We start from the raw sequence: 106,747 nt of genomic DNA, 5'->3' as shown, positions 1-106,747 counted from the left end.
AAGGTATTTCTATCATGGCAGTCAAAGGATTAAGAACATAATCTATTGTGCTGACATTTTTCATGTTTGTTCACTACCCAAATATGAATTATTATGAAAGTGTGCTAAAAATCCAATTTGGCTGGTTCTGAGTTATGGAAAATGAGGAAATAGATTCCACATCATTTGAAAAATGTTTAGGGTGCCCTTTTATACTCCAATTCAAGAAGCATTTAGTATGACATATACCTGCCTTTGGCATGTCTGAAGAAATCTGATTTTGAAATCACCAAGCTATGCATCTTAAAACTACCTACCTCAATCACAACTGTGCCTCATTGCATATTTATTAAAGGCCACATTTTCCCTTGAGATGACTCTCAATGAAGTCATGCACATGTCTGTGTGTAGAATTTGGTGATAAAGCATAAATAAAATAGCAGAGTTGAAGAAGGAATGAAAATTATAAAAGCTATTGGAAAATAACTCCCCTCCAAATGCAAGGTGCATGGGAATACAAGAGGATTAACTCCATGAATACTTTACTTGGTCCAATTTCACCTCAGGTTCTCACAGATTGATGCAGAGTAAAACTTTTGATTAAACTTCAGTTTAACTCTTACAAACCTGAAGGAACTTACATATACAGCACATATATCAAGTGTCATATATACTCCACAGAACTCAAGTTTTCTTTGTTCTCAGATATGAACTATCCAAGTAACCTGCATAAGGATTTAACTCTACTGACTTGTTATTTTTTCTTTCATCTTCCCCCACATAGTTAAGAACTCAGGTTATACAACAAATCAAGCTTACAGTAAGGGGCATTTAATAAAATGTTGCAGCTGAAATGAAAAAACATGCATTGATTTTACATATAATAACTCAAAAATTAAATACTGAATTATTTCATCAAACGGCTAGAATCAAAGCCAGAGCTGAATTAGTTTAGTTAATTTTATGAACAACACTTATGCAACAGCTTTCGTGGATTTAAGTGAAGCATCCTCCCCTCCCACAGGTGTCTCAGTGACCTTGCGAGTCACAACCACTGAGTCTAGTTCCAAAATTACACATATCATAAAATGTATGTTCACATTCATTGCATATTCTTTCCTCTTAATCATTTGTCTTGGACAAATTTCTTAATAAGTAATTGAGAAATACAGTTGACAACCTTGTATACTTTTTTCTTTAAAGCTCCTTCTGATGTTTTTTCTTCATTCTGCAGAAACTTGATTAAAGACAGCATGCATATTTTGGCAGATGGGTGATTGTCTCTTAAATCCTTCTACAAAATAGACATTAGTGGAGTCTTACAGACACGTGCAATTTTTCCCCTTAAAATATGCACAGCTCAGCCTTTGTGGTTCTTATCCGTAGCCTGCTGCCCACTTGCAGAGCTGCAGATTTCTGGACAGCTGCACCAGGACTTACAATGATTTTATTTGAATTTGAACTTGTTTCACTTGAGCCATGCCATGCACGTTTTAAATGGCATCTTCATTTGTATCTACTGATGTTCACATTTGTGTATCACCACCATTTCATTTCAGGCATGGGAACCACAGTAACTAGTCCCTCTCATGCTCTCAGCAGATGCTCTTCTTCTCCACAGCAACAACTCAGTGCCTGGAAGAAAGGATTTGTTAGGTCCATTACCCTTCCCTGATGGGCTCCAGGAGCCCCAGGAAGCACAGGACTAGAGTTTCAAAACAGATACTGTATTGACTGCAGCTCCCTTGATCTGTTAAAATTACGTTCAGCCCTTCAGCTGTAAAGTTCAGTAGCCGCTGAACTAGGACAAGTGATGGCACTTTTTTAAGTGAAAGAAAATTGCGTATAGAGGGGACAAAGTGTTTGTTTTATCTTTGGAAGCCAGTTGCTATAGCTGGAACATAGTAGACAGATAACAAAAATTATTTTCTTTTCCTCTGTCTACAGCTTGTTTCACTTTGTCATTTATATCCATCTGTCTGCCTGTCTGTGTATGTATGTATCCATCTATCTAAATGCATGTGTATATACATCAGTATATGTACATACGTCTGTATATGACTATTTATGGCATATATTGCATTACAAATTAATTTTACTAGTCTAAAAAAATTAAGTTTTTCTGAGGAATGTTTGTTCTTTCTCCAATCTCCTTTCCTTGTTTGCTAGATACAAGTAATTCTGGGCTTCATGAATGTACATTTTTAATAATTTATTATGAAGCCTACATTTCACACTAGGAAAAACAAATGAATTAACTGTTTAATCTTGCTAAACACAGTGGGACACATTTACAATTACAGCAGACTGACAAAACTCCTTTTGACTGAATGAAATGGTGATAATTTACACGGCTGAGTAGCTTGCCCTGCCCCTCCTCACCTACAAGAGCAATACATGTCTTTTGAGGGTAGAAGTTACCCTCAAATTACTAATTACCCTCAAAATTACTAATTTTGGAGACTAACAGGACTGCTTAGCCCATAGAACTAGGTCTGTCAATTACCATCTATGTATGCACATGAGTGTATATAAACAATATAAGTTTTCACAATAAGAGAAAATGTTGTCTTTTGTGAACTGCAGGAAGAAGAGTACTTTGGCCCATATACGATTCACAGACTCTAAAAGTTCTCCTGACCTTAGGCCTGGAATAGTCATGTCTTTCACAAAATACAGATAGTATGTACCTTAACATGTGTCTGTCTGGTAACACCATCTTGCTTACAGGTTGCAATGCTCCTATGGGACCCAAGGTACAAATTTCCCCCAAAGAAAAAAATTATTCTCTAACTCTCAATCTCTGAACAACAAGCTACTGCCTAGACAGATGCTAGCAACACTAACACAACTACTCTGTATTAAGTGAGGTAGCATGTGACTTTTTTGTGTGTGTGAATTGCAGTTACGCGGGTATGTTCCAAAGATGATGTAATTTGATCAAAGCTTATGCCAGACCCGTTCAGGTCAGTTGGAAGAAATCACAGAACCATAGAATGGTTTGGGTTAGAAGACACCTTAAAGATCATCTATTTCCAAACCCACTACCATAGGCAGGGACACCTCCCACTAGATCAGGTTACCCAAGACCCCATCCAGCCTGGCCCTGAACACCTCCAGGGATGGGGCATCCACAGCTTCTCTGGGTATCCTGCTCCAGGGCCTCATCACCCTCTGAGTGAAGAATTTCTGCAGAATATCTAATCGAAACCTACCCTCCTTTAGTTTAAAGCCATTACCCCTTGTCCTATCACTCCACTCCCTGACGAAGAGTCCCTCCCCAGCTTTTCTGTAGGCCCCCTTTAGGTAGCGGAAGGCTGCTGTAGGGTTCCCCTGAAGCCTTCTCTTCTCCAGGCTGAACAAACACAACTCTCTCAGCCTGTCTTTGTAGGAGAGGTGCTCCAGCCCTCTGATCAGCTCCTCTGGACGTGTTATAATAGGTCCATGAACACTGGAAATTAATAGGAAATTAACATTGTAGTCCGTGATTCATCTGACTCCCAATGTTTTCACAGATGAATGCTAATCAATATGCCTCAGCATAAATCCGAATAATGTAGATATTTTAATTCACTTAATTTTCTGTATTCTGAGGCAGTTAGGGAGGACTTACATGCCTCAGAAGCTCTTTGATTCTAGCCCCATGTGTAGAAATGTAATCTGAATTTTGTCATAGGACAGATATTTCTCAACTCTAATACTCAAAAAGAAAAGCTCATGGAATTATGATGTAATAAATTCATTGAAAACTCTTTTTATATGTACTTGCATTATTTTTTCTTTCTTTCCAGTCTCTGTTGTCCTGTAAAATGGAAATGAAGAATAAACTCTCACAAAATTATTTTGTTAGTCTTAGATCAATGATGAAATGCAAATGCAGAAAATTGTCTGTTACATCGTCACATCATTTTTAAACATGTCAACATTAAAATATGACCATCATTTGGATTACTTGCCAGGATGTTTTTGCCCTTTTTTCCTTACCTGATTTCATTGGGATCTTTTTGTATTGGTTTCTGGACAGTGAAATCCTTGAAGGGAAAGGTTTTCTCTTTGTTTAGTAGAAGCGAAGAGAATGGATTCTGCTGTCATATCGTGTGTGTGCACCTAATTTTACAGTGTTATGTAAGTGTTAACATTTAAATAAAGCACTGTAAAGTATTTCCTCATAACAGAGCATACCATGATAACTGATGGTATGTCGCCTCTAATTAACAGTGAGTGTTGTTTGTTTCCCTGTTCTCAAATTGTGCCTAACTTTTTATATTGCTTTTGGAGAAGCGAGGTTTTCATTGCTTCAGCTGCTGAAGTGTTATCTTTCCTTCCTGATGGTAATGCTTTATTTCTGAACAGTAACAAAGAAGTCATTGCATAACTTCATGAACATCCTAAATCAGATGATTTGTTTAGAATTGCAGATTATGATCAATGAGGCTAATAATGTACTTGAACCATATTTCTGTCATCATAATTACATACAGAATAGAGCCATCACAAACACATTACAATCCATTTTGAAGTGTGATGCTGAGTAATGAAGATGCATGATGCCAAAATTTTTATCTTTAATTATATATAGCAGTGTAACACAGAAGAATGAAAGCTCATATGAGAAGACACTGACATTCCTGTTAGTGATTTTCACTCACTCTTCTCAAATTGGTACGTCTCTTGCTCCACATCAACTACACAAAACTGCAGACTACATCTGTTGAGACAACATATTTCGTATGTGTTTTTAGACACTTCCAGCCCTTGGGTAAATTGAGATGTGCTAAAACATAAAGATGTCTAATGAATTCTGATAAACTGTAGTTCTCCAAAAGAAAAGTTATACTTTCATGTTTGTTCAAATTATTGTTGATACTGCAGGCATCCAGTAAGAGCAGGGCCTGCATGTTCTACAGTAATATAATTCATTTACTCTTAACAATTGATTGAAGGTTGTGTTTTTGTGTTTAGTTGACCACTGACTTGTCTGTAATTATTCAGTGTATGAATTGGTTAAATGCTGAGAATGCACGACCTCTAATGCAATTTAACACCTGCACTGCTTTTATGTTTAATTATTAATAAAAGCAGCTAATTATTTTGTATGACCTTGTGCCATGAATATATCCTTTGACTGTTTTTCAGATCAAAAGGCATCTTCAGAAACAGAGATCAAAAGAATTTATTAGCAGCTAGTAGAATCAGTTCCCTTCATGATATACAAACTCCTTATTTGAAATCAAAGCTTGGTTTTACTGTTGCTTCACTTGAGATTACATGCAGTGCTAATCACCCAGTGTTTGGGTATTAAAATGGAAATTGTATCTTATTTTTTATTTATTGGATGTAACTAGCTTGCACACATGCACACACATTGTTCCTTGATTGCAAAGCTGATTTATTAGATTATGCAATCACTGGAAGTGTTGAGAACATAAAGTTAATGCAAGTTTAAAAAAAGCTACATGTTATGTTTGGGAAGTGTTCTTCAATAGACCAAAATTATGTATCTCAAAGTGAGTCTGCAGCCGATTGTGCCCTTATTTGCTGCTTTCTGATGAATAGCAAAGAGATATTCTGTTTAAATGGGGGTTGGGTGGGGGGTAGAGAGAGGGAAAGGGGAACTATTCAGCTTTTTCCACCTTAAAATATTGGGATGCTTCATTTAATTTAAAATGCAAAACTAAAAACTGTAAAGTGTACATGGCTGGTATTCTGAAAGTTGCATACAATGAGTTTAGAAGTTTGAGACACATTGCTTTTAACTACTATTAGTTCCAAATCCCCAAAAAAGAGCTGTGAATCTAAAATTAAATTTATGCAGATCTTGAATGTTTAAGTATAAAATAATCAAGCCTAAAACATCTTAACTGGCACTATTTATTGGTAGAAGGTTTCAGACTTGGTAGATGTCTCTCAGCAAGCCTACCCTTGTGGGTACCACTGGTACTTTAAAAAACAAACAAACAAACAAAACAGTCAGAGCCACTTTCTAGTTTTAAACAGTAATAACACTGCTTCTGCCTAATTCTGCCTTTTACATTCAGCTCTCTGTATATAAAACCCAGAATTGCAGGTAAAAGCACTAAAGTCATTGTTGGACTTGATGATCTTGGAGATCTTTTCCAACCTAAATGATCCTATGATTCTATGTTTCTATGTCTCTCAGTTTTTTCTTTCAGTCACAACTGAAAAGATTACATGAAAACATGGACATTTTGTTCTACATAACGAGTGTCCACTTTGAGAAGTACCTGCATCACTTTTATGCACAGCAGATGCACAAAGATATACAGGAAAGGATAAAAAAAGTATGGCTGCTGGTACATTATTGTAAAGTAAAGTAATAATATAAAAAGGCTGGAGAATATTTTGTTATTTTTTCCCCTGGGCTTCACTGAGAAATAAGTAGCACTGTCAGAAAGAAAATACTCTCTAAATTATTCAGTCTAATTTATTTTTATTATTTAGAGTATAAAATGAAAGTTGCAATGTGTTAAGTTTTCTGTAGTGGGAGCGGTGAATTTATTTTTCAAGGAAAAAAAAAGATCAGAAATATGACACTATGTATCTTGATAAAAGCATTAGGATTTTTTAATAAATTAGCTTAAGGTGTTAAAAACAAAGCTTTTCAAATTATCCAAGAAAAAAAAGGGGGATGAGAATTTAAAAAATATATATTGCTTGTCATATCTGAATACTTCTGTGTTTATAAAGATCAATCCTATACTGAAGAGTTTTATATATTTTGATAAACCTAACTCCAATGCAACCAGCTTCCTTACTGATTTCTTACCTTGCCTCCTGCTCTCCCTCCCCTCCTTCATCAACTGCTGAGAAACCATTTCTGGCCAAGAAGGCCTTAACACAAACTTTTCAGCATAGCTTGTGTAAAGAATTTAATTGTACATACAATAATAACTTCTTCAGTTGATTGGCAATCTTTGATCACAGCCAAAAGGGAGCATATATCTCCAATGTACTGTTAAAGAAATACTGTTTCAAAGTTTTTAAGATCTCATGGATATCCAAACACAAGAAATGTTTAAAGAGAATCTAATTAATCAACAAGTTCATGAGACCTTCATGCTTAGTAAAACTAATATCAGCTTGACACCAAGCACACATCAGCATAAAAACATGGAGGACCACTTTAGGAGACACAGGTGATGATGATGAGCTTTAAGTGAAAACACCACCTCAACAGCCAACATGAAAATTAAAATTAACAGCCTGATTGACCAGCAGCTCCAGCCTGTGCTCTAAGCCATTCATTGCCTCTACACTTCTCAGGGCCTTGCTTGTCTGCTTCCCTCACACAGGGGGACTCCCTCCCTCTCTGAAGACAGGGAGGTGGTTGTTAAGTTGGCCATCTTCTACAAGGCTTCCACGTTTCCCCAGCCCTTTGTTTTCCCCTCAGCCTAGGCGAGGGCCTGGCAGGGCCCAGGCAGACTTGGAGCCAGGAGCTCGCCTGCCCCAGCGCAGCCCCTCAGCCCTGGGGCTGGGCTGCCACCTGCGAGGGGGCAGTGTGGATCTCAGTGAGCCGCCTGTGAGGGCTCGCCATGGAGCCCTGGAGCGTCCCCCAAAGCAGAGGTCCTGCTGCAGGTGGGTTGGGACTTCCTGAAAGCCTCGATCTCCATAGGGCCAGGGAAATGCTAAGGGTGGCTGGGTGAAGGTGCTGGGCACTGGCCTGAGGAGATGCCCCCACCCAGACGCCATTTTGTTGGTGTGAGTGGGCAGCCTCCCCCTGCCGCTGCTGTTGCTGTGTGTGGAGACATTGTGTTTGTAAATATTGTGTTTTGGGTGGAGATCTGGTAATTAATTATCTGGGGCACTAGTGAACCCAGCGAGAGAAGCAGGCATCTTCATTTCAGTGTGTGAGCAGTTGATCACTGGCTGCCTGCATGGGCCTGGTGAACCTGGAGCCATTTTGTCCCAGGCAAGCTGTGTGAGGGGCTGCTTCAGGCTGCCATGGCTCGGCTTGGTGGGGCGGGGTTCTTCAGGGTGAGCTCCTGAAGAAAGACTCACTTTTATTAGTCCATTTGGAAAGAAATGGCAGCTTTCATGTAAAACGTAGGAGGGTTTTGTTTGGTTGGTTTAGGTTTGTTTTTAATTAGGATAAGCTGTGAATGACTTCTAACTGCAGGTTATCTATTATTCACGTTTTCAGTTTTCTAATGTGCTACAAATCTGAAGATTTTTTCCTATGTGTTTGATCTAAATCACAAGAAAGAATGTTGTATTGTTGCTTTGTTGGATAGATGATGGGCAGCAATTAATATTTTTAATGTGCTGCTTGTTAAAATAAGGTTGTATCATCTTATTAGTCTCCCACACTTTTATACACTTTTATGACCAATGGAAGAATGTTTTTTTTTTTTTTGGTTGTATTTTTCTCCTGTTCATTTTCTTAATTTGAATAAAGTAGTAATTGATCAGAATTGAAGTGTAAAAAATAATTTATTTTTTGTAGACTTGGTTGTGAATGCTTGGCAAGTCACTTTCACTGTGACTATCTTTTACAACTTCCAGTGCTTCACAAACTGATATTCAAGAACTATGCATGTAATTGTGGTTATAGTTACGTTAGTATCTGTAGTAAATATAAAGCTTTGTTCTTCATCAGATACTGTATGCTTTTTAGAGTACTAGATTCCTAGTAGCCTGCTATTCTTCTTGTCTCAAAAAACATTTGCTTTCTCTTGAACAAACTCATCTTTCATTCTGCCAGTATAAAATTTGTGTGAGGAAACCAAGTTTTCTGCTAAGTTACCTGCAAGTTACTTGTTCACTGAAAGCTACTGATATCACAGATATAAAAAACTTGTGAGAATGGAACTATTCAGATAGAGGTTGGAAATGTGAAATCGAAAAGTATGGTAATGTTTTATTCAGTATATTTTTAGTGTGGGAAGAGGAAAGAAGCCAAATAATCCCTGTATAATCTTCCAAACCATTTATGATTGCCTTTTTAAAATTCTTCTCTGAAATTCTACGTTCAGGAACTAATGTAGTAGATGAAGGTTGGAGGTACAGCAACTTTTTTGTTGCAACTTGGCAGTATATAAAGACTAAAGATAGTCTTTATGTATTTTTATGTAAAGATACGTATATTCATAGTCCAAAATGTCAACTCTAAATTTATCCTTTAGGTGACTAAATACTATTAGCACATGTGAATTTTTGTAAATGACTAAAGATCTGACTTTCACAGTGTATTTTGTAAAGCAATAATGAAAAGTATATTCTCAATTTCCAAAGCAATTGGAGTTACACCCGATTGATTACAGTTTGTTTCTGTGGGGGAAAAACATCTGTGCCAATATAAGAGCAGAAAGATGTCCACCACAGAGTTATACTTTAATTTCTGAGCAGAGGCCTTGGTAGAATAAATACCCTTTTACATCCATACACACATGTCTTCAGTGCTGAGAATAGTAAAGAAGAACATGGTAGTGGTAATTGTAATGTATGTCAGATTCACTAGATAGCATTGTAAGAGGCACAGCCAAAAAAAAAAAGTTAGTGGAGAAAAAGTGCAAAAGGAAGAACTCTCAGCTTGAAGGGAGAACATATACATAATTTAAAATGATCAGAAATCTCAGGCTTACATTAGGGTTTTCTACTTGGCCTATTCTGATGGGAATAGAACAAAAATAGAATCTTTTTATCTTTTTAAGGCTCCTATAGTGCATAAACTGTCCTTGCTGCCAGCGCTTTTTAATGTTTCTTTAATAAGATTGACAGGGTTGAACTTCTGAATGACTTAAGATTCTTCAATGAAGAATCACATTTGTGTCACTGCAGTGGTATGTTAGGGGAAAAGTTTTTTTTTTTTTTTTAAAAAACTTATTTGATTCTGTTCAGAAACCAAAATGCCAGAACAGTTCAAACCTTGAAAGAGTTAATCTAAGCATGTAATAGTTATGGATATATATATATACACACACTTTGTGTTTATATACATACTTGTGTACATATACCCACTTGTGTTTGAGAAGGCAGTTTTGTTTGGTATCTAAAAATGGGAGTTTACTCATTTTCAAATGGGAGGAAATAATGTATAATTTCCTCACATGATCTTGCCAAAGACTAATGCACAGCAGCTTTATGAAGGGCCAATCTAGTTGTTTTATGCTTATTTAATTCTGGACTTCTAGATATTCGATGCTTCTCATGTGTTTTACCTGGCACCTGTATGCCAAGTTTTTTTGTGCATGAGCAATGTTGAAATGTTTACAAGTTTCTCAACATTTTTCCATGATTTCTGGGTTTTCTTATAGAAAACTTAATTTCTTCTGAGGTATTCAGAAGGCCTAGAATTACAAACTTGTTTTAAAAGGTGTTTATTTTAAACCTGCACAATTTCACTTGTTAGACACTTAAATATTTTTTGCAGGTCTGAGCTTTAGCTGCCTGTGGTGCACTCATCTCACAGTGCATAATACGTGTATGTGCATCTTATCCCATCATTTGAGCTCCCTTTGTAGTCCAAGGAGGGAAACAAGCCTTTCTGGGCCATGAATAATGTCATCACAAGGCAGATGTACAAATCACTTGACTTAGTGTTATTAGAAATCCCTGTTTCTGCCCACTGATCTTTAAAGGAAGTCTAGACAGCTAACTCAGCCGTAGCCTTCTGCACTGTAGATTTCTGTAGCTAAGAGGAGATAAATCCTGCCTCTTAAGTTTTACCAAAATCCTGAGGGGTTATGCTTGCTTATGTTCTTAATGCTAGGCAATGTTTACAGGTGGTGAATGTTAAAAAGCTCTAACATATTTTTAAAGTTGTTGTTCTTAATTGTTTTTGGAGAATTTGTATGACTTGATTTTAAAAGCTAAAAAGATTTAAGAGTTAAATGGTTTGAAGAAATAAATCTCATGGTGCATTTTAATCAAGTTTTCTTGTGCTTTTGACAAAGCGTCTTTTAAATATTTATTATTTTCAGTATCACTTTAGCATCTTGAGTCCATAAACAACAACAAAAGAACATGCTGGAGGTATTGTTTCAGATTATGGTAGTAAAATTGAATGTTTCCCTCAGTAACTATATCCACATTACATATGTTTGTATATTATGTTGTTTAAAAATGACACCATCAAGCAGCCATGTTTTAATATGCATTTTATACATTTTTACAATAAAAGCTGCTTAATTGGAACACAAGGCATACTTTAGTTCATCTTGATTATGCAGCTGTCCTATTATCATTATTTATTATATGCATAAAAGACGGTATTATGTTTGGCATACTAATTAAATCAAGTTTATTTTATTGTTGCTTAATGTTATAGCCGTATGTGTCTGCAGCTCAACTCAGTTCCGCTAGAGCACTCACATCATTTTGTGACCTGTTTTGTGTGCCATTATAATAGGTCAGTATCTCAGTTGCTGTCATGTAACGCACAATGAGGTTACACAGATACTGGCAATATTTTCACCTTTATCTTCAGCGTGAAATTGATAGGCCAGCTGAAGTGAAAATCATGCCAACAAAACAGTTTTTCCTATTACATTTGTGCTATTAGTGACAGACCATACACTTAATTTAGACAACAAACTATTTTTTTCTAATATTTATTACTATAATTTAGGACTGTTTGAAGATTTTTAGCTGTGTAGCAGTGGTGACAGCAATTTGGTGCTGCCCTGGCAAGTCCTTTAATGTGTATCATCTATTTCAAATGTGAAGAGAACTAAGCCCTTGATAGCTTGGACGTTAGTTATCGTCTATTTTGTGTCTTACTGTATTAATTTTTAAAGCTTTCAGTGATGATAATGTTCTGAATAAGAAATAAATGTCCTGTAAACAATAAGGTTTTGACAATGGAATTTGAAGAAGTTTCTTCCATTATTAGCCATGAATTATGTGGGCAAACTTAGGGATCAGGCCTAAGGTGTGCAGTCCTGTGACATGAGTATTCCTCGAATACTTAATTATTTCAAACAAGTTTAGGTTTTGGTTTTATTTTGAGGTGCCTTATCATTTTAAATCACAATATAACTGTGTTTTTAGAAATGCACTCATTTAACCCTCTTCTCCCCCACCCCCCCAATCCTGTAATTTCCATGTCTCCAAGGTCAGTCAAAAAATTATAGGTAGGGTTCAGAAAGACTAGTTGTTTAAAATTCACGTCCCTTACCCATAAATACCTCGTGAAAGACTTGTTAAAAGCTCTTGAGCTGAGGATTTGCTTGTGTGAACCTATTAGCTAATCCCTCCGTGTCTGGGTTCTGCAGGCACTTTCTGTGGTCAGTGCCCAGTAGAGGAACACAGAACTGGGTGAGGGAGACGTCTGTCTCGTTCCAGGGTCACTACTTTGGTGGTGTTAAATGATCTTTCTGGGTTAATCAAGGTTCAGGCTGGATGTCAGGAAAAGGTTCTCCACCGAGAGGGTTGTCGGGTGCTGGAACAGGTTCCCCAGGGCAGTGTTCAAACAATAGAAAATTATTGTTATCCCTATCAGCCTGTGGTTGATGCTATTGCAATTTCTGCATGAGGAAAAAATAAATAAATAAAACGCCAGATAGCATCCAGGAGAATATTTTTTACTCTAGAGACTTAATTTGGTGTTGTGTGCTGCAAAGAAAGCAACAGCTACGCATTCAGGAGATGAAGTTGAGCTGCACTGTTTAGTTGTGTGTAGTTAACAGTGGAAAAAAAACAGTAAGAAACAGGTAAGAGGTGGAAAGGCATCTGCTAACAGTTGAGAGTGCTGGGGTGGAAGGGGTGCTTCTGTGCCAGTTGTGAGCTTCAGAAATTCTTTGTTTCATGTCTTGTGTATGAGCTCAGCTTTCAGTCTTTGAGAACTTGGTAGAGGAAGGCAAGTGGGGACCACTAACCAGCGAGGTGCACAACAGCCTCTTCCGGTGGTGCTGTTCAGCAGCCAGCTGATACGAGCAGGGGTGCTTGAATTGCTAACAAACTTTTACTGAGCTTCAGAGCTCCTGTCTCCATTTCCAATTCATGCAATGTGTATTTCTTTCAAATACTGATATTCATGGTCAGACTTGATATTATTTTAATTAGGCTGCTTTAATTTCACGTGCAAAGGAATTCTGAAGTATATGATAGTATATTCTCTAACTGCTTAAATGATTTTAATGAATGATTTAAGTTTAGATGCAAGTTTCATGGCTTTAATAGGTGTTTTGAGTTTTTTTATTAACTAATGAATGATTTTAACTTTTTACCAATAATGGGAAATCTTTGACCTTTAAAGTAGTGCTGAATACATGAAGCTTCTAAATGGGAAGAAAGCAAACTTTAGTGATCACCTAAAAGTTGTTTTTGTTTTTCTTTTTTTCTTTTTTAATTAAGAATTCTTTCCTCTTCATGTGTAGCAGAAAGTGTCAAAACTGAGGTGAGACTTGCCATAAAGGTATCTTACTGTAGCTGATGGTATAATATGAAATGCTGTATCAAATGCAGCTGCACACAAGCAGGACTCATGAATTGGTGTAGTAAGATGGTGTTTAAGACTCAGATTTAGCCCATTTCATTCAGTTTTTCTGTTTATATCTAAGGTCCTCAAAGGATCTTACACTACCTCTTAGTTCCCCTTAGATATCTAACATGGAGATCTACAGGACAGTTGATGACTTCTTTTGTAATTATTTCAGCAGCTGAAGGATTTCCCAGCAGCCTTTCTCAGCTAGGACCTCATCGGGGTTGAGTTATAGGGCTGGAGATAGGGTTCCTCATTTGTGTCATGAATCTGGGGACCCAGTCCTGTTTGACAGCTGTTTTAGCTGATCCCATCCCCTGATTGCACTTCCAGGATCAGTTTGTGGATTGAGGCTTTGCACAGACAACTTGTTATCAGTTGATATCTGTTGTTAGGGTACTGCTTCCTACTTCTAGCAGGGCGTTCTTGCTGGGTGTTACTGGTTCCCTCCTCAACCACTGAGTGAACACGCAAATGGAGCTTTGTTAGTAAGTAAGTGTTCTCACTGAGTAACTGTGGTACCAGTTGTGTTTTGCTGGATAGTTCCTGAACCTACCAATTCCTATCGGGTATATTTTGGCAGCTAGACTGCTGACTTCTTTCTAATTATTGTTGTGGTGTCGTTCCTAACCAAGGAAAATTTCTGGTTTGGTTCTGAACTTTTTTTTTTTTGGTGCCTAACCACTGGTGTCACTTTTATGCTGATATGAGCGAAAATATTATTGATAAAACTCTGTAGCTGCTGATATGCTTTTAGTGGAATGCATTCGCATTTGGTGGTCTTTGGTGCAGCACTTCCCGAGAGCAACAGATTGCTGTGCGCTTTTTGCTAATGCACAATTGGCAAGGACCCCTGTATCTAACAGCATCAACCACTGAGTTATTTTCTAGGATATTTTTGCAGTGGTTTCTGAAGAGAGTGGCTTTCTGTTTAGGGAGTTGTGGAAAACTTGAATCAATTCTTACAGCTCCTGCTTTTTGTCCCAGAACCTTCTCTTTCCGCGATCATAAAAGAGGAAAAGAGGAGAGAGATGGTGATGGGAGAGTAATAGGAAGGAGGTGAACAAGCTGCATGTTCTCTATAAAGTCTGTAGAAAATCCATTGGTTCCAGAAATATGTACAGGTATATCAACATTTGTCATAAATTACCTGATTTAAAACAATATTTTGAGTTTCCAACAGAATTCTTTCTCCAAAAATTGCTTCTAATGTGTTGTATTCCTAAGGAAGACCAACTTTGTAATCAGTACTGCTTTTTTTTTTTTGAACAGCATCTTTACAAGGATTTTTTTCCACAAAAGAAGCAATTCTTTTTTTCCGTTAAGAAAAATTTTCTCATTAAGCTCATTCAGTATGAGGTACTCCTACTGTAGAAGTGAGTATGTTTAAGATGTTAAAGAGGAAAAGGCCTCTCTCTAAATCCAAATTTCATTGCTTAACTCTGTGTCCAAAATGTTAAGGTGGAATGCCGCTCCGTATTTTGATGACTGTGTTTTAAAGCAAAACAAGCATGGTTTATGTGTTTCATTAGTCATATATTTCCTTTAGTAAATAACATTTCGACATGGTGAGAGGGAAAGAGCCTTTAGCTTATCTGTGTCTGGGTTGTATTATTAACATGTGCACTAAGTTTTATGCTCTGGTTAAAATATAGTAGTGCCCTGTAAAAGGAAAAAAAGTGACTCACTAGTTTGCTAAGTAGGGAAAAATCTTACTAAAGCAGCATTTCATACTTTATTTTTTGTTGAGCTGCAGAAATTCAGTCTCAACTATTCCCACTCCAGTTGCTTATAATGCTTGTCTAGTTATTGGGGAGGTGTGGGGGGGTACTTTTTTCTTGACTGCGAATGACTGGATATTTCAATTACAAAAGCTGAAAACTTGGAGTAGTCGGAGAGAACTTCCTGAATTCTTGGGTTTTACTTCAAGTAATATAGACATGTTCTGTCAATAGTGGATAGAGGCTATGTGGATTTATTTACTTACTTTACCAATGCAGTTAGGGGCTGAGGCATGTGAAGCGCATGGTGATGAAGTATCAGTGGTCAAACAGCAGACTTTGGCTCTTTGTCTGTTGCATGAGTAGAAATAAATTGCATGAAAAGAAGGTGTTGATGTTGATTCTCTAATGATAAAAGGTACATAAACAGTCACAAAGAGCTGAAATTAAATATCGTCTCCTGACCCGTACCAGAATGTTTATACTTCTGCAACTTTCCAGAATGTAATTTATGGGAAAATGCTTGTACTGGCAAGACATGTTATAGAGTGGAAAGTGAGTCTGTATATTTTTTTTAAAGGAGATGAATCAGAAAGCTTTTGCAAAGAAGTCTCTGGAGATATCAAAATGATAAACCAGGAATGAAAGTCATTTGTAAGAAGAGTTTCTGGCTGCCTGAGTTTTTGGCTCTGCTCTGCAAGGGAACTTAGCAAGAATGGAGCTTGACATACAGTTTGAGTGATACCTAGGTGAAACTTCTATTTAAGAAGATGAGATAATCTGGGGAGCACATTTCAGGTTTAGAGCCAAAGATGCTGTATCCCCAATTGTTACTGTTTTTTTCTGTGTGGTTCTACGTATTTCATTGTATTCACAGCTAGATGGTAGCTCAGTTGTTTGTGTGATTCTGCATCTGCAAAACATTTCCTTTGATGTATAAGGCAAAAGGGTGTCTTAATCAATTAGTTGTTCCACAGAGATGTTGATTCTTTGCGGCTGAGGGAATTAACTTGCAATTTTTCAATGGAGTCCCTAGCTATGAACGGAAGAGTGGAGTGAAATAGATTTTACAAGGAAGAAATTATATATGAAGCATCATTTATTTAATGTTCAACTGCTTTAGGCAGTGGGTACAGATAGTATTGTGCAGTTTCTAAGAGCTTACTCTTTCATTAATCTTTATCAGTACCCCGGTGGCTTAGACTAATTGTTTTTGCACTGTCAGAGCAGGAATGTCGTGTTTTCAAGTGGAGAAAAATAATTTAGAGAATGGCTGTGGTAGATCCCCAGGAATCCTTGTGGTCTTATCCTCTGCTCACTCTTCAAAATGTGACCGGTGTATTCGAATGGACAGAGTGCAAGGAATGCATAGGAATTGTTTGTGCATTTTATAGGTTAGGTAAAAGAAATATTTGAAAGGCAACTCTTCTCGAAGTGCATGTGCTGGATAAATAAATGCATGGTGTTATATGCCTTACTGTCCAAAGTTGAGGAGAACCAAAGGAAGAAATCAGCTTAGTGATATCAGATGATCTGGTGAAAGGGTGACATAAAATCCCTTATTGAAATCTGTACTATTACTATTTCACAGTTATTCTACACAATTTACTGTGGTACTTATTTTGCACAATTATTAGATAACAAGAGAAAAAAAATAGTATTATGGATAATTTTTGTGTTAGTGCCAGGATGAAAGTATAAGAAGGCTTTTTTTCTTCTGTAAGTAATGTGTGTTTTTTTTAAGTAAACATGCCATGAAATACTGAATGAAAATGGTGCAGAATTAGGAAAAAAAAATGTTGCTAATTAGATAGCCTGGATGTTACTTGATGTTTTTAATTTCATTTTTTCTCTTTTTGTTCCTAAGTCCTGTGCTGTTGCCCATAACATAATCATCTAGATAAGCCTTTTCTTTCTCTGACCGCTGTAATTCTGTTTGCCTCATCCTTGCTGTTTGTAACAGAGCTGATAAAAATGTCCTTGCTTGTCTTACTAGCCACTTATGTCACTTTGAAGTTCTATTCTTTGTCTTCTGTTCTCTATTAGCCATATTTTGTTTTCACCTCAGTCTCCTCTTTACTTTTCATTTGTTTGCTCCTATAATCCATAAAATTAGAAAACTTCAGGATGTTTTTTTTGTCAACGCAGTCATTTTACACTTACAAAATTACACTTGCCTGTGTTCATGTAGTTATAAGTTCTTGATTCAAAGTTTACTTGACTGCTGCAAAGAACCTTACTTATAAGTGAAGTTGTGTGAGTTATAAGTGAAGATGTGTATTCTTACTTTGAAGGGAAGAGATTAAATTTATGGATGTTGATGGCAAGAATAGGAAAGAAAAGATACCGTTAGTTCAGCTTTCGTCTGCATTTTTAACAGTACTTCTCAGCAAAGACCCTTCTGCAGGCCTGAGATATAATGTAGACTTAGGACCAGAAGTACAGCAGTACCATGTGTCCAAAACTGGAAACTACCAACATCCGCAGTTGTTTATTTTTTTGAGAATTGGGTCTTTTTGGTACATTATCAAAAAATAGTATATGTTGGGTTTAAGCTAGTATAGCCCCATTCTTCACTCATGCTTTTAGGTTTTTAGTAGGTTTTTTTTTTTTTTTTTTAGGATTCTTAATGTTTTCAGTTTTGTTTTAGTGGAGACCGTTTACATTTAATGTTTTGCCAGAATAAGCCTATTTGAAGTGTTTGCTAATTTACATAATTATTCTCAAACACTGAGTTTTATTGTTATAGCTGGAGCGCAGCTCATGTATGTTTTGTTCTCACATTGTGGACACTTGTTTATGGTTCTTTTTTTATTGATTTTAGGAATGCACTAGAAATAAAATAATTGGTCTCACTGTTGAAGAGTTTTCAAAGCCAAGAAAATAGTGTGCATAATTTGCTTTGATAAAGTCACGGTGATGTTATTTTTTTTTCCTAATGTAGTAGAAGTCAAAGGCAGAAAAGAAAATCAAGTCTGGTATTTGAAAATATCAAAACTGGCTCTGGCTTTTGCAATTATCCACTCAAAACCACCAGGGAAGAGCTGCAAAGAATACACTGAGCACCTTGCCAAAATTGTATCTGAACAAGATTTTGGCTGGAAATCGAAAGTTGAAGTACTAGAAGCTGAAGTTTTTCGATTACGTCAGGAACTTCTTTTGAACAAGATCTGTCGGAGAGTCTGCTTGGAAAGTGGTAAGTTTCTGAAATCATTTCTGACTATTTCTATGCTGCAGTAGCAAAAGACAAAACAGCTTTCATGTTGGCTGCACCATTTCTTGTACCTAGATACTGGAGCCTTTAGTGTACAGCTTCCTGTTTTTCCAAAAACCTGAAGTAGTAGGACAATTACACCAGTTGCAATGGGATTTAGCTTGAGAATATAATACTTAGAACATATATTACAACCTTCAAAATCAATGTGTATCATATGGAATAATTCCAGATGTACAAATATTACTGTATGCATGTTGTACAAAATTTTCCTCTATAATCTGGGAAGTACTAGTGTCTTATATGTACGTAGTATGACTTTACCACTTTAAACATGATTGAAATTAGAATTTAGGCCTAATACATTGAAAGCATAGCTCTAATACATGTGAGAGAAAGTTAGGAATGGCTAAAGGGCTATATGTATGCTGTCTCTGTTAATGTGGGTAGACCGTGGATGCTATGAATATTTATTATGATGTGATAAAATTGTGAGTCTGATATTGTAGGATTCAGGAAACTTTTAATTAAAGACTATAAAAAACACACTGATTTGGAGTAAGGAAGGGCATCTTGCTACATTTGCATTTACATTCTTATCTGTTCAGAAGATGAGAAGAGCAAGGTTTTTTTGTTTTGTTTTAAACAACTGTGTTAATAAAGGTAGATAAAAGAAGGAGTCATTAAATCAGAAGCTTGGAACTGGTCGCATGTTTCCCTCTACCTGCAGGTAAATTTTGAGAGATTTTCTTAAGCTCTGTGATCATTCCTGACAGTTTGTTCCAGTACCTCATTAGCTTAGTGTGATTTTGATTACCTTACTGTCTAAATTGAGCTTTCTTACTACAATTCAACCTCTTTACCACTTTTGCCATTTTCTTTCTCTGTATAGCACACTTGAATGTAATTGAAGATTTGCTAGATCCTCACTTCTGCTTCCTTTTCCTTTTTTTTCCTAGTTCCTAGACAATTCCACTTTCTTCCTTCTTTCACTCACAGCTAATTCTTCTGTATCTCTGATCATACTCAACAATGTTTTGGCCTCTTTCCAGATGGCCCTAATCTTTCTTGAAATGTAGTGCAGTCTTCAAGGGTGGGATATCATGGTCAGCTGAGGTTTTATTACCATCTATAAGTAGAGTGAAAGTATTGCTTTGTGTTTTTGTGTCTCTTCCTTTGTGGTTACACTTAACCAACATGAATGAGCCACAGTGGTGGGACATAAAAAGTTCTTTTCTGTGGAAGTTTTATCAAGTTATCGGATCGGCCAGGACCCCATCCAACCTGGCCTTGAACACTTCCAAGGATGGGGAATCCACAACCTCTCTGAGCAACCTGTTCCTGTGCCTCACCGTCCTCTGAGTGAAGAATTTCCTCCTAACATCTAATCTAAATTTTCCCTCTTTTCGCTTAAAAGTGTTTCCCTTTGTCCTGTCACTATCTGCGCTTGTAAAAAGTCACTCTCCATCTTTTTTATAAGACCCCTTTAAGTACTGAAAGGCCGCAACGAGGTCTCCCTGTAGCCTTCTCTTCTCCAGGCTGAACAGCCCCAGCTCTCTCAGCCTTTCTTTGTACAAGAGGTTCTCCACCCCTCTGATCATCTTCCTCTTCTGGACCCACTCTAACAGCCCCACATCCGTCTTATGCTGGGGTCCCCAGACCTGGATGCAGCACTCCATGTGGGGCCTCATGAGGGCAGAGCAGAGGCGGACGATCCCTTGCCCTGGTGGCCTCTCCTCTGTTGATGCAGCCCAGGAGGCAGTTGGCATTCTGGGCTGAAAGTGCACACTGCTGGTTCCTGTCAAGCTTTTTGTCCACCAGAACCCCCCCAAGTCCTTCTCTGCAGGGCTACTCTTAATGAGTTCTTCTCCCATCCTGTCCTCCTGCCTGGGATTGCCCCGACCCAGGTGCAGCACCTTACACTTGGACTTGTTGAACCTCATTCGGTTCATGTGGGCCCAATTATCAAGCTTGTTTAGGTCCCTTTGGATGTCATCCTGTCCTTCTGTTGTATCAACTCCACCACGCAGCTTGGTGTCACCAGCAAATTTGCTGAGGGTGCACTCAATCCCACTCTCTATGTCATTGATGAAGATATTAAACAGTACCGGTCCCAGGACAGACCCCTGAGGGACACCAGTCGTCACTGGCCTCCACCTGGACGTTGAGGCCTTGACCACCACTTTCTGGGTGTGGCCTTCAGGCCAATTCCTTACCTACTGAATGGTCCACCCTTCAAATGCATATCTTTCCAACTTGGAGATCAGGACGTCGTGTGGGACTGTGTCAGAGGCCTTACTGAAATCTAGGTAGGTGACTTATGTGTAAGATATCATGTTTAGTACCTTGTTTCAGTCTGATAAGGAACCATTGATTTGTGGTTTTTCATTGTAATTCAATCATGAGTACTTTTAGAGTATGATTTTCTAAATGGTTTGGTACCCATGTTGAAGAAGGTTCCTCTGTATTATGCTTCCTGCATTTGCATATGAGAGCATCATGTGAAACTGCCATGATAACAATGTTTACTGTTTTTCCTGTAGTCAGAAAGCCTGTTATGCTCTCATAAAGAAATTTTTAGATTGACTTGACATGTTTTTTCATACTAAAAAAATCCACACCAACTGTTACTATTCTCGCTTTGTTCTGGGTGTTTATGTATCAGTTGCTTGATGACTTATTCCAGGAACAGGTGTTACAGTGACTGCTTTTTGGTTCTCCTTTTTGAAACAGATTCTACATAAACCTTTTATATTTTTAGATATGTATATATATTTCACCTGTGTTTCACAAATTCCAAAACATAACATCTTTTCATTGTGAATTTGCTTTGTTTTCTTTCAGTATTATAAACTGATGGTGAATGATAAATGTCCAAATTGCCCATTTATTCTCTCAAAGATTCTTCCTTTATCTGAGGATGATGTCCTACCCCATTTTCACATAATGTTTTACTATTTGGTGTTATAATCAGCTAATTTTAGTTGCCCTTTTCAGTGAAAGCTACTACAAAAAAGAGAAACAAAAAACACTGTTTTCTCTTATCAGTAGCTATTGATAACATCTATTGTTCTGTTCATAATAATGTGATATGATTTCACCTAACACTTGGTATCCCTTCATAGTTGCATCTCACTTAGTGCTTTGCTTTTTCACACTTTGATCCCTAGGCACTTCTATAATTCTGTCTCTTTTTTACTTGGGAACCTTGACATAACTTCCATTTTGTAAATCTTCAGTCTTTGTACTTTCATATTGTTTGAAGAGGGTTTTAAGTATTTTTTTCCCAATTTTTTTGGTTGTTTTTCCTTTTCTGTTCCCAAGATCAAGAACGCCATTGTTTCACAGCCACTGTTGTACAAGTTAATAAATCTTACCCATTACCTTGGCATTATTAACTTGTACCCTGCACTTCATGGGAGTGGAGTGGAGATGGTCACTGGCTGCTTTTTCCACCTCTGTATCAATTTTTATTTTCTAGCACACTTTAGCCATTTGGGAAGGAGTCTGTATTGTATATTCGTTTTCTGAAATATGTCTGGATAATTGAAATCTGATAATGCTATTAGATCCTGGGCTCTGATGATTAGGTCAGTCACTCATGAAAGGAAGATCATTTATTTGATCTTCCTGATTGGACTGTCTGTACCATGTCTTTCATGGGCAATTATATCCTTCTTTCCTTTAATTAGCTACAAAATCTCTAGGTGTATGTCTCCTTCAATCTTCTGCATTTCAGAAGATTCAGGCAATCTTGGTACACCAGAAAGGGTTTTTCCTAATAAAAACATAATAAACATAATACATAATAAAAAAAAGACAGCAACTGTATTTTGCAATCAAGAACTTAACTCTCTGGTTTGCTAATATGAGCTTTGATAATTTTTCCATCTTCAATACTTTCTAGGTTATCTAGTGAAATGGTTTAAAAAAATAATTCAGAACTGTTTCACTGACTTGTGTACGTAGAGTGAGCTGTTCTTGCTCTACTCCTTGCGAGATCAGTGACACAAAATGAGCTTGGAAATCAGGCAGTGGAGGATGTCTCCAGGCTCTGGGGAGGCATTGCATCTGGGAGATCGAAGTCAAAATGCTGTGGGCAGAAGTATGAAGATGTTTTGATTCCAGAAACTCCTCTCAGCTGCAAACTGTTTAGCTAGTTGCTTCTGAATATGACTCTTTTTGAGCCTCAATATTTTTTTTTTGAAGGTCCCCTAACAGAAAACTTGATGATGCTTTACTAGAATGCTTTTGTACTGAAACTGTACCTTCTTTATTGCCTTGTGAAAAGATTTCTGGATTCTAACTTTGACTGGGAGGGGGAAATGTATTAGACTTTACCTAGGAGTTTTAATGTTTGGTTTTTTTTTTAACAGTAGGCCTGTCTCTCAAGAGAAGTGATTTAATAACTGTTCATATTTAGTTACTGTTTGTGTGCATCTTTTCCATAACCTGTTCCAAACACAAAGCTTAGTTAAGAGTAAAAATAACTTTCAAACTGACAAAGCCTCATTCCTCAATGAAGCCGAACTTTAATTTCAGTCTGTGTTTAGGTAATGGAATCATAGATAGAAATAAGGATATGCTGTCTATGTCTAAATTCCTTCAATTTCTCAAGAGGACAAAACCCCAGCACCCAATTAAAATGAAAGATCAGTGTGTAGCTGGTTTTCCCTTCAAGTTTTTTTCATTATTGTTTATTTGTTTGCACTGATGTTAAACCTGTTAGCCAGATGACCTTTTGACATTTTAACTATTTATGAAAGTTCACTTCAGCCTCTTCTACCTCACATGCTGTCCAAGACAAGTAGGATGTGTTCTTTCCTTTCAATTACTCTTAACCTCTTGGGTGAAAGGAAGCGAAAAGACGTGGAAAACGTAGTATCATCATTTCTGTTTCTTCATACAGGCTTTCCTTAAAGGAAAGGACACTTTCCAGCTCTTGGAGTCTAACTTTGACATGTCTGTTTTTTGTGGAATTTCTTTTGACTGTCTTGAGTGTCTTTTTTGTTCCCCTTAAATCTTGGCACGGTATGTAAGTTCTCCTGATAATGAAACTGAGCCATCTGTTATTTTGGAAGGAAGATACTCTTCATCAGACGTGGTAACTGCTGAGTGAGCATTCATGGTTATGCTTACATTGGAGATGTGATCAGTTTGTTGCTTTTGAGTAAAGAAAGATCGTTACTGATATCTGATGTGATATCTCTTGGTGAAGTCTGTGCACTCTTCTGTTGATCCAGTCAATGATTTATATTAAGAGAAGAACACCTAAGACTAAAATTTAAAGGAAGGTGGTTGAAGAGGCAAAGCCTACCTGAAATAGGGGATGCTCTACCACTGAAATCTTCTGGTCTGGAAAAAAAATTCTCTTGCGAGTTGTGCCTGTTTTGAGATTTTCAAGTTTGTGGATAGAAAGTAATGGGTGCCTACTGCTGAGATAGGAAGGCACAAGAGGCTTGAAGAAAGTTGAAAAGAAAGTGATGCAAGTGATGTTCCATCCTGCTCATCTGAAGTGTGCTACATATCCACTATGTTTTCTACCTAATATTGCACCAAAGTAGTTCTCTTTAGGGTTGAGAGTAAACTGGGTTGTTTTTATGGGCCAAGTAATCTACGGTTTACCGTGGACCTTTTGACATGCCTATAACAATGCAAACTTTGGAAGAATTCAAATCTTCATCTCTTCTTTGGCTTTCTTGTGTTCTATTTAACAGTTCTATAGATGCAAAAATAGCGGTGTTTCCACAAAATCTGTCACTAGAAAATCTCATGCTGTAAGCATCAGATAGTGAATTTGTCTCATGCTGCATATAGAGAGCTGAAGAGTTTGAGTCTTTCAGCCGAGGCTCACTTTGCAGCTGTCTTCCCTGCTCTGCATTCTGAATGTGAGAGCTGTCCTAGCTCACCTGCTGTTTGTAATAATCATAGTAGGTTTTTCAGAGGCTTAGGCAATCTCTAATCATTCCTTATGAAGGTTTATTTCCCTGATGTGGAAAATTTGTAAGCTCTTTGTGCTTTTTTTCATGTGCTTGTACATCCATACTGTGTTTATCTTTATGTGAAGAAAGAAAACAGTCACCACAGTTTCAGAGTACCCATTTCTAAAGCTGTGTTGTCTAAATCGTTTGAATCCAATCTGATTAATCCTTTGTCGTCAGTGACACTAAAAAGTTTGGGTATTGTCAATAGGGGGGAGAAGCATGTTTTGCTACAGGTAAACTATTTGTTTTCCAGCATGGGTTGTTATAGTTTAATGTGCTGTTTTATAAAGTTGCCACAGTATGTATTCACTGACTCTGTATGGACACTCCATATTTAACTTTATGTGCGGTTGTCTTTCTGAATACAAGGACACTGGTATCCTTTTCACATGGTGATACTTTTGGCTGTTTATCAGTCATTCAAGGAGGAGAAGCAAATTTTTTTTGTAGCAGGACCATGACAGGTTGGAGAAATGGTCTGAAAGGAACCTCATGCAGTTCAGTAAGGAGAAATGAAAAGTCCTCCAGCTGAGGAGGAACAACCCCAGGCACCAGTTCTTGCTGGAGGCGACCCAGAAAGCAGACGGCCAGAAAAGGACCTGGCAGTTCTGGTGGACACCACTTTAACCATGAGCCAACAGTGTGCCTTCGCTAAAAAGAAGGCTGATGGTGTCCTGGGCTGCATTAGACAAAGTATTGCCGGAGGCTGAGAGAGGTGATCCTTCTGCTCTTAGCACAGGTGAGGCCCCACCTGCAGTGCTGCATCCAATCCTGGGCTCCTCAGTACAAAAGAGACATGGACAGACTGGAGAGAGCCCAACACAGGCCTGTGAAGATGATTTAAAGAACTGGAGCATCTCACATAAGAAGAAAAGCTGAAAGAGCTGAAACTGTTTAGCCTAGAGAAGGCAAGGCTCAGGGTGGGTTATTATCAATATACATAAATACTTGAAGGGAGGGTGCAAGGAGGATGGAGCCAGGCTCTTTTTGGTGGTGCCCAGTGCCAGGGCAAGAGGCAGTGGGCACAAACTGAAATGCAGGAGCTTTCCTCTGAACATCAGGAAGCACTTCTGTGCTGTGCAGGTGATGGAGCACTTGCACAGATTGCATAGAGAGGCTGTGGAGTCTCCATCCTTGAAGATCTTCAAAAGCCACCTGAACATGGTCCTGAGCAACCTGCTCTAGGTGGGCCTGCAAGAGCAGAGGGTTGGACCAGATGGCCTCCAGAGGTTTCATCCAACGTGAACTGCTCTGTGATTCTTTGTAATCGCTCATTTTTCACCTTGCCAGTATTGTCCTGACAGCTATGCCTATGGGTAGGAAAAAAAAAAGATATTAATCAGTTTCTTGCCTTCTTTTGATAGATTCATGGATTGAAGCACCTGTCCTCTCAGGCAAAATTCCTTAACCATGATCAGTTCATTAAATCAACAATCATATTGTTTCTTGGCAGCCTCAGCTAAAGAGATGAGAAAAGCTTGCAGCTGTTACTCCAACTCAAGAAGGCATAAATGGAATACTCTACCATTTTTTGTCCAGCATGTATTTGGGGAATGATGATTTAAAGGATAGATGTTTATTGCCTCGGTGCTTTTAGGCTGATAGACTTGAAAAGTCCTAAGTCAGTTATCCAGGGTATATTCTTAGCAAAACTTATATTTAACATGCTTTTGTTTTCTCTTTCTTAGCTTCACCTTCAGTCTTGGTTTATATTTTTGTCTTCTCATGCAGTGGGTAGGAATTTACTGAACTGGTTGCTCCTCTAAAAAAACACTTTTTTTTTTATTCCTCTGCTTTTTTTTTTTTTGGAATTAGTTTATTCTTCCTTTTATGGATCATTTACAGTAGAACTTCATCGCCCATGTGCTGAAGTCCCGTCCCATGTTCTTAGCTTCCACAGTAGCATATGGCTGCCAGCACATTCTTCCACAGCGTGTTTGCGTGTTAAGGGAGAAGCTGAACTCTGATTCAGAATATGTGAGTAATGTGACTGGTTGACTTGCAGCTGGGTCTTGAGGCTGCGTTTGACTTTTCAGGATATTGTCCCCTAAATTCTGCTTCCTGTGCCAAGGCATTTTCAGCAATTTTTACCTTAGGGGAGGTAAGGGAGAGCCAAAGACAAGAAGCATTTTGTATCCTCTGCTTCACACCTTAACTTAGTGCATTTCTTGAGGTAGTTAGCTGTACGTGGGGAAAAAGGGAGCAATTTCCTTTATAGATTAGTATGAATTAAGACACTTCAGCTTCATTTTTTCTTGCTGAAAGTTCAGAGTTTGTATATACTTCTGTTTGTATATACTTCTCCATACTTGATAGGAGCAGGGGAAGAACACTGATAATATTTCAGTTTTTTTCAACTCTTTTTTCAGAGAGGAAACCAACTAGGTGAATTCAGAAAGAACAGACCAAACCATATGCAGGTTCCTCAGTGAATATATAAGCTACAGCATCATAAAGGAATATTCCTCCTTAGTGGACAGAGGAACAGTCCAAATCAGACTAAACAGCAATGATAAAAACATACTAGTCCATTAGGAGAAATGACTTCCCTCCCCTGAAACTAGACAGAATGGTGTGAAATGTTTACAGCTGTCTCAAATAGCACATAGCAAATAGTTCCTACACCATGGTGTAGGTAAGGTAGGGGAATATAAACTTACCCTGAGAACTTGGAAATTCTAGTCTATGTACAGGCTATTTCTTCAGATCAGTATGTTTGAATTAGCTGCTGTTAGAGATTGCTATGTCTTGTCACTGCTGCTTTTCCCCCGGTGTTTGTCAGGGAGCAAGGAACGCAACAGGACAGGAGCAGAAGAATTGTCAGGCTCCGAGGGACGTCTTTGGCTTCTTTCTTTCCTCTTTCTTTCCCTAGCTTCCTTTTTCCAAGGTGAGAAAATTCCCTATTGGGCAGAAGTTAACAGTGTGTTACTATGGAAAAGAGTTCTGATTATTTTTGTCTGATGGCTAGGGCTGATGGCTTCTTCTATGTGAAGAAATTCTTCTCTCTACTGAGCAAAGGTGGCCTTCTGTCCGTACAGGGCAGCCCAGTGTTTTTTTTAAGGCATGGTGGTGTCAGACAGACAGTACTTCAAAAATGAACAGTCCTCTGACACCTTAAGTGTACTAGTAGTACTCCCATGCCTCTACCAACAGTACTGATGTGAATAGGCAGCATTGGAAGTAGGTCTTGCAACCTGAAAAGAACTTTATATCTTTTAGGAGGGGAACGGGGAATTAAGAACAGATATGTGAGGTGGCAAAAATGGGGTTAAAATGTGTTCAGTATAGAAAATGGCTCTTGGAATAAGATGGTGAGAAATCCATTCCCCATAATTGTAGTGACACAATGGGGAACTTTATGAAAAGTTGAGGCCTTTTCAGAATAACGAAGTGAATCTGCAGTCTGGAAATAGCACCAGCTGGAGCATAATCAGTCACTGAAATTTCAGAGTACTGCTCCTTCCATGGATAACGGGTCTGGTTTGGTTCTGGAAACTTTTTCCCTTTGAAAGCAGGTGCTGTCTGTCTTATCAGTTGACATTGCTACAGTTCTCCTAAGCACATACTTGGGGCAAAGGGACCCAAGTAATATTCCTTTCTTTCCAGGTTTCTTTATAACGAACCCATTCAGAGATGAAAACAACCCAATTATCCTAGCAAAGGAAAGGGTTTGTGATTATCTTGTATATTCTCTGTAAATATTGAGTCCCTGATGAGATGCACAGTGATTTTCAGGAATAAGGTTCGTAAAAGCAACTGGGACCCATAATTTGTTGTATATAGTTCCCTTTCTTTTGGTAAACAGAATGATAGTATGGGGAAAAATGGAATGCATGTTGTAAAAAAAAAAAAAAAAAAAAAAAAAAAATATATATATATATATATAGTTTAAAAGTGTGGCCACAGCAACTGGGATCTTCTTGCCTGTAAGTCTACTCTGGGGAGCTCAGGATCAATCAAATTTTCCTCTGCAAAGGCAAAATCCCAGAATGGCCGAGGCTGACAGGGACCTCTGGACCAACCCCCTGCTCAGTGCAGGGCCTCCCAGAGCCTCTTGCTTAGGACCACATCCAGAGGGCTCTTAAATATCCTCAGGGAGGGAAGCTCTACAGCCTCTTTGGGCAACCTTAGCTTAACTCAAACTTAAGTGTGAGTTCCTCAATTAGATATTTTATATATATATTTTTTATATATATATATACGCACACCCAGAAGCGCACCAATATAAACACAAAATACCAAACATTTATATGGTATTGTTTTCAAGAAAAGAGATGTTTTATAGGAAGGCGTAACCTAGCTGATTCTTTATGGAGTCTACCTCATTTCATCTTGTAAAGTCACAAAGAATATCTGGAACTGCATTCTTATTAATACACTAGCAGCCAGATGATTGCTGTATGCTGTGGCTGATACTTCCTATCCCTTAGAGCAGCTGAGTTTGTTTGTTTTAATAAGACCTAATATTGTGCTTCCAGTTCAGACAGGTAGTCTTCATAGGTAACGTTAATTCATTTAATATCTTGAAATATCCCCTCTCCAGCATAACTCAGATTTCAGTCATGTCATTGAGATTGTCAGTATTGCAAAGCATATGTTAGTTACATCATTTGTATTAAGAGCTACTTGATGAACATTAATTGAGCCGTCTCAATTGATTTAATCACCTGATGATAAATCCTTCCATGTCTTTGTCACAAGTATTCTCTGTTTGACTTAACTGCAAAAGATCTATGCTGTCTTCCACAGAAATCTCCTAGAATTAGCATTTATATCCTCAAAATCCTTCTTAATTATTACTGAGTTCTAAATGTTCTGATTCTTTGTGTAAGTAAAATCCATAACAAATTGAAATACGTGCTTCTTGGCTTTCCGAGAAACATTTAAATCCTGGTACCGAATTAATTTGGGAATTTTACTCAGGCCTGTATTCAATTCAGCGAAATTATTCCTACAAGGGACAAAGTGTGCAGCAAGAAGTACTTTAGCCTTTAAAAGAAGAGCTTTCTTTTCCAAGCTGGTTATAAAAATCCACAGAAATGCAGAAGCAAGGTGTGGGATGCAGACCTAATAATTGTTCTTTGGAGAAAGGAAGCTTTTTATTATTTTTAACTTTGATTTCAAAATATTCAAATAATAATAGCCTAAATATGTGAGAAACCTGGGCAAAATTTGTTTGCTTTGGTACATACAGAAGTATGCCTTCATTCCAGATCAGGACAGCAATAGTGTGCTAAACAGACATTTATGAGGGAGAACAGAGTTTTTTTTTTTTCTCAAGCAGCGTAGTTATTGATGAAAACAGCAGAATAGAGACAGGCTCACACAAACAAGGTTATGGAGAAAAAGTGAAGAAAACCATTAATATGTGTGAGAAGAGGAACTCAAACTTGATTCATTGTTCATGGAAGGTGTACCTGCAACAAATAAATTGATTAAGATTAAAGGAAAAATAACAGAGTCCTGCAAAATGTAGAGATGGAGAGGTGAACAGAATTGGAAGAAATACAAATCATTTCACATATATTTTCCTCTCCTTTTAGAATTCATTGACTGAATACCTACTTGGAAAGCAGTATCACCAAAGAGGTTTCTAAGATTGTGAATATTATTGTCTCATTTTTAGTTGACTTTTTTTTTAGAAGTGGAAATGAGCCCATCAATGGTAATTGAGGTTTAAGAGAGCTTTGTGTTAATCTGTGTGGGCTCACAAAGTGAGGGATACAAACAATGCCAAATGATTGAAAATGGACTACTTTTTTTTTTTTCAAATAATATCTTAATTTTGTTTCTTACATTTACCACCTTCAAGACTGTTTTCTGTATTGGAATCCTTGTTGATAGTATAACTGTAGGTATGTTACGTTCTACAGAAGACTTACAGGCACTCTTGTGATTCCACAGCAATTTCATCAGCTGGGGACCCGTCTTTATTTCTTAAATTTTGAACCACATGTACAGCAGCATGTTCCCTTCCTCATTCAAACACTGTCCGGTCTGCAGCAGCTAGTAGTGCTGGTGTCTGAGAAAGTATCTTTCACCACTGCCTCTCCCGCTATATGTATGCTACAGATACTGCCTCACTTATTTTGCATTGGTAGGACCATGAACATGGTCTTCCCTCGTCTCTTCACAGCTCTGAGAATCCTTATGATCATAGTGCTGACAGCAGGCACTCTGGAGACGAATGATTTTCCTGTACTGATGAAGCAACTGGCTGCTCCTCCTCCTTTTCTTGTCCGTGAGCTGAGCTTTGGTGTTTGTGTTGAGTATTCAGAAGTGACAGAATTCATTTCAGAAGTGGGATGGGCTATGATTGTCAGAGCTCTCCTGCATCAAGACTACCTGAAGACTCCATTTTCTCTGATTGGCATCTCACTCCCATGATAAAAGTCTCTGTGCCCTGTGGTCTGTCAGTGACGTGTTTCATAGGGGCGCCTACAACCTTGTTTACATACTGTGTGCAGTTTACAAGTCACTCGCTTGTTCCTTGAGCAACTGCTGGTTTTTCAGGCCAGACTCTTTCCACAGTTGTAGATACGTGTAGAGGGATGCCAGTTCTTCAGACTTTGCACCCCAAGGCTTTTTTTTTGTGACTGCCTCTTGCTTTGTTTGGTGAGCACACAGTTGTGATTTTCAGCTCAGAATCTTAATATGCTGAGAAGCCGAAGTCCTAAATGGGAATTAAGAGTTTAAATGTTTAATGAATCCAATGCAACATTTTTACAGAGCCTGTAAAATTACTCGTGAACAAATAATATCATTACCTTTATAAAAGCATTGTAAAATGCTGAGATTAGTGTATCACGTGCAGTCTTTTTTTTTGTTATTTCTCGTTTTAGTATTTTTATATTCAATTTTTCTTGAAATTGCCATTGAAGGTTTGTTGTTAGTATAAGAGATTGTTGTTAGTGTAAGACAGGCTTAATACTGTTCCTTCTTTTTGTATTTGATAACCACATGGTGTGAACATCAAGACGTTCTCGTTTAAATAATAGGTAAGTACAAAGTGATTAGGTTACTTCCTTTCAAGAAATAAATGATAAGCTGGTTTCAGATGTTTTGAGGGAAGTCATGAATTGTTTATTTGTTAAAAGAGACTTACTCTCCATGTGACTAGAACATATAAATCATTGAACATTTTAAAAGCATTTTGTATTACAAATTCAACTGGAAATATGTTGCTATTGGGGAATAACTGTACAGGGTTTTCTGGAAGCTGATCACGGGAGGGGTGTTTGGTATTTTAGCAAAGGGGGAACCTAAGCACAAATGCAATACTGCCTCCTGCTGGTAGGAGTATTTTGTTGCCTATGCTACCTCTGATTTTGGGATGGTTGTAAACTTGGTTCTTATAGATATTTACGTACCATTCTTTTCTTCCCCTTTTCATCTCTTTTCTCTTCCTTTCTTCTGCCTTATTTTTTTTCAAAAAATCACAGAATGGTTGAGGTTGGGAGGGACCTCTGGAGGTCATCTGGGCCAACTCTCCCTGCTCAAGCAGGGACACCTAGAACAAGCTGCCCATGCAGTTTTTGAATATCTCCATGGTGGGAGCTTCAAGATAATCAACAAACACACATGGGATTTGCACTTACTTCTGTGCTTTCTTCTGTCCTGGAGTTACTTACATCTCCATGAGCAATTTTTACATTGTCCTATGGGATTGAGAACTAACGAAATATCCATGTGGTGATACTCACAGGAGTAGATGGATTCCCTAAAAGTGTTTATTTTTCTTAAGTAGTAGCAAAAACAATTTCCAGTTGTTACTTTTTTTTTTTTGAGTGTCTTTTGCTCAAAGCACTAGGGAGAGAAGATATGAAAGATTGATGCCTGTTTTTGTTAGTCAGACCAAGGCAAGTGTGCTTTTCTTGTTTGCTTGCTTTCCAGGTTTGATTTGCAGGGCATCTGGGAACCGTGTTAATATCTAAAATGCTAGGTTGGCCTTAGAAGCCCTGCTTCTTCTACTTCCTGGAAATATCAGTTGATTTCCCTGCAGTTAGCTCTTTCATCGTGATTCAGTTGGTACCAGTCCTGCTCAGTTTTTGTGTCTGAATGTTAAAGTCATGAAACTAACTAAAAACCTTCAGACTAGATATAAAAAAAAAATCTGTACTGCGAGGGTGGTCAAACACTGGAACAGGCTTCCTAGAGAGGTGGTTGACGTCCCATGCCTGTCAGTGTTCAAGACATTTGACAATGCCCTCGATAATACGCTTTAACTTCTGGTTAGTCCTGAAGTGGACAGGGAGTTGGACTAGAAGATCTTTTGAAGGTCCCTTCCAGCTGAACTACTCTATTCTATAAAATAAAAATAAATCACGCTCCCGCCCAGTGAGGGTAGTGCTACTGAGATTAAAACTCAATACCAGAGTATGTTTTCAGTGACTGAAGTAACGGTCAGAATTCAATATGAAAATGTATATTTAATGGAATCTGTATGAACTTTTAAAAATAGTCTTAAATTGCTGTTGTTGTTTTAACTTGCATGGAATATAGTGTTTATGACATTTATTTGCCATTACGCCAAGCCATCTATATTTTTTCTTATTCACTTGAGAATACAGACACCGAGGTGTATTGTATTCCTTTGGGTCCTTATGGAAAATATGATCATTATATACATGTTTTTTAAGAATGAGTGGGCAAGCAGTGTGTGACTGTGGCACAGTAAGTGGGGCACAGCCTGGCATTGGGCGCATGGGGGTCTAACCTTGCTTCATGGCACTGAGATGTTGTGTTGATCTTCCACTGTCTTTTGACTGTTTTGACCATAGTCTTTTGCCATAGGCAGTATGTGGCACATGAGAGTCTATTGTCATCTGTCCTTATGCCCTGAGGCACTGACTTAAATGTATCTACCGTGAAATAGGATGATGGAGCTTGTATACTGTTATATGAAAATAATTTCTTAATAGTGCATATATAAAATATACCACCTGTAATGTAGTTTGTGTATTTTTGAAGTAGGTAGCATAACATAGGCAATGACTCGAGAGATTTATGATTTTGAGTATTTTTCTTCATTAAATAATAAAAAGCTCAAATGTAATGTTCTGTTCAACTTTGGCTCTGTTAGAATTCCTTACCTGGCCTGGGGAAAAAGAGTATGGATAGAGGAGAAAATCATATTTGATGCAGTTACAGTAACAGATCTTTACTGTTTTCTAGAAGCAATCTGAGTTCTTGATAATGAAAGTAGTGAGAAGTGTTTTAGGAGGCAGAAATTTACATACGTTTCCTTCCCTGGGAATTAATGATAGTACAGATGCTCACTAAATTGTCTGTGTGGTGTCTGCTTAAATTGTCCATGTGAAAACTTTAAACCATCAGGAAATTTTAAACTCAGAAATGCTATTCATACTACTCTCTGCATAAAATATCTGGTCCACAAATATGTTGCCTTCTAAAAGTCTTGACTCTATTTTAAAAACATCACCTTCCAGCAGCTAAACTCTAGTCATGGGAAGTTCTCAGCATCAAGAATATCATGTGTATGATGTGATCTTTGCATGGAAGCAAAAGGAGGAAGGAAGGAAGACATTTTTTATAAACAAGTATTACATAGATGTAACGTGTACATTTGTATTTCAGGTAAACAAGGTGCCTTTGCTGAAACTCTTCTGGATCAGGAATGTATAAATCCTGTGAATTTCTCAAGCCAGTTAGAAGACTCTGGATGTGATATGTCTAATGACTACGCATTCGATTCTTTAGGCATCACTTCTGATTTTCACCAATCTGAGCATAATATTGACGCATCTAAAAGTTGGTTGGAAATAGTTCCCCCATTGAATCTTTGCTGTGCTAGCAAGGATGAATCGCTGACTGCTCCAGTACAGTTTTTTCAACATCTGCTTGAAATAAAAAAACTGTCAGAAGGAGGAATTCTGCAAGCAGACTTTACAGAGCTTGAGAATGATTCTTTTACCATATGCAATTCAGTGTCTCAGTTGCTTGATGGACTGACTGCTTTTTACAACAGTCCTAAATTTCCTGTTTCAAATGTTCTTACTGAGGCAGTTTGTGTTTTGATCAGATTAATAACTGATACTAAATTATCTAATCATGTTCTGAAGAAATGTTTCAAGAAGCTGGAAGAATTTAAGAAAAATCTAATTCAGATTATTTTAAGAAACAGCAGTGTCAATAGGGTAAGTTTAAAACATCTTCCATCTTTTCTGTACCACTTCAGTATAATGTAATACTATTCTGTTTTTATGCTTTTTAAAATATTGTCTTATTAGGTTCCGAAAGGTACTTCTTACAGATTATTCTTGTAGTTGTTCTTTTTTTTGTGATATGGCCGATGAATGCTGCAATGCATTTGAATAAATCCTTGCTCGTGCATGCAATTTCTTCTAGTCTACTCCTGAGTACAGTACTTTTTAAAAACTGTTAGAAAGTCAGATTAAGACAAATTTAGAGAAGATATGAGAGAAAAATGTGCTGTCTTTCTTGCTACATGAGGATGTAACGTAGTTATTCACAAAGTAATGACTATAATTTTTTAGATTTTTAGCTACACCTAGATTACATATGTTGGTTTGCTTCAGATCATCTCTGTTACTCACTAGACACTTACAGATTTGTGTTTTTAAAAATAAATCAGAAAATGAGTACAGAAGAGAGGAATGGCATGTCCCTGGCACACCCGGCAAGTAGGACTGAGTTGCGTTTTGTCTGTATTCATCACTTTGCTTTGTTCGTAGAATCACAGAATGGTTTGGGTTGGAAGGGACCTCAAAGATCATCTAATTCCACCCCCCCACCATGGGCAGGGACACCTCCCACTAGACCAGGTTACTTAGTGGTTGTTCCATGCATCATCTTGTTGGTATCCACATCCAGTCGAAATCTCTCTAATCTCTCTTCACAGGACTTCCCATAAGTAATTAATTTCATTGTCTGTTTTAGGATTTGGGGGTTTCAGTCTGTCTTTTAGAGTAACTTGAAACAGACATGGTAGCGGAATTTTTAGTTTGAGGCTCTGATATCTCAATGCAGTGTCTGCATATATGTAGCTAAACTCACATGACAGGAAGTGAGGATTGTATCTGTATAATCCATGGAGCCGATGGAATGCTGTTAGGTGCCTGTTTTAGGATGAGCTCTCAAGTTGTTTTGAGCAAAATGTGAACTTAGACATCTGCTACACCTGTAGACACAAGTATGTATTTGTCTTAATTTAAAATAAATCCCACTCACTGTGTTAAGTATTTACATCAGAATGTAAATGTAAAAAAACAAAACAAAAAAAACCGTACAACAACAACAACAAAAAACACATAAATTTAAGGGGCAGGAGAGGGCAAGGATGTCCCTAGATTTTGTTAGAGGTAGGGAAACTAAAGCGTTCGGAAGGAAACTGTTAATACAGAAGCTTTTCCAGCACTAGATCCTTGTGTCTCCAATAGGAGGGTGCTTTATATTTCAGTATTGACATAGTGTGGTACTTATTTTTTCCTTAGAACTGTTCCTGGATGTGAGCATACATGGTGTTTGTGTGATATGAAGAAAAGAGTCATGCAGGTGTGACTGCTGTTATTTTTTGTGTGATCACAGGATAGAGAACAAAGAAAAGTTGAGTAGATATTCAATGAGGACTTCTTCACAGCTAGTGATATCTACTGTTTCCACCTGTTCCCTTCCTCTACTCACATAGGAATTTTATAAATAATATAAAATAATGCTAATTGTAGGAGCTGAGAGGGTTTCCAGAGAGGGATTACTGGTTGATTGGAGTAATCTAGGGGGAGGATGGAAGGAAAAGAGAAGTTTAAGTGAGAGATGTTGCAGCTTAAATGGGAGAAAATATCCTCAAAGATAAGGGATGTTTCAAGTTTGCAGAGGGCTTTTAGAAATCATTCAGGAAGCGTAGAGTATGTCCACATAATTTGCAAGTGCCGTCCTTTCTCAGAATGACTTTACTGAAACAGATGGCTTTTTATGAGATGCTTTGTATCTTGCTTCTACCACAGCAGTGACTGAGCAGTCATTCGTAGCAGCAGCTAATGCTTCAATCAAACAGCTTTCAGAGAGTTTAAAAATTGCAAAAACCAACTATTAAGGGTTAATCCTAGTAGTTTCCAGATTTCTAGGGAAAAGGGAAAATGTGTGTGGTAAATGCAATGTTTATAAAGATTTATTGAAAAAAAATAACGATTTTTTTCCACAAACTTGGTTTTCTTAAACTGAGATGAAAATGAAGATAAATATGTAGAATTCCAAATTAGTGGAAACTGCAACTAATTTTTCATGTGCTATGTAGCAGATATCTCCCACAGACACTTTATGCTTCAGTTCTAATCATCACTGTTTACTGAAGTGGTGATTGAAATACCAAGATTATAGGTTTAAAATAAAATTGCCATTAATTATAAGGCTGTCATCTGAAAAGAGTGGCAAACTATGAATTTTGGTTCTAGGAGGATGCTTAAATTCCTGCAGTATAAAAACATTAGGAACTTTGTTGAATCTAACCTTACTAACTGTCAAAAAGCATTTGTATAGCCAGCTACCAGTGCAACTATAGCATTTGACACTACTTTCCTTTTGCCATCCTCACCTATAAAACTGTCAGGCTCTGTCAAGGAGGACAAAGGGCTGTGAGAAACACCTTCAAAAAGTGAACAAAGAACAAAATGGCTGTGGGTTACACTGAATGCCTCATCTTCAAAAGCAATCCCAGCATTTTGCAGAGCAAATTAAATAACTTTAAAAACCTTTGAGAATTGGAGAAGAGATAATTATCTCTACATTAGTTGTAAAGAAAGAAAAACAGCAGTAGAATTACTTTCTGTAACTGCTGAGTCCCATTGTTTGAGATGTTTCTAATTATAAAGCACTGGAGAAACTGTAGGAACCAGAAAGACATTTACTCAGAGCTTCTCTGCCTGGATTCAGTTGCCTAAAACTGTGCACTTTGGATAGAATTTTTGACCTGAAACTTCAAATGGACATGAGTAGCTATATATATATATATGTATATATATATATATATATGTATATATATATATATGTATCTTTTAGGATAGAGAGGTAGAATAAAAATAAATATTAATTAAAATATAAAACCATTTAAAATCAAAGAACTACAAATAAAAACCACCTTCTGAATTTTCCTTATTTATTTTTCTCTTCTCCCACTGTATTTGAAGAGCAGCTCAAAAGTCTGCACACAACCGGCAAAAAATCTTTTGGAAGGATCCTTCTGGAAGTATCTAGAAGGGGTCTTAAGTCCCTGCTGCTAAGGGTAAAGCATGAATGCACTGAGGATAAATCCATCTGCTAGAAGACCTGTCTGCACCTTCTGCTGGAGTGATCTTGAAGCCCTGTTTGCCTGACACAGAAACGCTTGTGAGGATCGCGTGTGTAATTCTGGTACAGATGGGCTCTCATGTTGCAAAATCTGTGGTAGTCACTGCTATCTTTGGAGCAAGCACTTTGCTTGTCACCAGTTTTTGAATCCTCAGCACTGAGACTCTTGGAGCTTCATATGGGTCTGTTGCTGTTGGTGTATTACTCTCGATGTGCAAATTGTTCATTCAGGTTAAGAGTCATTACGTTGTCAGCAGAACCACTACCCTGTTTGTACAGGTTCTTTTAAATCCTGCTTTGAAGCAAAGACAGAACTGTCTGTTACACAAAACCTCTGTGAGACTGGATTCAGTTTCTGGAGCCACCCACTCTGCTTTTCAAATGGGCCGTTCTCTAGCACCTGGCAAAGCAGCTATCAGTGGTATAAATGCACACTAGTTTACCTGCATCTTGACAGAAATTCAGTTCAGTGGTTGTGTACTTCTGGGTGCAGCTGATAGTGTCATTTGGAGCGTAGCTAATGCATAGAATGGTTTGGGTTGTAAGGGACCTTAAAGGTCATCCAGTTCCAACCCCCCTGCCATGGGCAGGGATGCTGCCCACTAGATCAGTTTGCCCAGGGCCTCATCCACCCTGGTCTTGAACAGCTCAAGGGATGGGGCATCCACAACTCTGGGCAATTTTGTATGAGAAGACTCTGGCCTTCACCGTGGGTTCATCACGGAGACCTGTGTCTGTCTTTTGGACCTCTTGTTTTAAGAAGTGAATCAAAACACTGAAATAGAAGACAATGCTACAGTGCTTTAAGGATTCTATACTAAAGTTGAGCCGTGTAGGGTTCTCAGGCGATACTGCTTTCTGGTGTCTGGTTTCTGTTCAACAAATACCTCATCCACCTGCCCCCCCCCCCGTTCTTCTAATTATGTTCAAACATGTCTTGTCCAGAAGGAAAAGAGCCTGTTTCAGTGAACCACAATTGCTTTCTTCTTGTTTGCTGTATTTAACACATTGATACTGACTTCAGAAGATGATGTCAAGACTCACAAATTGCCTGCACCATTTAACAAAACAAAAGACATTATGTTCTATTTCCTTCCTTTTTTTCTTCTTTTTTTTTTTTTCCCGTTGCACCTAGGAAGTTGGCTACCCTACCTCTAGGGTAGTTGTTTTGAGTTGTTTTAAAGTTTTTTGTGTTAAGAATATCTGAATGGATGCTGAGACAGGAACAATTTCTAGAAAGTTTACCCTGTTTGGAACTTTACTGCCCATTTTAATTTTCTCTGTTCCATCTCAAAGTCTTCATGAACAATTTAGCTAAAAACTCAAATATTACTACTGGCACATTTAGTAGAAAAGTAAATGCAAGAATTCCTGTTAGTAGCGTAGTGTTTTTTATGAGAAGGGAGTCACAAACCTTGATGAAAATGTCAAGTTGAAGTATAATACGGTGAAAAGCAGAAAAAGGGAGATGTATGAATCTTACTGGCAATTATGTTATGAAATATATCGAATGTGTTTGTGCATTTGAAAAAGTACAAATTAACCGGAACCAGGGTTTCAAATCTTTTCTTATCTAGGATACAACTTGTATGATTCATTAATAACTGAAATTGCCCAGAAGAGAGTAATCTTAGACTTACTCTGATGGTTTTAATGCGTGCAGCAGTGTTCCAACTAGCTGTGGGTGACAGCAAGTTCCCCCCAGACACGTACGGTTTGCAGCGTGTTTTGTCAGCAACTGCTGGGACAATACTTGAGTCATCAGTTTACAAGAGCCTTGCCTGCTCAGGGACAAATAATATTTAAAAATAGTTACTCTGGTCACCAGTGGCTCTCAAGTAAAAAAAAACTAGTGAGCTTCAATTTTCTGAAATTAATTGAGTTCAAAGGGGAATTTCATGGCTCTTGAGACACAGTGCGTTTTGGTTGGCCAAAGAATTTTGCTTACGTAGTGGAATAGCAGTTCATTTGTATGAATATTAAAATGTGTTGCCAGGATTTTATGGTCCAGTAAGAGTCAATGTTTGAATCCCTTGATTGTTGGATTAAATTTTCTCAGCAATCTGTTGTCCTGTGTGGAGAGCTATTTAAGTCAAATGGTAATCAGAATCCATTGTCTTGTAAATCACTGCAGTCTAAAGCAATCACCAAATTGACTGACTCTCATTTACTTCAGTGAAGTGGATCATAGAAATAACTAGTCAGGAATGAAGAAAATAAAATTTTGTCTGCCTCTGAGACTTTTGTCCACCTTCCCTCCTCAGCCATCCTCAGCTGATATACATCATGAACTAAAGCTACAATTACTGAAGACTTACAGGATGAAGTTAGCTGGATTTTTATTTCTACTGTTAGGGCAAAAAAAATTTTTGGTGGTTTCCAGCCCATCTGTAATGATGTAAATTTGCATTGGGTTTTGATAGTAGTCTTCAACCATTGCTTAAAATGTGTGTATGTAGTTTAATAACAAGGACCTTAGAGTTTCTCTGTTCTTTTGCCTGTTTATTAATGAACTTAGTAAAGTAGCTTCCATAAAGTTCTCTTTGCTTAAATTTGTCAAGCTTCTGTAGGAAATAGTTTTGGGTGCCCAAATAGGGGTGTGTGTGTTTACGGTGATAGGTTAGAAATGAAAAATGAGCTCTGTAGAGTCTGTTCGCTACAGCCAGTTGCAAAGACACTCCTTGCATAACTTTTCAGTGCTCAACTTCTGCAGTGAAATCTACAACCCTAAACAAGCTATCTGTTCTCTCTATTCAGTGCATGCTGGATACTTGGCACTTTTAAGTGGTATTCCAAGTTGCTTGCGTATTGTGGGGAAGGAGAAGGAAGGAAAGTGATGGATCGAGAAGTAAACATCTGAAATCCATTTTCATTTCCAGGGACTGCTTGTGAATCATAGTCACTTAAATGAGATTTCGATTTGCATCACTAAAATTCTTTAAGGATGACCAGCACACTCTTTAGCTTTAAAAGCCTAAAAACTTAAAAATACGTAAGTAATTTATCCAGTGACTTTTTCTAAGTGGATATCAGATTAAAAATTTGAATCCATAACTCTTCTGCTCTGGCTGAGCCCACACTTGTTGCTCAGTGTATTCTGCGTCCCTTAACATGGGCTAGACGCTCAGCATCCTCAGGGAGATAGCGGTTCTGCCTGCTTCTGCCTGCTTGCAGGCTTCTGACCAGCACTGGTTCAGAAGGGATAATCAAGAGAAGTACTAATTTGAATCTCACGGGCAGGACTGTGAGACTTTGCATTAGAGCTACTTCTAAATAATCAGTAGAATATTTACCCTAGATCTTAAAGAAATTGGGGAGCAGCAGCAGCAAACAATCTCGGAGCAGGAGCTCCCGTGAATGTTGTTTGACTGGGGCTGATGCTGTGTTCCTGTTGACAGTGTTTACTAGTCCCAGACTCTTGGATGATTTAGATATCTAGGTGATCGCTTCTTGAACCCCAAGGAGGTGCAGACATTCAAATATTGACCTCTGCCAATGTAGCTTTGCTTAAAGTAAATTTACCGGGGAAAACTCAGGTGCCAGCAGGATCCCAAGTGTCTTAAGTAGTTAGCTGGATTTCTTTGTAGATCAGTTGCTTGTATTCAGTCTTCAGATGAACTGGTGACTTGTGTGTTTGTGTGCCCTGACAGAAGATGTATTTTCTGTAAAGGTGATTGGGCTGAGGTTCTGTAAGCAAGATGCTTGGTTTTAGTATGTGGAAATGTATAATACCATGTTGAAGTAGAAGCAGAATTAAATTTAACTCTGATTTACAGCCCACAATTCTTTTAAGGCTATTCAGTTCACACTTTAGTTTTGTTTTCCTTAAAAAACAAAACAAGAATAAAAGCACACATCCACAACAGGGTCTCATATTTATTTTATCTGATCACTGAGGTACATTTATTTTGTATGTATTATCTAACTCAAGAATATAAGGCATTCAAAATGGGAAAGACAAGATAAATCTTTATCCCATTAAACTGAAGGGGAAAAAATTGTAATTATAAGTTTTAGAATAAAAGACTTGGAGATGGTGTTATTGTGAATGTAGGATTTCTAATATAGCATGCTCTATAATCGAGAGTGAAAGTTAAAAGGAAGTTATCTGGTAGCAGTTTATCTCAATAGCATACAAAGCTGTAGAGCAAAGTTAAAAGAATAATTAAAGATTTAGAGATAAAAGATATAAAATGCATTGCAAGTTTACCAGAGTTGAATTGTGGCAGAACAACCTAAGAGCATTCTTTGTAAAATAAACTGTGTTTGTAGATGGTAATTTTGTAGTTTATATCTATCTGTTCTGTTCAATAGAGGATTTGTTAGGTAGCTCATGCTAGAAACTAGTAATGAAACTGAAAAAGGTGTTCTTTAATGCGTTAATCTTTTGGAACTGGATGAGAAGCAGCAGCAAGTTGTGCTATATACTGCTTATCCTTGGCAGGAGCAGGAAGAGACAGGTTTGCATATGTCAGTCAGTCAGAGGACTTACTAATATTGGTGGCTAGTCCCGGCTCTGCAGGTCTGGTGTGAGTCTGTACTTACTTCAGCAGTAACAGCCATCCCCTGTGCAGGGAAGGAAAAGAAAAAACCCTAGTAAGTAGTCTGGAAAATTTGCTTTTGTCAGAATGGTGTGAACAAGCAGTAAGGGGGAGTAATAGGAAGGTAGCTGCAGGTGTGTCCTTCGCAGCAATTGCTGGGCTCTCTCTGTTCCCTCTCTCCTTGCTGATGTGGCGGCAGCAGCCGGATTGACTTAGTTTAGCCTGTGGACAGAAGCAAGCAGATGCACTAATTACTGCCTTTTTCCTTAGGGAACTGGCATTGGGATGACTAAAGCATTTATGGATCCAGAGGGATAATGCTGATCAGTGCATCAGAGTGACTTTTAGGCAGCCATGAAGAAATAAGCCTAAGAAAGTTATGTTCAATCCATGGGTGGAAAAAATTGCACCTTCTTGCTTTCAGTCTGGCATATAAGTCTCATGGACAGCAAAGAAAAGTGGGAAGGGTTCGTGTAGCGCTCTTCCTTGGAAGTCTTCACTCCCCACGCAGCAAACCCATCAAACCTGTACTGGAGCTAGTAGGTTGTGCGTTTCTTTCAGTGAGTACCAAGTTATATACTGCAGGCATTTGTGGCTTTTCCAGCATCATTCACCAAAGTGTTCTGGTTCTCAGGACACCTCGTGGGCTAACTGCAGTTTATTTCTTTCTCAGTCTCCATCCTCTGCACTGCAAGTGGGTGCTGTATTGCAATCATTCTTTCCCAGATAATGAAATGTCCTGGTTTTCTTTTCACTATTTTATCCCTTTTCCAAGCCTCTTTTTTAAAAAAAAATATAATAAAATAAAGAATCTTTTTCACATTTCATTTGATTTTGTAAACATTTGTGGTGCAGTCAGACATGGTGCAAATATTCCCAGCTCTGTCCATCAGAATGTTTTTTCAGCCAAAGATCTTCAGAACAGTACTGAAATACTGCAGGATAAAAAGAAACATGCTGCAAGGAGGGTACCTGATGGTCCTAGTAGAGAAAATAAGGTTTAGAAGAGCAGAAAGAAGCACGAACAAGATTGTGAAGGGGTAAGGGTAGAGCAAGGGCGTGAGATGAGGTTTACAGAACCAAGAATTAGAGTAACATGTAACAAATTCCTAAGACTTGAAGACAGGGTAAACATTGCAGCATAAGCAGGAGGAGAGAGATAAATGACAACCATCAAATTAACGAATGAAGCAACATGACAGTAAGATAAGAAAAGGGATATTAATGCTCTCTGTGTGTATATATATATATACACACACATATATATATATATATGAACACTTTCGATTGACGTTGGTGACTTAGTGGAAGTTGGATGGACTAAATGGGCAAAGTTCAAGGGTGATGTGAATTCACAGGCAGAAATACCGTCTTATTTTTAATACCTCATAGTTTGAGGGTACCTGTTTAATTATTTGCCTTTGTCCTCTGTTGCCAAATATACCAGTTGCTAGGGGATAAGAGCTGTTAATTGGCATGGAAATTTTAAACTGGTGAAAAAGAAAATAAGGTTCAGTTCTCATAGTCACAGGGTGTACTGAATCATGCAACTCATGAAGGAATTATTTTGCTTGTATAAGAATTAGTAATTTTAAAACTTACACGTTTTGGATAACCGTTATTAAAGAAAAGTCTAACATTCTGGTAAATGAAATCTAAACAAATAATTCATACGTAAAGATTTGTATCCTGGTTTCCTGCAGAAACAAGGCTTTTAAGAGTGTGCTGTTTGTCTTGCTGGTCAGCCTTTCCATACTAATAGCTTTTGAAAATGATAGCCAGTTTGAAATTATGTGGAAGGAGAAGTGGAAGGTCAAAAATACCTTCCAGTAGGTTTTAAAATTGATGGCTGCTTGGAGGAGAGACCATATTAGTATGCTTGAGGCAAGCAGAATGCTGACATTATATATTCATTTTGGCGACAGGCAGATGGACAGTTCACACGTCCTTCCCAGCCACAGGCACGGCTTTGCTGTCTCTTGTTCTTCATCGTCAGGAACATGGGAAGAGAACAGAAACTGGGGTGTGGGATGAGGGTTAGGGGCAAATGATGAAGCTCCCAAACACTGTACCAGGCACCATTCTTTTCTTGCATCTATAATGGTTGTTTTTTTTTTTTTACAATTTAATTTTCTGACTGCTTTCAACTAGGAATCCCTGAACAACATAAGTTTTATTTCATCTGTACCATTAAGCAAGCTCAAGGGATTAAAAGATTTCTGTTCCTTTTCTAACATTTGGTTGATAGACTTGAGAGACGAGGATATGCTTTATTTTTAATGAAACTGCATAGTGTTTGAACTATTATCAGTTTGAATGTTTCCAGAACTTAATTAGAAATATATGAGTGTCACTCTGAAAGATAGGCTTGTTTTTCTTCTCCACGTACAGATTTATTGCTTATATGTTATAAAGTCTGTGTGCATTTAATACATACAGCCTGTGAGGGTTATTTCAACCCTGATTCTTTGTCATCTTATTTTCATAAAATACACTAAGAGATGCACCATAATGCAACATTAAATCCATACTCTTTAATAAATTACTTAGCAGGTGGGATTTTTCAGTCATTGATACCCATATCTTAATTTCCCTAAGTCCATCATTTCAAAACCTCTGTGTCCATCACTTAGTGGAGGCTCATGCTTTAAATTTGAAGATTCCCTGTGATCTATTCCTACAAAATTCCTACTAGAAAATAATAATGATTGACAAAGTAGAAAGAATACAGATCTTTCTTTTTGAAACATCATTTAGGCAAATTTCAGTTGCCAGTGTTAATAACTACAAAAATAATAAATATTTGTTTCACCATCTGTCTAAAAATCTTGAAACCAAATAGTAGAAAGAGAGACTAAAAAAGAACAATCATAATTATATATCTATTTTGAGTGTGTTCTTTGGGAAGGGTAGCACTGAAAAACTACTTTATTGCACCTAAAGCAGATTGTATTCCTGCCTAATTTCTGTCTCTGAATTATGGCTGAATTAGTGAGTTTTGCCTGTTTGAGAAACATGTAATACTGACTGATATCTAATGAAATCTCATTAGTCTGTAAAGTTGTTAAGTACATTATATACAACTGTTAGTTGTTTCATCCTAACCGAAGACTTGTTCATGCTCCTTATATAGTAGAACTCAATGTAGGGTAGAACTATCTGTGATAAGAAGTGGGCAAAATTTCCTTCGTATGCACAGATAAATTAGTAATAGTTGTTTAAAACCAGCTCACGATAGAGTGAATTAAGCTTTATTTAATGTAATCTGCTCAAAAGGCATCTGCAGAATCATCATGTACTAATGTCTCTGCCTTGCTACCAGAAAAAAAAAAAAATTTTCTTTGAATGCTCATGACTGTTACTTGCTGTCTCAAGTTACTAAGGGCAGAGCAGTGTCTTCAGAGCACATTTCATCTTTTTCATTCTTTTACTTGGCACCATTTTGTGGTTGGTTTTTCTGTTTGTTTGCTTGTGTTTTTTTTTTCTTTTAGTGATAGCTTTTATTGTTGATAGAACACTTGAGAGTTCCAGAATATAATAGGTAACTTATACTTACCCAGACAATAATGAACTAATATGCTAAAATGCATAGGAGTGGATTTCCATAGGCTTGAGTATCTAACTGTAAATCTAATTAGAGTTAAAACTGATGCTTATTATACTTCTGCTTAAGTTAAGAATATGAAGGTATGTATGGATTTTTTTTGTGTTAGCCTTTTGTACTCAAGCTATTGCATTGCAACTGCAGGACAGAAAGGATTGTGGAAGGCTGCTTTATATCCTGCAAGCTGCCCACTGTAGTGGATCCCAGGAATATCCAGACCAATTGTCTCTTCTTTAGTGGAATGGCAGAAGAGGATAGGAAAGAGGTGGTAGAGGAGCAGCAAAGAGGCACTCTGTATGGGACACATACACATGATTTTGTGTTCATTTTTGTTGTATGCTAAAGTCAAACATTTCTGGAGCTTATTATTTTGGACAGGAGACAACTGCGAGGTGAAGGGGAGGACAGTAATGCTAGGATACAAATAGGCTGCCAACTAGAGCATTTGAATGAGTATTGATTCTCTTTGCTTAGTGCAGATACTTTAATCTGAGTTCAGTGCTGTGGCTCGAGACAGCATAAGTTTGAACAGAAATCTCTCACACCTGTCCAAGTGCTGTACCTCAGCAAAGAGGAATTCAAGGGTCTCTTACTCTTCCTGACTTTGGAAAGAAACACTGTTCTGGATTTTTGTCTAGTTCTCTTGCTTGACAAAGGCAAGTTAGTGAGTATACTCAATGTTATGTCCTAAAATATGTATCCATCTTAATTTATAATGTGAAATAAGTAAAAATTAATAGCAACCAAAATGAGAAATGTGCTATTCTTTTAGGATTGTTTAAACCTCTCAGTAATGACTTCAAGCAGTCTTACCCATTCAGCATACATATGCTGTCAAGAAGGCAGAACTATCCAGCTGTTGCAAACTTTGTTTCTTCTATACAATTTTAATAGATAGTATGGAAGATCTTTCAAAACTGTAAACATCTAGAATATTTTTAGCAAGAAGTATCATTGTTTTGTTTGGAGGGGTGTACATTTCCAGTATATGAAGGTCTGATTTTAATTCATTCACCTCATTGCACATGTAGGTGTGTGTGTTATGCTATCCTTTCACAAGATTTTAATTGTTTAGAACCCTATTTTTGTCTTACCTTCATTCACATTTCATCTTTGTAGAATCTTTGGTGTAATCAACTGTGAATCATTTTAATCTCATAGATTTTCAAAGCTACACATACATAATTTCTGAATTTTCTTTAATATCAGGAGTTTATTGTGTACGTGTGTCAGCATGCAGATTCAATGCTGATAATCAGATTTCTCTGTCTTTTATAGTTTTCTCGTATATGTTTTGGGATTACATGCTAAGTGAGGTGATTAATGGCAAAGATTCATTAAGGTTTGATCGTTATGATTGTGAATAGGAGATTGATCAGCCTGGCTATCATCTGACCATTGTGAGACAAAGTCATCAGTTGTAATAGGCTGGTAAATAGGCATTGCATCAGCTAGCACTTTGACCATCTTGACAGTAACTGTAAATGTGAAGCTACCAAACTAATTACATTTCTACAGCAAAAGAAGGAAACAGGTGAGAGGAGGAAGAACCTGCATTTGTCAAGCAGTGTGTGTCCACGTGATCTGTAGTCATGGAGAAATTAAAAGAGAGTGATTATGTATTACTGTTTTCCTTGGGTATGTATACTTTTGTAGAATTGAAGGCTAAATATCTTACAAGATTTATTTCTGAGATCTCTACCTGTTCAAATAGTACATGCACTTGAAAAGCTGAAATGTAAGCTACAAGGTCCTTGAGGTTGCAGCTCTATGGAGAAGGGATCTTGAACAATGAGATAATTAGGGATAATGTACTGAATGTAATGAAACCAGTACAAGTTTCATAGTGGAATGAATATAGTCTCAGCTCCCAAAGCTGGTGGGATACAAAAAAAAGATCTGCAGTATAAGTATTCTTGAAGATATTGAGCCAGTGTTGTGGGTGTTTCTCTGCTTCCGTAAGCTTAAAGAAATCAAGTGTATTTTTTAGGACTCAAATAGCCACCTAGGTGTCCAGCAATGTAAGTTTTATTAAAGTTATAACTCTTAGAAGCCTTAGCTGATAAATGTAAGTTAATCCATTTAAGACCTGAAAATAAGTAAATTAATCTGTAAATTATATCTTTTTGAACTGTGGAAATCTGTCTGAAGTAAACAACAGAGCACTTCATTGCATCTTAAATGCCATCGCATCACTTTGGAAATACAATTGATTTCATGCTTGTGGAAGCATTGTTAGCTATGTTTTGGTAGTAGCAGAGATTTAATAGAAACTGGTACGAGGTAAGGTACCAGTCACTTGTAGGTATTGTATCAAAGCAAGGCAAAAATGTAAATATTGATTCACAAATTCAACTGAAAGGTACCCCTGGAAATCTAATTCCCTGCCGAAGCTCCACAGCCTCTTTGGGCAACCTGTACTGCTGTTTGATCGCTCTCACAGTAAACAATTTTTTATCATGTTTAAATGGAAATTCTTGTGTTTCATGCCTGTTGCCTCTTGTCATTTCACTGGATATCACTGAGAAGAAGAGCCTGACTGCATCTTCTTTACTTCTCCTCATCAGATATTTATATAGATTGATAAGATCCCACTGAGCCTTTTCTTCTAAAGCTGAGTAGCCGAAGTTCTCTCAGCTGCTTCTTGTGTTTCAGATGCTCCAATCCCATCATCACCATCTTGGCCCTTTGTTGGTGTCACTCCAGCACGTCCATGTCTTTTGTGCTGGGCAACCCAGAACGGGACCCAGCATTGCAAAAGCTTCTCACCAGCAGTGAGCAGAAGGGAGGAATCACCTCCCTCGACCTGCTGGCAATGCTTCTGTTTCTGAGGCCCAGGATGATGGCCTTCTTTGTCATAAGGACGCATTGCTAGCTCATTCAACTTGTTAGTTACCAGGAGCCCCACCACTCCTCCCACTGTTTTGTTATCTTCAAACTTGCTGAGGGTGCACTCTGTCCCACCATCCAGGAAGATGTTAAACAGTACCGGTGCCAGCATTATGCCCTGGGTGAGTGGCCTCCAGATGGACTTTGTGCCTCTGATAACAACCCCCACGGTGGGGCAGCTTGGGCAGTTTTCAACTGACCTCACTATCCACTTACCTAACCCATACTTCAAAATTTTGTTGGTAAGGGTGTTATGGGAGACAGTGTTGAAAGCCTTGTTAAATCAAAGTAAAAGCTGTATACTGTTTACCCCTCAGCCAGTCATTTCATCACAGAAGACCATCACGTTGGCTAAGCATGAATTCTCCTTTGTAGATCCACTCTTGACTACTCCTGATCACCTTCCTACCTCTTGTATATTTGGAAATGCTTTCCAGGAAGATTCATCCTATGCAAATTTGTTAAATGGTGGATTAGTTCAAAATGCAAGTATGCACCTGTCAGCCAAAAAACATAGGCAGCAAACAGTGGGTGGTCTAAGTGCAGATGTACATGAGCCGGCAAGAGGAATAAACTGGATTGTTCATAAAACGCAATAGTCTGCTTTTGAGTGGTTAAGACATTGTTATTCTTAGAGATACAAATTGGGGTCAGAGCACCCTTTTTCAGTCAAAATTATTCATCTGCGGTGCGTTAGCTGTTTCAACAGACACTGTGCAAGAGATACTGAATATTAATGCTGTAGGGGTATAGAAGTATAGTAGTCATATTTAAAGTATATTATTTTTTCTTTGAAAGAACTCTGATACATTTATATGTAGAAAAAATTCTTCTAGTAGTATTTTATGAAATAATGTCTTGTTTACTGTGTAAAGTAGTGTGTTACATAAAGTATAGCAATGGCTGTGCATTTCCATTTCAAGGAACTAAGAAAATAATATTTATTTTTTTGATTGAAAAGAATGTGGGCAAAAGAAATTACAAATATAATCCTTGTAAGTTCACATCACTCCTCTTCTGGTTTGAAAGAACCAAAAGCTGTAACCTTGGCTACAGCTCATTAACCAACAAATAGAAACTGACTTGTTTGAACTTGAAAGTTCAGTGCATCTTCTATTAGTTAGCATTTAATCACGTTTATTCCTTATAAATCCATTGACTGGGGAATCTAGTATAGCTCTTAGCTTGCTTATGCATTTGAATTTCAGAGAATTTGTTTGTTCATTTGCCTACCTGTGACAAAAAGAAATACTGTCTGTGCAGGGTGCTCACCCACTTCCTATGACAGCAGAATGGGCATGATGACTGCTCATGCCAAAGAGCTGCCTCACAGGGATTTCCCACCCTTGGAAACTTCTGTTCATATGGCCAGTCCTGTAGTGCTGAATGCAAGGTTTCTGGGCAAGGGATGTGCATTTCTCATATGTGTATGTGAGAACATTGTGTGTGTGTATATATATATATATCTCCTATATACTTTAAAACTACATTAATTATATATATAAACTATTAAAAATACTCAACTTTATTCCTAAAAAAATATGTAAATCCTGTTACTGTTGAAGGAAATCATTTGGGGTAAAAAAGACACAGATCTTGAAAGCTTAAATTTATTGTGTATTTCTGTTTAGTTTCAGGCGCTGGATGCTGTACCACACACACTGGTTTTGCTAGGAAGGAACAACATACTAAGGAATTCTTTAATATCTTTTCTACTGTCAGAACTACGGCAGTTTGCTGAGCAGCTGTTGCAAGCTTACCAGGTACTGCTGTCTTGTCTTTTGGAAAAAAAATCCAAGGAGTGGTTTTGGGGAGTGCTTTATCTACATCTATTTCATAAAATGTAATAAGTAGTAACATTCTGTATTATGTTCTACTGTGTCTGGCTGGGATGGAGTTAACTTCCCCACAGCATCCCCTATAGTGCTGTGCTCTGCAGTTGTAGCTAGAATGGCATAGATTCTCACCAACGTTTTGGCTATTGCTGAGCAGTGCTGGCACAGCATTTTGTTTCATGAAATGTGGTAAGTTGATGATTCTATAGAATGTGCAGGTAAAATAATTCTCAAAAGCTGTAAATTGTGGTCTGCACAGGCATACAACTTCAGTATCCAGCTGGACCCACAAGGAATTATGGCCATCTCCAGTTGTATATGAGATAGAAAGTTGTATTATTTTCCTTCAGAATTAGATTTCATGCTTCACATTATAATATTAGTTTGTACGATACAAAAGTTTTCAAGCACTTAAAAATGTATGTAGTTTGTAGGAGATGAAAAGCAAAATGGAGAGGAGATAATGTATTTGGCAAAATTAATTTCTTAAATTTTTATTTTGAAAGTATGCAGAGGTTGTGTATGCGGAATGAGCATAGTTTTTTTCCAGTAAACTTTATAGGGAGAAAGAAAAAGAGACTAATTAGATGTTCCTTTAAAACTGGGAGAAGAGATGTGTGAAATCAATTGTTTTCGTATATTTTGCATATATTTGTGTGTGGTGGTATGTATTTAATAAAATCTGTACAGCCTTACTTGGGATTATGACTTGATTATATAGTGTCCTAGAAGGGTCAATAAAAAGAAAGCATGCGGCTTTTTATTAGGTGGAAAATAAAGTTACTGAGGTATACAGAAAATATTCAGCCTAGATATATTAACTCTGGTCCAGTTTAAAAAAAATTTTAGCTGTTGCTCAAGCAGTCTTTTTTTTTTTCCCCTGTAAGGAATAATATGGGAGTAAATTCTGACTGATGGAGAAGGAACTTGTAATTTCTAACCTTAACTTATAACATGTTTGAATTGTATTATGAAAAGGCTTCAAAAAGGCCACTTCTGAAAAAATTAGACAGTAAGCTGTGTTTTATTTTAAGTCACTAGTAGCATACCTGAGTTAATCATAGCAGCCAAAAGCAAACAGGTTTAAATAAATGTAAAGATAGGAAATGTGTAATTAAAAATGATTTTGTCATTGTTAGTTTAAACAAATTTCTCATTTTTAACATGATTAAATCTCACCTGTTTAACAGAAATAGTCATTCCTCCTTTCAACACAGTTTTCACCAACAGCAGTACAGAACCCAGGCTGTTGCAAATCTTATCTTCTGTGTTCCACATTCATGAAAAGCTTGCGTCGAACATTGGACTTTGCTGAATTAGTTACTATAGTACTATTTATCCTTACCACACCATAATTATTTTAAATATAGCTTTTGTGTTTGGTACATAAAATTTATTTCTAAAAATTTAAGTCTGACTCCTCTTTGGCTTTGCTTATTGTTGGAAAGAATAATATATTTTGATTTTAAGATCATAAAAAGGGAGATGGTAAAACTATATAACTTGAATTTGAGAAAACTAAATTAAATTAGTATCCTGTGATTTTTAACCATAAAAGATTCTTTTCAACTGCACAGCTGTGATTTGGATTTTTCTTATGGCAGTTCTTTTATTATGTGCAGTATAAATTGTGTATTGATGGGAAGATGACAGAAGATTGGATTCATAAATAAATATTTAAAAAATCATAATTTAATCCTTAAAAAGTTCCTATACAGCAGCTAGCATAATAAATGGCTGAAGTGTCAGTTTCTCGTGGATGGCTTCATACCCTTAGTTGATCCGTACAACAGTTTTTCAGTTTTCCTTTCTTTTTTTTTTCTTTAACCAACCTACGCAGAAAGAAATGGCGAAAGTGGTTAAAACCTGTGCCAGGAATTTCTGTAGAATAAGTACAGTGCAAAGTCTAAGACATGTCATTTTTCCTCCCGAATAAGTTATTTTCCTATGTAACTCTTTCCTTACCATCTTTCCTACCCTTCCCCAGGAGAATCTTCATGTGAAATCTCTTCATGTAGGGAGCTGACCCAGGTTCAGAGCTCAGGATAATTTCTAGGGTGGCAGGAGTATACACTCCTTTACTCTAAAGAATAAAATAAAGATATTTTGATCTTGTGTATTTATTCTTTTTTTTTTTTTTTCATATTTAATCTATGTGGACTGAAATTCAGGACAGTAAAATGCATTTGTTACTTGACCTGTTTAGCTTCAGGGCCAAGTCCTTTTTCAGGTTAAGGCTTTGCTACCTATAGCTCTCCATCTGCCTCATTTTCATTAACTTGTATTTGTGCTTGCTGCAAAGCTCTTCTGTTATCAATACATGGTACTGAATTTCAGATTTGGTACTAGCAAGAACCTTCACAAAACGCCTCCCACTTTTAAAATGACATGTATTATTACTATAGTGCAAAAGGAAGCGTGGAAGATTTTCTGACAAAACACTTAATGAGGTTCCCTTTTACCCTTTCTTTAAACAGCACTTTCTGCTCACCCCAAGAAATAATTTAGTTCTCTTACATTCAAGGATTTAGAAACATATTCACACAAAGAGACTTTCCTGCTCTGCTTCTACTTCCTCCCACTGTTAACAGTCTGCTTTCTGCTACTGAAACATGATCTACCTTTTTCCTCTCCCTTTTCCCACAGGGTCACATGAGGGTAGTGAAGGCATATTACCTTCTGATAAATGCATTTATTTATTTATATTTTCCTCATCCAGCACTATCAGTTTCTTGGAAGGGTAGTCATCTTGATCAACCAAACAGAAACCCTGGCCTGGAACAGGACTTTCATATAATCTTACTAAATTTATGGTGCTTTCTTTGACTCCTTTTAAACCACATTGGTTTTAAGTAAGCATCAGGAAAGTAAGTGAATTTAGGACATTTACATAGTCTCCAATGTTTTACAGTAGCAAAGCAGTCTGGAAGTGTTCAGCCCCGGCACGCTTTTCTGGGGATTTTCTGGGGACTGTGGAAGATTCAAGGTGGCTGAACATGTAGCTTCAGGAGCTTTATGCATGTATATCTGTAGGTGGCCCTTTATAGGAGTATAAGATCTTGAAAAGCTGCAGTTTATATAGAGAAAGTAACTGAAGTTCTGGTTTGCTGAGAAGTTAATGTTGTTTGTTTGTTTGTTTTTAAGTACATGCATTATTATTATTTAGTTCCACTAGATGTTTTATGTTCGTTTACAAACCCTTATACGTTCTGTATGTGACAATCATTGCTGCAAATAGTGACTTTGAGGAGCATTACCTTTGGTAGAAATGATTCTGAAAGGAATTAAAATGTTTTTTCTTGTTTTATAATCAAAACTAACAATACAGTATCAGTTAGAAATATTCCAAATGACAGTTTTAACAAATTTAAGTTTTTAAATTAGAATTTACAGAAGGGCAATATTTTTATATAATCCAATTACATTAGCTGACAAGTATCCTAATCCTGTTCTGTTACTTAAGCAAAACTACTGTTAATAACAAAGGTGTTTCATGTCTTCCTTTTCAGATAGTCAAATTAGGGACTTACAGTTTTAGTTATGATTAAAGATGTGCAAATGCTTTCTTCTTTCTTTTGTTTTTCTCTTTTGACAGAAGGGACAAATAAAGAAATTGTGTGGGGATGCGTATATGTTAGCCTGCGATTAACTCCTAAACAGTTTGTGATTTTTTTTTAAAAGGCTTTATCATCCAGGCAAATTTCTGTCTTTGATTTTGTACAATTATAAGGTTTATCTTAAAGTTGAAAATGTTTTATAATATTGACTTGGATTTAAAACAAAATTCCTTTTAACTTTACTGAACAAATCCTCTAGATAGTTCTTTTAAAAAAAAAAAAAAACTAATAATTTCATCACTAGGATTTGAGCACAGTTACGATTAATTTGTAAAATGTTGGCATTCCAGAATATGTAGCTTCATGTTAAATCATTTCTTCAGCAGGAAGTGTGTGCAGCTCAGCTTATGTAGGTTTGTGGATATATTCTTTGATAAATATTGAAAGTTTTTGAAAATTCTGACTGATGAATAAGTCTGTATCTGCGTCCCCTTGGAACATGTCTGTCTATGACCCACAATTTTGAAGAGCTACCTATGACCCTAGCTTTAAAAATTTTAAAATAGGTTGACTATAGAAGTCAACTGAATAAACTAAGACAGAAAAGTACAGAAATTGTGCTTCATGTTTTTATATTGTTCCCTAATTGTCTAAATCTCTTATTCTTGGAATACGAAAAAACTGTCTGAAATAAATGAATAATGAACCTTTGTTTAATATTTTTGACCACTATTCCCATATGTTGATACAGAGAATGAAAGTTACCTGGGAGCATATAAAGCTGTGTAACTATCCTGTTTTTCATGCATTTAAGATGACTTTTATGGTAGTAAACTCTCAAGCAACTTCGTAGTTTGCTTTAATTCATGTAAGTACTTCATCGTGTGCTTAAAGTGAAACTCGTACTTCAGAACTTTGCTGACCCCAGGACATTAACTTCTCAGCCATAGTATATTAATATAAACTCAGTTGACTCCTTTAATTTTTATTGATGTTGCATATGTACTTTTCATTTTTAACTGTAATAGGTATCTTCCATGCTTCATAAATGTGGTTTATCAAAATGCAGCAACTGAACCTTATCCTCCTGTGAAACAGAAATCTATGAAATAGAAATCTTTTGATATCCAATAGGATTCCTTTGGCAGAGCAGATACAATTTTAAGATACTGAGATTTCAGAATGATACTGTGGAAGATGGATTATTTTTCAAATGTTGAGCTCCTCACCATGATAGCAGATCTTCCTTTATGATAACTGTTTCAAAGACAGAGAACCAGAAATGGAAAACACATATTAGATCTGTAGCCATTTCTAACCTCCTAGGTGTTAATTCCAAGAACTCCAAAAAATAATAATAAATGTTAAAAAACAAAGCCAAAAGAAATTAGGTTCAAATGTAGAAAAAGGGGAAACATACTGTATTTTTGCAAAGCCCTTGTTATTGCTGATACATAGCGATACATATAGCATTCCTTCCTGTACAGTATTATTCCTTTTTTAAAACCTTAAAATGTTTGTCACAAAAAATGTACACTGAATAGGACATTTAAATTGAAATCTCAAGATGCTTCTAATTCTTAATATTGTGTATAAGCATTAAATTTAAATCCAAATCCAAATGTGGGCACTAACTTTTATCCTGAAAATAATAGTATATTTAGACTTGGACACAGGATACAGGGTAGGATTCATTCTATTTTCTTTCTATGTGTGTAGTAGAGACTGCTGTCATTGTCACAGAAGTCAATTAAGTAACTAAGGTTAAATAAAAAATTGCCACTATTAAGACAGATTGATGTGTAAGGCATTGCTGAATATTACATAAATTCTTGTGAATCAGGTTCATTGTGACAGCATAGTTTTGACTCAATGAGTTAGAGAGATACATGATGGGATTTGTTTCTTAAAACTTAAGTTAACTTCAGGTGATGTTTCCATCTGAGTTGCTTCATTTATTTTCCCTGTATAGCCAAGGGAGGGAAAGAGGCATTTCTTTGGGAGCATGTATTTTGGATGTACATCATCATAATAATTTGCCCTATAGATCTCTTCTGTCTGCTGGCTATGAGGAAGGAAACTTAAGTTGAACAGCTCAAAGGTAGACATTTATGTCGTAGACATCTATAGCGAAGTGAGGAGAATCCCATCAGATCTCTCTGAAGATCTCTTTCTGGATCATCTGTGCCAGAACTGTTATGCCAGGGAAGGCCTGATCCTTCGAAACAGTTGTAACAGGTAACCGTGCAAAGTGTACTTCTGTCTGGACACTGATGAACTTACATAAATAACCGCATCAGATATCTGACTTTGAGAATAATAAAATGATACATTTTAGTTAAGATAATTAACAAGTGAAGTTAGTTCCCAGATCCTGGAAGTCATTAAGTGCAGACCACGTTGGAAGAGATTAATGAAGAATTGGGGTGAAGGATACATGTATTGGAGCTTCTTGGAACTTCTGTTCAGCCATGATCTGTCTGATGCATGTGCCTCTAAATAGGAATCTGTTTTAAACTGACAGACTACACAGGCTCCCTCTTCCTCTTCCTCTTCCTCTTTTTTTCTTTTTCAGAAAAAGAACAAGGAGTAGAATGGATGTAGTAGAATGATAAGCATTTTCATAGATTTTTTTGTTGCAGTTCAGCTGTGCACAACAAACAGTCATATCACTGAAATGCCGGACTACATGGCATTAAATGGAAGCATATGAAGGGCTGAAATGCTCCTGTGGCTGGACAGCCATTTTTTTCTAGTAGGTCTGCATAAAAGGGACATTGCAAGTATTGGACTAGCTCAGTTGGTAATCAGTCCATCAGGGAAAATAGAATTTCCCTGAAACAGTGTTCAGTTAGGTTCAAACAGAAAGGTTTGAAGTTCTGAGAACTGCACTATTAATGCCAGGGTGTGTCTCCATAAGCCTTTCTCCATGCAGCCATCCTGTACCCGCTGGATGTTGTGGGTGGGTATGGTACTCAACAGTGCTTTATTCCAAATGCAAGTGTGTCTGATGTGATGAGAAGAATTCTTCAAATAAGCAACTCTTTCCAAGAATTCTGCTTTGTTTATGCAATACGTCTTATCTCTTCAGCCATACATTTATGTGTTGTAGTAGAGCTTTAACACGGGATAGAAAAATTCCTTGCTGCTTCCCAAATAATATAATATTCCCAAATATTAAATTGTTAAATTAGAAAAAAATAATTAAATTGCTGGCTCAAATTCTCTTTAATTGTTTATTAGAAAAAAATAACTGAGAACATTATGCAGCTAGAAAAAAAAAATTAAAATGACTTTTCAGCCTATTTGGCTTTTTTGCAGTTTCTGCTGTTGACTTTCTCATACACATCGGATTATTAATACTTCACCCAGGTAAGAGAAAAGAGATTTATGGTATGTAGACCTCATGAAATTAATTAAACTTGCATCTGGACATCCATTCATCCTTTTTAAGATGTGATTTATTTCCTTAAGCTTGTAAGCACAAATTGTAACATACTTCAGATTGTTATTGGTGAAAGGTGCTGCAAAATAGTGCTCTAGGTAAATATAGGATTATTTTTTATTCCATGTGACTGCTGATGCCACCGGTAACAAAGGAACTAATGGTTTTATAGAATAATCAGTGGATCCGCATTTTGTCTCATAGATATGTACTTAGTTTGGAGGCATGTACTTGTGAAATAAAAAATCTCTCCCCTAAAAGAAAGCAGTGAAAGGATCAGTCAAGACTCAATACATGTCAGAAGAGGGTCATATATCTTTGAAGTGTACGCCTACTTTTGCTGCATATGTCATTCCCTATTAAAGATTAGATTTCAAGATGCATACAAGATAGTGTGGCATGTCAGAGCTGGAAAATGAAAAACGGTTCATGCAGTTTCTCTCTTCCCTCTCATAAAATGGTAGCACTGAGGAGAAAGGGGTAGAGAAGTATTCTTACAGAGCTAAAAGGTAGTAGGGCTCTGAGTGTTCTTAGGTGGTTGGCGAAACTGAGGATGATATAATCAGAAAATGTCAGGTGTGTTTGGGAATAGAATCTATTACATGAGGAGATCTCTGTATAGCTGTTGACCAAAGAATTACTAGCCTTAATATTGGTGAATCATCTCATTCATGGAAACATAAGTACTGGAAAAGGAAAAATGCCTAATTTCAGACATCAGAATATACCTCAACAAGTAAAACGGTAATATTCCTAGAAACCTTTGTGTTTAAAAAATTCACAAAATCTAGGTTTTATAAAAAGACTGTTCAGAAAGCAGAAAATAACATGCTTAAAAAATCAAAATTTACCTCTTTGAATTCCTTTTGTTCTTTGATTCATCTGGTCCTTGTGGCCATCTGGTCCTTGTGGCCATCTGATCCTTGTGGCATACATGGTATATCCACTGGAAGACCACTTGATTATTACTTAATCTGTGTCTCCAAATAGGTATGCTTCTGTTAACCTGCTTTCTTCACGGGGCATTTCTGTTTAATGGCAATGATCTGCAAAACAGAATGATGTTACAGAGAATTAAGCACAGCTTCCTTAATGCGTTTGGATATTGCAGTTAACTATGTGAATTAGCATATACACCATATGTGCTCTTAAAAGTTCAATTTATAGACAAGGTAACTTTTCCTTACAGATTTATTTTCCAATTTTATTTTAGAGACTTGTTTAAAGTCTTCATTATGATGTACTTTTAACACAGTTTCACTAAATGCTTTCCAGGAAACAATATAAATGCGTAGTTCCTGTGTCGATAGCTTGCAGTTTATTTGCTGCTTTAGTATTTTTTTATCCCCATATAATAGAAATGGGAAGTATTCTAGCCCTAACTGTAAGTTACTGACATAATGGATATCTGTTTAAAAAAGGAATTACAGTCGATGGTTAAGCTGTCTTTAAATAATAACCTAGTTAAATATAGTAAACTGTAAGCGGAACCTATGGAATAATAATGACAGTGAAATCATCTCTTCAGCTATTTTTCAAGATGATCTTTTCATTTTACAGGACACATTAATATCTTTGGATTTCTTATCTTCATGCTTACTTATGTCTCTCTAAACATCTGGGACACTCATGTCCATAATGACTTAGAACATTGGCCTGCCCCATTGGGAACTTATTTGCTGATATATTTATTTTTTTTGGCTAAAAATACCTTTGAAGCTGTGCCTGTGACCTATTGTGTTTATGTATAACCATCACTACTTAAATCATAATATCAGGAGGATTAGCTGATGTTTGTTCAGTGCTTTCTAAAATGTTAAAGTGCTTTTAAAAAAACTATTGACCTAGCTATGAGATATTATAAGCATGAGGCATAAGGCACGGTGGTGTATCTTCTGCTGTGGTACTCCATCAAGCATAGAAAAACTGCTTCTGTTCCTCACATATTCACTGATAAGCAACGGTTTTGCTTTGCAATCTGTTTATCTGTGTGCTTGGGCTGGGCTCTGGATTTTCAAGAGACCATGTGGCTTAGCTTAGGTTGTTAGGTGGTAGGGATGGATGTAGTGGGCTTAAAGGTAGGTTTAGACTTTAAAACCAGATTTAGATTTAGGATGGCAAAATAAGATTGTCAGCACAGAGGATAAAGTTTGAAAGGCAATGTTTGTCATGACCTACCAAGCTGTGGTCGTTCTGCTGCCTAGGTTTTAATCAGGCTAGAGCTGGTGTTCAAACATACTGAACATGTCCTCAGCTGAGCTATCATAGACTACAGTTGTGGTGGTGGTGGGGATTTGGGTCTGCTCATGCTGATGATCTGCAGTTAATGCCACATCCAGGAAGAGCTGCAGTCCCCAGTTCGGCTCCAAAACAACCAGAACTCGTGCTGCTAGTTTTTGAGTGAGTGATGTACAAATGATTAGTAAGGTAGTTTTATATATGGGCTGAAAGGGTTGGCAGCTTAGTTTTAGAGTTTTTGTCTAGGTTTTGTAGGTAAGGTTGGCATTATGGTTTGTGTGGCTGAGAAGCATGCAGTAGGTTAAGTCTGGTTCTGTAGTTGGTCTAGACTTTGGTGACAGCACTCACCTGGCTGGGTAAGGCTTGATATGGCAGGGCAGCAAAATAGCGTTAATGTTCCCAGAGAGGAAAGTGCTGCTGACATCAGTCTGAAACCTATTCAGATTGTTAGATTGATAGGATTTCTGGCATGGATTTAATTTAGGGAGATAGGATGTGATGAGCTAAAGCTGAACATGGTTACCAAAGGGATCACAGAGCTAGGCTTGCATTGTTGAGCCAAGGGCTTAGGATTTTGGGGTTTCATTTTTAATTAGACACAGCTAATTCCATGTGTGCAATGTATGATTGGGATTGGGTGAGTGCAAGGATGAGAAGCAAGTTTAATAATGTCTTCGGGACTCATAAGAGTTTGGGAGATACAGGAAGGGGATGCTGTGCTAGGTTTATGGTGAGGGAGAAAGGCAGCAGCAGTGAACTGCAGTGTTTAGATCTGAGTGTCAGTGACATGAGTTGCTGGATTGGTCTTAAGGTATAGAGCAAGATTTGGATGTCCAGGATTTGTGCAGCAGAGAATGCTTTGCTAGAGTTGGAGGTATTGCAGAAAGAGGTGTGCTTGGGCAACAGATAATTTAAGTGGCTTGATTAGATTTAGAATTAAGACATTTTTTGGTTGCATTCTTAAACTTGGATGAAATACATGCAACCAGATATATTTACTCAACTGAACCGTAGTTCTGAGTGTACACACGTGCACATTCTCAAAATAATTTACAGTAGCACAGTCTGTATCGCATGTCTTCTAGAATTAATTCTTTCCTGCTGAAAGATGTTTGAAATGCATGTAGCACTAACAAAATTAAAATTAGATTTAGTAAATAATATTCTTGAATCTACTCAAGTTTAATTTCCCGTTGTTTCAGAATGGTTTATTTTCACTTGGCTCCAATAACAATTCACATAGGCAGAAATAAATTGAGTCAAATTCGTAGAGCAAGGAAATGGGAAAAATAGAAGAAAAATAGAAGAAAAAATATTTGTTGATATTTGTCCTTTTTTTGTAAATGTTGGCATCCCACGTTACATGATTACAGCGCAACCTTTGAAGATTTAGCTTGTGTACTTTGTATTTCCTCGTGTCTGTCAATCCCTTAATTGAGCTGGCAAAGCACAATTAAACCTCTAGGTGTTTTATCTTGAAACAAGATACTTTTGGCTTCATTTCATCCTTAAAATTAGATCTTTCATTAAAAGTTACTCTTAGTTTCTCTGAGTTTTCAGAATATCAAACTTCTAGCTGAAGTTGCTGTTTTAAAGAACTCTTTTTCATGTAGCCTTATCATTTATTCAAAGCTCTTTTACTAAGCCTAGCTATTACATTTAATATAGGATACTGCAGGGAATTGTATATGAATGAGAGAGAGAGCGGTTACACAGAGATTAAAATCTGAGTAGTAGTTCTGCCTATAGGAATAAATTATAAACAGAGTTTAGTTTAGGTTAACATATTCAGTTACTCAGTTTGAGGCCTTCCTACACAATTCTATTATGTGAACTGCAGTTCAGTCCTCATAATTAGCTTAAATAAAGTGTGTTTGTCAAATGTTCATGGAATTACACAATAGCTAAGAACGGAAAGGACCTCTGAAGGTGATCTAGTGCAGCCTCCCTGCTCAAAGCAGGCTCAGCTAGAACAGGTTGCTCAGGGCTGCGTCCAATCAAGTTTTGAATTTCTACAAGTATGGAGATTACAACAGCCTCTTTGGGCTGCCTGTTCCAGCGTTTGATCACCATTACCATCTCATTGTAGAAGGCTATCAGGTTCATTAAGCATAATTTTCCCCTTTGTAAATCTATGCAGACAGTAGTCATATTGTCTGTCACCATTTTCTCTATCATATGCCCAGAAATTGTTTCTGGGATTATTTGCTCTATCACCTGCCCAAGGGTGAGGCAAACTGACCTGTAGTTCCCTGAGGGTGCTCCTTCCTGAAGACAGGACTGTCATTTGCTTTCCTCTGTTACTCAAGAACCTCTCTCAGTACTCAAGACATTCCAAAGATAATGGCCTTGATATTGACAAGCTCCCTCAGAAATCATAGGTTTTATATGGTCTTATCCCATGGTCTTATATGTCCAGTTTCTTGAAATGTTCCTTAACTTGATTGTTCTCCATTGAGGGTAAGTCTTCCTTTGTCCAGACTTTCCCACTGGTCTCAGATATGTGGTGCTCCCGAAGGCTGATCTTACCAGTAAAGGTCAAGCTGAAGAGGACACTTCATCCTTTGTCATCAGGTCCTTTCCCAGGACTTGGGAAAGGTCTTTTTCTTTTGCTGATGATTTACCTCTAGAAATCTATCTTGATGCACTTCACATGCCTTCTCAGATTCAGCTCCAGATAGGCTTTCACTTTGCTAACTCTGTCTCTTCAAATTTGGACAGTGTCTTTGTATTTCTCCAAAGTCACCTGGCCTTGCTTCCACCTAAATTATGCTTCCTTTTTATGTTTGAATTTTGTCAGGAACAATTTGTTCATCCATTCAGGCCCCACGTCATTTCGCTTTCACGGGTAGACCATTCTTGAGCTTGATCCTTGAAAATCAACTCTCCCAGGTCTCTTTTCTCTCCAGAAGCACATCACATTGGATTTTTCCTAAATACATTCCTGAAGGAGCTGAAATGTGCTCTCCTGACACCTAGGGTTGTGATCCCACTTCTTGCTTTTGTTTAGTTTTCCAGCAATAGGTGATATTATAGTTGCAAATCAGTTGAGCTCCCAAGGAAAGTGTTAAGTCATTTGGAGAAAAGTCACTTTTCCAACTGTCAAGAAGTAATCTTCAGGAAAGTTTATAGATGCTTCAGTAACACTTTCAAAGTCAGCAACCAATTATATGAAGGTAATAATTCATAATGAAGCCTACTGAATTTGTGGTAATTTAAGATGACTAGAGAGACATGCTCTGAAACTCCTCGTTTTCATCAAATTCCCTTCAGAAAACCTTAGAGAAGGTAGTGTGAGAAGAGTGTGAGATCTGTACTGGAGGACACTTTATCCACTAAGTTAACCTCTATTCTTCCATGACGAAAACATTTTTCAGAGAAACCTTAGGTTTCTCTGAAAACAGAGAACAAAATATAGAACAAAATATATTCAAGTATGTTCCATGCCTTGATATTGTTTTATTTCTTTTTTAATTCTATTGCATTTTTTTTCTATTTTAAACAAATTCAGAAACTAATGCTATTTTCCATAAAAAAAACCAACTATGTTATAATTTAAAATTTGACTGATTTTAGGAAGGGTCTTGCTTTGGTTTACATCATGCTGCAGATCAATTGGCAAGCTTGCAGCTGAAATTACAGGCTTGACAAAGCTATGGCTGCTCATGTTACAGAACTTTCTTTCTGCCTTATTATTAAAAAATGAGAATCATAGGGTCATAGAATGGATTGGGTTGGAAGGGACCTTAAAGATCATCTAATTCCAGCCCCCCTGCCATGGGCAGGCACACCTCCCACTAGACCAGGTTACCCAAAGCCTCATCCAACCTGGCTTTGAACGCTCCCAGGGATGGGGCATCCACAGCTTCTATGGGCAACCTGTTCCAGTGTCTCACCACCCTCATTGTGAAGAATTTCTTCCTAATATCTAATCTAAATCTACCCTTAGCTTAAAACTGTTATCCCTTGTCCTGTCACTACACCCCCTGACAAAAAGTCTTTCTCTCCCTTTCCTGTAGGCCCCCTTTAGGTACTGGGAGGCTGCTGTAAGGTCTCCCCAGAGCCTTCTCTTCTCCAGGCTGACTAACCCCAACCCCTTCAGCCCATCATCCCCAACTCTCTCAGCTTTTGATACACTGGAATAAAACATTCAGCAGATTATTTTTCTGGCTCCACATCTAGAGAGTGTGTATGTATGAGCAGAGATTCCTGAACTCTTTGATCAAGCCTCTAACCTACCAGTTTCTTAGCCATAGCTGTCTGAGAGGGAAATACCTTTAAAGGGTGCAGGCACTACATAATGTGACTGTAAAAAGTGACTCAGATTTGAACTCGTGCATTTTGTTATTCAGCTGTACCTAGAAAAGATCAGCAACTGGTCATCAGTGGTGTAAATAATGTCAGTGATGCCTGTTCTGGTACCAGAGAACACATGCAATCGCTTCCTTCACAGCCAGCCAACACTCCAAAGTCACTGCAAGACCCTGCTTTACACCAGGGCAAGTCTGTGCAGCCAGTTTCCTTTTCACAAGTCCTTCACACTCACAGCTGCCATCTCCTTTCCAGGCACGTTGTCCTGAGCTCTGGCCTTGAAGCGTTAACCTCACGTGGTGCAGCACAATTGAGCACATCTGTTAATACCTCCATGCCCGAAGAGAATGACTAAGTGGTGTGGGAAGGGAAGGTGTTCAGCTCAAGGTTGTCTAATCCTTCCGTTATGTAAAATCTCATTGCAAAATGATATTTAGCCTAATTCTAGGCTAAATAACCCAAATTCTCAACCTTTCTTCACAGGAAGAGCGCTCCAGCCCTCTGATCATTTTTGTGGCCCTCCTCTGAACCTGCTTGAGGTCCATGTCCTCATTATGCTGCCGGCCCCAGAGCCGAATGCAGTACTCCAGGTGGGGTCTCACGAGAATGGTCCCTTGACCTGCTTGCTACAGTTTGGTGGATCCCAGGATACAGTCGGCTTTCTGGCTTGTAAACACACACTGATGGCTTATGTCGAGCTTTTCATCTACCAGTACCCGCAAGTCCTCTGCGGGGCTGCTTCTATCTACTTGTCACCCAGCTTGTATTTGTGTTTGGGATTGCCCCAACCTAGATGCAGAACCTTGCCCTTGTCCTTGTTGAACATGTTGTTTGCATGGGCCCACCTCTCGAGCCTGTCCAAGTCACTCTGGATGGCATCTTTTCCCTCCAGTATATCAACTACACCACACAGCTTGGTGTCATCTGCAGAGTTGTTGGGGGTCCACTCAATCCCACTATCCATGTCACCGTCAAAGATGTTAAATAGCATCGGTCCCAATACAGACATCTGAGGAACGGCACTCATCACCGGTTTCCACTTGGACATCAAGCTGTTGACCACAACCAAAGTTGAGTGTGACTAAAGTAAATCTGGATACTCACCAAGCTCTTTTTTTTTTTCAAAAATAAATGATATGTGATTCCATTTGGTATTTTCAAAATGGATAGCAGAATTCAAGCAGCTAGTTGCTCTTCTGTCAGGTAAATGCTATATGACTGAAAGGCATTGTATCATCTGCTGAGAACAGAATAAATTTTAGTTATAACACATGGAGAGAATACTTCTGACTCTTACTAAAAAGAAAAAAGACACAACTTTGCACAACAAAATTAATCCACACTGTAGACCTGGTAAATGTTAAATGTCAGTGTTTTCTGTCATAAGATCTTGTTTTCACTTTTGGCAAATGTTAGCCATTCTGGCTGATTCTTTTTTTCTATGGATATCTACCTCAGGCCATTTTTATATGTGTTTTTATTTTTGTTTCTGCGGGTGCATGTGTACAACTTTGATGTACAAGGTGTAAGAGCTCACAGCTTTGACAGGAGCCAGTAGGAGCCGTGCTTTGAATTCATGTAATTCTGTATGATGCCAGGCATTGTAAAATCATGTCCTAGTCAGCTAGCAGACTAGGCATTAACAGATACTGTATTTCAAAGATTCTGTTGTAATAAGATAAAAGCACCGCCTCTCTCTAAAGGTGGTGAAGTTAAAGTTATACATGAGCTATGTGTGGAATTATAGCAATGATTGTCATTGAAAAAATCTGTATTCGAGGCAGAAAGTGAATGCTGCACATTTTACATCCATGCATGTAACAAGGATAGGAAAAGTACTGAATAGTATTCCTTCTAAGGCAGCAGCATCAGGAACAGAAGCAAGTACTTTTGCAAAAAAAAAAAAAAAAAAAAATAGAGGAACTGATCATGTTATTAAAACTATAGGCATAAGAGTCAAATTAGGCTTACAATTTCATTGTATTGATTTAAAATTGCTATTCCTAATTAAAAGCAGGTAGCTAGTAGTACATTAAGAAACCATAAAAAATAAATGAGATAATTAATTTGCAATATTAAAGAACATAGTCTGAATCATAGACCTTAATTTCCTCAGTGTTTCATGACTGTGCTAATGAGTTCTTTGACCAACCTTTGGAATATATGCTGCTAGCTCATTTCTGCATGGTGGTTGCTCAAGAATCATTTGGAGTTAAGTACTTTGAGTAAGGTATGCCCTGATTAGTGTCCAAATTTAATGAATCAGCAGTTTACATTTCCATTGTTCGTAACATGAGAGCTAATTCCAGTTTGTAGTTCCAGAAGCTTTTAAGCTAGTTTTCCATGGTCACAGATTCTAAAAATGTATTAATTATCATATGGGTGGCAGCTCCTTCTAAACTATGCCTGTCCATTTTTCTCATTGAGGTTACCACTGTAGAAAAAGTAGAAGTTAACTTTCGGTACAGTATAAAGCTTCTAAGACTTCCCTTTGCATGATTTAAGACTAATGAGAAGGAAGAAGGTTTTAGCTCCCACAGTGGTTTTAGAAGATGCACATGGAGATGAAACTGCTTATAGAAGTATTTTCTTTATATAATACTACTGGGCTATTTGCCATACAACACTACTAGTCATCTTCAAAGTGTAACTTTTTAAATCATGGAAGACTTACTCCCCCCCCCCCCCCGTATTAGTAAGGTTGCCTAACATTCATTACAATTATGGTAATATATAAGTAGGTAAGTTGTGATATAAAGAACTGGTTGATCTAGATGTCACAACGTATTTCTGTTTACTGAAACAACGATTCTTGGTAATTTGTGTTGGGTTTTGTTTGTTTTGCAGTTTTTGATCTATTTGAAAATATAGTAGATCATGGAATAGGTCATTTCTGTGTTTGATTTTGTATGTGCATTGAAATTTTCTTTGAGGGCATGTTTAATGTACATTAAGATACCGTTGTCAAAATGTGAACATCCATAAAATGTTGAAGGAGCTGGAATCATTTAATCTAGCAGGAAGAGGGCTGAGGGGAAGAGCAGCTGTAATGTGTAAAAGTCTTTCAGAGTGGGAAAATTTGCTGTACAAGGAATTTGTACAGCAAATTTTTGGTTGTACAGCAAATTTTTGGCTCCTGAAGTGAACAAGAAGAAATGTATTTGGTCATTAATATTACGTGTTACAAAAAACATTTTAGGTGTTAAAATGCTTAAACACTTGAAACAGAGTAAGCAGTTAGCTGCCGCTTAGGATGGATGGCTAGAGTGCACAGGAACAGCCAACACAGACGACTTTCTTCTCCTTTACTGAAGGTCTTCAAGTACATAGGTGTACTTGAACCTGTCTCAGAGTGGAAGCATTGGACTAGAAATTGGTCACCTGGGGATCCTTTCAGGTGTAAATCTGAACTCTGTGCTCCCATTTATTCATTACGTTAACATTTATCCTTATGGTTAAAATCTGAATCTGTTGGAGGGAGGGAAGAAGGGAAAAGTCCATTGCATATAAGTTCTGCTCCTCAATTCCAGAAAATATGGAAGTACTATTCTGATTAACTGTGTGGATGATAGTTTGGGGGCGATTAGGGTATAATGAGGATTTAATAATTAATGCTAGTAGTTCAGGAAAGAGGTTTTTGCAGAAAAATTACAAAATTTGACTGATAGCTTAGAAGAGTACTGACATGTTCCACGACTGGGTTTTCAAAGTGCAGGAGGTTAAAACTCTCCTCTTCGGGCAGCAGTGCAATTCAGGATGTAGGTAAGATGTGTCCTGGCAGGGGTTTTAAATGCGTGATTTTTGCACAGAACTGACTGCTTTGTGTCATATTTGGAGTCCTGTGAATACTGTATTTCTCAGGCAGATTACTTTGGATCTCTCAGCTTATATTCAGCTTTCACTGTAACACCTGTTTATAATATTTTTAATCTATAGAGATGGAGAAAACAGTGATTTTAAGAGAGGTCTCAGAAATAGGAAGAAAAACATAGTGAAGACAGTACTGGGTTGAGATACAGAGTTCTGCTCAGTTGCAGTGGTGCTATACGTATGTATAAGTATCTGAATAATGAGTAGCTTACAGCTGTGCTCGCTTGAATAGCGTTTCAAATAATATGTACTGTTCTGGGTTGTTTTATGCTAATGACAAAATTAATATTATTCAAGAGGTTTTTGCTACTTATTGCTCATTTTAAAATATTTCTGTTTATCATAAGAGCTGTTCTTCAAAATGTATTTTAGCATACATTTCAATTTCAGAACATACAGCTTAACTTCCTTGCAAACAATTTTAAATGCATTTGAAAGTTAAATTATATTATTGATTCATGGATTCTGAGGTCAGAGGGAGTAATTTAATCCAATCTCCTTTCTGTACAAGTGAATTTTCCAGAAGATGAATTTAAGATATTTTTATTAATATATCTGATCTGAAGTCTGTTATTGATTCTGTTGTTACAATTTTTATTCTTCTCCTAGTTTAATAATAGCTTATAATTTGTCTTTTTTTCTGAATTTTATTGCCTACAATTGTTACAATATATATAAAAAAAAAAGCCCTGAACAAGATTGATTGAATATTCTAGAATAGTATTACAACTACATAATACTGTATAGTACAATACATGAAGTTATATAGAAAACTAGATAAATTATGAACAAGGCATAATTGCCAATTGTCCAATCAATTAGCTTTATGTTGAATCAACATGAATCAATAGTATTAACTAAATATTGATCTTCTTTGTTTATTATATATTTGTAAACATGTTTATTGGAGAAAAAAATCCAGCTGATGGAAACAATGTTTTTACTAGAACTCACTTCAAATTGTTAGCTATGCTTAGAATATTCCCCAAATTTCCGTATCGAGTAAGACAGTTGTGAATGACCCAATCCTGGCTGTGCTGTGGTATGCTAGCACTCTGTATGCCACTAATCCTGCAGTACCTCAGAAGTTAAAGACCAGATCTAGAGCCTGCAGGAATCACTAGAGGACTCCATTTTTTACTTGGATAAATCCTTTGGATGTATATGATAGTATTAACATAGTTGCTGAGAGTGGCTACCTTGAAAATAATAGAATAAGAATTTAAAACAAGAATTGAGAGCTTGTTTACGTATATAATTGGGTTTCTTTTTATCTGGGAGTTCATTGTTTTTCTTCTACTTCAGACAGTAGATATTTTGTATCAGTAATTTTTATTATGACCTCATGTAAAACATAATTTCATCTTTTTTTTAACAACAGTACTCTTAAATAATGTTAACTGCGTGTATCAGTGATGTTTACCTTGCCTGTCTCTCCTACCAGATGCTCTAAAATAGGTTTCTCTCTCTCCCTCTGTGCAGAGAGTACCATATTTAGCAAAACTGAACTACTGTATTTGCATGTGCAAACATCTTACCGGCCAGTTCTGTTATGATTCTTCTAAGATTACAACAGTGACAATAATATATACTCAGTAATAAATTCAAATATCAGGTTTAAGGAGAAAACAATTGTGTAAACCATTTCATGATTGTGATCACTTTCAAGTCACCCATATTTTCTTTTTTGTTTTTAAATTACAGTGTAAGATGTTTGAAGAAGACATTGAGATTTTGAGTGACTACCAGGTGCAAGAAAATAAGATATTAGAAATTGTTCCAGCAATTCAGTCTTACTCCTTAACAGTGTTGGAATGAGTAAGACATTTTAAGCTTTTAGTTCAATGCCCCCAAAAGATAGGGCCAAAATAATACAGCAAAGGTGAAAAAAAAGTGGCATAATTGCCCATGGCAAAGCATTTGCTCTTTCTGTTGCCAGGCTGAGCTTTTAGGCTCTTGCTTTACCCTGTGATCTAGGCACCACATCGGCCTCAGGTCCTGTGGCACAGTGCCGCAGACAGCCAACCCTGTAAGCAGCAGATTCTCCATGTAGAGCTGCAGGACCATTTGTAACAGCATGGCACATCTTTTATCATCCTCAGGTGCTTACTAATTGAGTGTCCTACCTGAAAAGTGAGGGCAGAGGAACCAAAACAGGGCATTTTAAATACCCTTGCTAGCAACCTTAAAGAGACTTTAGGAAAAGTCTCAGAAACTGTCACGCTTGCAGGTATGAGAAATTGGGTCAGAATAGTATATAGCATGCAACATGACTTTTAATTTTACATGCAGTACCCCCAAACAATCAACTTCTCATTTGTTATATTGTCTTTAAAAATGCATTCTTGAATGCATTTTTAAATTAATGCATACCTCCTTCTTCTAATAGGCAATGTAGTACTAGGAGAGGAAAGAAAATAACATTTTTTCTCCCCTGATCAGTATTGGTATGCATGTGTGGATTCACTGTGAGTGACTGAGGCTGGTTTATGTGCACAGAAGTGGTGGCACCCAATGAATTTCTGCACAAGCAGGTATTGGTATATATATGCATGGCAAGCTTTATTGTAATCTGAACACAAGACACTGATTTCTATTGCATTTGGCTCTTCAGGAGGCAGATTTCTGGAATTTCACTCACAAAGATGCCTGTAGTCATTTGGGCAGCAGTATCTTATTTGTAAAATATCCACCCTTGCTAAGTTCCAAATTCCAAAAAAGACATAAATTATATATATTATTTTATATATAGCTTTATATACACTATATATATATATATATGTCTGAAAAAAAAAAAGGCTTTTAAGGAACTTGTTTCTTTAGCTAGAAGTTTAAGGAGAGTCAGGCGTTGCTATTTCACATGATGCATTTGCAAGATTTTGAAGAATTTCTGTCTATCAATGTAGTTATAAAACATTGACAGTACAGTCTCTGGAATTGATTTATTTATGAATGGAGACATTGATTTAGTTGCTCTTGTGGTATATTAATGAGCAGCAGTAGACAATTATTTGTCACATTATAACTGTTTCTACCATGGACAAAACAAACAAACAAACTTTTTTCCAGAAACGTGAATTGTGAAGTTTAAAAGAATTATATCTGAAAAACAAACTCAGATATAGGCAACCAGTTGAAACTGGCATATTTCTAACAAAACCTTCAAGGCTCTGTTGCTGTAGTGGAATACTAACAATTAATGTGAAATCTAGTAAGTGCACTTCTGCTAAGTTAATAAATAAAACATAGGCTGGTTTTATTAGCTGCCAGTTGTATCCAGAAACACAAGCAGTGAACTGTGATACTTAAAATAAATTGGCATCTTACAAATACTATTTTAGAACTAATTATAATCCCTGAAATGATTAGCCATAATAATAAATTTTGCTCTTCTACTTCTTCATGCTCTTTTAAAATTAATTAACTATATAAAAGTAAATTATGATTTTATGATTTAATAAAATATCTGTTAGCGTCAGGGTCTTTCTGAGGCAGAAGAAAGGTCTGTCTGATTTGATACTCCTCATTTGCAGTCCAAACAATGAAATATTCTGTTTGTGTTGAACATAGCATTTTTTTTTTCTTTTTGCACAGGAGACATCATGCTTTCTTTTGTTGTTGTTTTTAACTTTCAGAGTGAACATAGGGGGCAGAACTGTGTTATAGTTCATTCGTAACTGTACTAGTACAAAGGAAATCTGCTTAGCAGAAGGCCCCACTTTGTTATTAGAAAATGCTTTATCCTGTTGACTTAGATCCTTCATACAGTGATCTAGGGCTTAATGTACAGACATTTGATGTTTTAACATGAATCTTGATGTTGTGCAAAAAATATTGGAAAGGTGCTCTGGAAAGAACATTGACAGCTTCCCTTAACAAAGTGCTAGGCTGTTGCAGATGCTGTTTTTTATCCCCTCTTTTTCAGATCTGACTAGAATATCAAATTATATCCTATCCCCTCTTTTTCAGATCTGACTAGAATATCAAATTATATCCTTTTCTTCCACTTCAAAATCAGAGGAGAAACTTGTTTATTTCTGCTTTTTCTATGTAGTTAATAATAATTTTCATGCCTGCATTTAGTAGGGTATTTTAGTTTTTCTTTGGTTTTATTCTTATTCCTAATATGCTTTAAACTTCTTAATTTTTCTTTAATCTACTATTTATTGATATTCTGTGATCCATTTAGATTCTCTTGTCAGTTACTTGTATTTTTTTTTCCTTACCTTCAGTACTATTAATTGCATCCTCTTCTGTTTTCTGTGTATAGATTATTTAAAGCTTTATCATTGTTTTCATGTTTTCTTTTAATGGGTTTGTTTTCACACCAGCATACTTTTCTATCTCTAATATTAACACTTGGAAAATTCAGGTTATATATGACAGATAAGGAGAATAGCGACTTCCACGGTTTATTGTCTTTAATAGAAATCTAAGTGCCTTTCTGAAAGATGATTAAATGCAATTTCTAGTAAAAAAAAAAAAAAATCTTTGAGAACCTATATGATTGAACAATATAATCTTTGTGGTTCCTTCTGGATACAAAATTAAATACTATGTAAAAACATCACACTACATTATTTAATATTGTTTCAGATACGTGATCACCAAGAACTTGAAGTTATTTTCAAAATGGAGTAGACATACTGCTTTTTTTGTGTGTGTGTTTCTCTGGTGTAAATCAAAATACTTGTTCTGAAAAATATGAATTTGTTTATTTAGTTTCTTTTTACACTCTCTTCCCTTCGAGACCAGTTGTGCTGTAGAAACGCCACTGAATTAATACAGACTTAGAATTAAGAAGGGGAAAGAAACTGTGTCATAAGATCTGAAAACAGCAACAGAAAGAAAAACCTTTTGATAATTGATTTGTAAGTAAGCAAAGTAGCAGCAAAGGAGGATTTTTTTTTACTTATTTTGATTTTATGGACTGTGTAGAATTACAGCCTTCTGCAGTCCCATATACGCACACAAAATAGAATGTCACAGACTTGAAGAAAAGCTACAAAAAAATATACAAACAAGGACTGTCTGGTTGTAAATCCTGAAATAACTGATTTCTTATCCCAGCTTACTGTTTTTTTCTGGTTCTTATATTATGTGCATGCTTGAAGCTAATATTTAAGACTGAGCAGTAGATGTGATTTTCTGGTTAGGGTGCACTTCTCAAAGTGGGCTAGTGAGTCACCATCACTGTCTGTTTAGCTTTTTGCTGTCAGTCAGCTTTTGCTTCTTTTTTTCACAACTTTTTGCATCTCCATTTGCTTTTCATTTTTAATAATTGATCCCTGTCATTTCACTGCATGGTTTGCTCCAAGGTTGTTGATATTTCTAGTTTCAGAACTTTTTAATTGGTTCACTATGTTTAGAAGCTGAACTGCTATTCATCTTATTTTTATTAAATATTTATATTTTTATCTTGTATGTTTCTTGATTTAGAAAACAAACAACAGAAATGCTTTGTACTGTAAGACTGCAAGTGTCCCATCACAGTGGGACATAACTGAAGAAGTACCACAGTGCTTCCACTTGTATGTGCCTATTTCTCAGTGTGAAATCTTTCAGTAAACTCCTGATACAGTGCTCAGAAAGAAGTGAACATTTAAGGATAGCCTTGACAGCAGTAGATACAATGAGTGGGAGACAGCTATTCTACAAAGTAGGAAAAGTTAAAGAAACACATATTTCTTAATTTTTTTCTGTGCAACTCACCTTAGAGATTCAGTTTGTAAATTGCAAAGTGTTTTCCTTAGTTGAAGAATCAAAATCTTTTATTTCAAGTTGGAAGTGGGAAGGAAGAGATTTGCATATATTCATTTAAATAAAGTCAACCAGTAACAGTGCTTTTGATGTCCCATTTTCTTACAGAGTGTTACTTCCTGCAGAAATGATAGATTTGTACACTTTCATCTCTGATTTATGCTAACAGATTGCACTGTTCTTTGCAGTTTACTAAGTTCTATACCATACCACTTAAAATACCACTTATATAATATTCATATTTGATTAACTAATGAAGCACAGCAAAAACAGTCCAGCACTAAATAGGGCATGCAATTAATACAAAATACTTGTTTCTTTCATCACTTTCCGTAACGAGAGGATAAATTAGAAGGGTTAGCAAAACTAGGAAGACACCCGTCAAACACATTTTTCCAGTCTTGCTAACTCAGTTTCACATCGAAAATACCTTAAGTAGTGCGTTTTGCTAATCTTGCAGGTTATTCATATTTGTATTGCATTAATTCCTCTTTTATTTACTTACACACCCTGTTAAAATCCAGAGTTCCTTCTTAAAATAGACTATCAAAAGTCTTTTAAGCATCTGTGGCAATATGTTCTAATAGTGTTATTACTGTGCTGTAGCTTTCTAAAGCAATTCAGAACTCAGTTGTCTGGCTCTGTAGTGAATTCTGCAGCTACTGGAATAATCACTAAATACTTGAACTATTTAATTTTTTTTAAACAAAGAAAAAAATACTTCCGGACTTGAGCAAAGTCAAATTAAACCTAAAAGATTTATCTATGTTCCTGTAAAATTATTAATGACAGTAAGTGACTGTCTTCTCAAAGGTTTTTAATGTAAATGTAAGGGGAGCTTCAAAACTGCTTACAAATATGAATATTATAAAACCAGTAGAATGGCAATTACAGTCTGTGTGGAATATTAAATGTGCTTTGAATGAAGTAGGCCTTTGTTATGAGCTCATTTTATAGGTGAGCCAGTGTAGATTGTTTTCAATATTAAATATGACAGGCAGTTGTATTAATAAAATCTTTTTGCACATATTGTCATCTCTTAATATGCAATTAAGCACAGTTTTAAATCATAAGATAAATCATACTGCAGTGAAAGAGAATAAAATTAAAAAGCACTCCAAGTATTTTGTTATTTTTTCATAAGTTAGTGTAGCAAGGTGGTGCTAGCTATTTTAGAATCAAATTTGGAATACTTCAGTTAGTGTTATTTTTCATTCTTGGCCATAATGAATGAATATTTTGTTTCAACCTTAAGAATGCATTCTTGAAACTTAATTTCATATCATTTAACAAGTGCAGAAAATAGGTTGCTAGCTGTTACTTCGAGGCAGAGCAACTGTTTTAGACTATTACTAAGACTGTGAGGTAAACTAGTAAAGATACAGACTATGAGTTGCAGCAAGCATGTGATAATGTCGTCTTAGAAAAATATGTAACACAACAGAAAGGCTTCAGATAAGAGCAGCAGATTTAGAGACATGTAAGGTCATCTATTCTGAGAGAAGGGAAGATTGTGGTTTAAAGAGGAAACAAATGAGGGATTACAACACATGCATACAATGCAGAGAAGATACCTTTGTTCAAAGGTACCATGTAGTATATTTTCTTTCCCAGTCTTCAGATCCTGTGCCAGAAATTTTTTGCTACTTCTTCCATGTGGGCATTCCATGAAAGAACTAGCTCAGTCCATTATGTGAGCTAATTCTATGCAACCTTTTTGTCCTTCTCAGCTTTAACTTTTATCTTTGGGCTATTGATAACACTTCACATGTGTTTCTCTCTAAGGCATTAACTTTCAGCCAGTATTTTGTGGTTCTCTGAGGATCTAGGTCTGATGGATCCTAAACAGTGAATAAGAATAGCAGGTTCAAAAAATACTGTGTTCTAACCTTTATCATGTTCTTAGAAAATGTCATTAGAAGATGCTGCAATTTATGCAAGAAACCTTGAATGTGCTAAAGAATTCAAAAGTTGTAACTGTTCCTTGAAAACTCTCACTCAGTGTTTCTAAATGCTTCCAAAACTCTTCTATGTTTGTCAGGAGGAAAAGGTGACACCTGGACAGGTGGCTAGGATGGGAAGACCACGTATATGTGGAATAACTACTTTCTTGTCACTTTAGTCTTCCACCTTCAAGTGTTGATTGCTCTTAGGAACAATGCATGTGGATTACTTCGATAAAAATATTTAAAATGCTACACGCCTAATCTGTTGAGCTTGTTTTCTGGTACAAATGACTGTGAGGTGAGAAACAGCATTGGTTCAGGAAAAAATGTGCTGTTGACTATCTGACTCTCCATATTATTACAGCAGATAGGTAGCAGGACACTATCTGTCCTGCTAATGGTCAAATATATTTCTTCTTTTTTGCTGTTGTGCACATTTGCTTGACAGTAAAATGTGTCTTAGGACAGAAAACATGAACTTAGTGCTCAAATAGAGCTCTGAAATAAAAGATGTTTGTCCCAAATGATGATGATTTACAACTGCGGAGTGAAAAAGGCAGAACACTGTCTTTTCAAGTTCTACCCTTTTTCAGCATTAAGAAGAAATTCACAAAACTTTGTATGATTTCTGTTGTTAGTAACTTTGTCAGTTATCTCTAATAAAGCAGCAAGAGCCATTGACTTTATCCAAAAGAAAGTCTTGTGTCGCATGCTTAAGCACCAGCAGAAGATGCCACCACTTTCATTCTTGCTGCTGGAAAAATGTGGTATATTGGGAGAATTACTTTCAGAACTGCTTTAGTTCTTTTAGCCCAATTTATTTGAGACTCTCTGGCTTGGGAATTTGGCAGGATTGAGAAGCTCCTTTGTCTTGAGACCATGGTGCTCCTCATGATGTGGCAAATGACTTGCTTTTGCAAGTTCTGCCTTTCCCTGAGCATAGGGATTCTACCACCTACTCTGTGAAGCAGTCTTCCTCTTTAGGAAATGGTTCTTCACCGAGAGGGTGGTCGGGCACTGGAACAGGCTCCACAGGGAACCTACCATGGCAATAAGCCCACTGGAGTTCAAGAAGCTTTTGGACAATGCTCTCAGACAAGTGCAGCTCATAGGTCCTTACTTTGTTTGAGAAGGAGTAGGATGAATATTGTTCTCGAACACAGTCACCCAGGTCCTTCATCTGTGAGTTGCTAACTGTAATACAATCTTAGACTTTCAAGGTCTGGGGGAAAAATGTGTATACATAAGCTGATTTCTTGCTTGTTGATAAACCCCTGTGTCAGCTGGGAACAAGGGGGATTGGAACAGATATTGAGACACATTTTATTCTGAAAAGAGTTTATAGCTATCCTAGAAAGCTTCATGGGAAGGTAAAGCCGCATACAGAGTGGTAATGGCCCCAATCTGACCTTGTTCAGTTCTGAACGCTAGTCTGACATCCCACTGAGGGAACAGTAGGTGGAAAATATCTAATCCTTTAGGATTAGGGAATTCTTTCAATTCTTATTGGCCAGAGGATTCAGGACTGAAAAGAGCATTAAATGAACTATAGCTTATATGTGGTGTTAATCACTCCATCTTCCGTAGGGATCTAAAATACATAATATTAAGGAAAAGAGATGGACCTGTGACAAAACCAAATGAGAAAACCTTATGAATTTGCAGACTGGAAAGCTTAAAAACATTTGTAAGTCAATGGCTGTATGCCAATATAGTGTAAGAGGACCTGAATTAGATTTAAATGAGTTAGGTCAGGTAGCAGAAACAGTCACAGCATGAGTTCCCTGTTGGCTAATGTGCTGTCATCAGAGAAGCTTGAGGGAATGTATTGTATAGCTACCTAAAAGCCATTAAAATGCAGCAACAGTCTCTCTCTTACTTGTTCATGGTCTGAAAATTACTGTATTGTCCCAGGATTTTTCTCTCTGCTGTATGAGTGCTCTTGCAGAGAATATGGATGGTAGCAATAGAATGATAAAAAGCCCAGATTCAGATAAGTGACTTTTGTCTAATGATGTAAGTTTGACCATTAAAACAAGAGTTTTATTAATATTGTAGCTGACGTCTTTCACTGGTTAGTAGATTACTAGTCCATGTAGCCTACATCTCCTAAGAGCTAAAATTTTGCTAGGTGTCTAGTACAGCATAACAAAGATGATCTATGCAGTTTAATTTTGATAGCATTTGATTTTGTTTCTTTTCTCCTCTTTTAATGAGTCAGTCCATAATGATTTCCTGTCATATTTTTCTTAATGTAATTCCTGCAGTCATCTGAAATCGTTTTGAAGATTTATGTGGCCTGTCTTCAGTGCGAGTTGTTAATATTATCTTTTAATATCTTGCACAGTAGTTTTAATCTTTACTAATAAATTAAGCAATTATGTTAAATTGTATTAAACGTACAACATTATATCTGTTTAAAGTAACAAAATTCAATAGCTGAAAAGAGAGGAATGCCATTGTGTTGCTGACGGCCCTTAGAGAAGCATTGCTACATTCCTGTATGCATTGCCTACTGGTAGTCATTAAACAGAATTAACTGATAGTAAATAGATTTTTATGCAAAATAAAGTAGCAGGTATTTTGAATTGTGACATCTGGTTCACAGTTAGAAGGGAGTAATTGTTTATTTCTTGTTCCAGACCAATCTAATTAAAAAAAATCTGTCTCAAAATGAAGTTTAGCTATCATTTTGGAAGGTTAATTCTCCTTTGAATTGCTGGAATTTTTCTAATCTTTTCGGTACATATTCATAATAAATATTGTGCCGTATCTAGCATTGCATTCTGAGTGCACAGTAAACCTGACATTAGCATTGCATTTAGTCTGCTGTGTGCTCATTTAATAATTGGCAAGCACTGTGGACCTGGCAGAAAAAACAGAATGATCTTTGAGAATGTCAGTTACCTTAGTTCTTCTAGCATGATGTGATTTGTTCTCTTACACCAAAGGTCATGTGCTGCCTTAATGGTGGTGAGGACTAGGGACTGTTTTCTGTAACCTCCTTGAAATAGTGTTAAGCTCCACAATTGTTCAGTAATTGTATGTGCCACGTTCTAATTGCATTTTTAAACTCTGCTTTTCATACAAGCAGCATGCAGTGTTTCAGAGTTCTTAAATAATGCCTTGTTCCTGTGGGAAGATCAAATCAAGTTTTAAAAAGAAAATAAATGTTTTGTTCAGATTCGGAATTCAGAGACGCAGAAGAGTTTCTGGTGATGAAAAGCAACTTATGTGTTTCAGATTAGTGTGGTTCTATTCTTGGCCAAGAAGATGGTCGTGCCAATGGGACACTGTATTTTGCCTCCTATCTTCCTCAGATGGGGGAGGGAAAAGATGGAGAAGAGCTTAAACGGTGGAGATTGGGGTACCATGGGAAAAGGAATGGCAGGGACATCATGAGGGCACCACAGCCTCAGGTAAAAGGTGGCTCTGAACACTTTTTCTACAAAGTTCAGTTCCACCAAGTACAACTACGTTCTTGACTTCCAGCAGTGGAAGCACAATGATGCACTGTTCTATTACTGTTCTATTCTGTTTTATGCTACCGTGATGTACATTTTATGCAGCTATCATAACACATCCACATAAATGACAATTTTCTTGCAGGAAAATTCTGTTTGCTAACATTCATCAGTGTCCTGTACAGGCCCCGGTAGGTATGTTTATGTCAGCATTCTGTAATAGCTCCAACAGGCACCTCAGTGATTTGTCTAAAATGCTGTCTTTGAGGTTTCTCAGCGCAGATGCTGTTTCACTGGGCTTTGTTCAAATTTTTTTTTTGACTTCAGTCATACAGTTCTGGTTGGGCAGTTGTTTCTAATGATTGCTGAAATTGGTGCTTCTGCTTCAAACTTCATTGCTTTAAACTGTTATGATACCTCTCTGCACTTTACCTGCAACAGTCTACTTTTGGGCGACTCAGTGAAATGCAGTACACTTCTGGTTGTTTTTAGCATTATTGTTCTTTGGTCTTTGGCTTAGCATGGACACAATAAAATTGACTGTCTTTTTCCTAGGGTACTCAAGGTGCCCAACTCAGCAGCACTGCATTGGCCTTCAAATGGGTTCCGAGAAGGACAGAGGGGCCTGTACCTCTGTGTGAGCTGTCAGTTCTAGGTAGTGTTATTGATCTGTGCTGGTATGTCATAAAAGTTATGCCACGGATTGAAAAATCACATGCTTCTCCTGCCATGTGTAGATCTTTTGAATTTTCTTTAACTTTCTTCTAGATCATCTCAAATCCTGACATTCCCAAATTCATCATTTCTCAATGGCATCCTGCTAGCACTATGAATGGGTGTTGCTGTAACTGAGTGGGTGCTTGCTGAAAATGTTGTCATTCTACATCCAGATTTTGACCTAACTTTATAGTCTAGCATCTTTTCCTTTAGTTAAGGCCAGTTGTGCCGTTGTCAATGCTCAGAACAATTCAGACTGAAGATTTGGCCATGCACAAACTATGACTTGCACAGCAGAGAATGTGCTCCAATGTTAACATCTAACATCTATCTCATTTGCCCCAAACCTAACATCAAACATCTAACTATTCCCGACTTGAGTATAGGAAGCCTTTGGAGTTTGTTTGGTTTGGTATGGCCTAATATATCTCAGTAATAATAATAATGTTCACAGATCTCAGATATTTCTCTAAGAATTCTTCCATGATTGTTTCCGATGATACTGTTAATTAGAATTGTAAGCAATTTTCTGTATACAGTCCTGTCTGTAAAGTTTTTGCATTATTTTCTGCTTCAGAAATAGAAGCCAACTTGGTTTTCTTTCAAACCATTTGTTGTCTAATGCCTTTCAAGTTATCTTTTTTTTCCTTTTTTTTTTTTTGCGTGTGTTCTGTCAGGATGCTACAATTTTCACACAGCTGTAGAATTTTGTTGGTTTCAAAAGGATATCTCTAAATGTAGCTGTCTTTAGAGGTACCCCAGCTTGCTGAATTTTAGAGGGCCAGTCTTGAACTGCATATCATTGCTTTCCAGTGCTGGTTCTGCTGTGACATTCAAAGTTCCAAACTGCTGCTCTGAAGCTCTTAAAAACCTGTCTTTTTACACTTCTGTACAGCTGTAGCACTTAAAAATAAACAAACAAATAAAATATGTGAAAACTTCTAGAAAAGTACTAGTCTGGAGTTTTCCGGGAGAGTATAATGTGAAATTAATGGAAAAGTAAATTTGAAGGAGAAACCATATTTACTCACAGTCATACCATTTCATTTCTGTAAAGCCTAAAAAGATTGTGGAAAGCAATCTGTTCAATTCTGTATTTTGTCGTGTTTTAGGAAAAGGAGTAATTGCTTCTAAAATGAATCTTTACAGCGTGTATATAATCTCTCAAATACACTGTGGTGTGCTCTTTCATAACGTTTTATGTTTTGCATGATTTTCAAGTAGATATCATGTTTCAATAATTTCTCACAAATTTAAGCTGAATAAGCAACATCATTTTCTTATGATTGAATTCTAATAATCTATTCAAGATTTATTCTACATACGTATTCCACATAGTTTGTATACATTAAATAAGTATCACTGCTTGTCTATCCTATCTAATTTTCATGAAATCACAATACCCTACCATGCCTCTCAAGGCTTCCTGTTAAAATTCTGCCTTTGGTATTCTATGAAAGTTGAGAGGAGATTATGGGTTTTGTTGATATAATTCTAGTGGAAAGCTGGTGTTTTACGCAGATACTAACATTGCTGAAAAAACATGTGCCTTATCTAAGGGAAATACCCATTTCAGCAGCTAGTTTTTGGAAATTTTTATTTATATGAAAAGTATATTGTATTAATTTATTTGAAATATAAATATTTTCCTAAAGATTTTTTTTCTGTACAACAAAACGTAAGGTTTATGCCAAAACAAGAGGAATAAAAAGTAGATAAATAAAATGCTTCATCCTAAACCAAAGACAAAGGTTGGTTAAGATAAACATTGTCTTGAACAGCCATTCAATATTCAGCCTCTGTCCATGGAAGAGGAAGAATAACTGATTAATTGGAAGAAAGCCTATCATCTTTAGCATTCCTTTAGCATATCTGTTTTTTTTTTTTATGAAAAGAATACAGAGACTTTGATTCATTGGATAAAAGTGAAAGCAGATGTAATTTTTTTTCTTACAAATTTTAGGCTTGTTCCAACCAGCTTTGTGCTTTTTTTTCATATAGGACAATGTCTAGAATCACTCTTCTTGCTATTTGGTAGGCTTTTTATCTTGTTTTTCATGGCTTTTCTATTCTGTTTTGCTGCAGCTAGATACAAGTTTTGAATAGGTATTGTGCTTTCAGTTAGTCTGAAAACTCTTAGTTTTTTTTTTCAGTTCAGACTTTGTGATTGGGAACCTGGAGTGGTTCTCTTTGGCTTTGGAGGGAGCTGACTCACTATAGCTGATGAAGTTTGTTCTGCATAGACAGCAATTGTGTGGTGGCTTCCTGAGCTGAAAATAATCTTTACTTTTCCCCCAGAAAGGGAGGGGATTTTTTTTTTCCTCTGAAGTAACATGGTGTTGGTAGTGTGTAGGGCAGTAAAGAAGATGGGGAGAAGAGGCAGGGGAACACAAGAGTGGTTATGCTGTCAGACCAGAGGCCAAATATTCTGCTTCTGACAGCTGTTAAAGTAGAAGTTTAGGGAAGGGTCTGAAGATATTTACAGGAATATTTCCCCAGTATCCAACAATTTGAACTAAGGTGGAGTTTATCTGTTTGTACATGCATTTTTATATGTAACCTTTCACGCCATGCAAACTTTCAGCATTTGCAGTGTTCTGTGGCAAGCAATTCAAATACACGTTGTGGGTTTAAACTACTGCTTTGATTTCTTGTCAGACCAGCCATCTGTCACTTGCTAGTTTTATTTAATGCTTTTTCATCCCTGATATTGGAAGAGGTGATTTTTTTAGTAAGTCAAGCTGAATGAGAGGCAAGTGTATCATGCTTGTAGAAAAACAAAAAAGCCCTGTGAGATGAAAAGCATGTTCAAAAGGCTTCTTTTCAAAATGAATGAATTACGATAAAGTACTAATGAGCATATATCTGACATTACTCTCAGAATTATGTTTGTTAGAACCACTAAAGCAAAGTGACTTATTTTCAGTACTTTTGTGCATTCTCCAAAGATATATAAATTTGTGTTAACAAAAATTATGAAACCAATACAGAATCAGAGACTTTCTGGAGTGGGCAGGGCTCTCTGGAGGCCATCTGCTCCAACCCCTGTTCAAGCAGGGCAACCCAGAGCAGGCTGCCCAGGACCATGTCCAGGTGGCTTTTGAGGGTCTCCGAGGAGGGAGACTCCAGCACCTCTCTGGGCAACCTGTGCCAGGGCTCAGTCACCCGCACAGCACAGAAGTGCTTGCTGACGTTCAGAGGGAACCTCCTGTGTTAGCAACAGTACAGTGGTTGCCTGTGGTATTCATACACTTTGTAAATGAAAAAAACATACGTTAGAGTATGAAGTGATGTTGTGCATGCATTCTCTCTCACATTTTTGCTAAAACAAGAAACCTGTTATCTTTAAGGCTGACCCAGGGACTTGAGTGGAAACTTAATAGACAATTGAGGCCATGAATGCGGTTCTGTCTGGGAAGACAGAAGGGAAAGTCCATTCAAACATCAGCTGTAATCAATGCACAGTAGGGTTTTTGGACAGGAGGAACTTCTTTCCCATTGTTCAGAACACTTGAAGAAAGAATATGAGAGCCCTCTTCTGTCCTACTTCTTTCTTTTCTCATGAGTAGTACCTAATAAATGGGGAAACTGATGGGATGACAGCTTATATGCTTCTCGATTTTTAGGTTACTTTTCTGTTATGTTCTTCCAACTTGATACATGGCTTTACCTTCTAGTTGTAAAATCTGGATGCTTATGTGCTGAGGCCTCTGTCTTTTCTTGGTTTCCACTTGTAGTTAGTACCTCATTCATAATGATCATCATCCATCTTCTATCCATTGACTCCCTGAAAGCTAAACAGAACATAGGCAGAGAAAGAAAAACAAATCCCAAATAGGAACTTAAAGGTGGGGTAGCAGGTAAGGCAAAACAAAATGTGTTACAGTCTGTTGTCTCAGATTTTTATGATTTTGATGGAAGTTGAAAGTCAACATAAATTGTGTTAAGGCTCCCTTTTGGAGGGAAGCATATGTCTGAACATCTGAAGAAGACAGAAGAACTTATTATGCTTTATAGATGAATTGATAGGCCTGTTTCCTCCCCTTTCCCTTTATTTTTTATTTTTTTAGTCACAGTGCTTTTTCCTAAGAGTTTACAGGTATAGAGGCATTTTTTTCTCTTCATCCAGGAAAAAAAAAAAAAAAAAGAACCTGCATGCTTTACTGCTGGTATGTTTAATTTCTTACAATCTGTTGCAGAAATCATAATAATACTAGATAAGAATAATATTGCTTAAGAAGGCCTGAGTATTTCTTGAAATTCAGTGTTCAAGGACTAGTACCAGTGACCCTGGTAAATGATGCGTGGAAGAGGCACGATGCATAGATGTTTCTAGGATAAACATCTTCCCCTTGGGTGATAGAATTTAAAGGGCTTGTTCCCTTTGCTATCAGAAGTGTTTTCCATGGTATGCCAAATTACCGTTTCTGGACAGACAATTTTCAGAGGATTCTTACAGCTGCTTCTCAGACATCTCACAAAAAAAGCCCAGGGTGAGTCTGGCTGGGATGTGCAAGATGATGTTGACAGAATGTTGCTCAGAACTGTAGTCACAGCACGCACTGTAGCAGCAGATTCATTTGTTCTGAGAGTTTAACTGACATTCTCCCCTCTTCAATTGAACTTTCACAAACATTAGTTATTCCTTGAGCCTTTCTGCAGGCAAGTTTTGTCTTAATTTGTAAGTAGAATGTTTGAATCGTACTGAGCTACTTGAGGAGAAAGTGATAGCATCCATAAAGACATGAAAAGCTAGAATTTCAGATCCCATTGAACAAAAGATCAAAAATGCTTTGAAAAGATTTTTTTTTAACTATAAATTTAACTAAGGAATTGTAGGGTGTGTGAATTTTGCTTTAGATACTGAAAGAGGGTGTAAATCAGTTTGAACTTTCTTGGCAGGTGGATATTGATGTGGGTAATGGAGATTATGATTACTGGGACTGATTTTAGGGAACTATGCATTTCAAAAACACAAAACAAAAAGCAATTAAAGAGAAATGCTAATCAGCTCAAGACTGTATCCTGAGGCACGGCAATTTGTAAGGTAATTACATTTTAACAAGAGACAATGGTATTAAATTCAGAACAAAAAGATTTCCTGTAAAGTCTTTCATGTGTGCCTGCCTTAAAATATTTTAGAGATGCTTATCAGCATGTTATTTAAACACTAAACAGCAATTAGGGATAACCTCAGTTACCCTAGTGTGTGCTTTCTTATATGGTGGGTGCTGTTGGCTTTGTGCCAACAAGAGAGGGGAAGAATCACCTCCTTTGCCCTTCTGACCACACTGTTTTTGATGCAGCCCAGGATACGGTAGGCTTTCTGGGCTGCAAATGCCCATTGCTTGCTCATGCAGAGTTTCTTGTCAACCAGCACCGCCAGGTCCTTCTCATTCTCCTCTCAGTCTGTTCTCTATCCAGCCTGTATTTATGCTTGGGATTGCCCTGGCCCAGATGTGGTATGCAAATGCATGAGCTAGCTGCGGCCCAAAGTAGGGAGCACGTGGCCAGCAGTATAGCAGGCTGCTCGACCTCCCTGCTCCAGGGCACCACTGGTCTCCTGCTCACTTGTATTGCTCCTTGGAGCAACTCCTGTGTGACCTGGAAGAGTGGCATGGGCTATTTTACTAATAGCATGAGATTTCTTATAAATCGATGTAACAGGAGAACATAACGCTGTTGATGTTTAACATGTTATTACTGTTTTGTTTGTTTTATAATAGTTAAAAGGCAGGTTAGACTTTCTTCTAGGCTTTCAGATTATGTAGTAAAAAGGTGTGCTGTTCGTGGTGGTCACCCTGTAATGTTGAAGAAGACAGGAAAATTAATTGCAACTTTTTATTCATTTACTCCATTCTCAACTTGGTGATGTAAATACATGAATTCTGATTAGCAGATCATTTAATGGAGATCCCCATAGTCCTTTTTTTCCATCTTATGTAAAGCTCAGTCTTATATAATTAATAATTTTTAAGTTATTTTACTTTGAAAAAAAAAATTGGATTGAGAAATCAGAATAGGAAAATTTCAAAAGTTAAATTAAAAAATGTGGTGCTTGCAAAATACACCTTATTGTTAATAAACGTATTTCCATATACCTTGTGAGGAAAAGTCAGCAAGAACTGATCCCATCAAAAAAAAAAAAAGTATCCAAAATCCACAGTCCATAGCAATCTGATCTGTAAAAAGTATGTTTATCTTTAAATTCTTTCTGAGAAAAACAGAGTTCATGTAAGACTTCATTAAAATTAGTATTAATATATCTTGAAATTATAGTCTATATAGAAGGTTTGCTTTATGAACATACCTCTGAACTTTCTTGGATGGACTAGCTTTTTGTGTGCATGTGTATGGTTGTGTACACGTGTATATGCTGCTACCCACGTTAACACACTGGTGAGCAAGAAGAATAGGTTTGTTATCTAACTAACCATCGGTAGCAGTAAAAATATTCCTCTACTAATTCTGTGGCATAGATTTACGTTGGTAGTAATTGCATCAATTAGCGCTACACAAAAACATCTGGGAAAAGAACTGGAGACATGTTTTGTTCACATTATTAAATGGGTTGGAAAGGTTAATAAGCCTTGAGCCGGCAAATGTTCTAGACTGATTTTTTTTCGTGGTATTATAAAACTATTTTGAAGTGCATTTGTCCCCTGAAAAGCAATTACCTCAATAAATGCTTCCTCCTTGCCATCAGACCTACCCTTTCTGTGTGGCTAAACCCATTTTATTTTAGTGCAGTAGTATTTGCAGATGAAAGATAATTAGCTAGCTTGTGGTTTCTATTATCCATAATCAATTAGATAGTTTACTAAGTCGCAATTAGTTGCACTTTTTGAGACCCACTGAAAGTAACACAGTTGCTTAGCTGCTTGGAAGAGCCTGAGGTTATAGGGATAAGTGAAGTGACATAATTTGCTTTCTAAAACGTTTTCTATTGATTACTCATGTGAAAGGAAGATCTTAGTGAATTTGTAAGGCCAACACTTATGAATCAAACAAAGGTTTTTCCTTGTAAAATTGTACTTCTAATACCCACATTACAGCAGCTAGAAGCATAGAACTTCAAATTATGTTTCTGCATAGTCATTTTTCTCCTCAGAATCATACTTTACCATTGTATGTTATTTTTTTCTATAATATTTAATGAGGGACTAACACAAATTAATAAGCTGTGAATGCACTGTTACTGAGGGAAAGAAAATGTATTTTCAGAGCGCTAGCCAAGCAGTGATGACATGATAGTGTCTTCTAGCATGCAACAGAAGGAAAGAACCCTTTAAACCATGCAAGTTACATTGTCAAGTTATAAAAAGGATTTTCCTAATTATACAGTTGGATTTAATTGGACTTTACAAATACTTAATATCATGCTTTTTTTTTTATCTGTTGTGATAAGAATGTCAATATTGAATTGGCGGTAGCTTTTGGACTGCGGGTTTTTTCTTACCAAGATCCAGAGAGACATAACTGGAACTTGCAAGGCTAGGGATAATATTTTCATCAATTATCCTAATTTTTACAATGTCTGGAAAATTCAGCAAAATGACTTTGCCCCATCAAGGCTTTGCAGTCAGATGGCTGTGGTGTCTTACTGCTGTCCTTGACATAGGAGGTTACCTGAAAGACATTACACTGGAGAGCCTCAAACACGGATTTTAGGTTTAAGAGAAGCACAAACTAAACACTCCCTTGAACCACCATCTACTGAAGGTGCCTTACCAGGAGAAGGCAAAATGCTGTCTTTTTATTAGATTCTAGTGGGATCAAGAATCACTTACCTCATCTATAAAAGCAATTGTTACGTAATAAATTTTATACACTGGAAAATCTAGCAGTATATAGTTTAGGGTGGTAAAATGATTTCATACTGATTTCATAGGCCTATGTCAAAGCCTATAGCTTTGTACTCTAGGCCTAAACAGTTGTTTAGGTTTGCTAGAGCTATTGGTCCATTTTCTAAAGTACATAATTGATTTTCTAGCAGGTATGATTAACCTTTGAGTTCTGATCAACCAGCTACCATAATTGCAGTCTTTTAGATGACCTTGTTCTGAAATATTATTGATAGATTTTACTGTTAAGTAGGACATAGAATTTCATTCCAAAAAGATAATTCCCCAAGGTTTATGGTTTTATCTTATCAGTTATTCCTTGCATACAACAAAGATTCTAAAATTTCAGATTGAAACTGTGGTTTCCAAATACAGGACAGTTGCATTTACGTCAGATAGCACTAATGTTTATAATAAATTCTAAGTTTGGTCAGCAAACTTACTTGACAAACTGGCACTTCCCCTTTGTAATTGAGTCAGATATGGATACTGATTTGGACATTTTCTACTGTCATCATTTGAATAGATGACAATTGAGAGAGTTTTTTACTTTTTTAATTTCTCATGAAAATCCACCAGCTTTAAGTATAAGTCTAAAACAAAGCTGTTGTTGTTGATTTGTAGATCATTATTATATGTCACAGCGTGTGGATAATTAGGTAGAGAAAACCTCCTTTGACTCCAGGACAGGAGGTCGTGCTGACCTTTGATATGGCAATTTGATTGAGTTAGTTGTTTGGCTGTTACCACATAGAGGAAAACATTTCTTAGAAGTAATTGTGTCTGAATATATAGCCATTCTAATTACATAAGTACTATATATTACTGCAAATTTTAACATTATTCCTTAAACTGTCATCCAAGATGGTGGGCTTTAGAAACATTTTCACACTGTGCTTATGCATTGATTTTCCTTTATTCCCAGATCCATGAAATGTATGACATTACTCAGTATGAAAATATTTTTTCTTTGTTCATGATTCTGGAACAACTTCTTCAATATGAGACAGAAGAAAGTAATATTTCAAGCTTGGACTGTGATGGAGAAGAAAAAATCAAATTTCTGAAGAACCTTGATCAAATTATTCTTCACCTTTCAGATGAATTCCCTTTGTTTTCTTTATATTTATGGAGAGTGAGTGTTCTTTTGAATTCAGCTCAAATACAAATTGATTAAAATAACCAACCTACTTCTTAACAGTGCCTTTGTTGTGGGACTGCATTGGAAAATGTTTGAGCCAGACAGGAAAATTGTAGTTATTGGAAAACATTTACTTGAAACTACTATGCTATACAGCAGTTTCAGAGATAACGCAATTTATTTCCAATTTTAAATATACAAGAAATGTAATAATCCAGATGCTGTTTTGAATAAAAGCTATTTATTGTAACGGAAAACAATACGTTGGTGTTTGCATACATAGTGAAAATGGTACCAAAGAAAATTGTTTCAGGTGATGCTCAATATGCACTATGAACTTTAAAGCCAAGAAATAATGGGTGTGTAGACCTAGGCTTTCACATTAGGAAACAGAGTTCTGTAGCTTCTGTGTGCATGGGAGACATTCGATGGTTGGGCATATTGATAATACGAAATAAAAGACTGAACATCTGGGCAAAAAATGGCAATGACATGCTCAGTATGATGGAGCAAAGATTGCTGTCTGATAATGGAATCAGAAAAAAAAATGTTTATTTTTAAACGTGGTAACTTATCAATACCTATTCTCCTAGGATGGTCTTAGTTTCTGATTTAATCAAAATAATTATTATCTGAGCAAAATAAAATCTGATGCTTAGTTTTACAACTTTCTTACTCTCATTGTATATTGCTTGGCTTTCCTCCATGTGTGTAAACAGTAGGCCTAATTTACTCTGAGTTGACTAATGATTTCAAAGATTGATTAAATTTAACTCCTTTTATGATTGCTTTAAATCTTTCTGTTCAAAATTAATGAACATTGATAAAATCTCATTTGTATGGTTGTTTGTTGTCCTTTTTTTACATTTTATTTTTGTGCAATATAATTGTATTCATAGTAATAATTAACGTCACATGTTAATAGAAACATAAAAGGCCTGTAAAATGAGTTCAACAATGGCTTAACTGATCCAGAGAGGATTTAATAAATTAGAGGTGGTGGGGGGGGTAATTTTTATAATGACAGCGTTTTTTCTAGTAGATAAACAACATTAGAGTTTTGTTATGTCTCCTTGTAGTGTATAGTCTAAAACTAAAAATCTAAAACATTTTTAGCATTTGTCCTTATCCTTTCCTCTACACTTTTTAAAGACCAATTTTTATGTCCAAAAATCATCCGAAACATGGCATTTTCAGTACTGTAAATAATTTATCTTGTTAACTTGGATGCACTTATTTGAGATAATAAACCTATTTTTTCTACATAGGTTAAAAAATAGTAGTATTTGCAAAACCAGTTATTTTGATGTTGAATTGGCTCGTGAAAGATATTCATATAATTGTTTATATACTGTCCAACATTGTTATGTTTCTTAAACTTAGTATTTGGTATGTCATAGTGTAACATTTGTTTAATCCTTTCTTTTAGCAAACTTTCTTTCAACAGAAGTCTGTTTGATTTGCAAAGCAAGTGTTCCAGAATATTCACATTAGAAAGTCAGATACGTTTAGCCAAATTAAAGAAAATAAAGGTACATAAATAAGGACATATGTTTGGCAGCCACTCAGGAACTACTGTGCCATTTTTTTTTTTTTACTGTTCTATTAATTCTTGTTTGGTCAAGGTAAAGGATCAGTTTTTCCACATCCTTACATCACTCCTGTAACAGCACTGAAAGCATGTTTACAAAAAGATCAAGGAAAGGGGAATAAGCAAAAGGAAACTGGTATATAATTGATGTAATAATTTAAGCAATATTCAGTCATTTTAGCATAAAAAAAAAAAACACTTCAAAAGTGTTTTGCAAAGAAATGATATCACAGGAGGATACTGGAATCTGAAAAACAGCAAAATGGGTTTTGTTTCAAGACTCCTGTTCTGAAAGAGAATGGTTTCAAAAACAGATTGCACATCACTGCATATTTCCTGATCTGTTGGTCTATTAATATTTTTTTTATTGATGTCATTGCTTTCTTCCTTGCATATTGTGCCATTTTCTCTCGAGCAAACTCTCTAGGCTACTGGAAGAGCAATGGTTGTTTGGGAAAATATATGCATCCTTCATCAGTTTTGAAACAACTGCTGAACTGAGACATGGTTTATGAAATCTGACAAGAATGTGAAAGTTTAGTTTGCAGTTCTGAAAATGCTGGGGCAGGGTGAGAGTCCCCCTTGTAATACCATTGTAGCAGTTTAGACAATTACTAGCAAAAGTACTATTAACTGCTCTCTGGAGCTCTCCTAGTCTTCTGTTTTAGTGCAAAATTAAATAGTGTGGTTAATCCATGTTAGCAAGCCCATCTTAGCTGTGGTGGGAGCAATAGCCTCTGCAACCAGGATAGTTATTAGTTTGTTGTCTTGTGTTTCTTGAAGAGATTTTTCACCAAGATGGGACTTTCTTCAATATGAAGATGCAGAGATGTAGATGTTTAGAGGTCTCCATGTGGTTGAGATGTCTAATCTTTCTATGAAAAACTTTAAAAGTACCCTAATGTTTTGTGCTGAATCTTCAGCTGCTACTGCAAAGGTGTGCAGATCTTCTTTAAGTCCTGTGTCACATTCATTGTCTTCATGTAAATGCCTCTGATACCCTGGAGCATCTTTAGTGGCATTGTCACTAAATGCCTCTGTTTAGGCAACTGAGTCAAGCAGGTAATACAGACTTAGATATGTAGCTCCTTATGAAAAGAACGTGCACTTAGGTGTCTTAATGTGATAAGTAAATCCTACCCTTGATATATCTTTGTTTTTAGGGGTAGGATATCTTAGATTTAAGTCCAGGCTTTTCAGACAATTTCTGCTTTTGTCCAGTGACTATTAGATGTGACTTGAGTAGGCATCACTGTATTTAGTTTTGAAATAAAATGTGATGATGGAGCCAGTCCTTGGAGTTAGAAATTACAGGCATATATTCTGAAGTGAGGTTTTGCATCGCAGTTGGAGGAAACCTTCCTGCAATTTGAACTTCCTCCAAGTCTTACAATATCTACTAAATAGGGACATCAACATCCACCTTTTAAACATCTAGCCTCCAGAGAGGATTCCCAAATCTGGAGAAAATTACATGTGGTCTTTGCTGAAGGGAGAAAGATGACTCAAAAGAACAGTTGAGAAGCCCCAGGTACAGAGCATAGCCTGTCCTAGACCTAAAGACTAGGAAACACTAGAAGAAGAACTCTGAAAGAAGTCTGACTTATTGTTGCTTCCTGGAATGTTTGACCTGGGTTAGCCATATAGGTTTACAATTAACAGTTCGAGGATATTTCTTTTGTCTTGATGATTTTCTTTTTGTGAATATATATATATATATATATATATATGTTAGAATTTGGCAAAATGCTAATGTTCTGAAAATGCAAAGTATTTAGGGTTTTATATAGATGTGTGTGTGTATTTATATATATATATATACACATGCTGTCAAATTATATATTTATATGGTCAAATTAGCAGTGCGTGTTAATTAGTAGCCAGACAGCTGTTTATGATTTTGTAATTTGTTACTTTGCCACATTCATAGCTTCCCCCGTGACTATGTTTTGTGCCAGTCTGCATCTGTTTTAAAAAGAATTTTCTGGTAGAGTGTCTCATTTTATGAGAGTAGAAAAATTATGATACAAGAAAAATAATTTTTTACTCTATTGCTGCTCCGCTGACTCTTCTGTTAACTAAAAAATTTTACATACCTGCTAATGACAATAATGGTTGGGATTTTGAAGTGAACTCTCTGAGGATGTTTTTCCAAAATTTTATTTGGAATCTTTTTATAATCTATATGTGGTTTACTGATTTGAGATAATTATTGCTTGTATATATTGGTAGTAGTGGTAATTAAATTTTACCTCTTTTTAATGCCATAATAATATTTTTGGTTTTTAATTTTTGTTCCAGTTATCTTTGCATTACTAGCTGATACAGAGTAACGCTTTCTAGTTTACTGTGGCACAACATTCGTCTGACATTTGTATGATCATACGATAATTCGTGTTGGAAGGGACCTCCAAAGGTCTCCAGTCCAACCTCCTGCTTGAAGCAGGGTTAGCTGTAGGGTCAGACCAAGTTGCTTGTTGCTAGTTCAGTATCCAGTCAGGTGTTTAAAACTCCAATGACAGAGACTGCACTGCCTCTCTGGATAACCTACTCTCCTGCTTGACCGTTTTCACAGTGAAAAAGGTTTTGCTTTAAACAGTCTGAACCTCTGTTGTTTGTTTTATGCTCAGCGTCTTTAGTCTTCCCACTACACAGAGCCTGGCTCTGTCTCCTTCATATCTTCCCCGTGTCTCCTTCATACCTTCTTCCAGGTGGCACTAGAGGCTGCTTTCAGGTCCTCCTGGAAACATTTCTGTCCCAGACTGAACAAGCCCAGCTCTCTTAAGCCACCTCACAGGGCAGATGCTCCATCCTTGACCATCCTGGTGGCCCTCCACTGAATGCACTTCAATTAATCCTCTTTTTTCTGGAGGGCCCAAAATGGGCAGCGAGAGCCTGGATGTGGAATAAGAAGTGCTGAGTAGAGGTGGGTCATCCCTTCCCTTGATCTGTACTCCTGCTGACACAGCCCAGGACACTGTCGGTCCTTGTTGCTGCCAGGGGCATGTAGGCTCACGCTTAGCTCACTGCCCACCAGAGCTTCCAGGGCTTTGCCAACAGAGCTGCTCCCCAGCCAGGCATTCCTAGCCTGTATCACTGCAAGGGGCTCTTACTTACTGGGTGGCACGTCTTGCATTTGTCCTTGCTGAATTTCATATTCTCTGTCAGCTCATTCTTCCATGCTGTCTAGGTCCCTCTGATGGCAGCCCTGCTCTCAAGCATATTGGCTGCGACTCCTAATTTGGTGCCATCTGCAAATTTGATGAGGATGCACTCCATCACTTCCTCCAGGATATCTCCTTGTGATACTCCAGTTGTGGCAGACATAAAAGTACAACCCGTTAACCACTACTGTGTGAGCTTGACCACCAAATAATTTTTCAACCCACCTGTTTATTCACTCATCTAGACAGTAACATCCTAATTTGGATACAAGAATGCTGTGAGAGGCAGTGTGGGAACCTTGCTGAAGTCATCCCCAAATCCAGTCATTTTATCCTAAAAGGCAATCAGGTTGGTGTGGCATGATTTATCTTTAGTGAATCCATTCCACTTATTTTTCTTGTCCACATGTCCAGAAAAGTGCTCTGAGAAGGACTCTCTCTGTGATTTTTCCCAGGAAGTAAAGTAAGGCTGACTGGCCTGTAGTTCCTCAGGTTGACTTTTTGGTCTTTTTTGAAGACAGATAGGTGTGACATTGTCTTCCATTGCCAGGGACTTCACCTGATCTCTGTCACCTTTCAAAGATGATGCAAAGCAGCCCTGCAAGGACATTGACAAGTTCTTTCAGCAATCATGGATGTAGACCCCTTGATCCCATGGACTTGTATGAGCTGAAATCTTGCAAATAAAACATTAAATTGATCTTCATATACTGCTGATAGTTCCTCTCCTTGAATGCTTTCACGAAGCAGAAAGTCCTGGGAGACCTCACTGTTGAAGAATGAGGTAAAGACGACATTGAGATCCTCAGCCTTATATGCTGCCCTCTGTTTGATTGAAAGCTGTCTGTGAAGTACCATGATATAAATCACTTTGAAAGTCATTGGTAGTGTAATTAAGATTATGTCTGTATTTCGGGAGGATCTAGCTCTGAAAATTCAGAATTGACATCACATTTGTTTAAAAGCATTTACTCTAAAACGCAGTTTACCTTAGACTTTTAAAAAGCTGTAGATTTGGGGTGGATTAGTATATGGTCATATTTTATTGATCTAGGCAAAGGAATCTAGGTCTTTTGCTGGTAATGGGAACAGAAGACTCAGTGACTGTTTCACCAGACCAAAATACATCTTACAACTTCTGCTTTTCTATTAGTTCCACAACTCATGAGTATATGTGGCCTGGAGGGACAACTGAGTGGAGTAAAACAAAACTTCTCAGAGGTGAAAAGCCCAACCCATAATTTGTTATACAAAGCAGAAGTGAAGAGCAAGGATAAGGGGAAATAAGGGGAAAAGTAGCTCAACCGAAAAATAGACTGGAAAGAAGAATGAGAAGGAAGGAGGTTTCAGAAGAGCAGGAGATTTTGACATTGCTGGCAGTGTTAGGTGAGATGAGGAATATGGGAATATCGGATGGCTGGGCCACAAAATGAGATGCAATGGGCAGAGGGATTGGTACTGTAAAAAATAAAATAAAATAAAAAACTTAATCACTTACCCTTCTTTTCACAGAGGAGAGAGGAAAGACAAGGACAAAATTAGATTGATATTTAGCTAAATATCAATTAGATTGATATTTAGTGTCATCTCACTCCCTCACTGACTCACTTTCAGCTTCTTCCAGTCCTACCCCATGAATAAACTCTGTACCTTAGTGACCCTGCACAGAACTCAATGATCAGCTTGAGAAAGAAGTAGATGAAAACTACATTTGGGTTATAATCAAAGGATTAGAATCTTACATTATTTTCAGTTTAATAAAGAAAAAAGGGCAAGTTTTAAAATGTTTTTAATTATTCATGATGCTAAAACTAAAAATAGGAAAAGCAAAGGTTTTGGATGAAGTTTTGAGGTTTTCTTTTTTTCTTTGTTTTCATTCTCTGAACAGCTCTCCATGTATGTACATTTCTCTTTAGAGCTCAAAGGAGCTTTGCTCAGCTTTATGCCTGTAGCTTTTCTGGTTTGTACTTTTTCTACTGTTGCATGACAGAAAAGGTCTTTTCCTGTTCTGCAGTTCTTACCAGCTTGATTTCAGATAGAGTTACAGCAATGTAATCCAGATGGTATGTTTCACCTAGAGCTACTTTAAATCACCTCCCCTTATATAAATTGTTTCATCCTCCCTAATTGTGTTTACTTTTAGTTTTCCCATTTTTCTTTTAAGCACATTTACTTAGTCTGCACCTTCTTAACTAATCAAACAGGTAAAGTTGGTTTTTATCCCTGATTTAACTAAGCCATTTCTTCAACATGATTTTTTGTAAACTTGCTGATTTCAAATTCATCCCAAATTTTTCGGGGTTATGCCCACAGTTGTTATTGCTATACTGAAGAGAGGCTTATCTTTGAGAAGAGCACTGTTTGCAAGTCACCTGCTTACCAGTCTTGAAAATACTATGAAGTAAGACATCAGGTTGGAGACATCTCTGTCAAACTATGCTTCAAGGAACAATCTTTGCCAGCCAGGAAAATGCTCCAGTGAACAGAGTCCCAAGAAAAATTGTTGTTAGGGGTTCTTAAAAAAGGCAATCTTCTTTCTTTGCACATTTCTGTAGTTGACAGAGACACATGAATAGATGAAGGCTAATTCTGGTACCATCCAGAATCCACCAATTCAGCAAGTGGGGTTTAAAAAGCATAGATGCATTCGTCAGCATTTTTGGCATCACAACAGCATTAGAAACCCGACACTGCAGATTTTAGCCCTGGTGTTGGTTACTTCTCCAAGAAGTTTCTGAGGTTTCTTGCCATCTTTTGTCAGCTGCTGTTTCTGGTATTTCTTCTGTCAAAGCATAACTTTTTGTGGTTATTATTATTGAATTTAGTTATAGTTTTTGAACACCTTTCTAGTTTATGAAGTTTGAAGCCTGATTCTCTCCTCCAGAATAACTGTGTCCTCCCTGACCCCTGCATGGTGACACCTGCAGATTTCTTAAGTTTACTCTGTGATACATTCATCCAAGTTTGTACAGATAGAAGAATATTATGGAGTAAAAGCTCAGGAGAAAGCTACAAAGTTGAAACTCTTGTAAATTGCTATTGCATACTGTAAGAAGATAAAACATTGAAAGAAAAGGTATTATTATAAAGGAAATACGGAGCATAATCTGTTTTTACATAAATGAGCTACATGGATTTAGTGAAGCATTTTCTTTGTGTTTCTGCTGAATGCAAGTAAAAACTGTGTCAACCTAATTTTCTATTACCTTTTCAATGTACAGAATTAACAAGCAGGGCTTGCATCCACAAAAGACTTTGAACACGTATATTACTTTTTTTGTTACCTGAGGAAGATAGTGGGGCGTCTCTGACCTTCACAACCCTGCACTGGTGTCATCCTCTGGAAAGTTGTTATTTCTGGCCATTGGGTATTCTGGGTTTTGTCTTTCATACCAGAGACAAAGAAACATGTCTTGAGCCAAAAAGAGAAAGAATGAAAGATTAATTTTGTAGCTGTATTGGGTTTACAAGGCAAGGTTTTGGTAGCGGGGGGGCTGCGGGGGTGGCCTCTGTGAGCAGAGCCCAGCAGCAGCCCCATGTCAGATCAGAGCCAGCTCCAGCCGGCTCTGAAAGGGACCCGCCGCTGGCCAGAGCTGAGATAGGGACAGATGCTGGGTGGGCCTCTGGGAGAGCAGATTTAAGGAAGGGAAAAAACTGCTGTGCAACAGCAGCTGGGAGAGAGGAGAGAGAAACACCAATGCGAAGAGTGAGACCCAGCCCTGCAGACCCCAGGGTCAGTGCAGCAGGAGGTGCTCCAGGCAGGCAGCAGCAGTTCCCCTGCGGCCTGTGGAGAGGCCCCTGGTGGAGCAGGCTGTCCCCCTGCAGCCCACGGGTCCCACACGGAGCAGATCTCCACGCTGCAGCCCGTGGAGGAGCCCCCGGTGGAGCAGGTGGATGTGGCCTGGAGGAGGCTGCGGCCCATGGAGAGCCCCCGCAGGAGCAGGCCCCGGGCCGGAGCTGCAGCCCGTGGAGAGGAGCCCACGCAGGAGCAGGGGTCTGGGGGGAGCTGCCGCCCGTGGGGGACCCGTGCTGGAGCAGTTTGCTCCTGGGGGATGAGGGAGGAGGTGGAAGAGGATTTTCTTAATAGAACTAAGCACAGTCTGCTTTCTGAACAGAGAGCCAGTTGAAGCTTTTCTCATGTTTTTTGTTGAAAAGAAAAAAAAATCCCTCATGAGTGGGCAATGAAGACTGCTAAAATCCCATTCAGTGTTAATTTTTCCTGTTAATTATCACTTACTTTTTAAGGCAAACAAACAAATCCTTTATTTCAAAGGAGTCTTTGTTTTTTTCTCTTTTTGTGTTTTTCTAAAGGCTCTTTTGAATAGAAAGACTTTGTAGAAAATTATGCAACATTTTAAATGTTAGTCTGCTACCATTAGAATATAATGGAATAGATTCTTATATAGATTTTTGGTGCAGCAATTTGTTCTGCTGTTCAGAAAACAGTTTGTACCATTTGTTCCTTTGAAAGTACGCTCATATATTAGAAGCTAATAGAAGCACAAAGGAAGCCTGTTCCACATGGATACCACTGAAGTCCAAGTTCCTTGTTGCACTAAGGTATTGTACAGGCATTTCTGTGTAATATTAATGTAAGTTTCTTGAGCAACATGCTCACTTTTTTTTTTTGGTTCTAATGATTATATAAAACAAAAATGACATCCCAAACTGCAAGAAGTAAACTGACTGTGAACTTCAGCATTATGTTTGGCACCTTGAGCTTTTTGCTCCAAATGAGAAGGAAAGTCTCCTTAAAATAATTTATGTTGCAGTATGAAAATCACTTAAGGCAATAATTGAAACAAGTGAGTTAAAGGAATACATGTCAGCCAAGTATATCACTGGAATTATTTTTGACGCTTTTTTTTTTTTTAACCTACTAGTTTATAGTAAAGTTAGAGAGGGTACTAGAGGCAGCATACACTCAATTCATTTCTCTGTGAAGTTAATGATCCTGTTCCACACAAAGTGCCTTTGTGGTTATTTTGAAATAAAATAAGGTTTCTCGTTTTCAACAGGGGAAAACATTGCCAGTCGAAGCGCTTTGTTGCGTTCTGTGACTGGACTGCATGCAAATATCACGTTTACCATTACTGTTAACACCTTCCCTCCCTTCTTCAGCTTTGGTTAAGCTGACCAACACAGTGAGAGTTTATCTGCACCTGTTAGGCCATTAACAACAAGGATGAAATACTGAAATAGTGTGATCATCTTTATAATGAAACATTCAAGAGGTTGTCTTACCTATTTTATTTCTGCAAGATGTTTCACCTTTATTTTGGTTGCTGCAAGCCCACAAACATAACTAAGTGTTAGACTTTACATTCCTTATTCAGAGTAGCTTAGTTCAAGTGGATATTTTTGTTCCTGTTTCTGGTTTATTTTTTAATTAGCCTATTTTAACTTATGAATGCACACATAGTGCAAGAATTATAGAAGAACGGGGTCATGAAGCCTATTTTCCCATAACATTCCTGCCCCAAAGAGCAGAAAAGACAAAAACCTTATAGATGACACTGGTGAAGAAGCCTGTGCATCTTTCCTTTCCATTTGTATTTTTCCTCTGGATGTACTATTTTCAAAAAAAATTTGAAAAAAGTGCTTATCATAACCAAACCATCAAATCTGCTTTTAAGCTGAGTGACAGAATTCTTTTCAGCAACAATTTAAGTGAAGATGAGAATTTATAAGTGAAAAAATATCTTACTAATTTCCAGATTGATGAACAGCAGATCATTTTATGTGTTGTCTTGGCAATGTGCTACGAAGTGTTGATAGACAGGAATACATGCAATTAATATTCTGTGCCCCTGGTCAGGTCTTATATTCTTTATTTGCTTTCATTTAACCCTCTCGACTTTCCCCCATGATTCAGTCTTTCCAGCCAGCCTTATTTGTGTTGATATCCCGTGAGATGTTTTGACCATATCTTTCTGATAATATTATTATGCTTGGAGAGTAATTATTTTAAATGTGACTGAGTTGATTCTCTTTTGTGTGATTGTAGCCTTCCTTGTCCATGTTGCAGGTGCTTATGTAAAACCACCATATATTTGCTGAATTCATTTTTAACTTTAGTCCACTAGCAGTACCATTTATTCTTGCAGTAGTATTTAGACATGCATGCTTTTTTTCAGAGAAAGAAGTGACTAGACGCTTTTGGTTCCTCTCTGAACACAATGAAACAGGTATTTTAGTTAAAAAAAAACGTTAGTCTACCATGGATGTGCTCTTTATGGTAGCTCATTTCAACTGAGGTGGATTTCGGATGTTAGCACAAGAGCAATTCAGCTGGAAGGTTGTAGGCCATCATGATGCCAGTCATTAGCAGCTGGAAGTAATTTTGAAAAGTGACCTTTCCAGCTACAATCAGAAAAAAAAAAAAAAAAAAAGCAGGTGTGTCTGCAGCCTTACTGATTCCTGGGTTCTCCTTTGCTCTTTGTAAATCTAATTCATCTCTTTCAGACATACCTGTTGTCAGAAATTTGGGTAAATGTGTTATGCTTTGCCTAGAGTCTAATTACCTGCGTATTTACAAATTCTAGTGCAAGGTTTCTGCCCTTTGCTTTAAATGTCATCCTACCCAGAAGGAAATATCAAGTTCTCAGGAGTCTGAGGAGGGTGTCCACGGAAGTCCTAGAGAAAGCAGGAAAACAGAGCTTCAGGCAGGTGATAAGCCATGAGGCCTGAACTCCCAGGAAAGGGATAAAGGGAACTTGGGATAAAAGCATTCCTGAAAGGTAATAGTAGTGTCTGTGCTTCCAAAGTACATGGGGTTTAAGAGTTGGATCACAGTTCAGCAGTCTGATCAGGGAGATTATCCTGGGTTAAAATCTCAAGTACGTTTGAGATTGTTTTCTTCCTGGAGGCATTAATTTTAATTTTTCTGTTAAGTGAAAAATTCTGTTTTATTTATGTCTCTGAATAATCACTGCTGTTGATTTCTTTGCCTCATTTGTTATTTGTAAGTTCTCTCTATATACTCTGCTTACCTTTCAGAGGGTCAGTAATGCAATCCTTAAGCCTTCTTGCACATTACTTACAACAGCATCAGCTAAAGTCAGTCTTTACACCATATTCTGCAGTACACCCCAAGATAACTGCCTGCAGTCAATTCACTGTCGTCGGTCATTTCTGTTTGTTAATGCTTCTTTGGGCAGTTTTTAATTCACTCAGCTTGTGGCAAGTATGAGCCCAGGGGAAGCTTCCAAGGGGAAACTGGAATGACAGTCAGCATAAGGTCCCTGAGACGGAGGAGAATCAGTTGGGCTTGGAAAGGGGAAGATCAAAGCTAAAAGTCCTGTTATTTATTCAGATTCCATCTCCAGCACCAGTTTAAATCTTTGATAGCTCCACTGATCTTATCCTTACATCAACTCTGGTGTTTATCATCCTAAAGGAAATAGTAACTGTAGGTGGGAGCAGCTGACAGTAAAAGAATTAAGATTCAGGGGAATGGAAATCACTCAGAAAAAGAAGAGAATCTTGTTTTGACCTTCAAAAGGACAACTTTAGTTGAAATACAGCCTCCAAATACACTCTGTAAAAAAAAAAAAAGAAACTTTTACAAAAATCTGTGATGATTTTAAAAAGTTCAATAGCAAATACCTACTTCTAAGCAAAGGCTTTTTCCTGAAGTGGCTGTAGCTGGAATACTGCAGAAGAGAAACAGTGACGGTGAGGATGGTTTCACTGAATAGTGTGAAAGAAATTCAGAAGCTAAATTAACATAATACAATCAGAGTAAGTAGTAGCAAGTAATACTGAATTCTTCAGCCTTCAGAAGCTGATTAGTGACTGTATTAAAACGGAATTGTATGTTAGTGGAGATTTCTGTTCACAGCACTTTAAACTTTATTTTTTACAGCATTGATAGATGAAGTTAGGAGAAGGAATTTTGTTTTACATTTGAGAGTAAGGTTGATACATTGGAGTTATGAATTTATGTTCCATGTCATTAAGTTATTGTATTTGTTATTTTTATTATAACTTTTACTAGTAGTCCTTAGTTCTCCATTTTTCATATGTTCTTTTCATAAGAAGTTTTGCTTTGTTTTTGTCAGAAAACACTAGTTACATGACTTAATATTTAGAAATAGATTTTGAAACTTACAGTTTAATTAAAAAAAAAAAAAGAGGCCATTTATACTCAGTACCAACTTTTACACACTGGGAGCTTCAGATCGATCAGAAGACTAGGGACAATCCTCCAGTAGCACAGAAATTCTGTAACTTATAAAGACAAGGAGTATGAACACATGAATTTAGCATGTGAATCATTTCAAGGAAAATATGGAAAGTATAAGGTGAATATAGAGCATAATGAAAGTACTGACATAACAAAGTTTTCTTTAATTCAGAATTGTAATGAAATTCTGATGATACTTATTTTGCATGAAATATAACATCTGCAAATTTACAGTTTCATATTATTTTCTGACTCTTATCTCAGAATTTCACCTTTATATTTCATATTTATTTCTGTTTGAATAAGCATAGTTATATGCTTACACATATACAGCTCACATATGTTATTTCTGGTTTATTCATATTTTAGAATTATTTCTTACTTTTACATGCCATAATTTGATAGTGGTATATAAATTTTGCAGACATATACTTCGCTATTGATATGCCACATTAAGTGAAATTTTTATTATTTCAATTGTTACTTTATCTTCATTTTAAATCTTAAATGCAGCTGTTGTTCAGTTCTGCTTGAAATATGCTGTCATTTTGTCTTTGGTGCCTCCAGTTTGAAACTAATCCCTGAACAGTGAGGTGTGTGGCACAGAGCAGCAAAGACTATCCATAACAAAGTTACAAAGTTTGTGTGTGTATATATATATATATATATGTATATGTGTGTATATATATATATTTGAACAAATAAACAAAGGAAGATGCTTCTTCTCAGATGTCATTCATTAATTCCTGCTCAGGGAAAACATATCAAAAGCTGCTCTTGACTTTAACTTAATTTCTGGCCAATGACAAAAACAAGTAACAGGAGATTGTAAAGAGAAAAGAGCAAAATTATCCTTTTATTTCTCCACTTAAATCTTCCCTTTTTCAGGTTTGTTTTGTATTACAAATTGAAATTAACTGTTTTGTCTGAGCTATTACTCAAAAAAAAAAAAAGAGAGAGAAAAGAAAAATGGAAATTGAATAGCTTGCTTGAATTACTTGACTTCCATATGTACATTATCACGTTATCTGTTATCTCTCTGGTTTCTTTGATTATAGCTTTTGTATATTTTTTGCAACTTAAACCCTCTAGGCGTTATTTATATCACAATCAACTTGTTTGATTAAAAAATAAATAAATAAATATATAAATATAGGACAAATTTGTCTCGGTATTTTTTATTCGAGAAAGCTTTAGACTACAAGTGGCTCAGTAAAGTCCTAATATTTCAGGATTTCATTCAGCAGATCGGATTCCATTAAGTACAGCTCAAAGTTGTTTAGAGAAATGTCAACATTGAATTCTGTAGAAGCAAATGTTATTCATTAATGAGTTGGAGCACGTTAATATACAACTCTTTGAATAAATAAACTGTAATTATATTGGAATATAATCCTCTGATGGAACAGCTACAAAGTTTGTCTCTTTCTAAAAGCCTTTTCTAATGCCTCACTGATTTCTATTTCCTACTCAATAAATTATGGGCTAATTAGTGTAGAGCTTTGTTGTAGACAAACAGCTTTCACTTTCTAAAATGCCGATCTTATTGTGTTTCTACTTTCAGCAACAGTCTGTCTACAAACGATGCTCTTCTGTATCAAAGTTACCACTTCATTTATGGTTGTAAAATGCTGAGGAGATGAGGATTGTGGAAATTGCTATGATTATGCAAGTATATGGGTTTACTTGTTTCACAGCTGCCTAAATATTATTTAAATATAGGACTAGTCAGGAAACAATTTAATTTAGTGATTCATTATTATTAATTACATAAGTCTTTTACATTGCAGTCTCTTCCAGTGCAGTAGAAAAGTTAAAGCTTGAACCAGGGTAAATCTCTTGCCTAGATCTAAATAGAAGCTTCTGGCTCTGCTGCAATATGGTTAAAACAAGAGCTTGAACCTGTTTTTATCACGCTGTATGCCTTAGCTTACCAATTGGCTATCATTCCATCTGTCACAACTCTGGTATTCTTACGACGTTTAAGATCTGATTAATCCGGTATTTTAAATCTGATTAAAATTTCTACCTGAATCTAAGAAACCTTTCCAAGTAAAATTTATTTTCTTAATTACGTCTTTCCTGTAAAAAGGCATGCCTTTAACAGTTGGATATTTTTCCCCCAAAAAAGTACATTCCCTTGAATGTTCCCAGTCAGCTCTATTTGGCTGTTGGGGGAGGGAGGAGGAGCTGTTTGCTACTATAAATCAAGCACAGCACTTACAGATAATTTGTGGAGCAATTAAAATAGCTACTAAGATTTTATGGTGTGCAATTATGTTTCTTCCATCAGAACATCATTAGGAGGAAACTTGTTTACCCTTGCAAGTAGAGCTTGTTAAATGTAAAGAAAAATGCAACTTGCAAGCAATAAAGGGCAGCTAAAAGGACGAATAAGATGTCCAAGGGTTCTTTATGAGTGGAGCTTTTTTGTGTGCTCAGCTTTTGTTTTTCTAGCCTTCCTTGGAATAAGAGTAAGAGCTCAGCAGAGCTATCGAAGCCCATATAGTTGGCTGACAGTTTTCAATGCAAATTCATGCATAAATAATGAAATATACCAGGTTATATTTAAATAAAAAAGCATTATGCACTGAACTTGTGCGTTCAGTACTGTGTTGTGACATTTCCCCGTTCTTTCACATTTTTAATGAATCTCCAAAAGGTTTTTGTATGGCTCTTAGGTTTATGGGAAAATTAAGGCTGGAAAGGATTTGAAAAGTTGTAGTCTAATCTCCTACTTGAAACAGGATCAACTAGAAAATCAAACCAGGTTTCTTAGTGATTTATTTGATCAAGTTTTGAAAACCCTGAAGGACGGAGACTGAACAGCCTTTCTAGGCAATTTGTTCTGCTGCTTAGTTGGCCTCCTGGTAAAAAAAGTTTCTCGTTACCTAGTCTTATGTCTGTTGTCTCGTCTTCCTTTCATGCATCACTGTGAAGAGCCTGGCTCTGTCCCCTTGAGAACCTCCCTATGGGCACTGGGAGATGCTGTTAGGTCCCCCAAAAGCCACCTCTTTTCCAGGCTGAACAAAGCCTCTCCTCACAGGGCAGGTGCTCCAGCACTGGCCATCTTGGTGGCCTCCACAACTCACAGCAGTTTATCAGTGTCTTTCCTGCACTGGGTGGGAATGGGATCGATATTCTTACAGACCTTTTAGATCCTTCTGAACTGTGGATAGTTCTCACAATCAGCTGTCACAAGGGAATGGCATTTCTTATATATTTTATTACTTAAGTGAAATTATGTTTTGACATGCATCAGGGAACTGCCTGAATAAGGGATACAAATACATGCATAATTTTAAGCATATATGCATGCGTAATTCTACCCCAATTCAATAGTAATCCTTGTATAAAAATGTGCACTTAAGCCATGTGACTGTGTAATATAAGTACACTCAAAGTAACAGAAGTGTCAAATGAAATCTGAATTCATGAGAAGCTTAAGCACTTTTTCAAAAAAAAAAAGCTGAAGATAATACTACACTGTTGCACAGTTGCTAAACATCATACTGTAATGCATAAGAGTGCAACTTTCAAAACCTGAAGTCATGCTCCTCTATAAGAAGAAGAGAGACAAGGCCTCAAGAAGAAGGAGGATCAATAGCAGGCAGGTGTGGGGTGCGGTTAAAGGAAACAAAGACTTAGGGGAGTCGTAGTAGCAGCTTTCAAGTACATAACATGTTATAAGTAAAATTGTATTTTGAATTTCTGTGTAACACTTTGACATTCACAAGGCTACCTGCGTGAATCAACATGGAAGAACAGAGTTGTCAGATGGTGCATCTTCTAGGTGAACCACCGCTGAAAAATAATTGATTAAAAATAGAGACAGAACTAAGTCATGCTTTGTTCTGTGTCAGAACAAATAAAAATTGAGTGAGAATAAGGTCTGTTCAGCTAAGAGAAAATGTCCAAATCACTTGTTCATGTAAAGCATTCTCATGTTTTCGGGAAGAAGTGAAGAAAGGAAGAAAAGGCTTCTCTGTTTGCTTGAAGGAAGGGAGAGAAAGCTTTTCTGTTTCCTTGGTAGGCTGTTTAAAATTGGTAGAATTTATCCCTTTTTAAAATTTTATTTATTTATTTTTCTTTCCCCAGCCCGTGTCCCTGGAGAGAAATAGAATTAATTCATTCCTGCAACAGTGTAGTGGATTCCTAAGCATCCACAGTGAAGGTGTATTTAATTTCTCATTTCGTGCTTCAACTGAGAAGTCTTACTGTTTTGGCTGATACTTTTTACTTTCTGGGGTAAGGTAGTTCATTTACTGCTTTAACCTCTGCAGATAGAAGAAAAGTAGAAGAGGAAAAAATAAATTGTTAGATATTAATACCTTGAGTAATACTTCTACATAAGAAGTATTGAATACAAGAAGTATTCAGAATGCCTATTTGTTCTCAGTTGTATCAGCATCTTTTACTAAACTGCACTGCACGAGATCATAGAATTTATAGAATAATAAAAAGATAAGTTTCTGCCGTAAATAATTCTGAATCTAAATTAAATGTAACACAGCAGTAAGCCAGAGTTAGAAAAATAGTTATAACAGCAGCTACCAGAATAATAAAGTAGCTTATTTTTGCAGATTTTTAAACTTAAAAATGCTCTGATTTTAGGAGGTAATGTCCAGAGGACAGCTGTGATGGATCAATCCACGTTCAGACTCAAAAATGTCATGGAGTTTTCTGGTATTAAAACCATACAAAGCAGAATTTTAAGTTCTTCAGGGTGAAACACCCACACATTTTGAATTTCTGGATATGCATATGACAACTTATTCCAGACTAAAGGCTTGCCACATTTACAAAATTTGTGGGTTATTTCCCTGCTTTTGATGCTCTGAGGAAGAACATCATACAAAAATGTATGATGGTTATCACTTCCTTTTCTCACCACTGGCTCGAGATAAATACAATAATTTATCTGTTCTGCTGTTGTCAGTATAGCTTCCCTTTTATCACTTGTTTTCTTTGGCCAGAAAA

The 106,747-nt window shown here is 37.0% G+C and overlaps 1 protein-coding gene across 2 annotated transcripts; it reads left to right on the top strand.

Moving 5' to 3' along the window:
• Window positions 1–7,125: 7,125 nt before the first annotated feature.
• On the top strand, window positions 7,126–90,199 carry MEI4 (meiotic double-stranded break formation protein 4). Of its 2 annotated transcripts, none has more exons than XM_013199080.3 (5): window positions 7,126–7,575; window positions 18,086–18,337; window positions 33,937–34,496; window positions 50,328–50,459; window positions 88,609–90,199. In XM_013199080.3, exons 1-5 carry the CDS (start codon window positions 7,533–7,535, stop codon window positions 88,858–88,860), a joined length of 1,239 nt encoding a protein of 412 aa, XP_013054534.2. In that variant the 5' UTR covers window positions 7,126–7,532; the 3' UTR covers window positions 88,861–90,199. The 2 variants fall into 2 exon arrangements, with proteins under 2 accessions (XP_013054534.2, XP_047909463.1); XM_048053506.2 differs by having other exon boundaries at window positions 7,127–7,575; window positions 18,089–18,337.
• Window positions 90,200–106,747: the final 16,548 nt, after the last annotated feature.

The sequence above is a fragment of the Anser cygnoides genome, chromosome 3 (genome assembly GCF_040182565.1).
Source record: "Anser cygnoides isolate HZ-2024a breed goose chromosome 3, Taihu_goose_T2T_genome, whole genome shotgun sequence".
Taxonomy (NCBI): domain Eukaryota; kingdom Metazoa; phylum Chordata; class Aves; order Anseriformes; family Anatidae; genus Anser; species Anser cygnoides.
This window is presented reverse-complemented; position numbering and strand designations above follow the sequence as displayed.

What these genes read in the sequence shown, in the direction of transcription:
- MEI4 (XM_013199080.3), top strand. Translation starts at nt 7,533, where the DNA reads ATGGAGCCCTGGAGCGTCCCCCAAAGCAGAGGTCCTGCTGCAG. An exon ending in AAGCAGAGGTCCTGCTGCAG is followed by an intron (nt 7,576 to 18,085) that starts GTGGGTTGGGAC and finishes TTCCTAATGTAG; the next exon opens with TAGAAGTCAAAGGCAGAAAA. An exon ending in AGCTGTTGCAAGCTTACCAG is followed by an intron (nt 50,460 to 88,608) that starts GTACTGCTGTCT and finishes CTTTATTCCCAG; the next exon opens with ATCCATGAAATGTATGACAT.